The 144179-nt window shown below is 39.4% G+C and overlaps 5 protein-coding genes across 5 annotated transcripts in view; 2 read left to right on the top strand and 3 right to left on the bottom strand.

The window, feature by feature from the left end:
• Positions 1 to 46262: 46262 nt before the first annotated feature.
• LOC139477164 (uncharacterized) lies at positions 46263 to 55448 on the bottom strand. Its single transcript, XM_071259715.1, has 12 exons — positions 55406 to 55448; positions 54911 to 55258; positions 53976 to 54275; positions 52463 to 52729; positions 51059 to 51181; positions 49347 to 49368; positions 48896 to 48951; positions 48183 to 48204; positions 47944 to 47999; positions 47067 to 47183; positions 46922 to 46937; positions 46263 to 46440 (listed from the first exon to the last, which is right to left on the bottom strand). Exons 1-12 carry the CDS (start codon positions 55446 to 55448, stop codon positions 46263 to 46265), a joined length of 1548 nt encoding a protein of 515 aa, XP_071115816.1.
• A 15056-nt stretch (positions 55449 to 70504) lies between these two features.
• On the top strand, positions 70505 to 79251 carry LOC139477151 (myelin-associated glycoprotein-like). Its single transcript, XM_071259701.1, has 11 exons — positions 70505 to 70796; positions 71414 to 71713; positions 74011 to 74277; positions 74700 to 74822; positions 76360 to 76381; positions 76649 to 76704; positions 76965 to 76986; positions 77169 to 77224; positions 78410 to 78526; positions 78706 to 78721; positions 79050 to 79251. Exons 1-11 carry the CDS (start codon positions 70505 to 70507, stop codon positions 79249 to 79251), a joined length of 1473 nt encoding a protein of 490 aa, XP_071115802.1.
• Positions 79252 to 90398: 11147 nt separating this feature from the next.
• Positions 90399 to 100882, bottom strand: LOC139477157 (pregnancy-specific beta-1-glycoprotein 8-like). Its single transcript, XM_071259707.1, has 12 exons — positions 100840 to 100882; positions 100346 to 100693; positions 99317 to 99724; positions 96112 to 96378; positions 95461 to 95583; positions 94172 to 94193; positions 93957 to 94012; positions 93478 to 93499; positions 93227 to 93282; positions 91363 to 91476; positions 91169 to 91184; positions 90399 to 90723 (listed from the first exon to the last, which is right to left on the bottom strand). Exons 1-12 carry the CDS (start codon positions 100880 to 100882, stop codon positions 90522 to 90524), a joined length of 1677 nt encoding a protein of 558 aa, XP_071115808.1. The 3' UTR covers positions 90399 to 90521.
• A 14762-nt stretch (positions 100883 to 115644) lies between these two features.
• Positions 115645 to 125701, top strand: LOC139477150 (cell adhesion molecule 1-like). Its single transcript, XM_071259700.1, has 12 exons — positions 115645 to 115687; positions 115838 to 116191; positions 116797 to 117096; positions 119640 to 119906; positions 120349 to 120471; positions 122331 to 122352; positions 122620 to 122675; positions 122936 to 122957; positions 123140 to 123195; positions 124857 to 124976; positions 125156 to 125171; positions 125500 to 125701. The coding sequence occupies exons 1-12, from the start codon at positions 115645 to 115647 to the stop codon at positions 125699 to 125701; spliced, it is 1581 nt and encodes a 526-aa protein (XP_071115801.1).
• An 11387-nt stretch (positions 125702 to 137088) lies between these two features.
• LOC139477166 (hemicentin-1-like) overlaps positions 137089 to 144179 on the bottom strand; it is a 9336-nt gene continuing 2245 nt past the window's right edge. Inside the window, exons 4-12 of the mRNA XM_071259716.1 lie at positions 142719 to 142985; positions 141911 to 142024; positions 140646 to 140667; positions 140431 to 140486; positions 139952 to 139973; positions 139714 to 139769; positions 137904 to 138017; positions 137710 to 137725; positions 137089 to 137290 (exon numbers count right to left, since the gene is read on the bottom strand). Coding sequence (XP_071115817.1) covers positions 137089 to 137290; positions 137710 to 137725; positions 137904 to 138017; positions 139714 to 139769; positions 139952 to 139973; positions 140431 to 140486; positions 140646 to 140667; positions 141911 to 142024; positions 142719 to 142985 — 869 coding nt within the window. The remainder of the gene's footprint in view (positions 137291 to 137709; positions 137726 to 137903; positions 138018 to 139713; positions 139770 to 139951; positions 139974 to 140430; positions 140487 to 140645; positions 140668 to 141910; positions 142025 to 142718; positions 142986 to 144179) is intronic.

Here is a 144179-nt window from a genome sequence, read left to right as displayed (position 1 = left end):
TCAATGAATAAGTTTTCTGTTTGATAAGTAAATGTCACTAACGAGCAATGATTTATGTATTACTTATTTCAACGGACAATGAATTAATACATTCATCGAGTCATATTTTGAAAAATGACATGTTTCATATTCGTTTGCAGATTGTAATACGTCGACGAGAAGTTCCCATACAGGTACGTGGTTACATCTATCTAGTATATGTGAGTGAATGTTGTTTAACGTCGCAGTCCCCTAATAAATCAGCGCATTCATCACATCTCGCTTGTTATTGACTTTGTTTCCTCTCACACATTTGGGACATGCCTAGCACAGTGATTCATTGTACAAATTTACTTCCTTTGTCTATGCGAGAATCTGTTGATCGAGGGTTCAAATCTTAGATGGGCCTTACTTATGATCCTTTGTTTACCTGCCACTTTCGTAGTTTCTCGTGGGTTTCACTCACGCTTCCGCACATCGATGGCAGTTGGTGGGCATGGTGTTCCTTTGTTTTACTTTTACGCATGAATAGCAGGGTATGAAAGTCCCAAAAATTTCAAGCCAGACCACAGGACTGGCTAGCTTAAATACTTGCCAGCCCTGCCCAAAACCTGCCTGCCCACTATAATCATATGTTTCTCAGGATAAGCTAACGGGGTTTCGTTTTGGTTACATTTTATCATTCATCTTTACATGTGAATTAATACTTATCATCGGTAAATATTTAGAATATTTTCACATATGAAATTTAACCCGACCGTCGGGCAGGGGGATTTGAAAATCTGGCAGCCCGAGTTGAAATCAACTCGTCTCGGACGGTCGGGCAGGCAGGTATTTCGAACAATGATGAATAGTAACGAATGATGATGTATATTACGTTATATGACATTCTGACACTTACTGATTTCCTTCCTGTTCCAGGTGAAGGATCGACAACAACCATTCCAACTCCCACGGGTTTGTATTCCTCTATATGTTTGTATGCTGCATGTACAGTTATATTTTGTCTTAGGCAAATCATGACTATCGCACACTTCCCATCAAAGGCTTCTAAATGAAACGTTCTCTTTAATGACCATCTGTTTGAGTTACGTTGCTAACTTCCATAAATGGAAACTAAATACTACATTGGAAGCACAGTAAGAAACATAGGGTTTATTGTTAGCATGGGCAGCTGATTCTTCCATGTTAATTTTAAACATGCTCAAGGATTTATGGCAGTTTTGATTAGTAAAATCATATACGTATACTATAATTTGTGACACAGATGGTGTTGTCTTTGAGTTCATGGGTTAGGGTTAGGGTTAGGGTTAGGGTTTTTTAGTTGTAACCTCCATTTCAGGTAACTTTTTTTCATATATTGCAGAGGATGATAACACCGTATCCATTGTGCTGGGGCTTCTTATACCTACTTGTATCATTGCCCTTCTTGGTTTGATATATTGGAGATACAGAAGGTAATACACAATTAGTTACTTCAGTGTAATTCTGAATAGGTTATCTCCCAGAGTAAGTTGACAATGTTCTTCACAAGACATTCTGAAGGAATATGCACCTTTGCATGATTCCAAACCAAGGTTGTTCGTGAGTCAGAGGTTTTTCGCCCAAATAACTTAACTTATTGGAGGATACATAACGTCGTAGAAATGTTAAATCGTTTTCTCTGCACATTACATGCGAGTCAAGCAAATATAGCTATAATGTCCTCGATAAGATTATTGTGTAAATGACAACAAATCTTCAGGAACAATACCAGTTGATGGTCCGATATATATTTTCAACAATGAACGTTACTGTTTTTTTCGCTTGTCCTCAGACGGACTAACAACCCAGAAAAAGACGGAGCAAGAAAGGTGTCTTATGGACCGGCTTCCTCAGACGATATGGAAGGGAAACTGTGATCTGAACCTGAAGGAAAAAGGCCAATAACTTCTTCTAATTTGTCTGAGTTATTGAATGGACAATTCTTAATGGAGTTAGCATTTGTAAAGTAAGCGATCATGTTCCCATAACATGGTGCAGTGTCTATGTAATGTGTACAGGTGGCCTACAGCTGTTGAGTGCAATATCGTCAATATTTCCAGTACGAATGTAGTTACAGCTAGTAATAACACTGTTTCTCGTCTTGCATTGGGCCAAGGGAGGTAACCCGTTTGACGAGCGTCTCTATGGACGTCCTGTTCAGTTAACAGTGAGTTTGTGACTTTCAATTTCTGAGTCGCTTGCAATTAGATCGAGAGATCGAGGTTCAATGTAGCTGCAGGGTTAAGTTCTGGTTTCATGGTTGACGTGCTTGTAGAACGGCTACTACATGTTTGTGAAACACAGAGCAGTGGTTAACAGTAAAGAATGATGCTATCCGGTACAATGACACACAATGACCACCCTATCAATCTTAGTCGCCTCCTACGACAAGCTCCACCTCAACTCCTACAGTGGTATTTTCATTTCAAATTAGATCACGATGCATGTGCTTTCAGGTCTTTATGTTGATTTTTGATAATGTTGTGGGGTAGTATATTTTTTGTAAATGCATTTCTGATAGTGGCAGCAATTTTTAGCTTGCAAAATATATTGACTTCCCTTAATAGTTTACTGCTACGTCTCAGCACTTGACACTATCGTTATCGTTTCCGTATAGAGCGTGAGGAAATTGTTTACAGCCGTCGATTCTTTGCTGGGACTGACTACCTCATTGTTCGTGAAGCTTTGCTTGAATAAGTTACTAGAAGGCTGGTGGTCCCTATCAAAGAACACAACTCAGGCGATTCAACGCGTTCTACGATCTGACTTGCCCGGTTCGGAAGAATACCTGTCTGAAAGCGCCGAGTTTCTTGGATTCACGAATGCAGGAGCACATGCCTCATTCAAGACACTCGATGACTTATTCTGGACATTCGCGAGTGCACGGACTGTTATTATGGGGCTTATAATTTATTGATGCCGCTGCATAGTTGACCCATTGTAATGCCTTTTTCAATTGTAAATATATAACGCATGAGAAGGGAATAATCACAACCAATTTCAATTATCCCATGAAACAGATTTCAAGGGTGTAAAAAGCAAAATAGCGGTGACACTTACTCCTGTGTATTTCAACACAATTTGTTAACTATCATTCATCAAGTATGGCTGTTTTCTGAAAGCTATGAATGCACAATTTATACTTTACATAGAAAGTGTTTTTCCAGTGTGTCTGGCAAGGTACCTGTTTGTTTCTTACACAAAATCAAGGTTACAACATTGAAGGCCTTTTTATGAAATTTATGGTAGATATGTCGAGATCGTTTCAAAATGTGACGTCCTTTGACTTTTGTCATATGTTTTGTGTTTTTTAAATGGACAACTGACTTGGCTGTGCATGTAATTGTGAGGCATATGCCCACCTTTTCGCTAACACCTGATATTATCACCTTTGTACAGTGATTCATAAACGTATGCTCATGATAAAGCCGTCATCGTAAAATTAACTCTGTGTTTAACAGAGATGTCTTATGAATATGAAAAGGGGTTTGTCGCTTTTATCTTCTGAGGAAATTGTGACCTCCAGACGTTTCTGTTGAAGATGAATGGAAGGTGATCATGTGGTTTTCATAAGGTTGGACCATCCGTTCTGAAAACATTTCCAACTTTGATTCGCATGTCACATTTTCTGTGTTGTTGACCGTAAGACCAGTGACTTGAATTGACAGTAAACAGATTCTCATCACCCATCTCATCCACCCTCCACACCAGGGTAGTTTCACTGATGCCTTCGCCACAACCCAAAACATATGACGCTGAATCACTTTTCACTGATACACAACCAAAGCTTCCACAGTTAACATGGGACAATAGTTTCGTGTAGCAGCACTTTTGAGACCGTGTTGACCGCACTTCTGAGTGTTGACTGCTTAACCTCTTCTTCAGAATCTCCTAATTAGTAAAATGAAGCGGGACTTGTTGTTAGCATAGATCGATTTAGGTAATTTAATTTAAAGATTTGTCACATTGCGATCAGAATCAACACCAACCGCAGAGCACAAATTATGTAGATAAAAAAAACCTACACGGGTAATGGACCGTTATGACTGAGAGCATGTGGGGTATGTTTTTAGTTGCAACAATATCAGTAAATGCGCTATTGTATAACTGGATTTCTGAACCCACGCCTGATTGTCTAGTCTGTTTACAGGTCGCCGTTGCATGGCAGAATTACTGCTATGGGCATACATTTTCATGCAAAGTGTGTGTGCCTGTCGAGTGATACTGTTAGGGCAGGATATGCTTACCCTTTTCGCTAACACCTGGTGTCATCACTGTTTTTTAGTGATCCATTTATATAATTTTCACGGCTTCTTTGCCTTTTGAGGCCACTGTAATCTGTTTCGGTGGATAGTCGATTCTGGTTATTCTCTGGCATTGACCTTTTTTCACACAACACTTCGTAATATTCAAGCAACACCAGGAGGAGGACCTTATCACATTGTACCCACGTTGAGAATCGAACGTGTGTTTTGGCATAACGAGCAAACGCTTACACCACCAGGCAACCACCCTCCTCCCTTTACTGTCTTGATACAGTACGGGTAACATCATCAGCATTAAGACACAAGCATCTCAAAATCTCATAATATCAAATACATTCATTTAGTAATCTTTCTCAGAGGAAGATCGAGCTCAGAGATCTTTTGTTTACCCACACCATGGTACTGTATAATGAATGTTGAATGTACCTTATTTCTAGTCATTTTTCTCTCTGCAGTTTTGTCTGTTATAATAGTTATACAAAAAAACAAAACAAAAACATATTTGCATACTTTACCTGAAACAAATATGTATTACCTGACACAAATACATACGTGCATCTAAACTTACTGCTCAGATTGTTATGGACATTTTTAAATTCTCCGGAACAAACTCACTTGACACGATGCTTACCAAGAAGAGCAGTCACAGCAACGAAACCTTCAGAAACAAAAACCTTATCGATGGACTCTCACCATTTGCTTTACAATGTTTCTTAACTCAACTAATCAGAAGCAGACTGTCACCGGGTCGAAAAACAAGTCTAGTCACTGCGTTGCGACCGCACCGCTCTTTCTTTAGCAGCTATTTAGTTTATATGTATATGTAATATAATATAAACAACATCAATATATGTATGTGTAATATGATTCTTTGGGGATCAAATTTTAGATTTTACATTGTGAAAAGTGTCAAATATTTGCTATCATTTTTGTATTATGTTAATAACAGGTATATGTAAAATAAAATATGTTTAAAATTATTCCTTGTTTGTTGACAATGGCATTACATGGATACGTTCATTGCGGAATAGGGTTGAAGATTTTGATATTGTGTTCCCTGAACCATGATGTTGTTTTGATTACACTGTGTACAGTGTGCACTGTTGGTAATAAGAGAAGTCACCGGCTGAGGGAACTGAGATCCTGTCAATTCTCATACGACCATGTACCTCTATGAACTAACAGACTTGGAGATGAGGGTGACTGTAAATGTGTACTTGTAAATGCCAAATTGCTTTGTCGTCATTATTGCTAGGGTTGTTACTGTATAGCCAGCACTGTTTCTAATGAAATATCTTTAGTAGTATTAACAAGTAGAGATTGCTGCAGAGCATCAATAGCTCCCCGCAATATAATGTTATGTGCAGAGGAAGGAGGTGTAAGCTATGGGAGGAGAGAATTGGTGTAAAGTACATATTGGTTGTTATTAATGTAATTATCTTTGGAAAGCACAATAAAAGAAACAGTGTCTTTAATTGGTCAGCACAAAGAAAACCCAGGCAAGAAAACTGGGCCTGTCAGGCAAAACTTGAAATATACCCACTATTAGTACCAATAAAAATAATCCTATATAGATAACACAACAAATGTCATTCTAAAGCATGCTTTTGCAGCAAATATCAATATTTCTGGTCAAAATGTTGGTTGGGTTAAATAAAGCAAACTTTTAAAATAGTAAACACAAAAAATGTAATGAATCCACTCTAAATATACTTCAGTTTAAATGTAAAAAATCACGCAATCATTAATGGATTCCCATTTATCTAGCAGCAAGTTAGGAACATACAGTTTGGTCACGTTATCTATAAATATTGAGAATTATCTCACATATTGTAAAAACAAAGGCCATAGGTCACTTTTCTCAAAACTACGTTTAAGTAATCACAAACTTAAAATTGAAAAAATTGTAGATATACAAAAACACCAACCAACAACGTCTCTGTGAAACATGTGATGTCTCAGAAGATGAACAACATTACGCACTGTCTTACATAATACAACCAAGAAAGAGAATCACAAATAATCCCCAGTCATGATAAAGAATTTGGTACACTCTGTTAAAGGAGCAGATTCTTGATAAGTTTACCAACAGTTATCCAGAAACAACTTCCAAGATCTGTTAACATATCAACAATTACAAACAAATTCCTTGTACATGTATGTACAACATTACCATAGTTTTGGTCAATTCTCATATTGTTTCCATATCATTTTAATACACTTGTTTTTTTAAATAAAATTGTTATAATGTACCTCCTTTGAATGTTGAATGTTCCTGTGTTTTTTTAATTGTCGTTTATTATGCATGTATTTTGTAGTTTGTGATTGTGTAATATTGCCACTGTTTCTTCATGGAATGTTCCGCAATACATATCTCAACTAAAACATCTTTGTTGTATAATAGTTTCTTACAGTTTTTTACGGGGGCATGGTTGGCCCAGTCGCTATGCAGAGTTGTGTCCCTTGGGCACGCCAAAAATCTATGACAGTGTGTTTGAATCTCGGTTCGCACACAACCCTTGCTCGTTGGTTTCACCAAAGTGGTGAACGTCTAAGACCTGCATCACTTCAGACTTTCCTCCCACATCAAGCTGACACGGAATACTATTCAACGGCGTTAAACCCAACTCCCTCACTCACGCTTGTGTATGGTTTTGTTTGGTTAACTGGGTTTGTGTTGTGATTGCTTCCGGCTTAGATTGGACATTTGTTTAGAAGAATGTTACTATGTTCAACCCAAACATCGTGAAGATATCATGCAACCGTATTATCTTTTTGGAAAATAATTGCAAACTACAGACCAACCTGTTGATTTCCTATGTATTCAGAAGCAAAGAACATATACGGGTGTATAATCTCTGCTGGAAGTTAAAATTTTGTTGTCAAAGCAATAAACCATGCAGAAACGTAAACCGCCGCATGAAACGGTATATACCATACATTACATACAGTTAAGTATTTAAAACAATTTTCTCATATCAAACCCGTTGTTTTACATGTGTTGTTTATTGAACAAAGTCATACTTTATAGAAGCCTGGTATTTAATCGTGTTGAACAATATGTTGCAATAGCAGTGTGAAAATTGAGTGCGCGTGACAGGCTTGGCCTAAATTCCTCCCTGGAACGTTTCTAGATGGCTGCCTAAATAACATACGATGCATTGCAAAGGTAGTGCGCAATTGAGCTGTTCGGGTAAGGGAGATAATCACTAACTCTCAGTGATACAGCTTGAATAAGATACGATGTACAGCAATGCAAGGTCAGTGCGTGATTTATCACTTCTATACTATGCCTATAGCTAAAGGAGATAATCGGTCAATGCGCAATAGTTTATTCTTACAAAATATAGACCGGTTAACTTTAGCGAAATGGGATCATTTTTAGCTCTTTTAAATACAAAATGAACAAATTTCATGGGTTATCAGCATTACGAAAAGTGACAAGTCTCAGAATAGCAAGACGATTTTGAAGTATCTCTTATTTGCTGGAAAAGATAAACATCAACATTTCACGCACATTTCACATGATTTGTGTGTTTCGTTTCGGTGACTGTGTGGCTTGAAATTTCAAAGAAACCAAAATGTCGACTTACATGCTACAAAATTAACCTCTCCCGTATACTTCGCCGCCTTAAGGGCGGGAAAGAATAAATTCTTTTAACTGTAGTAAGACTGTGTAATCGCTTTTTTCAATTAATCAATTTATTTGAGTACTTTTAGGCTTTTGTTTACAAACATTATGGTACAGGCAGAATAACAGTTACCTGTACATGTCTTTCCGCGCGTGCTTAGTACAAATGTTTGGATAGATTTGTGATGATGTTGGAGTTTGCCAATGACATCAATAAATCAAATTTATGAATGTTAGGATGAAGATAAAACTTTGTGGTAATGTATAGTTGTCTTAAGTGTACGCATGCTGGATACACTAAAAGAAAATGGAATTCATTTTCAATGCCGTTCAAGTTACAATGTTTACATTTTCTTAAATTTCTTGGTGACTCCAACGCTCAGTTTCCAGGTCATGACAACTTAAATGAAAACGAGAAAGAGCAATATTCTATTTGCTTTGTGTAATGAGTTTTGAAATCACAATTTAAAGAAACTTTAAATGTTGCATAATAGGACATTTCTGAACTTATGCAAATTGTTTCACTTAATTAAGTGACGGGTGCTAATCGGTAGGGCAGGACATATGTCCATATGTTTTCAGTCTATTTCTTATCTCAAGTTTTTCTTTCGGGAAAAAGGATTTAGTTCTGCTAATCACCTATTAGTAGCATGAGTTTTCGTGCGTCCATTTGTAAACTTAGACTAAAACGTATGCATCTCGTAAGGAACCTGCCAAAGATACAAATAGTTCATATTTGAAGGCGCTCTAAATGTTTTCCACTATGAAATCTTAAATCAGATGATTATCTGAGATTGATGGTCAAGGTTATAATTGGTTTCTATTTCTTGATAATAATAAGTTTATTTACAATGGGCCTGATTTTGAATCACAAAGTTGTTGCTCTTTTTACATCTATGCACATAGTGATAGTGGCACTTAATCATGTGCAACGCTGGAAATGCGGTTCGACTTGAATATATTTATAACCAGAGTGCAGACTTAAGTACAATAGATATACAACTCGACATTTACAAAACAAGAATGTGTAACTCACAAACACCAAGAAGAGCAATGGAAACCCACACCTGCTCATTTTGTTTAAAACTGTAACCTAAATGTAACAATTATACATAATGTAGATGTTCCCTCTTATTCGACATAAGGCAATTAATTTGTAATTGCCTTATGTCGAATAAGAGGGAACATTTGGACTGTCGTCGTCAGTGCTAGTTTCAAACAAGGTAATGTGTTCCAAAACTTTAAATCTAAACTGACTGCCTTCATAAGTAAATATGCAAACCAATTATTTTCACGTCTATGTTTCATGAGAATAGACGTGATGTTTGTCAGTTGGATTGTCTTATCAGGTGTTTACGCACATATTTGAAAGACAATAAAGAGCGAAACAACATGACTGTTTCTAAGAGATAATGTAATCATTTCATACCGATATGAGCAGTGTCTGCTGTTATTTTTCTGTAAGCCCCGACGCCGCGTTTGTTCCCTAGTGAAGGACGTAGTAACAGGAATCTGTAGGCCGACCAAACCGCGGTCCCATAGTTTTTGTTTATCTCCATAAATTTTACTTGAAGATTGTTCACATGTAGTGCAAAGATATTTTACGGGTGTTTGGAGATTTTAATGTGATAAGGGTGAACTCGTGGGGAGCATTGGCATTTCTGCTTCGCAGCAAGATGTCTGAATGTATTTACCTTTGATGCTTAGTTGGTCTTACCATTATCACAGTTAAACGTTAATAAGTGATATATTCCTTTACCAAACTTGAATCTTACATAATATTTTACACCAACTCCTCACAACAAATCTACTTGCAAATATGTACTTAGAAATACTTTCGTGTCCTCCTTTAACAACATCATTTGAGGACGGCTACTTCAGACTAAACAGGGCTTACATGCAACATTAGTACTTAAATATCCTCGTATTTAGTAATGTAACCGGGGTTGTGTAGATATAAAGGGAACACAAGACACAGGCTACGGATGTGAGTCTTTATTACTTTGTCAATTGGTAGATAGACACCCTGAAACACATGTATAGAGAATAAATACTAGTTTAGGATACACATATCCACGTATATAAATAAATACAACAAATTAACATCACAAACCATTTCAAGTACAAAAGGAGTTATTCTAATATCGTCCCAAAGAAACATACGCAATAAATATTACTATACAGCAATAATGATATTTTCATCAACACATTTTAATTTAGGCAACCATCCAAGAACGATAACTCCAGGATAAGACAAACAGTTATCATTTGAGAAAATCTTTCTTGGAAAAGATGACGAGCAACGGATTTATCTAAAATTACAGTGTATAAATTGGCAAGTAAAAAATGGTTACACAACATTTCCATAAACATCTATATTAACTTTATATAGTCTGGCCTTTAAGCAGCAATATAAACAAAACATTTGTCCAGCTTACTCCGTTCCTTTTCCGAGTATGGAAAGCTAAACACATCAGTCCCGGTTCCCCTCCAAATGTCACCTACAGTGACATATCTGGTCACATTCAGCATTAGGCATCATGTTAAAAAAGACAGCATTAAATATTGAAAAAAACCGGTCGGTTTTAATTACTGGATTGTTTAAAAAAACAAAACAATCACAGCTGCCACTGAAAGCAAAACCAGGGGAATAACTGATTCTGATTTGGCGGTTAGGAACCTGAAGTGCTTCCCATATTTTGCATACTAACTCAACAATTAGCCCCTATATTGTCTCGACAATTTGTCTAAATGACTAAAACAGGCAATTGCGAATGATGTGATTCGGGTGGATGGGCAATTAAGATGTTTAAATGAACAACGGTCGGGTCACGGAACTGTGAGACGAATTGTTCACGTGACGAGGCTTCTGCTGCCTCTTGTTTGTCCGTCCCGAGCGGATATTATTTCCACAGGTTCTATTATGTATTATGCAATATTAATGTTAAGTATCTTATACAGTTTGGCAAGCTATAAGTGTAGTTTGTAGTTCATGAATGGAGACTGAGCGTCACATGAAACTATATTCTGAAACTATACTCCGCAAAAATAAAATGCAAAAGTGATTTCGGGAAGTATATCTTATATATCATATGAATAATTACGCAGATGGTTACCGATTTTTCAGAATTGGCACGCATCATTTTCCATATAGCACACATAGAACAGTAGATCTTAAGGTGAAGATCGTCTGTGTCAGAATCACGTATGGCATACGGTCACGGTTAAGTATGGGTGTTCACGATGTCTTAATAGGCATTTACATGCCTTTACACGAAATTACACATTTTCTTAAGGATATAATAAAGTCATATTCTATATCTAGTTTTGATTGATATTGTTCCTTTTTCATGTAATTCTCGGAATGAATATGACAATTCTTCTGATCTTCTGAGGGTATTTGTAAATGACACGTTGTCGTATATGCACCTTGTATTAAATTACAACAAACTGCAAGACGATACTGCATACAGAGCATATCATAACTATAATTTTATACGATATGTTATGTATACAGTTATCAATACACATAGTGTATATCCCCATCAAAACTTATTGTAAGTGTCAGTCAATATTTTACTGATCAGTCAGACATTGCATTACTTTCTGGATTAGTCTAAAATTCATAATGGGTGATATCACTTGCAAATATATTCTATTGGTTTATCGCCATCATTTACTCTATCCATTATGATAGACTATTCGGTTATGCGAGTTGTGTCGAGGTGAAATGGGGTCTAACCTCGCGGTTACGATTATAGCGACGTTCATGCTCGTGTGTGTGTGTGGTTTTTAGTTCTAGGTCGGACTAAATCCGGTTTTATAGTGTTAACAGCCCACTGACATAGATGACAAGGATACTCGACTCAGACAGAGTATATCGATTCCGAGCCGACCAGCCCATGTTTTATCCCTTTTATGTCGAACGACAGGACCATCAACAAGTACAATCTTTTAAAGTACTTTGATATATAACGGCCGGGGATCAAAACCGACTTTCCATCCTCCAAGCATCACCCACTGGGTACAGCTTGTGAAAGCATACATTTAGAACCATTCTTTGATTAAACAAATCTTTTTAACGGCATATGTTGGATGTGTCTGCGCATTTGCTTCGCCTGCACTTTCACATGACATATATATTGAATACACATATCCTTTATCAATGTCGTTTCTTATTATTCATCAGTTTCTTCCGTCTGTATTGCAACAGGTACAACAGGAAGACGACGAAAAAGGACACCATCAGGTACGTGAAGCATGGTATTACGTGTATGATCAGGCGAAAGTTGATGTCATGCCATTTCAATATAGGATTGAGGTTTAACAGAAAAGTTGCTGGAAATATCTTATTTATGCTTATACTTTTGCGTATATAAGGGTGAGTGAGTATCGTTTTGAGGCCGCTTTTAGCAATATTCCAGCAATATCACGGCGGGGGACACCGGAAATGGGCTTCACACATTGTACCCATGTCGGGAATCGAACCCGGCCTTCGGCGTGATGAGCGAACGCTTTAACCCGACCGCCCCTATTATCTATTTGGGATTCGTTTGGATTTATACTTTGGTGAAACTAGATGGTAGGTTATGAACTTTAAAACAACCGATCAAAAATCGGAGACAAAAGAAACAACCCTTCTTTTCACAAACTGTAAAGTTTTGTTTTGTTTATGATTGTTGTCCTAAAAGTCAAATCCATGGCGGATTGGATTTAAAATATCTAACTGAAATTCAAATGCGTAATAATTGAATATAATATTAAATTAAGAAATTATAAGTGTATTTTATCAAATCTATGCTTTCTTTAGTTCCTTTATGTTTTTAGATGAGTTTACCTTGCACAATACCGTCTCTATTTGGTTTATGTTTCATCGATACAACGTTTAGCCGTAACACTATCGCACACGCTTGTAACCTAGATATGTTCATAGCATGAACGTGAAAATGCAATTTCTACGTAGTGAAACAATCGTAACTTTCTTGCCGTTTGATAAATGAACCTTGGGTCGATTTCTAAGATACAGAATTTGACGTTACCCCAAGGCATCGCCCTCAGTAGTTTGATATGAAGATCATGTATGTCAAAACATGATATGGATGTTCGGTAGCCAAACCTGGAACGTTTCAACAGTAAATCAGTAAGGAACGGTGAATAAGTTAAAATAGGTGAATAGGTTAGAAATCGTGTGTGTGTATGTTATATATAGCTGCTTCACAAACGTCGTGTTAAAATCAATGATCGTATTTAACCTACAATTTTGGGATTTCGTCTCTAAAGTTTCCTTATATGTTTTAGGTGTGGATGAGCCGCTTTCCTGTGGTAAGTATGAAATTATTGTATATTTATCACTTGACAAAAGCCTTTACCCATCAAAGAAACATGTTTGTCATACCAGAATAACATAAGTATGCTATTTAAAATGGCTTTTTTCGCAAGGTGACGCGAGCAGGTGTTTTACAAACTGGAAACACATAAGTGTTCTAAAAACAAACAGGGAAAATTATGAACCAAACAGTCTCAGAGGGTATCAATTTTTCACTGAGAGATTGCTAAAAGGAACGAATGGTGAGGGTGGGATTGGGTATGACCGTCAACGCAACCGCTTCCGTTGTCGCAACCATGCAGTGATTGAACAACACAGGGGTATCATATCAAGTATATCTTTTCTTTTCCTCTGTGGGACGCAAAAATATGACGTCACATATCGGCTATAGAAGAACCCTGCCAGATATGAACTCTATGTTGTGCCTTAAACTTGAGTCAGTCGATTTCCATGTGCCTACAATGTACTGTCACACATACTAAAAATATTGTAGCTACGCCTTCTCTGCATTTTGTTACTTATAATTGTACATGTCATGGTTTCAAAATGCCTACCGACAATGACTGTGAGAGAAGTATTTTTCATTGATTGTAACATTGCGTGTGAATATATCACATCAATATATCAGAGGGAAACATTTCAGTTTGTGCAGTTGTAATACTCCCTGATGACATGTTTTCAGGAAAGGAGAGTGACCCTGATGGTAAGTATGATATTTTTGTGGGGTAACATATCGATATATCTAGATCAGGGGGGATATTGAAATTGAAAATTTATCTAAAGACATGCTAACCTACCGAGAAGAGCACATCCGACTAGACACACATTAGAAACTATGACTCGGTTGATATTTCCATTTGAAAAACACCCAATCCTGATAAATATTGTATGTAACCAAGCTCATGTCATTATGAAAGTTTACAGATTTTGCGAGAAGTTGGCCGTCCGTCCGCACTTTGTTTTTGACTGTTTGACGGATTAATCTCGAATATCTACAGAAACAGATTCCATAGGGCTTAATTGTATGAATGGGCGACTGAAAAAAATTATGACACTGCTCTACCTGAAGCGCCGGCCAATCACACGAATTTCGTTAAAATTCAATGTGACAGTCATAGATTTGAATAGCATTACGCATTGTCTGGGTTTAACGTTGCGTCCAAGATTTTTGAATTTATATAGCTACGTACATGCGTGCGTGCGTGTGTGTGTGTGTGTGTGTGGCTGCTTGTACTGGTTCGAACTGATGCCGATTTATAGTGCTAGCGCACTGAGATACCATGCCACAGTATTAGCACCTTAATGCCGAGCGCCAGACAGGGTAACAACAAGTACCATCTTTTAACGTCGTTTGGTAAGACGCGACCGGGGGCGGAACCCCGGACCTTCCGCTCTTAAGTCGGATGCTCTACCACTAGAGCACATATTCTGTCTGATACGATGATACGATTTGAATAGTCATTGGACTGTCCTCATTTGCCATTTATGATAACAGTTTTAGGTCACGGTAACCCACGTTCAATGAGTAGAGATAATTTCGTCTTTACATTACCACAGGACATCATGTTTCCGTTTTGGGGACTATTCTTGGAAAAAACTTTGATTGACAAAAAAAAGTTCAATTCACTCTCAAGGTCTTCCACTATTATGTCCATGATAACTCAATAAGTGTTTACTTTAGTTTGATGCAATTTAGTACAAATGTACCATACTGAGGGGGATGGGGGTCATTGAAACATGTTGTGTGGCCTATTGGCATGTTTATGAATAATAGTTAGTGTCTCGGGGTCAATTCATAACATCCTGATACCAACTTCCTTGGAAGTATGACTGACACTGCATACACAAATACTCACTGCAGTGACAGGTGATCATTTATGTATTTAATGTTAACAATACATTGGCAGTTCCATATTCATACTGTTTAAAATGTTTAACAAACACTGATAACGGATCAAATATCTATTATACATTGATTACAGTCTGTTTCAAACCGTGTGTTCCTCACATGTACGTGATGAAATGTGTTCATGAAAAACATGTACCTGATTGTAGTAACACTGTAGTATTTCGTATACTTTAATAAAAACTATACCTATATATTTTGAAACTGTTCTCAATAGTTGCCTGCTTCATCGTGAACTATCTGGAAAGTAATATCTAACAGACAAGCCGAACCTGAAATAGCTTCAGAACTATATTTTCATTTTGTAGATGAAGATGAACAGCCTCCTGCCTCTGGTACGTATGATAGTGTAACGTACATGGATGGCCTTCACTTTCACTGACTGACTATAGCCAGACTACAGCCTGTGTAGGTAGATATAACACAAAAAATGTGTGAAGTAGGATAGGTTTTTATTAATTATTGATTAAAATTACATTTATGTACAGATGTACAGATGTACAAATTAAGGATGAACTTAACGTTTACCCGTGCATTTGCAAAGCGAGAGTAAACCATTTCAAACGGCGCACCTGAAGGAAACGGTTTACTCTCACTTTGCCAGCAGGCTGGGGAGATTAACTTGTACTGTCCAGAGACTTGCCAGCTATAGCCTGTTCTGATTATCTGAGCTACTTGATGACTTAGCTGTGACCCACTGTGAGCCAAACTTAACTGATGAAGTGAACTGTGTTCAGCTTAACAGATATGGCTAAATTATTTGATGTGAACATAAATCACTGATTACTATACTTTTCCAAACAGACAAATTGAGTGAGTTTGAAATAACTGTTGTTGTTGTTGCATTAGGTGTTTAAGAGGTCGCCTTCTGCCTAGGCAATTTCGGCTGACCTGTCCCTCTTTGGGACTCCTGTGTGTGAGAAGGGTTCACATATCTATTGTGAGTTCGGTGTTCACATAATTTCTGTTTTTGCATTGATATGATTTCTTTTTTCTTATATTGATATGATTTCATTTTTATCCTTGGCTGCTCTGTTTATATACGTTCGAGCAGCTGTCCATCTCTCAAAGGTCAGATAATAAACTACATCCAGGACTTCCTAAACAATCGTAAAATAACCGTGGGTATAGACCAAACTCTATCGGACCAATGTCCCCTAGAAAATGGTACTCCACAGGGCAGTATCCTCAGCCCCACCCTCTTCAATATAATGATAAACGATCTATTCGAGGGCCTATCCCCTAAAGTAAACACATCAAAATTCGCGGATGATGGAGCCATCTGGATCCGCACTAAAAGCATGAACATGGTCCAAAATTTACTCCAAAAATCTCTTAATAAAATACAACAATGGGCTGACAAATGGGGCTTCTCCCTTAACTCAGAAAAAACAACAGGAATAGTATTCAAACATAAAAACATGAAACCCGCCTCCCCAATCCTCCAGCTAAACAATCAAACAATCAAATTTCAAAAACAAACCAAATTCTTAGGACTTATTTTCGATGAACATCTCACCTGGGATGCTCACATTCAAAACCTAACAACTAAATGCAGTAAAGACCTAAACACCCTAAGATGCCTAACTGGCTCTAACTGGGGAGCATCCAAAGATACCCTCCTCTCTCTCTACATATCACTAATTAGATCAAAACTAGACTACGGCTGCGCCATATACAACACCCTAAACAACTCTCTATCTAAAAAACTTGACTCAATACAATATCAGGCTCTCAAACTAATTACACGCACCCAACATGGCACCTCCTACACCTCACTTCAGGCCTTAACAGGAGAAATGCCACTAAGTCTACGCAGGGAACAGCTAAGCTTAAATTTCTGGGCCGCGTCCCAATCAAACCCTCTCATCCAAAACTTAATAAACCAAAACATCAGCCCCCAAAACCAAGCTCTAGCTCGTAAACACCCCTTACTTACCCCAATATCCCAAAGAATAACAAACTACCTAAATGAACACCAAATTAAAAATCTTAAACAAAACTGCAAACAATCAAATATCTTCACCCCTAAACTTAAAATACCCAAAATAGACACAACACTAGCTAGCCAAATAAATAAACAAACCGACCCAAACATAGCTAAAACTACCACACTAGCATACATACACGAAAATTGGCCAAATTGGTGTCACATTTACACGGACGGATCCTCAAATCCGACCTCCAAACACACAGGTTTCGGAGTCCATACCACACAACCAACTAAAACCACACAATCCTTCCGACTCCCAAACAACCAATCAATATTCACGGCCGAACTAATGGGCATGGCCTCAGCCCTCCATAATCAAGAATCCAAAAAACACAAAAAAATCCTAATACTTACCGACTCCCTAAGTGGACTGCAAGCCCTCCAAAACAAAAATACCAAAAAAACGACCTAAATTAATAAATCAAATACTTAAAAGCTCCAACGACCTAACTAAGGCAGGCAAACAAATAACCTTCTTGTGGATACCCGCCCACGTAGGAATATACGGTAATGAAAACGCCGATAAAGCAGCTAAACTATCCCTCAAAATCCCAGAAATAAGCTTAAACTTACCCATCTCAAAATCAGAAATTAAAAGTGTAAACAAGCAAAAAATCACAAAAAAATGGCATAACCTATATCTAAACTCAAATAGCCAAATCAAAAAAGTGCTCAGCAAACCACTAACCAAAGCAAAAATTCTCCATCCATCCAAAAAAATCGACAGAGTAATCACTAAACTCCAAACAGGACACACCAACCTAAATAACCACCTAAAAAAATTTAAAAAACACACTACAGGTAACTGCCCACACTGCAAACAACCAGAAACCCCAGAACACGCACTCATCCACTGCACACACTACCTAACACATCGAACCGCATTACAAACCACCCTTAATCTAAACAAGGCTCTAACTCTAGAAGAAATACTAAACCCACAAAATAAACTAGAAAACTTCAAGGCCTTAGGCGTATTCTTAATAAAAACGGAACTAATAAAACGCATCTAAAAACACAATAACCTACCAAATCAAAATCACATAAACAAACAAACATCCACCATACCCAGCTCCCTTAGTTCTCCTCCCCAATCCCATCGGCATCTATTCCAAATCTCAAAATTCCCAAATTCTATATAAGCAACCCCTAAAACCCCCCTCTTGGGTTGCACAGACCACCTTCGCCCCTTTCGGAAACACATTAAATGGCCTGGCCGGGCCCGTGTGCGAAATACGCATCAGTCGGAAAGCGCACGTTAAATCTCCAAAGTAAGTAAGTAAGTAAGTCCATCTCTCAGAAATAGAGTTAGTTTGGCCTTCGCTATTGCATCTCTTGGCTTTAGGAGATCTATGACAGATAGCGGATCTAACTGCAATTCTTGTTTTAACCTAGCCCGGGCTGGGGCATGGTCTTGACATTCTAGTAACAGGTGGTCAATGTTTTCAGCCTGATTGCAAGATGAACAAACCTTGTCATAGTGCTTTTTGTGACCAAGTCTGAGGCGTGAGATAGCAGTTTCAATTTTCCTTTCATTTGAGTATGAGTTTGGCTTTTGTTGGACCTTGGGTTGAATTTTGTATAGCCATCTGCCGATCTTACTTGCGTCCCATTGGGCTTGCCATCTTTTTGCTATGGAGGCTTTGATTTTGCTTTTTATCTCTAGTTTACTAAAGGGAACAGGCTCTATATCCGCTTTGTCTAGAGCTAGCTTCGCCAGTGAGTCTACTTTTTCATTTCCATGAATATCTATGTGAGAGGGGATCCAACACAGCTCCACCTGTTGCCCTTGGTCCGATAGTTTTGTATATTCGTATAGAATATTGTTGACTGTGTTTTGCCTGGAGTTTGAGTTTCTCCCACTGATGGCCTGAAGTGCACTTAGCGAGTCTGATAGGATGACTGCCTTTGCTTCCGGGAGTTCCGGTATGAGTTTGAGTGCATGATGAATTGCCTCCAATTCAGCCGTGAATACTGACTGACCATCAGGCAAGCAAATGTGCTTGGGGTTTGGAGCTGTGGATATGGATCCCGTAACCAGGATTCTTGATAGGATTCTTGGATCCATCAGTGTATATATGGGCCCAGCTGTCCCAGGTAGTTTGAATTTTAGTGATAGCTACTGATCGTAGTAGGGTTGGGTTTTCTCTTTTAGTGACTTCTGATGTTAAAGCAGTGTCAACTTTGGGAGTTTGTAAAGTCCAGGGAGGGTGTAACCCTTTGTAGTGACTTTCTGGAGGCTGAATGTCATCGCAATTGTGACTTCGAATGAGTTCACGCACTAATATCCCAGATGGCTTTAGTGAGGGATTTTTTCGAGCTAGGGCTTCATCTCGAGCGTTTTTGTCTTGCCATATCTTTTTAACCAAAGGGTTTGATGTTCGTCCCCAGAACGATAATATTGCCTGCTCTCTTCTTAGTTTCAATGGGAGTTCTCCCGTTTCTACTAGTAGTGCTTCTAGTGAGGTGCCTGTCGCTGCGCCTGTGGCCAGCATTAGGGCTTTGTATTGTATTCTGTCTAGGCGCCTCAAGACAGTATTTGATGCTGAGTGAAAAGCCTCACAACCATAGTCACTTTTTGATCTGATAAGAGCTTTGTAGAGGTCCAGCTGAGTGTCCCTCGATGTGCCCCAAGATGTGCCTGAAATTGCCCGTAATACGTTCAGGTCTTTTTGACATCTGTTTTCCACATATTCTATATGCTTGCGCCAAGTGAGGTGTTGATCAAGGATAACTCCAAGAAATATTGCAGATTTTTCGAATTTGATAGGTTTGCCTTTTATGGAGACACGGGGTATCATAGCATCTTTCCCCCGGCGTTTGAATAGAACTCCAACCGTTTTTTCACTTGAAAGGGTGAATCCCCATTTATTGCACCATTGATCTACTCCGTCCAGGGCTGACTGGAGTTTTTTTTCTGATTTGTGAGATATCTCTGTGCTTTACCCATATTGCTCCGTCATCAGCGAACTTAGAAGTTTGGGTAGGAGAGTTGACATGGTCAAAAAGATCATTGATCATGATATTAAACAGGGTTGAGCTTATGATGCTGCCTTGTGGCGTGCCATTGTCCAGTGCCATAGGATCCGATCGATTGTTCCCTATTTTAACTGATAGCGACCTGTCTTGCAGGAAGCTGTCTATGAAGTTTGCCATGTTCCCTTCAACTCGAAGTAACTTACTTACTTTGGAGATTTAACGTGCGCTTTCCGACTGATGCGTATTTCGCACACGGGCCCGGCCAGGCCATTTAATGTGTTTCCGAAAGGGGCGAAGGTGGCCTGTGCAACCCTAAGAGGGGGCTTTAGGGGTTGCTTATATATAATTTGGGAATTTTGAGATTTGGAATAGATGCCGATGGGGTTGGGGAGGAGAACTAAGGGAGCTGGGTATGGTGGATGTTTGTTTGTTTATGTGATTTTGATTTGGTAGGTTATTGTGTTTTTAGATGCGTTTTATTAGTTCCGTTTTGATTAAGAATACGCCTAAGGCCTTGAAGTTTTCTAGTTTATTTTGTGGGTTTAGTATTGCTTCTAGAGTGAGAGCCTTGAGGGTGGTTTGTAATGCGGTTCGATGTGTTAGGTAGTGTGTGCAGTGGATGAGTGCGTGTTCTGGGGTTTCTAGTTGTTTGCAATGTGGGCAGTTACCTGTAGTGTGTTTTTTATTTTTTTTTAGGTGGTTATTTAGGTTGGTGTGTCCTGTTTGGAGTTTAGTGATTACTCTGTCGATTTTTTTTGATGGATGGAGAATTTTTGCTTTGGTTAGTGGTTTGCTGAGCACTTTTTTGATTTGGCTATTTGAGTTTAGATATAGGTTATGCCATTTTTTGGTGATTTTTTGCTTGTTTACACTTTTAATTTCTGATTTTGAGATGGGTAAGTTTAAGCTTATTTCTGGGATTTTGAGGGATAGTTTAGCTGCTTTATCGGCGTTTTCATTACCGTATATTCCTACGTGGGCGGGTATCCACAAGAAGGTTATTTGTTTGCCTGCCTTAGTTAGGTCGTTGGAGCTTTTAAGTATTTGATTTATTCATTTAGGTCGGTTTTTCCGACTGATGCGTATATGCACTGTATATATATGGAGGTGCCATTTGAGAATTCTCCTTAACACAACGCACGCTCTTTCCTACTCACCACGCCCACCAATCACATACCTCCACCCCTTCGATTAAATATCTCCTAATCCCCTCTTTCCACTTGTCTCGCCTAATCCCAGCCTTCCAGCAACAAAATAAATCTTTAATAATTAATCCATTTCCCAAACCGTCCTACTAAAACCAACGCACGCTCTTTCCTACTCACCACCCACGCCCACCAATCACATACCTCCACCCATTCGATTAAATATCTCCTAATCCCCTCTTTCCACTTGTCTCACCTAATCCCAGCCTTCCAGCAACAAAATAAATCTTTAATAATTAATCCATTTCCAAAACCCTCCTACTAAAACCAACAACAAAAAACCACCGCAACCTCCTCTGCCTCCTAAACAAAACTCACCCAGTAAAAACAACAAACCAACTCACCTCCCCAAAACACCACTCCCACTCCACCACCACTCACCACAACACATGCTCTCCAACTCTCCAACACAATACCCAAACAACATGACTGACACCCGCAACGCCACATTCGCAGACATCCCAGCTCCTTTCTCACCCACGCCTGCGGAAGCGCACAACACTTCCGGGAGGTCACTCGAAAACATCGTCCCGACCGAGTATGGCGAAAACACGACACACACCACCCCCACCAAACCAGCTAACTCGCCACCTCAAAACACCATAAAACGCAAACTCGACACATCCACTCCACCTCCCCGGGCGTCTTCCTCACCACCTTCGCCCTCTACTTCTCCTCAGCAGGCTCAGGCACCACTCTCTCACTAGAACTTTCGGCAGATAAAATAGGACTTTGGTTTAAAAGAGAAAAAATAAATTACAACAATATTGAAAAAGCCAACAAAGGATACCAGATAATCTTCCCTAACCGAGAATCTTACAACGCAGCAAATAAAATAACTCAAATATTCCACGTCACGGTAATCAAACAAACACCTTATTGGCAACAATATACACGAGGCGTAAGTAGGGTTAACCCCAGGGAAACAACTGAGGACTTACAATTATACTCTCTAGAAGCTAACATTAACCAAGACCAAAACCCTCAACCCTTAATCACCAGCACGGGTAGAATAACCTCAACTAGAAACGAAAAAACGGTCCCAACCTCCATTGTCATAATCAACTTCAAAAAGACTGCTAAATTCCCTGAAGCCCCCAAACACATATCCTTCGGAGCCCACACCAACTTAGAAGTCAAACCCTATATAAAGCAGGTTAAGCAATGTTCAAAGTGCCTCAAATACAACCACACTGCCTCCCAATGCACATACCGTAAAACTAAATGTAAAAAATGCGCACAAACAGACTGCCCAAGCACATGCACTCCCTGGTACATCCACTGCAAATCCACCCAACACACTTCCCTTTCAAACCAATGCCCACACAGACACACACTCACCCAGCAGGCCAACAAACACATAAATATAGACACAGCTAAAATCCAAACACGAAAATTTGCTACACCTGCATCTAAACCACTCCTCCCTACACCACAACCAAACACCATCCCACAAACAAACACCACACCCATAACCGACAGCTCTGTCTGGGTCCCCTACCGAGAAACCGCACCCACCTCACACACACAAGCAGCCACTCAACCAACCACGAACCCTCCCACATCTCACATAGCCAAAACATCAACCCCCGCACGCAAAACAAACCTCAAAATGACCACCACAACACGACCCTCATCCAAGCACCATACAGCCCATATGGCAACAACACTCTCCCACAAGCAAGCACAACAACAAAACATAAACACTAAGAAATCATCAGCTACACCCATTCCGCAAACACCTTCACAATCCTCCACATCACATGCCTCCCCCATGGAAACTCAATCAGCTAAACCTAATCTAACCGATGACGAAGATTTCTCCACTACTGAGGAAACAATAGACACTACTCCAACAAAACAAAACCAAACTCCCCAACCAGCCAACAACCAAAACCTAAATAACCTCACCTTACTCCTAGCATACATGCATAGTCAAAACTCACCAAAAGCTAGCATGAAATCCTTCCACAAAGTAGCTTTCAATCTAAAATTAACCGATCGTCCCTTCTTCCTCTTTAACCTCCATCTAAAAGAAGTCACCAAATAAAATAAAAATTAAAAACTAAATCACCAATCACCCGAACCCAATAATGGAAGGACTAAATATTTTTCAGTGGAACGCCAACGGACTCACCTCCCACGGCCATGAACTAAAAACTAAATTTAAACTAAGTAAAGGCCCTCAAATTGCTTGTATACAGGAAACCAAATTCACAAAAAAATCCAAATTCACGCTACCTAACTACAACTCAGTTAGAACTGACAGAGCTAAACCGAAAACAAGAATAGCCACAGGAGGACTAATCATATTTATCAGGGAAGATATAAATTACGAAGAAATAAAAATAGACACGCAAAACCTAGAAGCCAACGGCATTAAAATCACATTAAATAACCAAAACATAAACATCATAAATATTTACCACTGGGCGGAACAAAAAGTCCCACCTGAGGATCTAAACAAACTACTCCAAATAAGCGATAAATCTACTATATTCCTAGGAGACTTTAACGCTCACCATCCTACATGGAGCATAGTTGATAAAAAAGATAATCATGGCAAATTAATCTCCGAATGGATAGAAACAAACGACCTAGTTCTCCTTAATAGCAACCAACCCACGAGGTACGATAAGATAAACCAAAAAAATTCGGCTATGGACCTAACCATATGCACCGCAGATCTAGCCTGAAGTACTTAATGGGAAGTGCACGACGTCCCGCTAGGTAGTGACCACTTCCCCATAAACATAACCATAGGAAATACATACGTACCAATCCAAACAGAAAACCAAGAACCAAAATTCCATTACAATAAAGCTAACTGGGACCAATTCCAAGATATCTGCAACGAAGCTAAAACGAAACAGAAAATAATGATCCAGAAACCTATTGTAAAAACCTAACAGACTATATAATAAACGCAGCCAAAACCTCCATCCCCTTCAAAACATCTAAGACAGGCAAACCGACCGTACCATGGTGGAATGAGGAAATAGAACAGACTAGACGAAAACGTAAATCAGCCTTCAATAAAGCCAAACGCGACTACAAATATTTAAACATACCCCATGAACTAAACCACCAGGTTCAAAAACTAGTCCAAATAGCCAAAAGTAGAGACTGGAAAAAATTCTGCGAAGGTATGAATAACCGTACAGATGCCAGAATGGTCTGGCGCAAAATCCAGGCCATCAGAGGCTTTAAACGACATAAAAAAAACCTAACATTGACAACTCAACCAACCCCGCCCAAAAAGCAAATAATCTCGCCAACCACTTTTCGGCCGTTAGCAGTAACACCAACATCAGTCAAAAATTCCAAGATAAACTTAAAACAGAAAACAAACCCACAAAAGAACCAAACAATAACAATCTAGAAATAAATCAACCCTACACAATGGAGGAGGTCCTCTACGTAATCCAAAACAGGAAAAAGGGCACAGCCCCAGGATTAGACCTAACTTCTTACCAAATAATTAAAAAACTCCCTCTAAAACTACTCCAGGCACTACTCAAACTATACAATCTCATCTACCTAAACGGACAGGTTCCTACTCCCTGGAAACAGGCCTTAGTCATACCAATCCCTAAACCTAATAAACCAGCTAATGAAGCTAACTCATGTAGACCAATATCCCTAACTTTAAACTTATGTAAAGTAATGGAATCAATGGCTAAAAATAGATTACAACATTACTTAACCCAAAATAACATCATAAACCCAGATCAAAGCGGTTTCACTCCTGGCCGCTCAACCCTAGATAACCTCGCCCGACTAGAGCAAGATATTAAGACAGGACAACTAAATAAACAATATACCACAGGCATCTTCTTAGACTTCTCTAAAGCTTTCGACATGGTATGGCACGATGGGCTAATACAAAAACTTAAAAAAATAGGACTCAAAGGTCAGATAATAAACTACATCAAGGACTTCCTAAACAATCGTAAAATAACCGTGGGTATAGACCAAACTCTATCGGACCAATGTCCCCTAGAAAATGGCACTCCACAGGGCAGTATCCTCAGCCCCACCCTCTATAATATAATGATAAACGATCTATTCGAGGGCCTATCCCCTAAAGTAAACACATCAAAATTCGCGGATTATGGAGCCTTCTGGATCCGCACTAAAAGCATGAAAATGGTCCAAAATTTACTCCAAAAATCTCTAAATAAAATACAACAATGGGCTGACAAATGGGGCTTCTCCCTTAACTCAGAAAAAAACAACAGGAATAGTATTCAAACATAAAAACATGAAACCCGCCTCCCCAATCCTCCAGCTAAACAATCAAACAATCAAATTTCAAAAACAAACCAAATTCTTAGGACGTATTTTCGATGAACATCTCATCTGGGATGCTCACATCCAAAACCTAACAACTAAATGCACTAAAGATCTAAACACCCTAAGATGCCTAACTGGCTCTAACTGGGGAGCCTCCAAAGATACCCTCCTCTCTCTCTACAAATCACTAATTAGATCAAAACTAGACTACGGCTGCGCCATACACAACACCCTAAACAACTCTCTATCTAAAAAACTTAACTCAATACAATATCAGGCTCTCAAACTAATTACACGCACCCAACATGGCACCTCCTACACCTCACTTCAGGCCTTAACAGGAGAAATGCCACTAAGTCTACGCAGGGAACAGCTAAGCTTAATTTCTGGGCCGCGTCCCAATCAAACCCTCTCATCCAAAACTTAATAAACCAAGACATTAGCCCCCAAAACCAAGCTCTAGCTCATAAACACTCCTTACTTACCCCAATATCCCAAAGAATAACAAACTACCTAAATGAACAGCAAATTAAAAATCTGAAACAAAACTGCAAACAATCAAATATCTTCACCCCTAAACTTAAAATACCCAAAATAGACACAACACTAGCTAGCCAAATAAATAAACAAACTGACCCAAACATAGCTAGAACTACCACACTAGCATACATACACGAAAATTGGCCAAATTTGTGTCACATTTACACGGACGGATCCTCAGATCCGACCTCCAAACACACAGGTTTCGGAGTCCATACCACACAACCAACTAAAACCACACAATCCTTCCGACTCCCAAACAACCAATCAATATTCACGCCAGAACTAATGGGCATGGCCTCAGCCCTCCATAATCAAGAATATTGCCGATGCGATGTAAAATTTTAACTCACTCACTCACTCACCCATAATCAAGAATCCAAAAAACACAAAAAAAATCTAATACTTACCGACTCCCTAAGTGGACTGCAAGCCCTCCAAAACAAAAATACCAAAAACCGACCTAAATTAATAAATCAAATACTTAAAAGCTCCAACGACCTAACTAAGGCAGGCAAACAAATAACCTTCTTGTGGATACCCGCCCACGTAGGAATATACGGTAATGAAAACGCCAATAAAGCAGCTAAACTATCCCTCAGAATCCCAGAAATAAGCTTAAACTTACCCATCTCAAAATCAGAAATTAAAAGTGTAAACAATATCTAAACTCAAATAGCCAAATCAAAAAAGTGCTCAGCAAACCACTAACCAAACCAAAAATTCTCCATCCATCAAAAAAAATCGACAGAGTAATCACAAACAGGACACACCAACCTAAATAACCACCTAAAAAAAATAAAAAAACCCCACTACAGATAACTGCCCACACTGCAAACAACCAGAAACCCCAAAACACGCACTCATCCACTGCACACACTACCTAACACATCGAACTGCATTACAAACCACCCTCAATCTAAACAAGGTTCTCACTCTAGAAGCAATACTAAACCCACAAAATAAACTAGAAAACTTCAAGGCCTTAGGCGTATTCTTAATAAAAACGGAACTAATTAAACGCATCTAAAAACACTTTAACCTACCAAATCAAAATCACATAAACAAACAAACATCCACCATACCCAGCTCCCTTAGTTCTCCTCCCCAACTCCATCGGCATCTATTCAAAATCTCAAAATTCCCAAATTCTATATAAGCAGCCCCTAAACCTCCCTCTTGGGTTGCACAGACCATTTGCCCCTTTCGGAAACACATTAAATGGCCTGGCCGGGCCCGTGTGCGAAATACGCATCAGTCGGAAAGCGCACGTTAAATATCCAAAGTAAGTAAGTAAGTGAGAATTTATTGCAAAACGGCAAAGGCACAGGTAAACTTTAAGTTCATCCTTAATTCGCGAGGTGGACAGAGTTTAGTGTATGGTGGACATAAGTTCAGAGTCAAGACAAGAAGACGAGACACAGTGCACTGGAGGTGTTATGAGGCTGGATGTCCTGCAACCATCAACACTGCCAAAAATCTCATCACCACCTACAGGAACATCCATAACCATAGATCTTCCCGATGAAGCCAAGTTAAAAGTCGACGTCTTCCTTGCCTCCATGATAGATACAGTTGAAGTTGACCCTAGGCCGGTGCCTTGTATCTATCTGGGGTTAGAAACTTTGCTGATTATGTCACTGAGTGGAACCACCATGATACCATCGGCCCTAGAACAATTAACCACGTCGAGGGATGGCTTTCCAAGATGTCGAAGCTCGCTGCCTGCCACCCGAACGTATACAAGTTCATCAACATGATCAAGAATTGTTGTAGCCATTATATGTGCATATGTGTCCCAGATAACATAATGACACAGGTTAGGCTGTGATGTCTGATTATTTATTCTGTCGTGATAAACCGACACCCTGGAACAATGAATACAATAATAAACATACAATTATATCTAGTACATCAAAACCGAAGCAGATTAAATAATAATCTACTACACTTATAAGCTATACATGATATATCATTTATAACATTTCACAATTATAAGCTTAGACGTTTAATGGATTTACACATTTAATATAAATATGGTACAATAAATATTACATTATGTTACAATGCAAGCAATATATAAGTATACATATATATATACCCGGTGAATCCCACTGGGGTGTATTTGGGTGGTCACAATCCCTTGTAAATAGATTAAATCCCTCGTGAAAACCTGTTCATGATATAAAATACATCATGAAGGTATGTTTATCTACACACATGAACATAACATGTAAACTATTATCAACTTATTAATACACAATACAAGTTACAGAATACACAAATGTCCTAGATTAACACAGACACACATATAGTGAAATGAAATATATCTAGTATACATACACTCACCATGCACACACTAATACTAGTAAATGTGACATGTTTAAATATAATTAAGGATCTATATAGACATTTATTAAACTTAAGTGATTTGCATAATTATACTGGCATAAAATACAATTATAACTTTTAACTACTAACCTTTATATAAGTATATCCTTTCTTCCAGTCCAGTGCACTGTGAAGTAGTAATGCCAAGTGCAGGGTGAAAACAAAGGGGTTTGAAAGTGGGACACAGAGATTTAAAACTAGCCAATCCAGAGGACGCTCCAGTGGGCTTACACTCTGATTGACCACCAAGCAGTTGACTGACCCACTAAGTAAAACATGACATTAGAATAGGCCTTTAATGATAATACTTGACTTACAACTATTTAAGTATGCAGCCTGAAATGAGAAATACAATAAATAGTTCTTGATTACTGCAATATCTGAAATATACAAAATACAATTATTGACAACATACATAGTAAATTAAAAGCTAATTAATAAAACATGATTAATATATACAGAACTACTATCTACCACACACTTCCCCCACTGGGACTAAATGATGTCCTCATCATTTGCCTGAGATAAGGTGAAATAGAGTGTCTTGAACTTGTCCAGGATCACTCGTCAGAATACCACTGAGCATCAAAGAAGTGAGGTACTCTGCTCTGGACTTCCAATCAGGTTTTGGTACAGCTGCTGACATCACATATTCACCACTGGTCATCCACTGTGGTTTAGTCCTGGAACGACTGGATGTCCTGGGACATGGTACTGGTGGCGTGACCAATCTCTCATGAGGTACGCTAACATCTTGTGCTATCCCTGGTTCTGAAGGTAAATTCAGAACTTCAGATGTTTCGTCCTCCTGTGATGTCTGTGCTGTGTCAGATGTATCATTGTTGGAACTATCCACCGCTGAAGATGCACCCACATCCTGCTCCAAATCTAGAGCAACTTCCTGTGACTGGTCCTCTGCATCTTCATCATCAGCAGTACTATCTATATCTGCCTCTACCTCAGCTGGCCTATCAACTACATCTGCAGCTGAAACTGACGGTTCTGAAGAGATGGGGACAAGTACAAAGTCATCATCTTCACTCTCTGTGGTGGTGTTTTGATCATTATCGGTTGATGTTGTCTCTCTCATAGTAGGTTGCAGACGTGGGCTAGACCTCCTTTTCCGTGGTTTGGGTACAGGAATAGATGTTTCTGGTCTAGGAAGAGAACCAATGGGCAGTAACAGATTCCTATGAAGAGTCTTCTTCCTGCCCCCTCCGTTTTCCTTTTCAACAACATACACTGGTATAGAAGGGTTTGGTTGGCTAGTGACAATGTAAATGTCATCTTCCCACTTGTCAGCTAGTTTGTGACGACCGTCAAAAGCTACTACTTTAACAAGGACACGATCACCCACATCTAATACAGCTGCTCTTGCACTCTGATCGTAGTAGGACTTCTGCTGGGATTGAGACTGTTTGGCTTGTCTAGTAGCTATCTCATAGGCATTACGCAGCTTTTCCTGAAAGGTCTTGGTATACTTGAGAATTGATCTCGTGGTGACAGGTTCTATGTCTAGTCCAAAGGCCAGATATATAGGAAGTCTGGGATGACGACCGAACATGAGATAGAAAGGAGAGTGTCCAGTAGATTCATGTCGTGTGCAGTTGTACGCATGCACTAGTGGTGCAACATGGGTCTTCCAATCCTTCTTGGCTTCAGGTTCAAGTGTTCCAAGCATATTGCATAATGTCCTATTAAACCTCTCGCACATTCCATTACCCATGGGGTGATAAGGTGTTGTGGAGGACTTGTCTATCTTTAGAAGCTGACAGAGCTCAGTCATCACCTTGCCCACAAAGTTAGCTCCCTTGTCCGAATGAATCCTTTTGGGCAAACCATGATGGACTACAAAGTTGTTGAAGAACAGCTCTGCTGTGGTTCTTGTTGAAGTGTTCTTTGATGGATATGCCTGTGCATAACGAGTAAAATGATCTGTTATCACAAGAACATATTGCTGACCACCTGTAGAGGGTTCCAATGTCAAAAAATCAATGCACACTGTTTCAAGTGGCTGAGATGTTGCGATACTTACCAGAGGTGCACGAATTGAGGTGGAGGACTTGCGCTTCATGCATCTGCCACAAGATTGTATGTGAATCTCAACATCCTTGGTCATACCAGGCCAGTAGAACCTTTCCTTGAGGAGAGAAACTGTCTCTGCCTGGGTGTCCTATATTTTCGTGAAGACTTCGTAAAGCTGCTGCTCGACACCGTGAAGGGAGAACAAGTCGCTTCTGTTCAGTTCCATGCTGTTGAACAACACGGTAGAGAACATCCTTCTGGATTTTGAAGTGGTCGTAGTTCTTCAACAATATTGTCATCTCTGAGTTCCCTATATTTGACCTTTTGTCAGGCTTGATCTTGTTCTCCAGTCCCTCAGTGATGGTTGCAAGACAAGGGTCTCTAGCTTGCGCACGTCTCCAATCACTGGCATTCATGTTACACTGATCTTTGTCTACATTGATTTCCTTCTCTCCTGTTACATCTGTGGACATACAGATACTTTCTACCAAGCTGTTTACATTGATCATTCCACAGATAGCACGAACTGAATCTGCTGTGATTTGATCAACCTCAGTATTGGCTTCTTCAGTGGGCAGCCGGGATAGAGTGTCTGCATCCACGTTCTCTTTTCCTGGTCTATATCTGATGCTAAAGTTGTAGCTTGCCAAGGCTGCCAACCAGCGATGACCCGTAGCATCAAGTCGAGCTGTAGTTAGTACGTATGTGAGCGGATTATTATCTGTCACTACAGTAAAGTCATTACCATACAGGTAGTCCTGGAACTTATCAGAGAACACAATAAAAACTATTGATATCTGCTGTAGGTTTTCTGAAGGTTTGCATGCTAAATTGTGCAAATAAAGAAAAAAATGGTAAGTACGTGTAATTATTGTCAAATGCCCTTCTTGAAATAACTTCAAACACATATTATTATTTTTTTAGATGCAGATGAACAGCCTCACGCCTCTGGTACGTATGAGTTTATGCAATATTAAATCTATAATAATATTACGATACGATAAATATACAAAAGAAGTCACCACGCAGGAATTACTTTTAGTCAGATTTGTTCATCGATGTGGTGTCTACTTTATCACAAACTGAGGCTTTTTTTCCTTCTCGCTTCCTCTACTTACTATAGTGAATATAAATATGCCTTATGACAGAATATGACGTTAAAATATTAAAATTCCGTTCATTAATCAGGCGGTGCTTGAGGACACAGGGGTATCATATCAAGTATGCCTCTTCAGCAATGACCTTGAACAGCCATGTCAGCGGTCAACAGCTGATGATATAGCCTGATATACAGTTTGTTTTTTTATCAATGAAATCATGAAACACAATTTTGAAAGGCAATGATATAAAGATAAAACATTAGCGTTATTTTTGTGTGGAACCTGACAGATTCTTCGAGAGATGCAGCCATCGGTATTGCCGTCCCTGCTTGCATTGTTGTGATTGCTGTTGTTGTGGTTATTGTAATCAAGAGGAAGCGCAACTCCCTTACTGAACAAGGGTCCGCTGGTCCAGATGGTAACTGTTCGGGTATGTTAATGTCTAAATAGTCTGGAAGCAAAGGATTATTCATTTGATAACATGACAAGACAGGCCAAACATAGGTATATCTGATTTCCAACCATTATATAAGTTTGTTTTTATTTTTACCTCTCTTTATGGCGTACCATTTGACTACTTTTCGTAGTCTTGCTGAATAGAGGTCTGAAATATTTATAGAATATTTAAAATAATAATAACACGACAAAACGCTTTCCATATTCGTAAGAAATATCTGCTAAAAGCAGAGTTGCACTTTGATTGTCAGAATGATGATACGTAAAAAATTGAAAGGCGAAAACACTTGCGAAAACATGACGCTGATACATGGTGGCCAAAAGAACCAGTTTGTTTCAGTTTTATAACTTACAAAGTTTAAAACCATGCATTTTTGCACTGCACTATTTACAGAGGAGACAAGTCCCGAATCATATACACTCGTGGGACCTGAGGAGCAAACACGTCACCCGGGTAGGTAATCGTTTACCTCAGAAGGTCAGTTTTACAACTACAACGTATAAAATCATACATTATTACCCCCGCCACGAAGTGGAAGGGGGATATAGGAATGGGTGCAGTCCGTCCGTCCTCCCTGCGTCACATTTCGTTTCCGGAGCAGATCTTGAAAACCGTACCATATTTCTTCATCAAACTTGGCACATAGATAGGTCTAGTGGTGAACTGGTGCCTTTTGATAGTTTGGGATTTTTAAAAAAAAGTTATTTTTCGAGTTTCCATGGCAACGACTTTGATTTAGACTGAAAATGGTGGTAGTCCTCGTTTCCGGAGCAGATCTTGAAAACCGTATCATATTTCTTCACCATACTTGGCACATAGATAGGTCTAGTGGTGAACTGGTGCCTTTTGATAGTTTGGGATTTAAAAAAAATATATTGTTCGTGTTTCCATAGCAACGACTTTGATTTAGGCTGAAAATGGAGGTAGTCCTCGATTCTGGAGAAGATCTTGAAAACCGTACCATATTTCTTTACCAAACTTGGCTCATAGATAGGTCTGGTGGTGAACTGGTGCCTTTTGATTGTTTGTTATTTAAAAAAAATAAAAAATTCAAGTTTCCATGGCAACGACTTTGATTTAGACTGAAAATGGCGGTAGTCCTCGTTTCTGGAGCAGATCTTGAAAACCGTACTATATTTCTTCATCAAACTTGGCACATAGATAGGTCTAGTTGTGAACTGGTGCCTTTTGATAGTTTTTGGATTTTTAAAAACGTTTTTTTTCGAGTTTCCATGGCAACGACCGTAAATGGCGGTAGTCCTCGTTTCTGGAGCAGATCTTGAAAACCATACTATATTTCGATACCAAACTTGGCACATAATGTCATCTCACAGTATTGAATACATTTCCTTTCTTGTCGGTAAGTTCTGCATTTCTTGAGTGTATGTTCCTCCAAAAGTGTCATGGACACAGTTGTTGCATTCACTGACTAACTTCATACAGAAACACAACTCATTACAAATACAAGAGTATAACTGATCTTAAACCTACTCAACTGTATAAACAATATATATTCTTGTCAACCATACTCTGTACTACACTTGCTTGATAATGGTGTTAGAACCTACACCGAAACCATCGCTCCTAATTGTAATAAAGAAGTTGTTCGTCCATATGTCTCATCCTTACTCATTACAAATTCAGTAACATATTCTATCATAAACTACAGATGTAAAAACAACACCAGCAATAACTTTTTTTTAGTGCTGCAATCAGGCCATTTACAAAAAGGCCCAGTGAACATAGTTCACAGGAGCTAATGCATTGCACACACCCGACATATCATATTGGCGGGGGATGTGAGTATTTCATGCTTGTTTGTTCTGTAATATTTACAGAGGAAGCAAGTCCCGATTCACATGAACCAATAAAAAGAGTGGATAAAACACATCAACCAGGTAGGTAATCGTTTCCCTCAGAAGGTCTTGGGAGTAGGTATTTTCTAAGCTCTTTTGGTCAAAACTGAGAGTGGAGCTAAATTTAATGAAATAATCATGACAATTAATACCCGTGACAGTGCTATCTTAGTTAGTAATGGAAACTTCCCCGAACTGGATGTACCTGATCTCTCTGCCGAGTAGTGTTAATATAATTAGAATTTGACTGACATCAACACAAGATGAAGGTCATATCTGGTCACATTGCAAAACATTACATTAACCTTTTGAATACTCAGTGTTATTCTTCCAAACGAAAATCAAATTAAATACAACCCTAATGTGTGTGTGTGTGTGTGTGTGTGAGTGTGTGTTTCTGTATACGTTTCTAAAATGTACCATTTCTTTATATGTGTGTATAAGATATAGCATTATTGCAAGTAAAATCCCTTTAAATCATACCATTGCACATAACCGTTGACAAATGCAACTTTTCATTTGAAGAAGTCATCATCACCATGATATCCTACCCTTTAAGAAAGTTTTTCAAACTTTTGCTTTTTGTTGTTTTCATTGCAAGGATTTATTACCGATAGTAACCTTAAAAGATTATCAAAGTTTAACGGCCATGGGGAAGTCACATTGAAAACCACTTAATCCATTTTTAAAGGTAACTTTAACCATCTCGGATGAGTGTCAACTGAGGACGTAGTACATATCCTTTGTCTGGTGTACTTGTGTTATGTTAAGATAAATGCAGTTGAAAGCATATACTTCTTCGGGTGTATGTAAGGTCATCAAATACAAGTTTTATTGTCTTATGCCATTTCCAAGGTAACTGATAAAACCAGGTTTATATATGTCGTTGCTTCTTAAGATTTACCATAATATCATGCAACACACGTGAGCTGATGTTTTCGTAACACTTCGGTATTATTTTAGTTCAAAGTTGTGGTTGAATGAGGTATTTGATCTGAGCATTGCTTGCTCAGTCGTCGAAGGCGCCGCAATTCGACGTGCAGAGTTGTGTCCATTGGGCATGTCAGAATCCCGGTTGGCCCCGATTTATGTTTCTAGGTTTTTCAGCACCATACCCGTGCTCGTGGGTAAACGACTGAGACCCAAAGCACTTCGGGCTTTCCTCCTTTATGAAGCTGACACTCTATGATATAACTGGAATACTTTTTACGACATAAAACTCAATACACTCACTCGTCTGTGATACGTCAGTAGGGAGTAACATGGACATTAGGACAGTAGGAATTCAGCTGCTACCATATTCTTGGAAAAAGCCTGTCTGAACAGGTGTTTATAAAAAAACCACTTTCTAATTTATAAATGTCTTTGAAGTTACAGATAATGACACAGTTAGGCCTTTCAATGGTAGTTACTGTCATTTCCTATTTTCTAGTCCCGTCTCGTAGAGATTCTATGTTGGTTCGTCGTCTTGACAATGGAACTAGTTTAAATATGATATATTAATCTTCCCATTTCTTGCAGACAAACAAACGTGCGAACAGATGAACCTCACTCAGACATGTTAGATCACGTGGGTTTGCAGTAAAACCGCTGTGTGGCGTTCGGCAACAAACACTTTTTGATGCAAATGTTGTGAGTTGCGTGTGCGACCGGAGGACCAAAACATGCTTACCCTTTTTGCAAATCACCTAATGTCATCACCGATTTTCAATGATTCCCTCAAATCAGTTTCACCACTATTGTACCTGTTAAGTCCATTTGAATCCGTTTGGCAGATCATGTCACATAATTTCATTTATAAACTATATCCATATGAGATGGTTATCTGTTTGAGAGACAGGTAAACATTTTCTATATCCACTGTTTCTTTGAAACAATATAACATCTTATGTAAGCATTTAATAATTTTAAAGTCGACAAAACCCATTTCCTTATCAAAAGAGATCCACATCGTAGGATTTTGACATCCCAAGCATGTGTCTTTGAATCACTATGAAATGGTGATGATGCCAGATGTTCGCGAAAAGTTGAGCGCATCGTGCCCCATAAGTGGCATCCGTCACAAATGCACGCAAAGGCAAGTCAACTATTAACGATACAAGGACATATGGTACAAGTCAAAATAAGGAACTGCTTCAGATATAATCCTTTTCGGTAATGCATTAATTTGGAATTAATGTCCTCACATGGAATGGTGTTTGAAACTATGATTCGCTTTACTGACATAATTTGCGGAACCTCTATTGCTAGGACCCATATAATGTTTTTCATTTTTAACATGATTGAGTTGAAGCTAAGAAAATCAATTGTTTACTCTTTTCTGAAAGTAAGTTGCTTTTGTACCCATCAGCAAAATGCTGTGAAGGGATATATTGAATGAAACCAAAGGTTACTTGGCATTCCAGATGTTGGTGAATAGATAAGAAAACGTACAACTTTATTGATAACTTCTTTTTTATTGCATGTAGAGACGTTACGATGTAGTTACTTACACCGTCATCAAGCTGGAATGACTACAAACAAACTACTGCTTTTTGGAGGAAGAGCTACTGCTATTCTCGTAATCCCTCGTCTAACACGCAAAGTAATCTTTGTCGTTACCCAACGTTTTCTTATTTTCTTAGTAAAGTCAACGAGCACTTAACTAGAAAGGATGTGTATCTTCACAAATGTTTCATATTTTAAAGAATAGAAAAAAATGTTCGTTACCATTAAGCAATCCCATTGAAGGCGGGCTATTTCATGTTTTCTCTAATCTGAGCTCCGATGACGCACTTGTTTTTTTTCAGTCTGTCTCTTGTGACAAACGTGAAAGACGACATATCAGATATACCTCCCATAACTCCCCTGGGCACCTTTGGATTGACATTGAAGGTCAAGGTTAATCATTATAACAAGGCATAATACAAGGTTATATCCACAATAACTGGACTTTTTAATGAATGGAATATAACAGTTTCAATATTCCGTGAACTCCGTATTAGGTTATATCACTAGAGGTCACAAAATGAGACACGGCTCAAATTTCATGAAACGTTTAAGCATGTCCAATCAGTTGATGGACGTTAAACATTCAACTCAGTAAATACATTATATCACTATATTGTTAAATGTTATGGTCATTCAATCATTTAGTGACAGGCACATTATTTCAATTAGGAGGTGCGGTGAGTATGGTATTGATACTTTAAACTGATACCAACACCAATAGCTGAAACAAGTAATGATTGGATGTAATTGAATGTAGAGGTCACTGCGTGTGAATTTGACCTCCCAAATGGTCTGTTTACGCTATGTCCTCACTTTGATGAGACTGGTTTAGGTTGGGTGAGGTCCTATTTTGAGAAGATAATTGATTACAATCGATGAAGCTCAAGGTCACCTTATCACAACTACAATGGAAAACGTGAAACTTTTTACCTCATTTCATTATAATGTAAACAATATTTGAACGTTTAGCAATCAATATCGACAAAATCATACGAAATATCAAGGTCAGTCACACATTGAAAAGTCTTGCGAATGGTATCATTCTTAACTCCATTTACAGTGTGCTACACAAAATTTACATATGTTTTTCAATTGCCGAAACTGAAGGTCAATGTCAGGAAAATATAATAGGCATAGAACTTTTAGTTTCCAAGATATACTGCATTAAGCGTATGCTTTCGTAGAACAGGAAGTGCTTACAAATCTGTTTTTATGCAGTAGGAGACATTTTCTGCTTCAAAGTTGTGTTGTGTTTTGATACAGGATCTTCACGAGGCAAGGGAGTTGATTGACATTGAAAGTCCAGTTTCCATCATTGCCGAACTTGGCTTGAATTCTTGAGTTACATTTTGGCTGGACTGACGAGTATATCTCATAGTCCAAATCAAAATCGCGCAACGAATTAGACATTCGATTCGTAAACAACATGGATTTCAACGTGCAAATTTCGATCAACTGCAGGATTTGCAAAGCATGTGTACGGTCAACTGGGCGTCGACAAATATTTTCCTAATCCTTTCATGTTTTTAATCAAGGCGCTCAAATGGTTTGATGCACTTCGTGAGGTAAGACCCGAGTTATTACAATAAAGATGCTGATTATCGATCGGACCGTCTTGACTGGGAGGATTTGCAAAGCATGTGTACGGTCAACTGGGCGTCGACAAATAGTTTCCTAATCCTTTCATGTTTTTAATCAAGGCGCTCAAATGGTTTGATGCACTTCGTGAGGTAAGACCCGAGTTATTACAATAAAGATGCTGATTATCGATCGGAACGTCTTGACTGGGAGCCGCCATTTTGTTTCAAAGAAATGCAAGTGATGTGAGAAATGGAATCTGGTGGTCAATAGAAGGTAGAGAGAAGGGACATCAGTCGTAATGGCCACTGGTGGCGCTACTATCGAGCCTGGAAATTCCAGCGCAGTTCGGCAAGGCGGAAACAGGACTTTCAGTCAGATATCGTCCTTGCCTCGGGAAGATGTGAGACAGCGGACAAAATAAGAAACACACAATAACATTGTCCTAAATTGGTACATATGATTATTTTATATTGTTCATGTTGTATTACCAAGTTAGCATTTTTTCATTTCTCGAGATTTTATGTATTTCATTACATTATCTTATCGTGGTATGTGTTGATATGGTACATGTTTATATAATCTGAAACACTTTGAAAACGCAATGACGATTATTTTGTTTGGCATGTTTGCAACGAGATGTGACTGATTACACACAAGTACCTACTGCGTGACATCAGATGTCACAACCTCAGACATAATAACAAAATGAATGTAAAGTTTAATTTTTTTGCCAAACCTTAAAAAAAGAAAATAAGCCATGAATATTCAAAGGAACATGAAACATGTGTTTTCAAAGGTTTCAGATATATGACACTTTTTGTCATTGTTTGAATTATCCAAATGCTTACATTTGATTGATAGATTTGCTTCATGTTTTGTCATGTCGAGATTAAAATAAAACTCTTTAAAGAGTTTTCTTCAATCTTTTTTCTTTTTAAAACGATTAGGACCTCAAACATTTACGTAAAGATAGTGAATTGCGATAGCCAGTTGCAGTGTGCAGTATTATGGAGGTCGAAGGTTATAGATTGTGTGAAATGTCAATTATATTGCTGTGAATTTCCATTGTCGTTTTCTGGCCTAAGCCATATAAAAATAGACGCATTAGGTATCTAACTAATGTTATAATTGGGATAACACTTTCTTAGTAAAGTTCAGATTCTTTTACATTTTTGGGTTGAGTCCCGTCCGGGATTCGAACCCACACCTGTCAGGGTGAGGCACCTAATCGCCAGCACTCAAAGTCAGCGATCTAACCCACTCAGCCACCGAGCCTTCCACTAAAATGAAAGTCCGACAACTGGTAGTCGAGATCACGTACTCTGAGTACCCCCCTGACAAGTGTAAATTGGCACGGCTCCCATGGCCGAAAGCTATGAACACACAATGCCATTTAGAAAGTGGTCAAATGTAACTAATGTTATATTTGGGATAACACTTTCTTAGTAAAGTACAGATTCTAGTACGCCTGCCAGGGTGAGGCACCTAATCGCCAGCACATAAAGTCAGCGATCTAACCCACTCAGCCACCGAGCCTTCCACAAAAATGAAAGTCCGACATTGGTAGTCTAGATCATGTACTTTGAGTACCCCCCTGACAAGTGTAAATTGGCATGGCTCCCATGGCCGAAAGCTATGAATACACAATGCCATTTAGAAAGTGGTCAAATGTAACTAATGTTATATTTGGGATAACACTTTCTTAGTAAAGTACAGATTCTAGTACATATTTGGGTTGAGTCCCGTCCGGGATTCGAACCCACACCTGCCAGGGTGAGGCACCTAATCGCCAGCACAAAGTCAGCTATCTAACACACTCAGCCACTCAGGCAGGTGTGGGTTCGAATCCCGGACGGGACTCAACCCAAAAAGGTACTAGAATCTGTACTTTACTAAGAAAGTGATATCCCAAATATAACATTAGTTACATTTGACCACTTTCTAAATGGCATTGTGTATTCACGCATTAGGTATCTGTTTTTCAAGCCAATGTTATCTAGTTAAACTGCAAGTGCATATTACTTTCTAAAAGAAGTACCAACAAGAGGTACGTTCGTGTGTTTCAAGAGTATAGTCAATGACCCCAAAAGTATTTCATAACATCTGGAATGCATTAACATTTCTTATTTTGTTAGTAAGGACTGGCCATTTGATATTTTGTGGGTGCCGGGGATTTTATCAAAAATATTATATTGTCCCCCGAAATTTCTTGAAACATATAATACTGCTTGAGAATGTTGAAAAAAAAGAAATCGCCTGCCAAAAAAAATGCATTGTTGCAAGGTGTGTTTCTCTTATAAAAAAAACAGGAACATTATTTTAGATAAATGTATATCTGATTTTGAAGGTGAAACTGAAAAACAATATGTTATCGCGATTCAATATTTCAGCTCCACGACCTGAATATCAAATGGACGTTACCTTACATACATAGTAATACTAATCTGGTATGAGATTGAAGTGTTATGGGTAGGAACAAAGCAGTGAGATGGAATGATTCATAAGAAAATGACAATAACGCTTCTCGTGAATTGATAAAGATAGTGACCACAAGTCATCCTTTGCTTTCTGAAATTTGTGTTAACTTTTCTTTTCAGCTTTCTTCTCTCTGATTTGGTTCCAAGTAATTTTACTCAGATTTTACTGAACTCCTACTTAAAACCTTTTGTGTATTAATATGTTTGTCTTCACGTGTGCTTTATACCAGCTTGTAGTAAATAAAATATTTTTCTAAAAAAACCTTTTATGCCAGCAACTTATTGGAGATTGTGCAGAGTTTGTTTGTTGTTTAACGCCGCACTCAGCAATATTTCAGCTCTATGACGGCGGTCTGTAAATAATTGAGTCTGGACCACACAATCCAGTGATTGTCATCATGAGCATCGATCCCGTTACTCGCCTTTTACAAAAAGCATAGTTGCCTTTCACGGCAAGCATGGGTTGCTGCAGACCTATTTTAACCCGGATCTTCATGGGTAAGCTTGTGCAGAGAGTGATCAATTGAGATACACATTGTTTACAATAAACAAAACTAATATAATTCAATTCAGTTGATAAGATATCAGTGTCAGTGTTTTACATGCATCTTCTCTTGGTATATCTAACTATCATTACTTTTGTCATGTTTTGAGGGCACGGGTGACTAATAGTTTACGTCGCTGGGTTTCCGTTTCATTTCCTTGGGGTTAAAGAATACCATGATAGTATTTATTATTTTGGGTTGTCAGCGCCATAAGCTGCTCAAAGCTTACATCGAATCTGTGAACCTCTTATCCTTGCATCGCGTCGAAGCCTAACATATTGATGACCTTTCATTATGCCATAGCACGGGCATTTAAATTCGTATCTATGGAACATGTCAATATAATATTCATTTACCTCTCTCGCTATAGGGCGGTCGGGTAGTCTAGTGGTTAAAGCGTTCGCTCGTCACGCCGAAGACCTGGGTTCGATTCCCGAAATGGGTAAAATGTGTAAAGCCCATTCCTGGTGTCCCCCGCCGTGATGTAGCTGGAATATTGCTAAAAGTGGCGTTAAACCATACTCACTCACTATAATTGGCGCCCTTGGGTGGTGTAGATATTTACGCCAGCGATAAAGATGGCGCCCAATCTAACTCACTCACTCCTGCTACAGGTTGCTGAAGTTACAGGGCAAGGATTTATACAAACAAAAGTGTTTGCAAAAGTCAGTAACTAAATTCTACCAGACAAGAACATATCGGTTTACTTTCAGTCCAATACGGTATTAACGTTTCTGTCAAACTGATATTGTTTATACTTTAGTTTTGATTTGATTAAAAAGAATGAATTACAGAATCTCTTCCACTATTTTGATTGTCCAAATATTTGTTCAGGCTGAAGTTAACATTGAATCGAAACCGAAAACCACCTTGAAACTAACTGAAGTTCGTGGTTATGATGATTTCCGTTGTCTATTTCATATCCATGTTTATGCAACATCCTGTAAGACACAGTCATGAGTTCAAAGCACTAAGTTGAATGTTTGGGTATACAAGAACATACGTTGTACATCCTTGCTGTCTTGACCGCCTCCGTGGTCAAGTGGTAGAGCGTCCGCCCGGAGAGCGGAAGGTCCGGGGTTCGATCCCCGGCCGCGTCATATCAAAAGACGTTTAAAGATGGTACATGTTGTTACCCTGTTTGGCGCTCGGCATTAACGGGATAAAACAAGGACTGGTCGGCTCGGAGTCAGTAAACTGTGTCTGAGTGGGATATTCATGTTAAACTGCGGCATGGTATCTCAGTGAGCTAGCACTATAAATCGGCATCAGTCCGGACTAGTACAACCAGCCACACAAACACATACACGTACATGCAATAATCTTGAACACGACGTTAAACCCAATTCACCTCACCTCACGTTGCGGTCTTGCCCCTGCGAGGCAATATTTTACGAACGCCTCTCACTTGTTATGTTCTAGGTCAAAAACTGTACATTAGAGTTATCTTTTCTTGCCTTGTTTTTTAATACTTCCGAGAAAAACACGTGTTTGACACGAGTGATTTCTGCGCCTACAGAAAGGACTGACATGTTCAGGTTTTTTACCCTTTTGTACTACGGGTTAATGTCGATTAAAGGTATATTTTAGAAGTCGTCATACTTGCAGAAAATGATCGCAACTGCTGGAACGATAATCGAGACGATAGTGAGGACGACAGAGTAGACAGGGACGACGTTGAGGTGGTACTGGATACTAAACTATTTCTGTTTATGAGTATATAGAAATATAAATGTACAAATATTTCTTGCTTTTGTGAGAGTAACTTGCTTGGGTGTTGTTGAAGGCTTTTTTGACTGACCACTGCATGACGAAAACGTTAAATATTGTCTCATCTATAGGTTATAAGCATATGGACTTTTTGCAATGTCCTCACACTCTTTCTCCCCATAACTCACATCGTTTTTCACATCCCGGGTATACGCCACCACACTGAAATTGAGAATTTACAATTATTTTAAGTTCATAATGATATATTTCTATCATCCTGAGCCAGCTCGTGTAACAGTGTGTCCGTAGTCAGATGTCGGAGGCAAGAGCTGCACAAGAAACAAATGACAGCTTTATATAATGCCAAGTTCATATGGACCTCCTGCTATAATGTAAAACAGAAACATTGTGACCAGGGTGTTGAGTTAATGATTATATATTTCAGCTGCTTAAAGGGAGACAACTTAATAACCCTTCCATGGCATGTTGTTTTCAGAAATTGAAGTGTCTGCTGAAATTTATAATTCTAAACATAATGCAGAGGTTATTTTTCTTTCTGTAATCTTTTTGTTCTCGTCCCCATCACCACTGTACTTGGGCAATGCATGCTAACGGAAGCAACTATTCACATAAAGTTTAATAAAAATTAAATGCTGTAATAACCTTTGTGCGTCCACTCTTGTATTTGTGCAATGTTTGCTAACGGATCTGAAATAAAATACTTATTTATAAAGACATCTCGGCTTTGATTCACAACTTGCAATTGCATGTTAATGCAAGGCGCACAAATTGGCTTGCTGAACATTAACATCTACGCGCCTCAACATCGTCGAAACACAATATTATCGTCAACATGTGACGTCACGTCAACACGATAACCATATTTTGTCTGTACATCTACGGAATCGACACCAAACTATCACATTAACACCTCTGATAACTCCTTGGTTTCGACGAATTAGTGGCAGAACCGTACGCAACCGGCTGAGGGAGCAAAACATTCAGCCCTGAAGTCGAGCGATACGCCCATTTCTGCTTCCACGTGACCGTCAGGCACGCCTAGCTTGGTGAAGACAGCATCTGAGCTGCAGTAGACATTGTTGGGGCAGTATACAGTTCACAAATAGGTCCAGGTTTCATCTGATGATCGTGTAAGGGTCTTCAGCTGTCCAGGGGAACGTTTTAGCCACGCTTGCGTAACTCAAAGTCGTCAGTTTGGAGATGGATATGTAATGGTAATGGTATCACAACTCATGGGGGAACACAACTCATCATTATCAATTGCAATTTTAATGGCTACTTCGACGACATAGTTCAAGATTACGTTTTTCCCTTGGTGCAAATCCAAGGACGAAACATTACGTTGCAGCAGGATAATGACGGCCCACATGTAACACGTTTCTGAGGACACCTTCTCCAGACCTCTCCCCCATAGAATATGTCTGGGATAAGTTAAAGCATCGCCTACGGCACACCCAGAACTAGCTGTGACGCTATCTCAGTTTGGCCAATCTTTGCTTGACATTAGGAACAACATCCCCAGGCTGTATTCAATCATCTGGCGTCTTCAATGCGTCGCCGCTGCCTTTAATTACATTTACACCACTTTACACGAAGCATATATACTTTTTGCCGTCAGTATACATAAATGGGAACGTTCGTATCTTTTCTTGTGAGAGAGTTACATTTTATATATGAGGTTAAAATAAAACTTAAAAAAACCCCTGTAAATTATAACTTTATGTAAAACTGTTGAATGATTTCCCTATGAAGTCCACGAGTACCTGAGAGAGAGAGAGAGAGAGAGAGATAGAGAGAGAGAGAGAGAGAGAGAGAGAGAGAGAGAGAAGTTATTGATGTCAAATTCTTTATAATGAGGAACACAGTCAACGTATCCAACGTTTGCAACTGATTATCCCCTTATCAAGGCTAATTATCTCCCTGCCTTCAATTTGTTCATTGCTTATTCCAATCAGTGCTAACTTAACTCCTGGCTTTCATTTGTCCACTACCAATCACCCATCAGCTTACATTGACTGTTGGCTTCATTTTTTAAATTTCTACCCTCAGTATCTTATTAGTTTTGTTGTATTTATGTGCATATATATGATCTCTGCATCCTAGCATTCATTCACCCGATGAAGGAGTAAGCATATACTCCGAAACGTTGAGATCCTCACGATAAAGAAGTTGACATCCATATATAGTGAGTGAGTTGGTATATTTCAGTTATATGACAGCGTCTAACCTTAATACATTTTACATGGTTTAGACATTAACAGCTTTGGTGACACCTACGAACACTGGCGTGGTGTTGACAAAGAACCACTGTATCATGGCAACAGCGAATTACATGAATTACAAAGTTGTGTGTATAGCGTTTCAGATAAATGAAAATATAACGATAACAAAATGAGCCATGTATTGATAACAAGTAAGAATTAAGAATTACAAAACAAGACGTCAATGTAACATCGATTAAAATACATACTTTCACAAAGTGATGAGACACATGTAATGTTGTAAAGGAAGTACAAGTAAGACGCTTCAAGGTTGCAAGCTACCGCCTCACTTAGTGGCCATAATAACTACATATACAATTTTATTAGAAACTCCTCATTCTTTATCCTGTCCTCACCATTGCATTGAGCTAACGCTATTGTCCACAAGCTCTGCAATGGACAACCAAATGTGCTGACGTGTTCCATAATACGAGCAAATGGGCCATAGCTCATAAATGGCACATCGCCCTCAGTTCGAGATTCGGAAACCATCAAACGCCAGGGTCTCGCAAGGTTCCTAGCATTGTACCAAGGGGTAAACGGGGTGGAGACCAACTTAATCTGGGACTGTGGTCCTCTGTAGTGACAATTGAAGGGTGGAGGGACGTGTAGATGTGGAACTGCTCCCTCACACGAGGCTGCACCTGGTACTGTGGTTCTATGTAGAGGCAACTGAAGGGTGGAGATATGTGTAGATGTGAACTGCTCCCTTACGCGAGGCTGCACCTGCTACTGTTGTCCTATGTAGAGGCAGTTTAAGGGTGGAGAGACGTGTAGATGTGGACCTACTCCCTCAAATAAGGCTGCACCGGTTACTGTGATCCTCTATGTAGAGGCAACTGAAGGGTGGAGATATGTGTAGATGTGAACTGCTCCCTTACGTGAGGCTGCACCTGCTACTGTTGTCCTATGTAGAAGCAGTTTAAGGGTGGAGAGACGTGTACATGTGGACCTACTCCCTCACATAAGGCTGCGCCGGTTACTGTGGTCCTCTAAAGAGGCAACTGAAGGGTGGAGAGATGTGTAGATGTGAACTGCTCCCTTACGTGAGGCTGCACCTGGTACTGTGGTCATCAGCAGAGGCAGTTGGAGGGTGGAGGTACGTCCAGATGTGGAACTGCTCCCTTGCATGACGCTGCACCTGGAACGTTGGTCCACTGAAAAGGCAGCTGAAGGGTACAGAGACGTTACCTCACGCTACTTTTCACCTGGTACTGTGGTCCTCTGGAGAGTAAGCTGAATGGTGCAGCGACGTGTAGATGTGGAACTGTTCACTCAGTAGTCGCTCATAATCATGCAAGGATAAGGCATCCTCGTCGTTAATGGCTGCACTGATGTCACAGGATAATCTCTCTCCCATCACAGTAAGATATTCACCAGATCTATAATTACAACATAACACTTGTATCACAAATTGTACCTTACATATGAAATTGACTTGCACAGACGGCGAAGGATACATGTGTGTTGTTTAAATGTGGCTGGCAAAACAACCTATTGTAAGGAGGGAAACCTTTTTGTTTGAAACAAATTATCCACATCCGACATAAAACAAACTCAACAGCAATCGGTTTTCCACCCTCCTATACAAAAGATACATAGCATAAACTCATTTGAGTAATTACCATCACAAGATACACATCATAATATTAGTCTGTCTCTCACAACATACAATACCAATTACAAGCATTGTGAATTGAGCTATTGTATCAGTGTTTTCTCAGGTAAGTTGAGTAAATGATTTCACACATAAAATAGCAACAGCTTAAATATCAGTGGGGGGTGTCCTTACGGTTTGTTGTTAACTCGAGACCTTAATTACCACTCTAGTATTTCACTTGAAACAATACAAAATGTATTTACCTTATGCTTTGGCCCTCTGAAAGTAAAGAAAATTTAAATTCCATAAGAACAACACAGACATAACCAAAACTTCAGCTTTTCAAGATACTTAAAAATGGTAAAAGTATGGTTGATTACAATTGAAGACAGTATTCCGTTAACTTACCTTTTACCTCCTCGCAGACAAGAATAGCAACTGCTGCAACCACAACTGCCACAGCGGTGAGCATAACAGAGTAGACAGCTACAACAGGGACGATGTCGTCAACATTCACACCAGCTTCTGCCACAAGACAAAGGTTAATTACACGTTTATTCAATACAATACTCCACATGGGAATTCCTGGTGTGCAGTGATATATTTTAAACATTGGGGAATCACCGTTGTGTAACTCCTTCATCAGGTGAATGAATGATAAATGGCAGAGAGCATATTTATGCACACGTAAGAAAAACAAAGGTAATAAGATAACAAGAGGTGGAAACTTAACAAGGAAAGCCAACAGATAATTGGCGCTGATAGTTATGGACAACTAGAAGCCAGAACCAAATTATCCCAGATAGGTAACTGGCAATATACAATGGGTTAACGGGAGGCCGGGGGTAATTAGCACTGATAGGTACCTATTCATGTACAGTATTTAATTTCGGAATAAATTAATTTTGTTGGACTTTATGTCAAGCACTGTTATTTTTTTCCACTGGTATATTTAATGTGCAGCGACATTTATTGGAAGACGTCAATCAAATGGTAATTAATTATTTTTTTGTTCAATATATTACGCCATAGCCTTGATGATATGACTCCTGATCAAAGCATCTCGTCTTCAGATGGGATCGGGGCGGTGGGCTAGTCACGGCAAAGATCCAGGTCGCTGGAATATTGCTGGAATATTGCTAACAGCGGCGTAAAACCATACTCACTCAATTCAGACATAGGGAGGCAGGAAGACTCAAATTTATCGCCAGACAAGTACCAAACACGACAGTTCGAGTATTGGTCATAACACCATCTAACTGGTAGACAACCTGAAGACACCAACCTTCAATCTCCTGGTAGCTCCCATCTTTGTCTTCATCCCGGGTATATGAGACGACGCTGATGAAAATGAATGTTAAAAGTGATCGAAATAGGCAGAATTTACCGATACATTTGCTGTGATCGAGTATCAATTTGATTTTGCTCCAAGGTGTATACAGTTTCGCTCTTATAGCCAAGCAATGTTACATCGCTGCGTTGAGATGTAATGTTTATTTATTTCACTTAAAGAGAGATACTCACCGATTATGAATGTATCCTCTTTCTGAAAGTTACAATTTGTTGCACTTAATTATGTGTACAAAATACAGGATGAATAACAGACAAACGAACTGCTCTTTGTCATTGCATACCCTTATCATAATGGTACCTTGTTTGAACTATGCTACAACATTGCCATACTACATCATTCAGGGCCTCAGCAAAGCTTTCATGAACAACTAACTTTGTATATATGTGTGACGACTGCCACCGGTAGAGCAGGATACGCTCACCTTTTCGCCAAACACCTGGTATCCACACTATTTCATAGTGATTCATTAACACGCGCTCATGACACAGTCGGAATCGAACAATCGACTGTGCAGATATTTTTTTATGAACATTGAAAGGGTTTTGTCATTTTAGTGTGCACAATGATATGACTCTTTGACTCTTTATCCGTGTTGTACACTAAACTTACTAATGTCAGAAAAACACAGTGTAAGTAATTATTTTTACATAGAAGGTCAGTCCGTTCTTAACATTTCTCAGAAGCCAGAACTCGACGACGGATAAACATTAATGATGTTAAGTAATGGCCTAAGAACAACCCGTTTACAGTTATCCGGATTAATTAAAGAACAAGCAAAACCTTTTCTCACACAGCAATGTAATGATTCGTAATGACGCTTTCGAAAGTTTATGAATTAATTGCTATGGCGTTTAAAATGCTAATTGTGACTGTCGACACCAACCTTCTATTTCTTGGTAGTTCCCATCTGTTTCCTCGTTAAAGGTGTATGCGACCACACTGATGGAAAGCAATGTTGAAAGTTATCAAACTAGGAGTGAGTGAGTGAGTGAGTGAGTGAGTGTGGTTTTACGCCGCTTTTAGCAACATTCCGCAAACATCACAGCGGGGGTGACCAGAAATGATCTTCACACATTGTACCCATGTTGGGAATCGAACCCAGGTCTTTGACGTGACGAGCGAACGTTTTAACCACTAGGCTACCCGACCGCCCCTATCGAACTAGGAGGAATTGATCAATTCAAACCAGCCAGCAGATTATCTGTGATACATTATCAATTTAAATTACGTTAGATTGTATGTATACAGGTTAGCTATTATAGCCATGCAAAGTCAAATAACTGTGTTTTAGATTAACTATTACCCATTTTAATTGATAGATAGCAGATACTCACCGGTTGTGAATGCGTCCCGTCTCTGAAAGATAGAATTGTGTGTAGATTATTATGTATAAAAAAATCAAGATAAAAAATAGGTCAATTGATTACCTGTATTATTGCATACCTTTGAAATAATAATAATAAATAATTTATAAATAAACTATATGTGCCTTTATATACAAGTTTTAGAAAAAAAGGTGTCAAAGTAGAAGTTAGAAACCAGTGTTAAGATCTACCGCCAGAAGCTCAGCCGTGCTATATAACAAGACGATAGAAAACAGATCAATGGTAGATGAGTTCGGCATTATATATCGAAATGTGAATGACATAACAACAATAATATTTCACGTGCCATCCCGACCGTTACATTTTCATAGCAAAATTATGGAACAACACAAATACTACACACCTTCAGCAATAGGGAACAGCCGGACCAAACACTTTGTAAATCAATGAAATAAATTCCAATCGCTTTACATCATAAATGACAAAATTCAAACTATCTTGATTACGGAAGATAATTTATTGATGTCAACTTCTTTATTATGAGGAACACAACGTTTCGGAGTATATATTCACTCCAACAGGTGAATGAAGGAGTAAACATATACATTGTAATAAAGAAGTTGACATCCATAAATTCTCTTCCTTAAGCGTATCACTTCTAAATGCCTTTCAAAGACATATCGTGATTACTCTTTCATTATGACAGTATATATATATATATATATATATATATATATATATATATATATATATATATATATATATATTATTAATGATGAACAGTTCATGCATATCTTGACGGTTATGTGAGATAGCGGAAATGATTCTTTGTTGGGTTGATTCGTTACACACAGAAAAGAAGAGACACTGTCAAGTACAAACCAACACAGGTGACGTTAGTTAACTTGATCTGACTTTTCAAATGAGCTTTTGACATATTTATTCCATTTTCGAAAGCATCATCTGACACACCGTATTTATGAGAGTGAAAGGCAATGCATATGACCTCAGTAACAGTGGCTCTGAATGTCAAAAAAACTCTTCCTTAAATGCTGGTCTCAGATTCCATTTCCCCACACGATTATTCCCCAATAATGATTGTTAAGGAAAGGGAAACATAGCCTTCTTTACGTTTATTCAAATGCAAGGAAGAAATATATATAGCTGATTAGATCTACTAATCTAAATAAAACACGATGACCACGACGTGAGCCAGCCCCAAGGCCCCAATCAATCACCCCACCACAAACCGCCATTTTCATGCTGTTGTAATGGTATGACACTAAGGTTTACAACAACCCAAACAGCTATTCATCCCATTAAATACTGAAAACCACAATGTCGTTCTCATTATCGTATTAATTTGAAAGCTTTTACTTTAATATTGAGACTCGTAACGACACACAACCAAAGAAGTACATATCACGTATCATGATTGCATATAAATTCCATGAGAAATTTAAACCCTGATTATCTTGTTTACAATTTGCAGTTCGGAAAGATGCTTGTTTCTTTGACATCAATCAACCATGTTAATACGCGATGTATTCGTAATTATTGTAACTGAAGGTCTCTTGACCAAGGAAACCAGTGGTCAATGTGGATGTGTAAACAACAAATGTCTTCATATACGCAAAATCATGGCCTAAAGTAGATTGTGGTAGGATAGTTAATAAGACTCATACGTTGTACTCAATTGCTGTCACATCACATGGTATTACCTTCGCGTGTCTTTTTTCTACGAACAACAAATATGACGACCACAGCGATGGCGACGATCAGGACAGAAGAGACAGCCGACGCAGGGACGATGGAAACGACGGCAGCTCCAGTGACCTCTCGTGCTGGAATTTGCAAAATGCAATACGTGCAGTTTATTGTTTCTAATCATTTGTGTCTTTAAAAGAGAACCTCGTGCCTGCGTGCTTTGCGTGCTTGACCGGAACATATGTTTCCAGAGCGATTCCGTATCTGTTGGTTTGTTGGTTTCTTGTTTTACGCCTCCAATATATGACGTCAGTCTGTAAATAATCTGGACCAGACAATCTAGCCTATCTGCTTTTGTCTGGCTTGGTGTTGTATTCTTCCTTGTTATGCTTCTCTTGTATTGAAGGGTGGTTTGGTAGCCTAGTGGTTAAAGCGTTCGCTCGTCACGCGGAAGACCCGGGTTCGATTCCCGCCGAAGACCCGGATTCGATTCCCGACGTGGGTACAATGTGTAAAGCCCATTTCTGGTGTCCCCCGCCGTGAGATTACTGGAATATTGCTAAAAGCGGCGTAAAAACATACTCACTCACTCACTCACTCACTCTTGTATTGAATCTGATACATAACATACGAAATATAGTGACACTTGCAAGAGTCATCTGCAATAACATTTTCATGTGTCACTTCGTATTTTAAATATTGCATTGATAACACACTCATCTCAATAAATACACTGAACATTCACAACTACAGCGTCACTCTCTACGTCAGCCCTTTGTAGAATAGGTCTTCCGCAACACGTACTTGCCGTTAAGGGCGGCTATGCTTGTCGTACGAGGCGTCTCGCGGAATTTCGTGGTCAGACTCACTGGCTTTGTTGATGCATGTCATTGTATCCCAATTGCGTGGATCGATGTTCATGATGTCAATCTCCTGATTGTCTGGTCCAGGCTCGATTATTTACAGACCGCCGTCATATAGCTGGGATATTGCTGAGTGTTGCGTTAAACAACAAACAAACAAAGCAAGACATCAGTTCTACAGGAGTTCACACAACGTTCGGCAATATCAGCGTTCTTAACTGTCCAGGTGAAGATGTAATTATGCGGAATTTTGATACAAGTGTTAACAAATGTTTCGACTCATGGTAACAGTTTGTTATCTCGAATTATGTAGAAAGTAAACAGTGGGTTACCGTCTTCAAAACAGATCTCTTTTAATTTGATTTTGAATTAACAGAAACGGTTTTGACATATGAAGATTCTAAAAGTGGCATGATGTCTCATCTTCAGACAGTATTCAAGATTCAGTTCCAAATCAATATTAGGTGGGTGTTCAAGACGAGTGAACATGTAATCAATGTGTTTCCAAATAAATGCATGCATGTGACTGATAATGTTTCTAAGTATAACTCCTACCGAAAACTTCCAGCGTCAGACTCCGTGATGTACTTCCATGTGTATTGTTGACGTGGCACGTGTACTGCCCAGACACAGATCTGTCTACAGCTGGTATATACAACACAGCCTCTCTCTGTCCTGTGATCCCCCTCTGTCTGGATGTGTCCCACCAGGTCACAGTGCAGGCGGGGTGACAGTCAGCAGAACATCTCACTGTGATAGGTTTCCCTTCTTCTGCCTTTAGCCTGTCACTTGCACCGTTAAACTGTATCTGGTCAGGTCCATCTGGAATGTATGATGGTTATGGTATCATGATATACACTACACGTGCAGTGTGTTTTTTAACCACATGTGTGAATACTGTGATGTACACGTGCAGTGTGTTTTTAACCATATGTGTAATACTGTGATATACACGTGCAGTGTGTTTTTTAACCACATGTGTTCATACGGTGATATACACGTGCAGTTTCTTTTTGCACCATATGTGTAATACTTTGATATACACGTGCAGTTGTTAATGTAGCACAGGTGCGGATACTGTGATATACACGTGCAGTGTGTGTTTGTACCATATATGTGAATACTGTGATATACACGTGTATTTTGTTTTTGTACCTTATGCGTGAGCACTGTGATAAACACATGTGTAGTGAGGGGTAGGATGGGGAAAGGAGGGATGAAAAGTAGAGGTACAGTGAGAGAGGGTAAACTCCAACATCATTTAAGTCAGTTTTCCTAGTTTATGAGTATCAGTTTAGTTCTGATAATAAAATAATGAGGTTGTACGCACTTTAACAGTATCAATAGTGACATTGACCTATCTTGTGCCAAAACAAAATCCACATACATGTGTTAGTGCTAAAGTAAACATTGGAAGCAATGTTTGTTCAAACTGTCATGGAATTTTGTATAAGTTTAGTCGCAAATGGTTCACATATGTTCCGTTTTTGCCACTATTATACCCTTGTTCATAGCTTTGTGTTTTACCATGTGAAAACTCATCTACAAATGTATATTTTGGCTCTGTCGTAAACATCTGTGAAGTTGCTAGGCTGAGGAATATGTATGCTTCTTCTTGTGCTGACATCACATTTCGTGCAAACTATATAATTTGGTGTTTGTATATTATGCAGTGTATATATGCTGAAAATATATGAACATCAATGCTGACAGTAAAGTTTTACCCTGCGTTGATATTTAAAACCCTAGACAACATATCCAGGTGAGCTACAGTACTGTGACACCATTTTCATGGTGAAATTTTCATTTTCATGCATATCTGATATACCTTCTGAAACGGTAAGGCCTATGAAGCTGAAACTTTGCACGGCTGATTTTGGCTATGTTGTCTATTATTCCGACACGACCCGCCGACATACTTTGATAATAATAATTCCAAACATAAGGGTTCTTAATAGACTATACTTCAGCAAATGCAGTTGTTACAAAACTAGTGATCAGAACAACAGTTGCAAAACACAAAACATATTCCGTTGTTATACCCCAAACAAGGTAAGTTCTTACTCACAGTGAACATCCAGTACATGTCCGTGACTCCAGTCAGACTCCAGCCCCTCCTCCACAGCCTGGCAGGTGTAGATGTCTCCCTGGTTCTCTCTGCTGATGTGGGTTATTGTCAGGACATCTCCGCCTGTATGAGGCCCGTCAACAGATACTAGCAGGGTCCTGTTCCTCCTCCAGGTGTAGGTCATGTTCAGTGGGAGGTGGTCCGGGGGCAGACTCCGGGAGGAGGAGAAGCATGTCAGGGTGACTTTCTCACCTGATACAGCTGAGGCACGCCCTGTGATGTTAGGTGTGGTCGGCTTCTCTGTTAAAAATAGTTATATCAAACACATTAAACCACAGCAGTGTTGTGTCGTTTTATATTTCAAGTAAATGGAGTTCGTATTAACGATGTGTTATCATGATGTCTCGACCATTATAGTACTGATAAACTTGTCATCTCTATATCTGATCACCAACGACCCAGATCATATCAGTATTCCATCGTTGTAACTTAACGCAAATGATAATGTCAAGTTCCAGTTAATCTTTCCGATAAGGGAAAGCAATATGTTTTCAGTTCTTTTCTTTATTCAATGTGTTATGCTTTAGAATTTATTTTGTAGTCGATGGCAGGAGGTTTTGAAATCTTAAAATTACAAATGAAAGTGATAATTCCCATGACACATTCCCGTGACACAACTGCGAGGTACAAGTGATGAATGTGACGAGCATGAGCTGCCTTGCGAAATACTTGAACCCTCCTGATCAAAGGTGTATGAAACATTGAAAGTAATACACCACTCCTTTCCTTATACTTCTAACGGTTTTATTTTCTTCACAACTAAAGGGTCTGCTACCAATAATTACTTTCTGACATTGTGTATTTATTACGGCGATGCAGCTTAATGCACTTTCATTTCTTGGAATATTCTTCTGTTAATTACACGTAATACTTACGTGACACAACGAGGATCTGTCTACACCCGGCTACCGTCTGATTTCTGCTTCCTTGGCAGTAGTAGGTAGCAGCGTCCTGTACAGTAATATTGTAGATGGTAAACACCAGCTGTCCGGTCTGTGATAGTGAGTCCTCCCCTGTGTGTCTGATCCTGGTGGTGTAGCCGGTGTCACTGGTGTTGAGTACCTTTACACGGCGTGACTTAGGTATAACCACTAACAGTTTTACCGAACCGTTCCTCCATACGAAATATGAGTTGCTGATATTAGCTGGGTTCATGGTTAAGTTAACATCGTATCCAACACGTGTGACGGAGTGTGGGTAGTCAGCTGTCACGGTGGACAGACCTGCACATAAATCAAATAATAATCATTAAACTTATGCTTATTAACATTTGATAGAAATTGTAAATGTTGCAAATTATTAATGCGAAATACGAATTTCAGCACAGCTTAATATAATGCCAAGTTCTGTATTCGCAGACCGATACATACCACACACATATATCCCTCCAGACACCATAAAAAACAGAAACATAGTCACCAGCGTGTTGAGTTAATACTGAGTTGATACAATTTGTAATTTGTCTGTAAAGCTTCAACAATTTAGTTTCGCTCGATGATATTTCCGTGTAAAAGTAGGTCACTTCCCCTCGTACGTGAAGTTGTGAAAATATATTACTGTCTGGATACCCTACATTTCTCTGCGGTTATGTACCCCGTGGAGACCCGGGTAAGATTTAATCATTATCACGTTGCTGTTCGCTTTGAAAAAAAACCTCACTTACTTGACTGATTGATGCCACTGATCGAGGCTCGTGATATCAACCACTGGTTTGCCGCACCAAGACTTGATTGTTAACAGGCAGCCATCATGAGTCTGGAATACTGCCGACTGTGAGGTGAAACAGCAAAATCAAAAACAGGCAGAGTGCCGTAGTAATGAGTGATTATATCATTTCACCACATGCAGTATACAGTATACCACGTGTTGCGTGCGGTGACGACGCTCTGAAAGTAGTTTATCAATCATCTTTTAGGCAATAAAGATAAACGACAAAGGTATATCTTGTTGGACATCTTAGTGATTTAACGATGCGGTAACGTCTTATCAGTTACCAGTTCAAACAAATCGTAATCTTAATTCCCTGTCTAAGCACAAGTGCGTAGTAGACGTAACAACTGTGCTTACGCAGCCGATAGCGAGCTCCAGTTTGGCTTCTAATGTTCTATTTAGGGGTCACAAAGTGCACCTGCAGAAATTGTTTTGCTATGATGTAGTTTAAGATAACGTTGAACCTCACATTCTGTGTATATTGTTTAAGAAAATAAACTGTTATCTAACTTGGAGTTGGGCGATAGCGGTCGATGTAATGTTCTTCAGTCCTCTTCAGACATTTTGGGAAAGAATTTTTGTTTCCAGCTTTGCCGTTTTGTGACATGTGACTTGTATTTTGTGAATTGTGTTGAAATATTCCTACAGTGTAGGCACAATCATAATCCTTCGAATTCGGTCACAATGAACCATGTAAACTGTACGTGTTCGTTCCGCGAAATCTATAATCAGTTGCATTTACATATTCATATAGTTTATTGTCTAAACTCCTTTCAGTACAAATTACAAATTAAAATAATTGCAGTTTGTTTTCCTTCGTTTAGTTGCAATTCTCAGCGAAAACACAAATTGAGTTCTAGTGATCGAAATGTGAACGAATGAATGTAGCGAAAGTTGTCCTGTAGAAGTCAGGTCTCAGAATCAGCCAATCACATAGCAGCACCTGGGCTTACAAATAGTGTTGCATATGAAGATAGTATAGTATGTGTGAGTGAGGTAGGTTTAACGCCGTATTGCAGTATTCCAGTTATATCACGGCGTGTCAGCTTACTGAGGGAGGAAAGTGATAAAGGTCTTAGACGTTTACTACTTTGGTGAAATCACGAGAACCTGGCAGACATAGAATCATAATACGGGCGAACCGAGATTCCAAACCACAATCACGGGTTTTCTTGCGTGCCCAAGGGAGGCCACTCTGCACCGCGAATTACGGCGCCTGAGACGACTGAGGGACCCGTGTAGGTTGCGCATACACAGATAGTGTTGCATATGCAGCAAGTGTTATATTGTTAGCGAACGAAAAGAGTGGTGTTTGTGAATATAACGTTGATTATGTAGACAGTGATTATAAACTCACCCAAAAAAATAACTGTGCTTCATATAAAATAAAAATAAAGTTATTCTGAAATTAAATAATGCATCATTCAATACATATTTCTGAAGACATCTCTCCGAGTTAAAGGTCGTATATCATCATTTGCACGTGCATGTTAATGGACGGTGTACAATTTGGATGTTTGCGTGTTTGTTGGGAGCGTTAGTTTGATACTCACACACGTGTCTTAAACATTTGTTTCACCATCGATAAATAACGCTTGTTCAGTCCTGAAGATCAACATGACGTTGCCAGACATTTTAATGTTCATCGAAACACAATATCATCTCTTTGGAGGTCAACAAGACAACCATATTCATTTGGTACATCTACGAAATCGATACCAAAGTGCCACAGTAACAGCTTGGACAATTCATGGGTTGAGACCAATTCGTGGCAGAAATGTGCGCAAGCAGTCGAGGGAGCATGACATCCAGTCATTCAATGTCGTCAGTTCTAGGGTGGGAGCGTAAATAATATTTTGAATGGCGTACGCTACAACGACGACAACGATCGAAATCATTTTCTACCTTCTTCAAATGCAGGTACGTAACGTCACGTTGCAGCAGGATAATGCCAACCCACATGTTCCACGTGTTGTGACATATTTTTTTGAGGCAGCATGTGATTGCTGATCTGCCCTAACTGGCTGTTTCTCCAGACCTGTCCCCAATAGAACATGTATGGGATGAACACATTAACACCACTTTACATGACGCACAGTTACTTTTTCCCCGTTAGTATATAGAGATAATCAAGTAACTGTACAAAGTGTTATACAATGACAGCAAAGCAGAGTCACGTGTCCTTCACAACGACAACGTGTTAAGTGTGAGTTGGGTTTAACGACGCTTTGAACAGTATTCCAGTTATATCACGGCGTGTCAATTTGATGTGGGAGGAAAGCCCAAAGTGATGCAGGTCTCAGACGTTAACCACTTCGGTGAAGCCCACGAGCATGGGTATGGTGCTGACAAATCTAGAAACATAATTGGGGCGAACCGGGGATCGAACCCTCAATCATAGGTTTCTGGCGTATAGAAACATCGGGGTTCGCACCACATTCATAGGTAACAACTTGTCAAGACAACCCAGGCGTATTCGTTACTAGTTTGCTGAGGAAGTAGATTCGTTGACCTTGTTCAGTGGGATGGCACATGAATCCTGACAATTTCCGTATCAGCCATGCCATCATCAGAGTAGTGTGACATATACCAGTTGTAACCACAGCAAACGACATCACTTCAAGTGACAAGAGCTATTGCTTAATGCTATCATTCAAAATATTAGAGTGAGTGAGTTGGGATATTAGAGTGAGTGAGTTGGGTGTAACGCCGCTTTTAACAGTATTCCAGTTATGTCGCGGCGTATCTGCTTAGTGGGGGAGGAAAGCCCAAAGTGATACAGGTCTCAGACGTTTACCACTTCGGTGAAACCCACGAGCATGTGTATGGTGCTGACAAACCTAGAATCATAATAGGGGCGAACCGAGGATCGAACCCTCAATCATAGGTTTCTGGCGTGCCAAAGGGACGCAACTCTACACAGCGAATCGCGGCGCCTTAGACGACTGGGCCACCCCTAAACTATAAGAGGTATCACCAATCACATATGCCAGTTGTGACAAAAGTTACAATCAGCAGCAGCACAATGTTACCACTTGAATAGGTGCCCTACATGTCAGCCCGTCTGCCTACAACCGTCCATACGTCACTGGATACGGAATTGGGATATGTGCTGTGGAAAAGTTAGTTTAAAGGAAATTTAATTACAGTGAGTGAGTTGGGTAAAACAACGCTTTTAACATTTTTCCAGTTATATCACGCTGTGTCGGATTTATGTGGGAGGAAAGCCCGAAGTGATGCAGGTCTTAGACGTTTGCCTCTTCGATTAAACCTACGTGCACGGGTATCGTGCTGACAAACCTAGAGACATAATCGGGCCGAAGCTGGATTCGAACCAACAATCACCTCTGCACAGAGTCAGTAAAAAATGGCTTCAGTCATTGGCCCATATCATGAATCGAGCCCTGTCCTTCGGCGTTATGATCGATTTTTTAACCACAAGACTATCGGCGCGCATCTTTTCATCAGTTGATGACTAAGACATCACTGAGGCCCTAATTTGCGCTAAATTGTAAGTATTCCACGTGAATCATAATAGGGATACCATGTTACACGCTTTAATGTCTTACGACAGCTGGTACATGTATTCCCAGATCGATATATGCAGTGGGTGTGTGAGAGAGGGGCCGTGCTAAGACATGTAAGTGACAGAGTGTAGCCCACCGGGTGAATCGATAAAACATGGGTGGTATACACGTACGAGTTACCTCCCTTTAAACTTTTCAAACATGTTTATCTGGCTGTCAGAGCTTCTTTAATGAGTTTCAGCCATAACATGGCGTGTCTCCGTTATACTGGAGTCAATGTAAACATATACATCATGATTACAGGATCTATGCATGCATAAGGGACGCAACTCTTCAAAGCAAGTTGAGGTGCCTTTTACAACACCTTGTCTTCATCTTCCGAGGATCTCTTTCTCTTCATCTCTCGCCGTCCATTTCCTAAGATCTTCCTGTCATCTCTTGTCCTTCAGCTTCCATCGTTTTAAGTAATGACACAAATGTAATACTGTACCAAATTTCATGATTTCATTGTGAAAACTATATTGATTTTATCATAATGTACAAGGTTTTCTTAAACAAATTATACTTTTTATATGAAACGGATTTATTCATCCAAATTTTGCCTTTTTGATATCAGTTCAAATAATCGGTCAGTCAGTACATGTTGCAATTGGAACTGCATGATAGCTGTCAGAAACAGGAGCAACATTGTAAAGGGGATTATTTTCTAAACACGAGGATATGTTTAAGTGTGCTTTAAACACAATAAGAAGTCTGAATTTGAACACTTCCATGACAGCGGGGCCAGGGAAGGAGTTCTAAACCGGGTTAGAGTTAAGCTCCCAGATCCTCGGTTTATTGCTTGTCATAAATGACTCAACTGATTGCCGTCGTGCACCGAGGACGTGGATTATTGTTCACGCTATCTGCCACTAGTTTGTCTGGTCCAGAATTGATTCTTCACAGGTCGACGTGATATTGCTGGATTCATAATGTCTGCCACACACACTCTTATTATATATTCTTATATTCTATAAACGTCTCTTACGGGTCTAACTGGTTGGGGTACAGGTAACCGTGTTTCGATTGAAATATTGTTTCCAGATTAGAAGAGCATCCTATGCTTGTCCTAAGAAGCCACTTAGTCGATCAAGCAGTTATGCTATGTGACTTGGTTGACTGCGTGTCACGGCATTCAATAAGCTTATGGTTGAACATCACTTGACACAGGTCTTAAATGTGATCCCTTTCAACACTTTGAAGTATAATGTAGTCATCTCTACAACATGTTTGCTCGTGTGTGTTCCCCTAATTCGTAAGGGGCGATCGGGTAGCCTTGTAGTAAAAGCGCTGTTGGTCAAGCCGAAGACCCGTGTTCGATTACCGACATGGGTACAATGTGTGAAGCCCATTTCTGGTGTCCCCCGCCGTGATATTACTGGGATATTGCTACAAGCGCCGTAAAACCAAACTCACTAAGTGGATCAAGCAGTTGTGCTCTTTGAAATAGGTGACTGCGTGTCATCGCACCCATACCAGTCGTTGCTCATATCAATCGCTGGGTTGTCTGGACTACACCCGAGCACATACAGGCCGCCATTGTGTACATAGCTGGAATGTTGCTGAGTGCGGCGTTAAGCAAACAAACATGATTACCTCCCGTTTTGTTTTTCTGACCTCTCTGTCTCCACGATAACCAGCAAGTAGTATTCAATAAGCTTATGGTTGAACATCACTTGACACAGGTCTTAAATGTGACCCCTTCAACACTGTGAAGTATATTGTAGTCATCTGTACAACATGTTTGCTCGTATGTGTTCCCCTAATTCGTAAGGGGCGATCGGGTAGCCTTGTAGTAAAAGCGTTGTTGGTCACGCCAAAGACCCGTGTTCGATTACCGACATGGGTACAATGTGTGAAGCCCATTTCTGGTGTCCCCCGCCGGGATATTGCTGGAATATTGCTAAAAGTGGCGTCAAACCATACTCACTCACTCACCTAATTCGTCAATCGATGAAACTGATATTAAACTAGAAAGTTAAACTTATTACAATTTAGTTTTTTTCATATCAATGTTTGACTTATTCGTGTATTGTAATATCATTTGGAACTTATTTAGTATTCCTGTATTTTCTATGCACAAATCACTTACAAGAATTCTTATCCTGAAGGTCGGTGGTTGATCCCTGGCCGCATCATGACAGATGACGTTAAAGATGTTACCTTGTTACCTTGGCTGACACTCGATATGAATGCTATACATCAAGAGGCGGTCGTCCAGGAGTCAGTAGCATGTTTCACACTGGTTGGTTGATGTTGATTAGTTGTTTAACGTCGCACTCAGCAATATTCCAGTTATATGACGGCGGTCTGTAAATAATGCAGTCTCAACCGGACAATCCAGTGATTAATATCATGAACATCGATAACTGACCAAAGACTTAAGTGTTGCAGGACTCTTACCACTTTATTGAAATCCACGATAACAGGTGTAAAGCTGACAAACCTGGACACATAATCCGTGCGGCTTTGATTCCTGCATGCCAAAGTGACGCCACATTTTCAACTCATTTGTCCATTCGTCACCACTCGCCCCTTTCCGTAACCCCTTACGATCAATTTATGTTATGGACGACAATACGAAAACCAATCTGAATGTGCGTAAAGACTGAGGTACTTTGATAAAAAAATAATCCAGAGTACTTAAATCAATTATGGTATAATGTGATAATTTATAATTATAAATCGTGAATTTGTTATTAGAATGCACATGGATAACAGAATTGTGTTGTGTGAGTTGTGGTTGTAAAGAGATATAGAGTCATGCATGGAGAGAGATTTAAATCCACACACATGCGCACTTTATCATATAATGGGTAGGTATCCCGGCGGGATAAAGATGGAGAGACCTGTAGGTGTTGAACTGTTCCCTCACATATGGCTGCACCTGGCACTGTGGTCCTTTGTAGAGGAAGCTGAAGGGTTGAGAGACCTGTAGGTGTTGAGCTGTTCCCTCACATGAGGCTGCACCTGGTACTGTGGTCCTCTGTAGAGGAAGCTGAAGGATTGAGAGACCTGTAGATGTGGAACTGTTCTCTCACATGAGGGTGTACCTGGTACTGTGGTCCTCTGTAGAGGAAGCTGAAGGGTTTCAGAGAACTGTAGGTGTTGCGTTGTTCCCTCACATAAGGCTGCACCTAGTACTGTGGTCCTCTGTAGAGGAAGCTGAAGGATGGAGAGACATGTAGATGTAGAACTGTTCCCTCCCATAAGGCTGCGCCTAGTACTGTGGTCCTCTGTAGAGGCTACTGAAGGATGATGACAGTGTAGATGTAGAACGGTTCCCTCACATTAGGATGCACCTGGTACTGATGAATATTTTCTAAACTATTTGTTCAGGCTAAAGGTGACGCTAAATCAAAACTGTCAACGTTTTGTTCCAACAAGTCCATTGCTACAATGTTTTCCGTAGTCATTCATTTGCCTCTGTTTAAGGAACATCATGTATAACACAGTGAGGTTATCTAAGTCAGATGTTTAAAGTACTAAGTTAAAAGGAATTCCCAGTACATACGTCGTACATCCTTGTACACACGAAGAGCTGCTGCTGCAAGTACAACTGATACAGCCGTGAGGATGATGGAGTAGACAGCAACGACGGGGACGATGTCGTCGACGTTGAGAATTGGTACTGGAAACAAAAATACTTCTGTTGATGACGATTCTAGTAACGGCAATGTACATATGTTAAGATATCTGTTTCAATTGTGAGAGTAACTAGTTTGTGAGTTGTTGGGAGGTGGTATCAGACGAGTCATCAGTACATTTAAAGGTGAAGGCTTCAATAACCACTGTATGAGGAAAACGTTTGTTTGTTATTGATAGGTAATAACCATATTTACTTCCTGCAGAGTATGACTACCTGGTCCTTCTTACTACATAACAACTCACCATCAATTTCCTCATCAGTTTCCACATCACTGTTATAAACCACCACACTGAAATTCAGACTTCAATTATTTCTAGTTCAGGATATTGTAGTGCATAATATTTCTATCATCCTGAACTGTTATGTACCAATTGCGTGTTAAACGAAATGACACATTCAACAGGACAATGGTAAGGTTAACAGGAATATCTACCAAAGTAGACTTACGTGTGTACCGGGAAGCTTTAGCAAACACACCCAGGAATATACATAGCGTAGTTGCTATAGCTCAAAATGTACATGAAGACATGCCAATACCTCACCAATAAGTCCCTGATCCTGTTCTGACTAGGGCATATATTGATAACTTAAAACGTTGAGGTCACGATATTTGTATGAATTCTAAATTGAAATACAAATATTGCGTTAAATATATCAAATGAAAAAGGTTTTTTCCTCTATTCAAATACATGAAACAAGTTATAATTACTTAGCACAAGGCCTCTCTGAAAACAAACATACAAGAAATGACAGGCGAAGACATACATGCGTAGATATCAAATGAACGGAAAGTAGTATGGATCTTTGAGCATGTGGTCATCTTGTTTCCCTTTTTTCATTTTATGACTTGTCATATTCATAATACAAAAGATAAAAACAACGAGCTAAAATAACTTCGTATATGCCCATGGGTGAAGAAAAAGTGGTGCTTTGAAGAAGTGTCCCTAGTTTGAGTAAAACCTTCATATATAAATAGACCTGTGACGATCCGGGTTAAAATTGTTCTTCAGCAACTCATGCTTGCCGTCATGCTTGCCATAAGTGGCTCTCTGAATTGTTTGATGCATGACATCTCATTCGACTTGCGTGTGTTGATGCTCGCGATGTCAATCACTAGATTGTCTGGTCCAGAATCGATTATTTACAGACTGATGTCATATAGCTAAAATGTTGCTTAGTGCGGCAATGAACAACAAACAAACATATATAAATTGTGATAATATATTAGAGGGAAGTAGCACCTATGTTTTAAAGAAACATGATACTATCTTTCTTTTAAAATAATGTTGAACATGTTATATATCAACAAAGTTTCACATTATTATTAAGAAAAAACATGTCGGAGTTGATGTATTTATGATTGTGATGTTTTACGTTAGCAAAATTACGATAAAGAAGAATATGTGTGTTGTACAAATAATCGAAATATCAATCTATAAAACCCTGTGCATTACAACTGAAATTACATCCAGTAAAATAAAGCTAATTTGTTCTGCAATAGTGCAATTTTATTATTGGGTTGTGGACCTGCAGTGATGAATTAAACAAATTAGCATAGGACAGTCATCCAGTATACAGTTACCCCTTTACGATTTCTTACATTGCACAAATGTTACCATTGTGTTATTGAATATCGAGTAAAAGAAGGCGACACAGTAAGCCAGAAATACCAGTTGGTCTTGCCTGATGGTCACTCGCGCAGAGGAAGACTATTACCAGATCATGTGAAGAAGGTGAACTATGTTTTAGAGTTCATTGATTACGTTTTGTCGCATAGACAAACGGCTGTGGTCATCCTGAAACTGACTTTCATTGTCCTCCATATTTCGTGCTTTAACTCTGAAATATAGATACGTTTGATAACAGATAATATGAAGGATAAGACTATCAGTGTTAAGTATTCAATCATTTAGAAAGCATATCTTTACGTACTCCAGATACAGATGCCATGATACAGAACATGCTACGAGAGGTGTTCATTAAAGATTTCCCCTAAACGACTTAGGGTTATCATATTTGGTTGAAATTTCACATGTGTAATGATACATGTATCTATGGGTTGGTTATGTCTGAATTTGCAGCACTGAACTATTAATTCTAATATCAAATTGACTATTTATAATTATAAATTATCACATTATGCCATAATTGAGTTAAGTACTGCATTATTTTTATCAAAGTACCTCAATCTTTACGCGCATTCAGATTGGTTTTCGTATTGTCGTCCATAACATAAATTGATCATAAGTGGTGACGAATGGACAAATGAGTTGATTATGTGTCCCGGTTTGTCAGCTTTATAACTGTGGTCGTGGATTTCAATAAAGTGGTAAGAGTCATGCAACACTTCAGTCTTTGGTCAGTTATCGATGTTCATGATATTAATCACTGGATTGTCTGGTCGAGACTCCATTATTTACAGACCGCCGTCATATAGTTGGAATATTGCTGAGTGCGACGTTAAACAACAAATCAACACCAACCAACCAGCGTGAAACATGCTACTGACTCCTGGACGACCGCCTCTTGATGTATAGCATTCCTATCGAGCTGACCGTCAGCCAAGGTAACAAGGTAACATCTTTAACGTCATCTGTCATGATGCGGCCAGGGATCAACCATCGACCTTCAGGATAAGAATTCCTGGAAGTAATTTGTGCATAGAAAATACAGGAATACTAAATTAGTTCCAAATGATATTACATGCCACGTATTAGTCAAACATTGATATGAATAAAACTAAATTTTAATAAGTTTAACTTTCTAGTTTAATATCAGTTTCATCGATTTACGAATTAGATGAGTATGGTTTGACGCCACCTTTAGCAATATTCCAGCAATATCACGGCGGGGAACACCAGAAATGGGCTTCACACACTGTACCCATGTCGGTAATCGAACCCGGGTCTTCGGCGTGACGAGCGAACGCTTCAACCACTTGGCTACCCGACCGCCCCTTACGAATTAGGGGAACACACACGAGCAAACATGTTGTAGAGATGACTACATTATACATCACAGTGTTGAAAGGGGTCACATTTAATACATGTGTCAAGTGATGTTCAACCATAAGCTTATTGATGCCACGTGTTGGTTATCGTGGAGACAGAGAGGTGAGAAAGACAAAAACGGGATGTAATCATGTTTGTTTGCTTAACGCCGCACTCAGCAGTACTCCAGCTACGTACATGATGGCGGCCTGTATGTGCTCCAGACACCTCAGCGATTGATATGAGCAACGACTGGTACGGGTACCGTGACACGCAGTCAACCAAGTCACAGAGCATAACTGCTTGATCCACTAAGTGGCTTTTTAGACAAGCATAGGATGATCTTCTAATCTGGAAACAATCTTTCTATCGAAACACGGTTGCCCGTACCCCAACCAGTTAGACCCGTAAGAGACGTTTATAGAATATATCATTAAGAGTGTGTGTTGCAGATATCATGAATCCAGCAATATCACGTCGACCTGTAAAGAATCAATTCTGGACCAGACAAACTAGTAGCAGGGAGCATGAACAATAATCCACATCCTCGGTGCAAGATGGCAATCAGTTGAGGCATTTACGACAAGCAATAAACAGAGGGTGTGGGAGCTTAATTCTAAACCGGTTTCCAACTCCTTACCTGGCCCCACTGTCATGGGAGTGTTCAAATTCAAAGTATTTTTCTGTTGTGTTTAAAGAAACCTTAAAATATCCTCTTGTTTAGCAAATAATCCCCTTTATACTATTTATTATAGCAGGTTTTGCTGCTATATCTGACAGGCATTATGTAGTTCAAATTGCAGCATGTGCTGATTGACTGATCATTTGAACGTATATTATATTTTATTTTTATTTTAATATTTTCGTATGAAAAAATCAAAGTTTAAATGAATAGATATCCGTTTTATATATATTGTTTAATTTGTTTCATAAAACCTTGTCTTTTATGATATAATTAATATATTTTACACAATGAAATATTAAAACTTGGTACGGTATACATTTGTGTCATTACTTAAAACGATGGAAGCTGAAGGAAAAGAGATGACAGGAAGATATCAGGAAATGGACGGCGAGAGATGAAGAGAAAGAAATACTCGGAAGATGAACGGAATGAGATAACATCTTACGTGTGGTATAAGGCACCGCAATTTGCTTGAAAGAGTTGCATGCATATATCCTAAAGTCATGATTTCAAATTTACTCACACAAAGCAGACACGCTATGATATAGCTGAAACTCATTAAAGCAGCACTAGATCCAACTCATTGTATTTTGCGCACCGCTGTGGAAGCTTAAGATGTTTAAAAAGTTTAAGGGGAGGTAACTCGTACGTGTATACGACCCATGTTTTATCGACGCACCCTTACTTAAATATTTCGCTTTCACCTAAATATTTTTAGCACTGCCCCTCTCTCACACACACTGCATATATCGATCTGGGAAAACATGTACCAGTTGTCGTTTCCCTGTAGCGTCACAAAACGCAAGACATTGAAGCGTGTAACATGGTATCCCTATGCCAAATTAGGGTCTCAGTGTGCTCATGCCTGTGTTATCAACTGATGAAAAGTTGCGCCCTATAGTCTTATGCTTAAAGAATTCGATCATAACCCTGACTGACAGGGCTCGGTTCACCACATGGGACGAGTGAAGCCAGTTTTTACTCACCCACTCACTTACTACATATATATGCTTAAGTTCTAGTCGGTTTTTGATTTAACTGAATATGGAGATGGTTTTGTTGCTTTTATGTCACCAAAACACTGACGACCTGCGAAGCCTTTGGTTTCCACCAACATCAGGTTGAGACGCCTCCATATAAGTGAAATACTGTTCAAAGAGACTTAATACATCCAACTGACTTGCTCATGAATTTACTCGCCGCAATTTCTTATGCATATCATATGTTAACACTTCCTCATAGCATATATTTGGTTTCGTATTGATTACATTAAATGATTAACAAAGCAAATTTCCTTTAAACAAACATTTCCCCAGGACATATCCCAATTCCGTATACAGTGACGTATGGACAGTTATAGGCTGATGATCTCGTGGGGGTAGTGCTGTCCTTTGAAATTTCCCCCTACCACTAACAAACGGGTCCTCTGTCTTGCTGTAATCACACCCCATACCATAAGGCCGCCGCCCCCGAACCGATGTTCTTCCATGACACAATGATTGACGTAACGTTCACCTCGACGTCGGTACACTCAAATCTGTCCATCGCTGTGGCTGAGGTGAAAACGAGACTCGTCAGTGAATAGAACTTGTCCCCACTGCATGGTCGTCCAGGGTCTGCACCACTATAGACGTGCTTGTCGTGCTTGACGGTGGTTTCCTGTCAAAATGGGACGTTTGGCGGGTCTTCTGCCTACAATGGCTGCACATCTGAGGCGACGACGTACAGTTTGTGAAGATATTCGTCGAAGGCCAGGGATGCTTCTTGCAGTCACTGTTGCTGGCTGGAATCGATTTCGTAGGTGTGTTGTTCGAATCCAGTTGTCTTGTCGATTATTGGTTATGCATGGCCTGCCACTCCGAGGATTGTCTCTGACTGCATTCGTCTGTTGCCAACGTTGCCATAAACACAAAATGGTATTTCTGTGGACGTTAAATGGTCATGCAACATCACGTTGACTCGATCCTGCTTCAAGTATACCAATGACTCGCAGACACCCATTTTAGGACAGGCATGGCATGTTGAATGTTGAATAATTGCGTAATTCTGTTGTTTTATGAATGGTTGTTGTCAGCACGATGCTAAACAATGCATATGGAATTCCGTTAACGCACAATTTTTTATACCCATTCTTGGGTAGTGAAATGCATGGGGCTTGCATAAAGGCAACTTTTGCATGGAATTCATGCTTTTTTGTAGCAGTTGCGTTTTTGTGACTTGACTCATACATGTTCTACAATATTGAAAACCAAACTTTACTTGTTTGAAAAATACACTAAAATATTGGTGTCACAGGAACTTTTGTTGTTGAGTATATTTTTCATTGTGTACGTACAAACACGTCGTCACTGACACTTGCGAGTGTGTATTCATCCACTCAAGCCGTGTTAATAAAAACAACTATTAGACTAGGTTTATTTAAGGAAGTTTTGTTGACTTTATTTATTCATTAAACTGAAGTGCACACTGTTATAAAAAGCCGTAGCTTTGCATTATGGGGATTAATAATAATTTTAATGATAAGTCATATTTTTCTAACTTAACCTTCAACGTCAGCAAATCATTTTAGAAAACCCCACTGGACATATAAAGTGCATATGTAGAAAAATATCATGATTATGAGGAACATGTGGTACACAGAATTGGACATTCAACACTCCCTCAACAGACAGCTGCCATGGTGGTAAACTACCTTACTTTGTTATAAATGTAAAAAATGTAACGCCATTCAAATGTTTCTCGTTTCAGGGATCTGTACCATATATTGCGTTTATATTAAATATGTTATACATAATCACACTCTGCTACCTACCGAAAGGGCGTAAGACGAAGGGCGAAGTTCCATGCTATAAGTTCCATTGATAATGTCAATGTGAGCAGGTTTATAGCTTCATTGTATTTGTTATACGTTCGGTCAAACAAGCTCCATACACTAAGTTCCCAAGCACCAATATGACAACGAGTGAGTGAGTGAGTGAGTGAGTTAGGTTTAACGCCGCTTTTAACAATACTACAGATATGTCGAGGCGATGCTGGTCTCAGACGTTTACCCCTTTGGTGAAACGGGTATGGTGCTGACAAACCTAGAAACATAATCGGGATTAGAACCTACAATCCTAGGTTTCTGGCATGTCCAGGGGACGCAACTCTGCACAGCGAATCGCGGCGCCTTATACGACTGAGCCCCCCGTGCCCGCCCCCCCTTTTTAACACGAAACGAGAGTATAATGCCATAACCATTCATAGCTATTTTATACTTATTTTAACGACACAGTCAGCAATATTCCTGCTACATCATGACTGCTTGAAAATTCAGTCTGGGCAAGGCAAACCTGTCATTGGAAATTGTCTGTAAGTCAAAATCAGTCATGTCACTGAGCCTCTCCAAACAAACAATAGAATGATTGGGTAACTTATTCTTCCCCGGGTCCACAGGGGGCATGTCTACACAAAGATATGTACAGTGTCGGGTAATACATTTCCCCAACATCACGTACAACGGGAAATGACCAACTTTTATAAGGAAATAATATGGAGCGAAACTGAATATTGTGAGGCTTTACAAACAAATCACAAACCAGATCTGGCAGTATTAACTCACCACAGTGACGGCTATGGTTCTGTTTTACGTTGTGGTCGGAGGAATATATGTGTGTGGTATGTATATGTTTACGTAAACATAATTTGGTATTATATTGAGCTGTGCTTATTAAAACTTATTTTTGCCTTAATAGTTTGCAACATTTGATATTTCTATCAATGTTAACCAACATACGTGTCTATGACGGTTATGTGTTCTGTGTGCAGCTCTTGCCTCCATGACAACTGAATACCCACACACCGTCACACGTATTGGCTACGATGTTGACATGACCATGAACCCAGATAATGTCAGCTTCCCATATTACGTATGGGTGAATGGTTCAGAAGCTGTACGACTGTTTGTGGTTATACCTAAGTCACACCGTGTAGGGGTACTCAACAACAGTAACACCGGCTACACGACCAGGATCAGATACACAGGGGAGGACTCACTATCACAGACCGGACAGCTGAGGTTTACCATCTACAATGTTACTGTACAGGACGCTGGTACTTACTACTGTCAAGGAAGCGGCAAACAGATAATACCTGGATGTAGGCAGATCCTTGTTGTGTCACGTAAGTATTACCTGTGGTTAACCGAAGAATATTCCAAGAAATGAAAGTGTATTAAGCTGCATTACGGTAATAAATAAACAATGTCAGAAAGTAATCACTGGTAGCAGACCCTTTAGTTGTGAAGAAAGAAAAACCGTTAGAAGTATAAGGATAGGAGTGGTATATGACTTTTTAATGTTTCATACACCTTTGGTCAGGAGGGTTCAAGTATTTCGCAAGGCAGCTCATGCTCGTCACATTCATCACTTGTGCCTCGCAGTTGTGTCACGGGAAATGTGCCCTGGGAATTATCACTTTCATTTGTAATTTCAAGATTTCAAAACCTCTTGCCATTGGCTACAAAGGAAATTCCATGACATAACATAATGAAGAAAAGAACTGAAACAGTTTAATTTGAGTAAAGTGTAATGTTGGAATACTGACATGATTTGGGATAATACCCTCAACGGTTGTCGGTGATAAAATATAAATGTAACGAGGTTCGAATATTACAGTGATATAATGGTCCAGACATCATGATAAAACATTGTTAATTTGAACTCCATTTACTAGATATATAAAACGACACAATTGGTCCTGGTTGACTGGTTTATTTTGAAATATTAATATTTTAACAGAGAAGCCGACCACACCTAACATCACAGGACCTCCCTCAGCTGTATCAGGTGAGAATGTCACCCTGACATGCTCCTCCTTCTCCCAGAGTCTGCCTCCGGACCACCCCCCACTGACAATGACATACACCTGGAGGAGGAACAGGACCCTGCTAGAATCTGGTGACGGGCCTTATACAAGTGGAGATGTCCTGACAATAACCCACATCAGGAGAGAGAACCAGGGAGACATCTACATCTGCCAGGCTTTGGAGGAGGGGCTGGAGTCTGACTGGAGTCACGGACATGTACTGGAGGTTCACTGTGAGTAAGAACTTTCCTTGTTTAAGGTATCAGAACGAAGTAGCTTATCTTTGCAACTGTGATTCTAAGCGACGGTTTTGTGTGAACTGTTTTTTCTGAAGCATTGTGCATCGTTCATAATAACGTTTATGTTCGGAAGTGTTATCAAAGTATGTCGGCGGGTCGTGTCGGATAGAAGCCCGACCCTTGCGCTCTCCGGGCGGACGCTCTACTACTTGACCACAGAGGCGGTCTAGGGATGTTTACGAGTGAAAAATACATTTTTAGATGAGTTATGAGCATGGTAAAGCACAAATCTAAAATCAGGGTAAAAATAAAACATATGTGAACCATTACCAAATAAACATATACCAAATACCATGACATGTTGAACGAACATTGCTGAATAGCATATAGTGAAACATCAGTTTAACCTGATATCTCGTGGTACATATTCCTTATCCATACACCATTTATGGTTGTTAGCAATTTGAATGTAGTCTCAACAACAATATATTAATTCAAGGAGACTGTGTTTTTTTAATGGAACTTTTTTAAGAAGCATAATTTAAAATATGGTATACTGTTGTTCTTAGAATATCTATTGCATATGTTGAAAATCTAGGTAGAAAGAATGTATTCCAATTCACAATGGCTAAGTTACTATGCTAAATCGTCCTTTCTACAGACCCATGTATTGGCCCCATAAAACTAGAGCTTGAAATAGTTAAACACCTTTCATTTACCATCTCAGGTATGCAAACTTTCCAATGTAAACCTCTCCAGACACGACTTATCTATAAGATCTGAAAGAAATCTTGTCACTGAACATGTGACGCCAATGACGCAAATACCTGAACGCTAACCTTAACGCTTGTGATTGGCTTGATGGCAATCACTGGTCACTGGGCCACGACATATTAATCTTTCAACTTTCAAACGATTACTTATATATCAATCATTGTTTGATGCCCCTAAACTCAGCGTCCATGCGTGATTCTGATTTGTGCGTCTAACCTGTCTTCATTGTAAACCACAGCCATGACACATTAACCCCCTCCCCCCCCCCCCCCCCTGCAAATGCAAATTCCGTAACAAAATAAACATGTATTAGATCATAAGCAAACTTATATCTCTTACCTAATCTTGACTTGTCATTTGTGCGCTGCTATTATTATTTATCGCCACGTTTACTCCTGTTTCAAAAGCAACAATTTTCCAGCATGCTATGATACATGCTTTGTACATTCTTTTCTGAGAATTCTGAAAATGCTTGTATACATTCTATCTGGAAGAAATCCTTGCAGGTACCATCAGATATGAACGCTATATGCACTGTTGCTAATCAGCAGTTAAACGATCCCTTATTGTCAATGTAAAATTGTATAATGGGCTTCGTCCGACGTCCGTTGTCCACAGGTCGGTCCGTCTGTTAGCAATGAAACTTTTTCTACTCCAAATTAATTGAATATATCAATTCATGTTCACATACAAAGTTGTACATCCACTGCTTGGAGGTTTGACAAATTCAAATGCCCAGAGCATCAGTGCATTTTTAATTTAGGTAAAAATATAATCTTTGTGCCGAGTCTTCGACGTGACGAGCGAACGCTTAAACCACTAGGCTACCTCTCCACCCATCTTAAACATGAAATAAGATCTTGTCATTGCACGTTACAACGAAATCATTTGTTACATGTTGGGTCCAATTTTGTCTATCACATACGTACTTACCAACATACTCTTAAACAACACTACATATGTAAAACTGAGTATTCTGTAATAAGATGGGTTGACTGTCAAGGTCAAGGTCATCATGCAAAGTGTGTATAACCTCAATATTTTATGATCGGGTATTCCCTTAACTAGAATCACTGACCTCAATTGATCGTGAAAATTACAGCGTCTCCTCTTTTTCAACCTTTCACTGTACCTCTCCTTTTCATACCTCCTTCCAGGGCCCTGTCGTCTAAGGCACTGCGATTTGCTGTGCAGAGTTGATTGTTGGTTCGAATCCCGGTTCGCCCCGATTATGTATCTAGGTTTGTCAGCATGATACCCATGCTCGTGGGTTTCGCTGAAGTGGCAAACGTTTAAGACCTACCACATAAAGCCGACACACCGTGATATAACTGGAATCATTTTAGAAGCATTGTTATACCCAACTCACTCGCTCACTCACTCACTCACTCACTCACTCACTCACCCAACCCCCCACTCACTCACTCACTCACTCACTCATCCCCCCTTCCCCCTTTTCCGTTGTTAGCTGGTGATACAGTGGGGAACTAATGACCATAGTACATTAAACATTCCAGATGGACCTGACAAGATACAGTTTAACGGTACAAGTGACAGGCTAAAGGCAGAAGAAGGTGACCCTCTCACAGTGAGATGTTCTGCTTGTTGTCACCCCGCCTGCACTGTGACCTGGTGGGACACATCCAGACAGAGGGAGATCACAGGACAGAGGGGGGATGTGTTGTATATACCAGCTGTTGACAGATCTGTGTCTGGACAGTACATCTGTCACGTTAACAACAGATATTGGAATACATCACGGAACCTGACGCTGGACGTTTTCTGTAAGACTTCTACAACATTGCTGGTGATAGACAGAATCTGTAACATTTATTTGGATAACTCCTGTAATGAACAATTTCATTCATTTCAACTTTATCTAAACCCACAGAGATGATTAATCATTTAAACAGGTAATATTGACTATATTCTGATGATGTGACATCACGTCAATGTCATTCTTGAGATTCCTTCAAATGGCAAAGCGTTTCTGTTAATTCAGAATCAAATTAACAAAGATCTGTATTAAAGAGAGAAATCGATTGTTTATTTACTACCTAATTCGACAAACGAAACTGTTCCGATAACTCGTAAGATGTGCGACAATTTTACATTTAGAAATTAAAGTGACTGCTTATTCCATATGTTATATATCGGAAACATTAGAATCCTAAACAATGCTTTTGTTATTTATTTAATGTTCCAGCACATGAGGTTACTGAAGCTGGCGTCTCTTCCATCGTCTACGTGGCGGCTGTTTGTTCTGTGCTGATCGTCGTCATCGCCGTGGTCGTCATATTTGCTGTTCGTAGAAAACAGACAGGTGAAGGTAATACTATGTTGTGTGAGTGTGAATGAGTACAAGGTGAGACTCACATTAACTATTTTATCATAATATTTTAGAATCCTGCATTATGATTGGTCCGCCGACGGTATCGCATCTACTCTTGGCCATGATTTGGCAGATGACCACATTACCACGAACGAAAATTTCAGAAGCACTTCTATCGGAAACCCACCCGTTTGGCAATATTAAATATTAATCTTAGTTTATTAATGTTGCTGAATAATGTGTCGCGGTTTCTACATTATTGCCATCCAGGGTGGCAGTATATTACAGGCGGAAAACATGATGTAAAAATACTTAGATAGTGTAAAGAGCTATTGCTTTTGGTTTCTAATAAAAAATTCAGGTATCAAATCTACTTTCAAAAGCTCTATATTAAACACACACTAGGTTTATCTCCTAAATTTCATATGTGAAGTAAGTGGTTGTGTTCACATAAACCAGGCATCGTATGTCGTTGTTCATATTATTGACCACTGGTTCCTTGATCAAGATATTAGAAACTGACGTTTAGTTAGATTAACTACGAATGAGCCGTGTATTCACCTGATCGACTGATGTCAACGAAACAATTTTCTTTTCTGACTGCAAACTGTACACTATATATTCTGGATTTAAAGTTATTCATGAAGATTTAATGCAATTACGATACGTGATGTGTATAGTTAGGGGTTGTGTGAAGTTATGCGAAAATCGTTCGTCCGAGTCTCAGTATTAAAGTAAAAGCTTAAATGAAAACGATATTGATGAACACGAAATACGCGAAACATGGAATACATTATATAGTTGTTGTTACGCTACGTCTCATCCTATAAAACCAGCATGACAATGATGGTTTGGGGATATGTGGAATGCGTGGGGCTTGACATATGATATCAGTGGATTTATTCTTCAACTATATAGTTTACTTCCTTGTATTTTATTTTGAATAAACGAAAAGAAGGCCATGTTACCCTGTCCTTGATATTCAGCATAAGTAACTGTTAAGGATCAAAACCAAGTCCGTGCGAGGAAGGGGAAGCTGACACCAGCGTTTAAGGAAGATTATTATTACTGTGATTATTATAAGCTTTCATTCTCATAAAAACAGTGTGTCAGCGAAGAGATGTTGAAAATGGAACACAATGACATAAGCTCACTTGTAAACTTAGATGAGGTGATGAGGTGAATTAAAGTCAACTAGGGTTATATCTTCTTGACAGTGTCAACCTGGCTCTCCTTTCCTTCAACCCAATTTCGAGTAATTTCAAACATAACCATCAAGGTATGCGTTAACTAATCATAAACAGTACTTGAAACTACAGTGCCGGGCTTCTGTAGGTGTTTACACTGGCTTCATAACAAGTAGAACTTCTTTGACGCGTTTATTCGTAAATTTGGATAAACATGCACATGTTGTGCAAAGTTCAAATTATTTATTATTATTTCAAAGGTATGTAATAATAAGAGTAATTAGTTGATCCGTTATTTATCTTGAAACTCGTATACATAATTATCTACACATAACTCTAACTTTCAGAGAGAGGACACTTTCATAACCAGTGAGTATCTGCTATCTATCAAGTGAGGTGGGGAAATAGTTCACCTAAACATTGCATGGCTAAAAGAACAAAACTGTATCTATGCAATTTGGAACACAATCTAAATTGATTGTGTCACAAATTATCTCGGCCATCATATAGCTGGAATATTGCTGAGTGCGGCGTAAAACAACAAACCAACATCAACAACAACACAAATTATCTGCTTGCTAGTTGCCTTGATTAGTTCCTTTTATTCCAATCACTTTCAACATTCCTTTCCCTCAGCGTGGTCACATATACCCGGGACGCTGAAACAGACGGGAGCTACCAGGAAATTGAAAGTTGGCGGGGTAAGTCTAAATTAGTATTTGAAAACTAATTTACATTAATTTTGATGATGCTTCTTAAACTTTATAAGAGGACATCACGAAGCATCACATGTACCACTCTTGATAAATAGTACTTGCTTATCCTGATTTGGATAACGCTGGTGTCACATATCATTGTTGAAACTATTTACAATTAGTTTGAAGCTATGCAATGATAGAGAGTCATATGTTGTTCATATACCTAATTAACTGCAGAACACTGTTACTTTCAGAGAGAGGATACATTAATAATCGGTGAGTATCTGCCATCGATCCTCTAGTGAAGTGAATAAATAGTTACACTCTACGCAGTGATATGATTTTGCATGGCTATGAGAGTGAAACTATATACAGTTTGGAGCACAATGTAAATTGATAGTGTATCACAGGTTATCCAGTCCGAGATCATGTTTGATATTATTATTCATTTCTATCAGCGTGGTCTCATATATCCGGGATGAGGAAAATGAAGATAGCTACCAGGAGATAGAAGGTTAGTGTTTTCACGCTATCTACTGGTATGATTGTGTAATGACCGCGCAACTCGAACTGATATGTATGGTACTATTCTAACGACTTCAATCCATCTATGTCAATCTATTTCCCTTCTGAAGCCGGGAAGCTTAGACTAAGATACGACGTCATTCCCATTTTACGACCTTACAGTAACGTCAAATAGGAGTAGTGATGCAATATTCTTTTTACAAGATTTCCCTTTATTTTAACCTCGTTGCTTGACGTCGTAGCACTCCTTGACGTCATCCATAGAATGTCACTGCACAACAGATGTCGAGGGAAACACGTAAATTCGCTCGTTGTTGTCTATTTGTCAAAAAGTTAACAGACGAACATGTAGATTTTATTGTTGTTTTGTGAAAGATCCACTTTTTATCCATGTGGTTAAAATATTATTGAAACGTTATATACTATAAATTACACTTTTATGCGAAACTGAATGTTTTCCCTTTATAGTTAACAAGTGTGTTTCGTGCATTAAAATGTACAGCAAACCCTTTTTTCATGTGGATATTTATATAACATAATAAAGATTTCATAATACTTGTCATAGAATAGGAAACTTACACTCAATACAACAGGAGACATTCTTTAGTTATATGTATTTTTACTATTAAAAGCCATAATATATTTTTAACGACACTTCTTAAACATACTAATGAGCCATCATGAAACATTACAAGGGTTATGTAATACGCCATGTTTGAGAAACCAATCCATGGGCCTGCATAGCAGTAATGGTCATAGGCATTCGAGAAGTTTGTTAGTGAAAAACAACACATACAACTTTATGGATGACAAATTCTGGTTTATTTCAATTACCGTCGTTTCGAAGTAGACTCTTACACCGTTTCCAAGCTGGAGTGATGAGGAAAATTCGATTCCTCATCCATTGCTCATTGCTCGCTTCTCTTTTTGCACTTTTATGTGATATAGTCAGGGTTTCCTCAGCCTAAAAATAGGGTTCGTAGTTTACTAATTGTTCCAGGTTACCCCAAGAGATAGTTCGTTCCATGGACATTTCTGATATCCGATAATTAAAATGTATATTAAAATGAACATAAAACATTAGGTGGTGAATCCCGAATGGTTGCAATAGGGTAATGCATGGTTGGCGTTCTCATGTTGAGTATACATGTGAGTAACTTTTGTCCTACTGCAGAAGATGATGTGAACGTAGACGACATCGTCCCTATTGTAGCCGTCTACTCTGTTATACTCACCGCTGTGACAGTTGTTGTTGCAGCAGTTGCTATTCTTGGCTGCAAGGACGTGAAAGGTAAGTAAACAAATTACTCTCTTAAAATGCAATCAACCATAAGTTCACCGTTTTCAGGTATCGGGAAACGCTGAAGTCTTGGGTTCGTCAGCCCTGTTCGTATTTTGTAAAAGAAAATTCATTGCACAAAGTCTTATTCGTTACATGATTTGACAAGTTCAACCTTTCTTTACTTCCAGAGGGACACAGCTTAAGGTACATGTATTATATTATGTTTCGGGTAAATTAACAGAGTTTTCATGTTAGGTCTCAACTAATGATTAACTGCAATTAGGACAAGCCCCAACTGAACAACTTGTTCAGGTGCTCACTATTGTGTGAAACTTCATTTACACAAGTTATCTGACAGCTAAATAAACAATGCCTGTATTTGGTATTTTATATTGAGAAAGATGGGCAAATATTACCATATAAATATTTTGCATATTTGCATTGCCAACCTCAATTAAACACATGTATCATTCAACGTCTGTGGAAGTCAAAGTCATCTGTAGTTTATGAGAGTGTTATGTTGTATTTATAGATGTGGTGAATATCTCACTGTGGTAGGGGAGAGACTATCCTGTGACATCAGTGATGCACCGTACGCTTCCATCAATGACGAGGATGCCTTATCCCTGCATGATTATGAGCGACTACTGAGGGAACAGTTTCACATCTACACGTCTCTCCACTCTTCAGCTTCCTATACACAGGACCAACGTACCAGGGATAGCCTTATGTGAGGGTAGAGGGAACAGTTCCACATCTACACGTCTCTCCACCCTTCAGCTTCCTCTACATAGGACCACAGTACCAGCTGCAGCCTTGTATGAGGGAACAGTTCCACATCTACACGTCTCTCCACCCTTCAGCTTCCTCTACAGAGGGCCACAGTACCAGGTGCAACCTTGTATGAGGGAACAGTTCCACATCTACACGTCTCTCCACTCTTCAGCTTCCACTACAGAGGACCACAGTACCAGGTGCAGCCACATACACCCCTATGTGCGATACAGGGAAACTTGCGAGATCCTGGTGTTCGATATGGATTTATGGAATATGGTTGATTGTGTCGTGTGACGTCAGCACACTTGCTTGTACATTGCAGAACTTGCGAATGGCCGAGTTTGTGCAATGCAGTAATGAAGACTTATAATAAAGAAAAAAATGTAGTTACTGTGCGTTGTCGTCGCTGATCGAGCCGGTAGCTTGTAAACTTGAAGCTTCTATCTTATCTTATATTTCTTATACAACATTATGTGAACAACAATCATTTTGTAAAACATAAATTTTTCAATAAATATTACATTTACCTGTTGTATTTGTTATTTCTTATTTGTGATCATCACACAGCTCATCTTTTCATAGTTATATTTTCATTAATCTGAAACACTATATTCATAGCCTCTTGGCACTTGCTAATTCAAGTAAGAAGGGAGCGGGGGGTCCTGTCGTCTAAGGCCCTGCATTTGACTGTTGCCATGGCTCTGTTATCCCTGATACGTCCTGATTTTAATACTTTGTTTGTCACCACCGTGTTCGTGGGTGTCACCAAAGCAGTGAAGACATACAAAAACGTATTAAGTTGACATGATCTTTCTGAAATACATTTACAGTTTAAATAAGGTTCTTAAATTAACTGGGGGCACGGGTGGCCCAGTCGTCTAAGGCGCCGCAATTCGCTGTGCAGAGTTGTGTCCCTTGGTAACGCCAGAAACCTATGATTGTGGGTTCGAATCCCGATTCGCCCCGATTATGTTTAAACGTTTAAAAGTGGTAAACGTCTGAGACCTGCATCACTTTGGGCTTTCCTCCCACAATAAACTGACACGCTGTGACATAACTGGAATACTGTTAAAAGCGGCGTTAAACCCAACACACTCACTCACTCGCTTAAATTAACTGCTATCGTTAGCGGGAAAATTCTCACTCATGCATATAAACTACTGATATATGTCTCGCGTCATCTACTTGACATTTAATACATAACAAGATAGAGATGAACATTACTATATGAGATACTCGCTGTGTATAGTTGCATCCTTAAACCGTTCCAGGATCCGAATGTGTTCGACTTCCTATATTCTGATCTTTTGATGTCACTTGCACCACTATAAGACATGGCCGGAATGTTATGATACCGGGTTCGTTTCCCAGATATGAGTATTATGTTTTTATGTTGATCAACACAATACCCATGATCGTGGGTCTCATCACTTCGGTCTTTTTCCACTTAATAAAATGACACGACATGATATATATCACTCACTCACTCACTCACTCACTCACTCATCTGAAATCACATTGATGTCCATCTCTTATAATGAAAGTACACTTCATGTATACTGTAGCTGCATACTTCAAGCAATCACGTTCGTTTCCACAAAATGACACGTGACAGAAAAATTATTAAATTGTCACCTGTTACATGGAGTTGAGATTTTCCCTTGCTTTAACATCCACCTTAGTTTTCCACCCACCCAATTATTTTTCTGTTGAAGATATGCACTATATCAATAGATGCATTTGCACCTTGATTTGGAATGTATTAGCGTAATAAGGTGTAAACACTAGAGGGATGATACAATGAGAGTATTCTGATAGACATGTGGACAAAGCTGTTATATACACTGCAAAAAAAAATGCAAAAGTGATTTTCGATGTATATTTTGTTTTATATATCATAATGATAATCAACAGATAGTAATTGAATGTTTGCAAAATTGGCATGCCAGTCACCAGGATGTATCATCGTGGACAGTGAGCATTCGTGACCAACTCATGTTATTCCGGGACAAGCCGAATAGCGACTTGTGCCCCTGTGATATATCCACTTTTGCGACCTTGTTCCATCTTAGCGCAAACAGGCATACCTAAAACAATTGTCAACTCGTTGCGTAATGGTTCACATATATTTCCCCATATGTTATATATATTTCAGATGCAATTTAAAACACACCTGGATATGCGGAATTATACAGTATTAGTTGAAGGATAACAAAACCGAGTTCCTCACTATAGGATCAACTGCTGAAGATACAAAAATAGAAAATTACCACATCAAATTCTCAGTAAAATGAAGCTAAAAGAGTTTGGGAGATCCTGGCAGTCAGACGGGTAAAGGCTTATTATCAGCTCAGTACTCTCATCCGCTCTATATGCAGCCCAGACAGCACATGGGACTCACGGGAAGCCTCGCTGCCCAGTCGAACCCACCAAGAACTTTCCACAAGCACTTCAGTCTTCTGCATTACCCAGATTGTCAGAACTGTGCTGTCGACGGGCAGTGTGTGTGTGTGTGTGTGTGTGTGTGTGCGTGCGTGCGTGCGTGCGTGAGTGTGTGTGTGTGTGCGTGCGTGAGTGTGTGTGTTTTATAATGATTGAAATGAAACGCGTACTTTTTCGTGTACACAGATTTGGGATACGGATTAGGGATTAGGGATTAGGGTTAGATTTGTTCTTCAGCAACCCATGTTTGTCGTAAGAGGCGACTAACGGGATCGGGTGGTCAGGCACGCTGACTTGGTCGATGCATGTCATCGTATCCCAATTGCATGGATCGATGTTCATGGTCTTAATCAGTAGAATTTCTGGTCCACACCCGATTATTAACAGACAGCCGTCGTATGTCTAGAATAGTGCTGAGTGCGGCATTAAACCACAAACAAACAAACATACAAACATGATGGTTACGTTTTATGCAGAATTACATCTGGTAAATTAGTTTTCCCGACGACAGCTCATGCAAACACAGTTTTCGTTTGTATTTTTCAACCATATCGATCCCCGTGTACACCAGACATGGGGTTCACGCATTACGTCTATGTTGTTATCTAATCCTGGTCTTTGGTGTGAAGAAGCAAAGCTTAAACCACTGGGCTACCCACTTCCCCAAGTGCGTGACGCTAAATCGCGTGAACTGACACATTTGCAATAATACTTCCTTGCTATAAACAAACTTGCCCACGTTTCATTGACTCATGGAAACTGAAGCTGATTAGTGCGCCATTGCCGAGTACAGGAAAGGCTACGTTCATCTTGGTTTTAGAGTACCCACATTGAATCGATATTTCTAGATTTCTGAAATGATCATTATTTTAGTAACTGTCATACATGTATATCTAATTTAGATGAGTTGTAATCTTGAGCTAAGGCAATATGTATTCTGACTACTGCTGATACAAGACAGTATCACATAAGACTGGAAATATATATATATATACATTGAACCTTGTGATAACTTAAGATACGACTAACCAAGAATTGTACAACTCCTCTATATACGAATTTTCACTTTATCATCAACGTATATATATCAACTTCACATCATAAAACAATTCGGTGCATGGGGCTAAATATATTCATTCAGAAAAAGCAAGGGAAATGAAAGTGAGACAAACGACGGGTCTCACTCATCGTAGAGAGTTGTCCGGTACCGCTTCTCATAGCACATTCGGGGGCACGGGTGTCCCAGTCGTCTAAGGCGCCGCGATCGCTGTGTAGAGTTGCGTCCCTTGGGCACGCCAGAAACCTATGATTGCGGATTCGAATCCCGGTTCGCCCCAATTATGTTTCTAGGTTTGTCAGCACCATAGCCGTGCTCGTGGGTTTCACCAAAGTGGTAAACGTCTGAGGCCTGCATCACTTCGGGCTTTCCTCCCACATTAAGCTGACAGTCCGCGATATGACTGGAATACTGTTAAAAGCGGCGTTAAACCCAACTCACTCACTCACTCACTCACTCATAGCACATTCAATATATAGAAAAAATCCCTCGCACAGCTTTAAACCTGACCCCTGACATCATGGAACAATTCTTTTGACATCTGGTAAACATGCACAATAATATTAAACAACATTACATAAAAGCGGCGTTAAACCCAACTCACTCACTCACTCATAGCACATTCAATATGCAAAACAATTCCTCGTACAGCTTTGAACCTGACCCTGACATCATGGAAAAATTCTATTGACATCTGGTAAACATGCACAATAATATTAAACAACATTATCCAGATTTAACGTTTACCGTATAACTCTAATTGTTGTTAGCCCTAAAAGGAAAAAGACTTTAGACTTTAAATACCATTTCACCTCTAGTGTAACCCAAACTGCAGACGCACCTCTTCTTGATATATTTATGAATCTTTGATGGTATGTTGAGGTCTCATTAAAATATAGTAGCTCTTGGGGAACTTATACTTGTATAATATAAATAATTATTAATAAAAGCAACAAATGCCTTTCCATAATCATAAGAAATCTCCATATCCCGGATGTGTTTATGAATCACTAAATAATCGTGATGATACCGGTAATCGCGAAAAGATTAGGGTAACCTGTCCCACCAGTAACACCCATGCAAACACATGCAAAGGCAAATCAATTGTTCACGTGAACAACGACCACGGAATCACAAAAAATAACAAGTCGCAGTTATGACCTATTAGTAATGTGTCAGTTCAACAAATGAAGTATGAACTTGGACAAGTAGCATACCATGATATTATTTGAAGTTCTTACGTTCCCATAAGGCATTCACAGAGTTTGGTCATCCAATAATGTTATGTAGCAGTAGAAGCTTTTTTAAACTTACTTGTAGAACGAGGGTTGATACTTTTGAGCCTCACGTAAATGGGATTGCGTAATAATGTTGTGGACATTACCGGATATCATATAGGAAAACAAAAAACTTGAGTGACCTCAACAAAATGTTTCTCTTTGATAAGTCAGTAAACTCAACAAGGTTCTCTGACCTTTGGAAAATGGACATGTGGAATGTGAGCAGAGATTTCTTATGAATATGGAAAGGGACTTGTCGGTTTATTTATCTGATATGGAATTTGTTCTAATTACCACTAGGCTACACCACTTTCGGAGCACGAAAAATAACCTCCGGATATAATCAAGAAAAAATATGTTGATGATACAGTTTTTATATGCGTTCGTAGTGCTTATGCATTACTGGTGTTTTCTTGAGATTCCGGAGTAGAGTAGACGTTTTACAGTACAGTTGCACAGTGTTGCCGAGGCCCCCATTCGAAAGACCATACTGACACGTTCGACACATGTACATCTTGATCTATATACATAATGTCAAAACTGTGATTAAATAGCATGAGGTCACTGAAAAGATTGGTTGTAAGGCTTGGTTACTTGACTGACAGTATGTCATCGTACTGGACGATGTTAACCGTTCCTCATAATGTCAGTCATTGTATTCTATGGTCCAAACTCGATTATTTATAGGCCGCCACCATATAGCTGGAATATTGCTGAATGATACACGTTTTGTTCCGAAACGACGGAGGTTGCAATAAGAAATAATACCACTGAATGTATGGTCACTTAATAAATGCGCATTTAGTTTTGTCACAACACTCAGTGTGTCACAATCTGTGTGATAAGCAGATATTGGAACAGATTCTAAACTAAAGAGATCAATCATGTTCAGGACATTCGCAGGACCCAGGCTCTGTTGAATATAGAAAATAAACAGCAAATGATTACTGGTGTTTTCCGGTAGATCATTCGACTTCATGCAGCTCATCTGCGTGTTCGACAACCACATGTAATCCCACGTTTGACTGAAAGCCAGAAGTGCAGACAATGTAGGCACTGGACGAATAGAAGAAATGCATGTGGAATGTCGCCATACGAATCAAGTTCACCTTACACTTCTGTGACCGTGTTTGGAGACGTACGTACGTCTGCAAAAATGAGAGGTTTGGCGGTGGTTCAGTTTTGGGTTAGGGATGAGATCATCATGGCAGATTACCACATCATCCACAGGAGGGTCACAGAACAGTACTACCGTGATAAAAATAGTTGCGGCTATTGTGCAACCAACTGCACGTTTCGCCTTCAAATTTGATAAGACCGTAGTCGGATTGTCACAGCGTCCTTGCTATATGACAATAACCAGCACTATATGACACATTAGCCTTCACTAGGCCTTGTGCTTCATGGGATAAGGATAGGAAACCCAAAATGACCACTGGTTTATCAAGGACGTACCACGTCTATCAACGAATTTTTGTTGAATAGTGGTTGGTATTCCCCTTTATATAGACGCACATGTAGCAAACGCATTCTGGGCTACTGACATTCGCCTCTGTTTTACTCCAGGACATGAACTCGTGATAATCGTGATTTGTCAAATTCTTCCTCAGTATGATTCATTCATAACCAGTATTTGTATAGTTACTGTATATTTGTCCACAGTCACACATGTACACTCAATGTTACGGGACAATAAAAGTATAATGTTCAATGTATCAAGTATTTCCTTCCTGTAGGAAACCATTAGTTCCGGTTAATGACATAGCTAGTGAAATAACAATTATATACGTTTATGTAAATATAGTATTTCATCATTAAATAGGACATATAACATAAACAAACTTTTGTTTTTTCTATATTTTATTTCTAAAATTGCTTCAAACATATACATAAAATAGTTGATTGAAAGAACCATCAACCTTTCATGATATGATAGAAACGAAGCATTCGACATGACTGATGTACTGTTACAGGAGTAACATAACTAATCATAATTTGAAACACATAGCGAGACAGATATATAAATTCGAAAATAACGGATGATAACAAGAACATGTCGAGTTATGGTAATGGATGGAAACGAGACAGGAAGAACTAGGTTAAATATGACAACTTGACAGAACATGTTGGCGGTACAAGACGGTTTCATGATCCCCGACGTTTTGAGAGGTGAGGTGAGGTGAAATTGGGTTTAACGTCGCGTCCAAGATTATTGCACTTATATAGCGACGTGCATGCACGTGTATGCACGTGTATGTGTGTGTGTGGCTCCTTGTACTAGTCCGGACTGATGCCGATTGATAGTGCTAGCTCACTGAGACACCATGCCGCAGTTTAACATGAATACCCCACTCAGACACAGTATACTGACTCCGAGCCGACCAGTCCTTGTTTTAGCCCCTTAATGCCGAGCGCCAGACAGGGTAACAACAAGTGCAATCTTTTAACGTCTTTTGGTATGACGCGGTCGGGGATCGAACCCCGGACCTTCCGCTTTCCGGCGGACGCTCTACCACTAGACCACGGAGGCGGTCTCTCTGCTACTAAAGCTGGTAAGCAGTACTTTACACAGTACAGTACACTGGTCAATACTGTTTAGGACTGTCACGCGAGATGGCACCTGGCTTATGCACGTAGGGCAACAGGGAAATGTTTGTGTCTTTTAGCCAAGGTCACATGTAGTGAACCGTTAGATATTTGACTTGCGACTATCGAGACAGATGCTATATAGAATTTAGTGTTTGTTTGTTTGTTTGTTGTTTAACGCCGCACTCAGCAATGTTCCAGCTACATGACGGAGGTCTGTAAATAATCGAGTCTGGACCAAACAATCCATTGATTGACATCGTGAGCATCGATCAACGCAATTGGGATACGATGACATGCATCAACCAAGTCAGCAACTATCTCGTGCTGACTCAGGGGTTTGAGTATAAAGCTGTCTCTACTAAATACAGAGAACATGCCCGAACGTGTCACCCGTGTGCAAAATACGCATAATTGAAAGCGCATGTTAAATCTCCAGTAAGTGAACGCGTCACTCGGCGGCCATGTTTAAAGTGTGTGAACGACTCGAGGACGTCAGTGTGTTTATTCAAGATATTTTTCTGTTCATTATGAAGAGTTGTGATACTACACCTTATGTCATGTAGGGCTGTTGTATAAAGCAAACCCTTTGTCCTCTTTCTTTGACAAAACCATATCAGGGCTAACAGGTCGAATGGGATACATATGTTTGGGTAAACGGGCACATTGAACAAACTTCGCATTTGATCTCGTCACCAACCAGCTCACATAGTCAATAAAAGGAAGTATGAACTATTTTATATGTTATTTCTATTTTGACTACAACATGTGTCACGCTTGTCGAGAGGCTTCCTTGTGTTTATCATCTGGTGCATTTTTGTGAGCTTGTGAAAAGGAAGCTTTACATTGTATCAAGCTCAACTCTCTATGTGTAAAGTACACATGTCTGAGCTATCACATGGTTTTATCGTGACTGCCATAATTATCAAAGACACACGAGTAGATAATAACATTTCTACCTTTAGGGTGGTCAGGTAGCCTAGTGGCTAAAGCGTTCGCTCGTCACGCAGAAGACCCGGGTTCGGCTCCCGACATGGGTACAATGTTTGAAGCCGATATTGCTGCGATATTGCTAAAAGCGGCGTAAGACCATACTTCCTCACTCACTCACTCTGCATTTAACTATAACTGCACACTAAATTGAATGAGTGTGTGAGTTGGGTTTAACGTCGCAATTGTAGATGTGTTTTCTGGTGTTTTGAGGATGGGTGCAGTATGTCATTATATAATAATCCATTTGAACGTGTTCAATGTTTGGTGAGGGAGTGAGTTTGGTTTAACGCCGCTTTTAACATTATTCCAGTTGTATCACAGCGTGTCAGCTTAATGTGGGAGGAAAGCCCGAAGTGATGCAGATCTCAGACGTTTAAGACTTCGGTGAAACCCTGGGGCATGGGTAACGGGGATGACATATAATCGATGCGAACCAGGATTCGATCCCACAATCAAAGGTTTCTGGTGTACTCAAGGGACACAATTCTGCACAGCAAATCACGGCGCCTAAGACGAGTGGGCCACCCGTGGCCCCCACTTAAATAGAAACTGAAACACATCACTGTCACCGTGCTCTTAGCATGAGAAAAAGGGTTATACACATAAAACAAAAGTTGAAAGATGAACAGCTAAGATTAAATTGCAGGCAAGTCAACTTCAACATAATTTAACATCATGAATGTTGAAGCTGATACACGTGGATCACATTGTGTGTTCTAGTACTGTACTGACTTGTGTGTGGGGGCCAGGTATGAAACCGTGAGACAGAGACACAAGGCATGAATGAAAATTTACTTTTCTCTGATATATATTTTGGTAAAATGAGCACATTCTAATCTTGCTCCTAATGTTACTCAAGTACATCACATGGTACTGACGCCTGAGTTTTGAGTGAGTGAGTTGAGTTTAACGCCGCTTTTAACAGTATTTCAGTTATATCACGGCGTGTCAGCTTAATGTGGGAGGATAGCTCGAAATAATGCAGGTCCAGGCGTATACCACTTCGGTGAAACCCACGAGCACGGGTATGGTGCTGACAAACCTAGAAACATAATCGGGGCGAACCGGGATTCGAACCCACAATCATAGGTTTCTGGCGTGTCCAGGGGACGCAACTCTGCACAGCGAATCGCGGCGCCTTAGACGACTGCATTTGACATATATTTGTGACATTCAATTGTGACAAGTTATTTTACAAAAGGCTTAAAATAGGCAATATCAGTTTCATAAATACAAAGAGCATGTCCTCACTATAATTGTGAATTGTCAAAAGCGTACGTCAGAATGAAAATAGAAACGAAATAATAAAGGTTTAAAATACATTCATTTATCGCTTTGTATCAGTTGAAGTATTAATACATAATCGGAAATTCCATGAGTGATAATTTCGACCTCAATTTCAATGCCCTGCTATTTTGTTTATGTTGTGAAAGTTCACTAACTGTCATGTGTGTGAATAGTACAATCAGTACCGACACGAACATATATCATCAACAAACGCTTGAAACAATTATTAATTTACATGCTATTTTAATGTCAGCTTATAATGTTAGTATTTCCACTGAAGTGACTATTCAAAGTCTACAAATCAGATTAATATATGACATACCCATGTACCATCCAAAACGCGAAATGATTATGTGATACAATTTGCAATAAAGTTTAAAATGTTGCATATTCCTTCTTCGCACAGATTTCCTTGTAAACAGCAGTGACATCATCAGAAGTTAATTTCGATATTTCCATTTCAGTACTTGAAAAAAACCACCTATGAACTGGAATTATTTATTTATGCTGTTCTGAATTTATCTGTATGTATACATATGATCCATTTTACCCATTTCCTTTTCAAAAAGCAGTCAATTTCGTAGGAAACGAAAATTGGCACAATGAAAGCAAATATTTATCATCAAGGATAAAACAAGGATATCAGTGTGGAACTATTTACAGTAAGACAATGCGAAACCTATAGAAATCAATTAAACCGGATTATTGGTTAAAAATAAATCATAGAAGGCTTCCAGAGACCCTCACATAGTTAATGATGCCAAATAATAAATGAAAACAAACACAGTAATGACCACAGACGACAATTACAACAATGAAGGCATAAAAGAACTAATTGCACCAATATGTACACTTATAAACAAACATAATCAATATAAACTGTTGAAAAGAAGAACCATGTTTGGAGGTATGTTACTGCCACAAGCTATGTTCTATAATACTGTTAAAAGTGATAATATTTCATAAATGTTAATGTCAATGTGATACTTCGCTTGATATATCGAAACAATGCATATGACACGTCAGGGCATCAAGCTTTCCTTCCATCGCACATCGGGGTAAACGTTTCTCTTTGGCTGTTCCCTCACATGAAGCTGCACCTGGTACTGTGGTCTTCTGTAGAGGAAGCTGATGGATGGACAGACGTGTGGATGTGGAACTGTTCCCTCACATAAGGCTGCACCTGGTACTGTGGTCCTCTGTAGAGGAAGCTGAAGGGTTGGGGCACGTGTAGATGAGAAACTGTTCCCTCACATTAGGTTGCACCTAGTACAGTGGACGTGTGTAGAGGAAGCTGAAGGTTTGAGACACGTGTAGATGTGAAACTGTTCCCTCACATTAGGCTGCACCTGGTACAGTGGACGTGTGGAGAGGCAACTGAAGGGTTGAGACACGTGTAAATGTGGAAATGTTCCTTCAGATTTTGCTGCACCTGGTACTGTGGACGTCTGTAGAGGAATCTGAAGGGTTGAGACACGTGTAGATCGGAAACTGTTTCCTCACATTTGGCTGCACCTGGTGCAGTGGACGTGTGTAGAAGAAGCTGAAGGGTTGGGACACGTGTAGATGGGGAACTGTTCCCTCACATAAGGCTGCACCTGGTACGGTGGTCCTCTGTGGAAAAAGCTGAAGGGTTGAGACACGTGTAGATGTGGAACTGTTCCCTCAGTAGTCGCTCATAATTATGCAAGGATGAGGCATCCTCGTCGTTGATGGCAGCACAAGGTGCATCACTGATGTCACAGGATAGTCTCTCGCCCACCACAGTGAGATATTCACCAAATCTATAATTACAAGGTAAAACGTACACACAAATTGTAACTTACAGATAAAATTGACTTGCACAGACAATGAAGGATACATGTATATTGTTTAAATGCGGCTGGCAATACAACCTATTATATGAAGAGAAACCTTTTTGTTCCTAACAAATTATCCAACTCCGACTTAAAACAAACACAACTTTAACATTTTCTTCTGCACAAATCATACATAACATACATTCATTTCAGTTATTACCATCACAAGATACAAATGAAAATACAGCTATTGTTTTATTTAACTATTGTATTATCATTGTCTCAGGTAACTCAAAATTATGTTGCTTCACATTAAATAGAAACAGGAGATATATCGGTGGGGGTTTTCCAACGATATGAAGTTACCCTGAGACCTAATTTTAACATACAACTCAAGTATTTCACCTGCAACAATACACAATGTATGTACCTTCTGCTGTGACCATCTGAAAGTAAAGAAACGTTGTACGTGTCAAATTCTTTAACGAATGAAACTTCGCGCAAAACATATATTTTTACCAAAAAAGAAAACAGTGACAAAACAAGACTTCAGCGTTTCTAGATACTTGACAAAAGGTTAACTTAAGGTTGATTGAATTGTAAGAGTGTAATTTGTTTCCTTACCTTTTACGTCCTTGCAGACAAGAATAGCAACTGCTGCCACCACAACCGCCACAGCCGTGAGCATAACAGAGTAGACAGCTACAAGAGTGGCGATGTCGTCTACGTTCACCTCTTCTGGTGTAAGACAAAAGTTACACACATGTATAGTCAATATGATACTTCACAGGAAAATGTCTACCGTGCAGTGACATATCTCAAACATTAGGGGTAATGCCGTATGAAATGACAATGCGTATGACCAATACAACTATCCGTTTCTCGAACATGGCGTATTACATAACCCAGGTTATGATTGACGATGGCTAACTAATATGTTAAAAGGTGTCATCAAGAGATCATATTATGGCTTTTAAATAACACCATATGACTTCGGGATGTCTGCTGATATATGAAGACTATCTAACCTATTTTATGATAGTTATTGTATAATTGTTATTGTTTGATCTAAATTTCCAAATGAATAACCAAGGGATTTGTGTGCATTTTAGGTAATCAGGTAATCATTTCGCGGAAAAGTATAATAAAACATTTGTTTAAATATATTTAAAATGCGGAACAGTAACATCTATGTAACTCTTTCACAAAAAGATAAGAACGTTCGCATATATGTATACTAACGGGGGAAATAACTGTGCTTCATTTGAAGTGATGTAAATGTTACGTAATTAAAAATTGAATATGGTTTCGACATTCGTCTGACCAATCTTTTATCATAACAAATTCATTCACAAAACCCATAATTGGGAAAAGGAGACAGAGAAACACGCCCTAAAAGAGGGGTGCTGTAACCACTCAATTAACAATGGGGTGTGACCACCATTTGCGTTGACGCATGCGAGGCAGCGACGACGCCTTGAAGACGCCAGATGATTGGATACAAACTGGGGATGTTGTTCCAAATGTCCAGCAAAGATTGTGCTCCCTGAACCGGCTGGGCACTAATTGGTCTCAAACAAAGAATTGCCCGAGCTGTTCATGTGGCAGTTTGGTATCGATTCCGTCGATACACAAACCGAATTGCTTGTTTTGTTGACGTGAAGTCACACGTGACATTAGTGTTGCGCTGCTGTAGACAACGTCTCGATAGAAATAATATTGTGTTTCAGTAAACATATAAGTATCTTCCAACTTCGTTTTGCTCCATTCTTGTTCGCGGCTTACCCAACGGCACGTGGACGTTAATTTTATGAGCACCTGACAGCTAAACATTCATTGTGAACTGTTTACATTAAAAAACACGTGTGTGAGTATCATGCTCCCAACAAATATCCCAATTGTGTGCCGTGCATGAAAATTCATGTGCAATTGTGAATCACGACATTAAAGTCAATGAGATGTCTTCATGGATATGTATTGAAAGATGCATTATTTAAATTCAGAATAAATTAATTTTTAGTGAACTTTATATGAAACAAAAAAATTTTTTACCCGTTAATGTGTTTCCCTAATAAATTTAATGTCCAGTGGTATTCCATGAATGCCGTTAAGCAAATGATAATTATTTTCCTCTCGTTTTTTACAGTATGCCATCCTTGATGATTTGACTCCTTGCACAAAACGATCATAGTGCTACGACTATTGTAAGCCTATGTTAAAGTATGGTAGTTAAGATCATCTTAGGGCTAAGATCACTTTGTGAAAGTGGGCCCTGGTCTTAGCCTTTAGGCTTTAGACGGGAGACAGGTTGACTTATAATAAGTCGTTAGATCAGGGCCCACTTGCACAAAGCAATCTCAGCGCTAAGACTATCGTAAGTCTATCTTAAAGTATGGGAGTTACGATCATTTTAGCGCTAAGATCGCTTTGTGCAAGTCAGCCCTGGTCATTACACCATCAAACCGGTAGACAACCTAAAGACACCAACCTTCTATCTCCTGGTAGCTCCCATCTTTGTCCTCATCCCGGGCAAATGAGACCACGCTGGTGACAATGAATATTAAAAAAGATTGAAATAAGAGACACGTTAGCCTACAGATAAGCTGTGATACATTTTCAAGTTACATTGTGTTAAACAGCTTGTATATAGTTTCGCCATTATGGTCACGCAAGGCCATATCATTGCGAAGAGAGTAACTTTTTATTCATTTCACTTGGAGATCTATGACAGATACTCACCGATTTTGAATGGATCCTCCCACTGAAAATTATAACGTTGGGCAGGTAATTATGCATACAAAATGCAAGATGAATAACAGATGACTCCTTGTCATTGCATACCTTTAAACTAATGGTAAATAGGTTGACGTATGCTGGGATATGTGACTCGTTTCCTCTTACGCGATTAAGAAGTTTAGATAAAGCTGCACTGGGGTAAAAGAGCCAGTGTGGCTTATGATTTTTAAAGGTCAATCAGTGCTTAACGTTTCTCAGAAGTCACAACTTGACGACAGAAACAAATTAATGTTAGTGATAAGTTATGACTTAACAGTATGTTCATTAAAAGTTATCGAAATCAAAGAATACGAACTTATTTCAAGAAACGGTTGATTACATTATTCATGAAATGATTCGCGATTACCCTGTAAAATTTAAAAAGTGTTATCCGATATAATTGCAATGGCGTTGAATGACTTATTATTATTTACTTCACCAACCTTCTATTTCCTGGTAGCTTTCGTCTGTTTCCTCGTCCCGGGTATATGTGACCACGCTGAGGGAAAGAAATTCAAAATGATTAAAACAGAAAGAACTAATCAAGGCAAACTAGTCATCAGATGATCTGTGATACACTATCAGTTTAACTGTATATATACGGTTTTATTCATCTGACTATGCAAGGTCAATGACATGATGGACAGCATGTACTCACCGGTTATGAATGTATCCCCTCTCTGAAAGTTAGAAATGTCTTTAGATAATTATGGATACATACTTCAAGATAAATAGAAGATAGACTAATTAATTATTTCATTGCGTACCTGTGAAATGATAATATATATTTATTTTATTCCATTCTTAACATCGTGTCTGACCTAGTGTATTTACGAGAGTGAAACGTTATGCATATAATCTCAGTGGTAATACTCTTCCTTGAACGCTGGTGTCAGACTCACTTTCCTCACATAGACTTGGTTTTGAATATCAAGGACAGGGAAGCATAGCCGTCTTTTCGTTTATTCAAAGTCAACGACAAGGAAGAAACCTAAATAACTGATTAGACCCAGTAATATTAATAACAATGATGATCTTTACAATCCCCCTCCCAAACCAGACACACACTACCCTCACCAAAACCGTCTTGTTCATGTTGTTCTAATGGTATGACACTGTGGTTAACAACAACAACAACAACCTTACACAGCTATTCATCCCATTAAAAAGTGAAAACAACAATGCCGTCCTTGTTTCGCGTATACCATATTGATCATTTTTTTCAATTTATTGATTCCACTTTAATATTGAGACTCGAACTATTCCCGCGTGATGACACACACACTTAGTTGTACACACCACATACCGTGATTACATTAAACTCCAGGAAGAATTTTAAACCAGAATATCTTGTACAATTTACAATTTTAGGTCAGGAAAAATAATTGTTTCGTTGAAATGAATCGATCAGCTGAAAACAGGACTCATTCGTAGTTAACGAAACTGAGGGGCGGTTTCTGATATCTTGATCAATGGTAACTAATGTGAGCAACGGCCAACAATGCCTGGTGGATGTGCAAACAACCAGTTCTTTCATGTATTCATTAAGGAGATAAACCTGGAGTGTTTGATATAGAGCTTTCGAACGTAGATTTGAAACTTGTAACATATATTCGAATGCGATAACTCTTTACACTCTCTAAATATTTGTTTTAACGTGTGTCTCCTGAAATATACTGCCACATTAACTGGTCATAATGTAGAAACCGCAACACGTTATTTTGCAACGTTAATGAAGTGAGATCCATATTTGAAATTGCCAAACGGGTGGGTTTTCCCAAAATGTACTTCTGAATATTTTGTTCGCGGTAATCTGGTCTTCATGGCCTCAAGTGGATCCAGTACTGCTGGGGACCAATCAGAATGCAGGATGCTAAAATATTATGGTAGAATATTTAATGTGACTCTCACGTTGTGCTTATTCACACTCACACCACACAGTATTACCTTCACGTGTCTGTTTTCTACGAAAAAGAAATATGACGACCACAGCGGTGACGACGATCAGGACAGAACAGACAGCAGCCACAGGGACGGTCGAAGTGACGCCAACTCCAGTAACCTCTCGTGCTGGAACATTCAAAAGGCAATACATGCAGTTTATTATGTTTCTAATCTTATTTTCCCTTGGAGAGATAACTTCTAGGATTGTGTTTGTTTGTTTGTTTGTGTGTATGTGTGTGTGTGTGTGTGTGTGTGTGTGTGTGCTCGGCGCTTGATCCATATTGTTAAATGAATGGGAGTGGGTGGCACAATCAGAACGGCTGATCCTCGGAATATATCATACCAGAGCTATTCTGTATCTGCACATGTTTTAGCTGGTGTGGTTTTCTTTCTTGTTGTGCTTATCGGTAGCCTTATACTGAATTAGCTGTTTCACACGAAATAAGTTTGAATATTTATGTGTTACCTGGTAATATAAATAATGCATAATAACATACTCGTTCCAATAATTACTCTGAAATTTTGCAACAACAACGTTTACATCAGCTGAAATGACTGAACATGTTATCAATCATGGTTTGTTTATCCAAATGAATGCTTGCATGCCACTGATTCTGTTACTAAAGTCTATCGCTAATGTTGTAGGAGTCTTACAGGAAACGTCCAGCATCAGGTTCCGTGATGTATTCCCATATCTGTTGTTGACGTGACAGATGTACTGTCCAGACACAGATCTGTCTACAGCTGGTATATACAACACAGCCTCCCTCTGTCCCGTGATCTCCCTCTGTCTGGATGTGTCCCACCAGGTCACAGTGCAGGCGGGGTTACAGTCAGCAGAACATCTCACTGTGAGAGGGTCACCTTCTTCTGTCTTTAGCCTGTCACTTGCACCTTTAAACTGTATCTGGTCAGGTCCATCTGGAATGTTTGATTTACTGTGGTCAGTAGTTCCACATTGTATCACCAGCTAAACGGAAAATGCTACTGCACGCGACAGCGGATCCTTCTGATCCTAAACAATGTGATGTCCGCGTACAATTTGGTTTTGTAACATATGTGTGAATAGCGAGATAAACATGTGCAGTTTGTTTCTGTGACATGTATGTGTGTGACTACTGGAATTACACATGTGACGGAGGGGCCAATATTGTACAAGGGGAAGGGGTACGAAAACATATTTTATAACTAGTGAGTGAGTTGGGTTTAACAACGCTTTTAACAGTATCCCAGTCATATCAAGGCGTGTCAGCTTTATGTGGTAGGAAAGCCCGAAGTGGTGCGGGCTGGGAGGTTTGCCACTTCGGTGAAACCCACGAGCACGGGTATGGTGCTGACAAACCTAGAAACACAATCGGGGCGAACCGGGATTCGAACCCACAATCATAGGTTTCTGGCGTGCCCAATGGACGCAACTCTGCACAGCGAATCGCGGCGCATTAGACGACTGGGCCCTGGTAGGAGAAGTACAGTGAAGGGTTGAAAAAGTGGAAACGTTGTAATTTACACGATCAATTAAGGTTAGTGTTTCTAGTTAAGGGAATACCCGATCATAAAATATTGAGGTTATACACACATTTTGCATGATGACCTTGACCTTGACAGTCAACCCATCTTATTACAGAAAAATCAGTTTTACATATGTGGTGTTGCTTAAGAGTATGTTGGTAAGTACGTATGTGATAGACAAAATTGGAGCCAACATGTTACAAATGTTTTCGTTGTAACATGTACAATGACAAGATCTTTTTTCATGTTTAAGACGGGCGGTGAGGTAACCTAGTGGTTAGGGCGTTCGCTCGTCACGCCGAAGACCCGGCTTCGATTCCCACATAGGCACAATGTTTGAAGCCCATTTCTGGTGTCCCCCGCCGTATTATTGCTGGAATATTGCTAAAAGCGGCGTAAAACCATATTCACTCACTCATGTTTAAGACGTATCCTCTAAAGTGTTGCAAAATGAATAAAATAATAACAGTAGCGCACAAATGACAAGATTAGGTAAGAGATAAAATCAGAAAGTTTGCTAATGATCTAATACATGTTTATCTTGTTACGGAATTTGCATATTTGCATTTACAACGCGGGGGTGTGGGTGTTTTTTTAAAAAAAAATTATATATTTTTTTTTTTGGGGGGGTGTGTGTTAATGTGGCATGGCCGTGGTTTACAGTGAAGGCAGGTAAGACACACAAATCAGTACGCTGAGTTTAGGGCCATCAAACAATTATCGATCTATGAGTGATCGATTGAAAATTGAAAGATTAATATGTCGTGGCCCAGTGACCAGTGATTGCCATCAAGCCAATCACAAGCGTTAAGGGAAGAGCACGGCGTCATTAGCGTCAGGAGTATGGTTTCACGCCGCTTTTAGCAATATTCCAGCAACATCACGGCGGGGGAAGCCAGAAATGGGCTTCACACATTGTACCCATTTTGGGAATCGAACCCGGGTCTTCGGCGTGACGAGCGAACGCTTTAACCACTAGGCTACCCGACCGCCCCTGCATACCTGAGAAGGTAAATGAAAGATGTTCAAATATTTCAAGCTCTAGTTTTATAAGGCCACTACATGGGTCTGTAGAAAGGACGATTTAGCATAGTAACTTAGCCATCGTGAATTAGAATACATCCTTTCTACCTTGATCTTCAACACGTGCAATAGATATTCTAAGAACAACAGTATACCATATTTTAAATTATGCTTCTTAAAACAGTTCCATTAAAAAAGACACCGTCTCCTTGAATTAATATATTGTTGTTGAGACTACATTCAAATTGTTAACAGTTATAAATGGTGTATGAATATGGAATATGTACCTCGAGATATCGCTCAATGGAGGTTGGACTGAGGTTTCACTATATGCTATTCAGCAATGTTCGTTCAACATGTCATGGTATTTGGTATATGTTTAGTTGGTAATGGTTCACATATGTTTCACTTTTACCTTGATATTGGATTTGTGCTTTACCATGCTCATAACTAATCTAAAAATGTATATTTGACTCGTAAACATCTCTAGACCGCCTCCGTGGTCAAGTGGTAGAACGTCCGCCTGGAGAGCGGAAGGTCCGGGCTTCGAACTCCGGCCGCGTCATACCAAAAGACGTTAAAAGATTGTACTTGTTGTTACCCTGTCTGGCGCTCGGCATTAAGGGCCTAAAACAAGGACTGGTCGGCTCGGAGTCAGTATACTGTGTCTGAGTGGGGTATTCATGTTAATCTGCGGCATGGTATCTCAGTGGGCTAACACTATAAATCGGCATTAGTCCGGACTAGTACAAGCAGCCACACACACACACGTACATGCACGTCGCTATATAGGTGCAATAATCTTGGACGCGACGCTAAACCCCATTTCACCTCACCTCACATCACCGTAAACATCCCTCAAATTGCCAGACTGATAAATATGTATGCTTCGTCTTGTGATGACATCACATTTCTTGCAATCAATATAACTTAGTGTTTGTATTTTATCCTGTGTATATATGCTGAAAATATATGAACATCAATGCTGACAGTAAAGTGTCAGTCTGCGTTGATATTTAAAACCCTAGACAACATATCCAGGTGCGGGTGAAAATATATGTATAGTGATCAAGCATTTTCTATATACCTTCTGAAACTGCAATGATTATGAAGCTGACACTTTTCACAGCTGATTTTGACTTTGGTGTCTATTATTCCGACACGACCCGCCGACATACTTTGATAATACTTCCGAATGTAAACGTTATTTTGAACAATGCACAATGCTTCTGAAAATACAGTTCTCACAAAACTGTAGCTCAGAACAACAGTTGGAAAGATAAGATACTTCGTTCTCATAACTTAAACAAGGTAAGTGCTTACTCACAGTGAACCTCCAGTACATGTCCGTGACTCCAGTCAGACTCCAGCCCCTCCTCCACAGCCTGGCAGGTGTAGATGTCTCCCTGGTTCTCTCTGCTGATGTGGGTTATTGTCAGGACATCTCCGCCTGTATGAGGCCCGTCACCAGATACTAGCATGGTCCTGTTCCTCCTCCATGTGTAGATGTCTCCCTGCTTCTTTCTGCTGATGTGGGTTATTGGCAGGACATCTCCACCTATGTGAGACCCGTCACCAGATTCTAGCAGGGTCCTGTTCCTCCTCCAGGTGTAGGTCATGTTCAGTGGCGGGTGGTCCGGGGGCAGACTCTGGGAGAAGGAGGAGCATGTCAAGGTGACATTCTCACCTGATACAGCTGAGGCAGGTCCTGTGACGTCAGGTGTGGTCGGCTTCTCTGTTAAAATATTAATATTTCAAAATAAACCAGTCAACGAGGACCATAGAATTGTGTCGTTTTATATATCGAGAAAATGGAGTTCAAATTAACAATGTTTTATCATGATGTCTTCACCATTATATTACTGTAATATTCGAACCTCCTTTCATCTATATTTTATCACCAACAACCGTTGAGGGTATTACCCCAAATCATGTCAGTACTCCAACATTACACTTTACTCAAATTAAATTGTTTCAGCTCATTTCTTCATTATGTTATGCCATGGAATTTCCTTTGTAGCCAATGGCAGGAGGTTTTGAAATCTTAAAATTACAAATGAAAGTGATAATTCCCAATGGCACATTTCCCGTGACACAACTGCGAGGTACCAGCCATGAATGTGACGAGCATGATCTGCTCTGCGAAATACTTGAACCCTCCTGACCAAAGGTGTATGAAACAATAAAAGTAACATACCACTCCTATCCTTATACTTCTGACGGTTTTACTTTCTTCACAACTAAAGGGTCTGCTACCAATGATTACTTTCTGATATTGTGTTTTTATTACGGCGATGCAGCTTAATGCACTTTCATTTCTTGGAATATTCTTCGGTTAATCACACGTAATACTTACGTGATACAACGAGGACCTGTCTACATCCGGATACCGTGTGATTAGTGCTTCCTTGACAGTAGTAGGTACCAGCGTCCTGTACAGTAACATTGTAGATGTTAAACCTCAGCTGTCCGGTCTGTGATAGTGAGTCCTCCCCTGTGTATCTGATCCTGGTCGTGTAGCCGGTGTGACTGATGTTGAGTACCCCTACACGTTGTGACCTAGGCACGACCACTAACAGTTTTACCGAACCATTCCCCCATACGAAATATGTGTGGCTGACATTAGCTGGGTTCATGGTTATGTTAACATCGTATCCAACACGTGTGACGGTGTGTGGGTAGTCAGCTGTCACAGAGGACAGACCTGGACATAAATCAAATAATAATCATTAAACTTATGCTTATTAACATTTGATAGAAATTGTAAATGTTGCAAATTATTAATGCGAAATACGAATTTAAGCACAGCTCAATTTAATGCCAAGTTCTGTTGTGAAGACCGATACATACCACACACATATATCCCTCCAGACACCATGAAGAACAGAAACATAGTCACCAGCGTGTTGAGTTAGTACTGAGTTGATACAATATGTAATTTGTGTGTAAAGCTTCAAAAATTTAGTTTCGCTCGATGATATTTCCGTGTAAAAGTAGGTCACTTCCCCTTGTACGTGAAGTTGTGAGAAATATATTACTGTCTGGATACCCTACATTTCTCTGTGGTTATGTACCCCGTGGACACCCGGGTAAGAATTAATCATAATCACGTTGCTGTTCGTTTTGAACAAAAACTCACTTACTTACTGATTGATGCCAATGATCGAGGCTCGTGCTATCAACCACTGGTTTGACGCACCAAGACTTGATTGTTAACAGGCAGCCATCATGAGTCTGGAATACTGCGCACTGTGAGGTGAAACAGCAAAATCAAAAACAGGCAGAGTGCCGTAGTAATGAGTGATTATATCATTTCACCACATGCAGAATACAGTATACCACGTGTCGCGTGCGGTCACGACGCTCTGAAAGTAGTTTATCAATCATCTTTTAGGCAAAAAAGATAAACGACAAAGGTATATCTTGTTGGACATCTTAGTGATTTAACGATGCAGTAACGTCTTATCAGTTACCAGTTCAAACAAATCGTAATCTTACTTCCCTGTTGACTACAACCCTGTCTAAGCACAAGTGCGTAGTAGACGTAACAACGGTGCTTACGTAGCCGATAGCGAGCTCCAGTTTGGCTTCTAATGTTCTATTTAGGGGTCACAAAGTGCACCTTGAGAAATTGTTTTGCTATGATGTAGTTTATCGTAAAGATAACGTTGAACCTCACGTTCTGTGTATAATGTTTAAGAAAATATACTTTTATCTAACTTGGAGTTGGGCGATAGCGGGCGATGTAATGTTCTTCAGTTCTCCTCAGACAGTTTTGGAAAGATTTTTGTTTCCAGCTTTGCCGTTTTGTGATATGTAACTTGTATTTTGTAAATTGTGTTGAAATAGTCCTACAGTGTAGGCTCAATCATAATCCTTCGAATTCGGTCACAATGAACCATGTAAACTGTACGTGTTCGTTCCGCGAAATCTATAATCAGTTGCATTTACATATTCATATAGTTTATTGTCTAAACTCCTTTCAGTACAAATTACAAATTAAAATAATTGCAGTTTGTTTTCCTTCATTTATTTGCAATTCTCAGCGAAAACACAAACTGAGTTCTAGTGATCGAAATGTGAACGAATGAATGTAGCGAAAGTTGTCCCCTAGATGTCAGGTCTCACAATCAGCCAATCAAATAGCAGCACCAGGGCTAACAAATAGTGTTGCATATGAAGATAGTGTAGTATGTGTGAGTGAGGTAGGTTTAACGCCGTATTGCAGTATTCCAGTTATATCACGGCGTGTCAGCTTACTGGAAAGCCCGAAGTGATAAAGGTCTTAGACGTTTACTACTTTGGTGAAATCACGATAACCTGACAGACATAGAATCATAATACGGGCGAACCGAGATTCCAAACCACAATCACGGGTTTTCTTGCATCCCAAGGGAGGCCACTCTGCACCCGCGAATTGCGGCACCTAAGACGACTGAGGCACCCCTGTAAGTTGCGCATATACAGATAGTGTTGCATATGCAGCAAGTGTTATATTGTTAGTGAACGAAGAGAGTGGTGTTTGTGAATATAATGTTGATTATGTAGACAGTGATTATATACTCACCCAAAAAAATAACTGTGCTTCATATAAAATAAAAATAAAGTTATTCTGAAATTAAATAATGCATCATTCAATACATATTTGTGAAGACATCTCTCCGAGTTAAAGGTCGTATATCATCATTTGCACGTGCATGTTAATGGACGGTGTACAATTTGGATGTTTGCGTGTTTGTTGGGAGTGTTAGTTTGATACTAACACATGTGTCTTAAACATTTGTTTCACCATTGATAAATAACGCTTGTTCAGTCCTGAAGATCATTCATTTTAATGTTCATCGAAACTCAACATCATCATCAACAAGACAACCATATTCGGTTGGTACATCTACGGAACCGATACCAAAGTGCCACAGTAACAGCTTGGACAATTCCTGGGTTGAGACCAATTTTTTGTGATTGCTGATCTGCCCTAACCGGCTGTTTCTCCAGACCTATCCCCAATAGAACATGTCTGGGATGAAATGGGGCAACGCCTACGAAAGGATCAGAACCAGCCGCTAACGCTATTTGAATGATCAAATATCATATCGTTATTTTGCTATGACATTAATACCTCTGTAAATGACGCACAATTACTTTTTCCCCTATAGTATATACAGATAATCAAGAAACTGTACGAAGTGTTATACAATGACAGCAAAGCAGAGTCACGTGTCCTTCACAACGACAACGTGTTCAGTGTGACGACGCTTTGAACAGTGGATCGAACCCTCAATCATAGGTTTCTGGCGTATAGAAACATCGGGATTCACACCACATTCATAGGTAACAACTTGTTAAGACAACCCAGGCGTATTCGTTACTAGTTTGCTGAGGAAGTAGATTCGCTGACCTTGTTCAGTGGGATGGCACATGAATCGTGACAATTTCCGTATCAGCCATGCCATCAGAGTAGTGTGACATATACCAGATGTAACCACAGCAAACGACATCACTTCAAGTGACAAGAGCTATTGCTTAATGCTATCATTCAAAATATTAGAGTGAGTGAGTTGGGTGTAACGCCGCTTTTAACTGTATTCCAGTTATGTCGCGGCGTGTCTGCTTAATGGGGGAGGAAAGCCCGAAGTGATGCAGGTCTCAGACGTTTGCCCTTTCGGTGAAACCCACGAGCATGGGTATGGTGCTGACAAACCTAGAATCATAATCGGGGCGAACCCGGAATCGAACCCTCAATCATAGGTTTCTGGCGTGCCCAAGGGACGCAATTCTACACAGCGAATCGCTGCGCCTTAGACGACTGGGCCACCCCTAAACTATAAGAGGTATCACCAATCACATATGCCAGTCGTGACAAAAGCTACAATCAGCAGCAGCACAATGTTACCACTTGAATAGGTGCCCCACATGTCAGCCCGTCTGCCTACAACCGTCCATACGTCACTGTATACGGAATTGGGATGTGCTGTGGAAATGTTTGTTTTAAAGGAAATTTAATTAGAGTGAGTGAGTGAGTGAGTTGGGTAAAACAACGCTTTTAACATTTTTCAAGTTATATCACGGTGTGTCGGCTTTTTGTGGTAGGAAATCCCCAAGTGATGCCACTTCGGTGAATCCTACGAGCACGGGTAGAGACATAATCGGGGCGAACCTGGATTCGAACCAACAATCAACTGCACAGAGTGAGTAAAAAATGGCTTCAGTCATTGTCCCATTTCATGAATCGAGCCCTGTCCTTCGGCGTTATGATCGAATTTTTAACCACAAGACTATCGGTGCGCATCTTTCATCAGTTGATAACTAAGACATCAGTTCACTGAGGCCCTAATTTGCGCTAAGTTGTAAGTATTCCAGGTGAATCATAATAGGGATACCATGTTACACGCTTTAATGTCTTACGACAGCTGGTACATGTATTCCCAGATTGATATATGAAGTGGGTGTGTGAGAGAGGGGCCGTGCTAAGACATGTAAGAGACAGAGTGTAGCCCACCGGGTGAATCGATAAAACATGGGTGGTATACACGTACGAGTTACCTCCCTTTAAACTTTTCAAACAAGTTTATCTCGCTGTCAGAGCTGCTTTAATGAGTTTCAGCCATAACATGGCATGTCTCCGTTATACTGGAGTAAATGTAAACATATACATCATGATTACAGGATCTATGCATGCATAAGGGACGCAACTCTTCAAAGCAAGTTGAGGTGCCTTTTACAAGACCTTCTCTTCATCTTCTGAGTATTTCTTTCTCATCATCTCTCGCCGTCCATTTCCTAAGATCTTCCTGTCATCTCTTTTCCTTCAGCTTCCATCGTTTTAAGTAATGACACAAATGTAATACCGTACCAAGTTTCATTATTTCATTGTGAAAACTATATTGATTTTATCATAATATACAAGGTTTTCTTAAACAAATTAAACTGTTAATATGAAACGGATTTATTCATCCAAATTTTGACTTTTTGATATCAGTTCAAATAATCGGTCAGTCAGTACATGTTGCAATTGGAACTGCATAATAGCTGTCAGAAACAGCAGCAACATTGTAAAGGGGATTATTTTCTAAACACGAGGATATGTTTAAGTGTGCTTTAAACACAATAAGAAGACTGAATTTGAACACTCCCATGACAGCGGGACCAGGTAAGGAGTTCTAAACCGGGTTAGAGTTAAGCTACCAGATCCTCGGTTTATTGCTTGTCATAAATGACTTAACTGATTGCCGTCGTGCACCGAGGACGTGGAGTATTGTTCACGCTACCTGCTACTAGTTTGTCTTGTCCAGAATTGATTCTTCACAGGTCGACGTGATATTGCTGGATTCATAATATCTGCCACACACACTCTTAATATTATGTATTCTTTATTCTATAAACGTCTGTCACGGGTCTAACTGGTTGGGGTACAGGTAACCGTATTTCGATAAAAATATTGTTTCAAGAATAGAAGAGCATCCTATGCTTGTCCTAAGAAGCCACTAAATGGAACAAGCAGTTATGCTCTGTGACTTGGTTGACTTCGTGTCACGGTACCCGTACCAGTCGTTGCTCATACACCCGAGCACATACAAGCCGCCATCATGTACGTAGCTGGAATATTGATTACCTCCCGTTTTGGTTGGCTGACCTCTGTCTCCACGATAACCAACAAGTAGCATTCAATAAGCTTATGGTTGAACATCACTTGACACAGGTCTTAAATGTGACCCCTTCAACACTGTGGAGTATAATTTAGTCATCTCTACAACATGTGTGCTCGTGTGTGTTCCCTTAATTCGTAAGGGGCGGTCGGGTAGCCTAGTGGTTAAAGCGTTCGCTCGTCACGCCAAAGACCCGGGTTCGATTACCGACATGGGTACAATGTTTGAAGCCTATTACTGGTGTCCCCCGCCGGGATAATGCTGGAATATTGCTTAAAGTGGCGTCAAACCATACTCACTCACTCACCTAATTCGTAAATCGATGAAACTGATATTAAACTAGAAAGTTAAACTTATTAAAATTTAGTTTTATTCATATCAATGTTTGACTAATACGTGTATTGTAATATCATTTGGAACTAATTTAGTATTCCTGTTTTTTCTATGCACAAATTACTTCCAGGAATGCTTATCCTGAAGGTCGGTGGTTGATCCCTGGCCGCATCATGACAGATCACGTTAAAGATGCTACCTTGTTACCTTGGCTGACACTCGATATGAATGCTATACATCAAGAGGCGGTCGTCCAGGAGTCAGTAGCATGTTTCACGCTGGTTTGTTGATGTTGATTTGTTGTTTAACGTCGCACTCAGCAATATTCCAACTATATGACGGCGGTCTGTAAATAATGGAGTCTCGACCAGACAATCCAGTGATTAATATCATGAACATCGATAACTGACCAAAGACTAAAGTGATGCAGGACTCTTACCACTTTATTGAAATCCACGATATAAGGTATAAAGCTGAGAAACCTGGACACATAATCCGTGCGGCTTTGATTCCTGCATGCCAAAGTGACGCCACATTTTCAACTCATTTGTCCATTCGTCACCACTCGCCCCTTTCCGTAACCCCTTACGATCAATTTATGCTATGGACGACAATACGAAAACCAATCTGAATGCGCGTAAAGATTGAGGTACTTTGATAAAAAAATAATCCAGAGTACTTAACTCAATTAATGGCATAATGTAATAATTTATGATTATAAATAGTCAATTTGATATTAGAATTAATGCACATGGATAACAGAATTGTGTTGTGTGAGTTGTGGTTGTAAAGAGATATAGAGTCATGCATGGTGAGAGATTTAAATCCACACACGTGCGTTTGTTTACATTCATTTCATGGCTCAATTTACAACAATGTGTTCTTCCTTTGAGTTTTAACTGGATCTCAAAACTGAATTCAGTTTAATGTTCATTTGAAGATGTACTATGAAGCGAAAAGTATTCTGAAGTAGAGAGAATAGCCACCAGTTTCAAAGCAATTTCTATTCATTTATCATATAATGGGTAGGTATCTCGGCAGGATAAAGATGGAGAGACCTGTAGGTGTTGAACTGTTCCCTCACATATGGCTGCACCTGGCACTGTGGTCCTTTGTAGAGGAAGCTGAAGGGTGGAGAGACCTGTAGATGTGGAACACTTCCCTTACATAAGGCTGTACCTGGTACTGTTGTCCTCTGTAGAGGAAGCTGAAGGGTTTCAGAGACCTGTAGATGTGGAACACTTCCCTTACATAAGGCTGTACCTGGTACTGTTGTCCTCTGTAGAGGAAGCTGAAGGGTTTCAGAGACCTGTAGATGTGGAACTCTTCCCTCACATAAGGCTGTACCTGGTACAGTGGTCCTCTGTAGAGGAAGCTGAAGGGTTTCAGAGACCTGTAGGTGTTGAGTAGTTCCCTCACATGAGGCTGTACCTGGTACTGTGGTCCTCTGTAGAGGAAGCTGAAGGGTTGAGAGACATGTAGATGTTGAACTGTTCCCTCACATAAGGCTGCACCTAGTATGGTTGTCTTCTGTAGAGGAAGCTGAAGGATGGAGAGACGTGTAGATGTAGAACCGTTCCCTCACATATGGCCACACCTGGTACTGTGGTCCTCTGTAGAGGAAGCTGAAGGGTTGAGAGACCTGTAGATGTGGAACTGTTCCGTCACATGAGGCTGCACCTAGTACTGTTGTCCTCTGTAGAGGAAGCTGAAGGATGGAGAGACGTGTAGATGTGGAACCGTTCCCTCCCATATGGCCGCACCTAGTACTGTGGTCCTCTGTAGAGTCTACTGAAGGATGGTGAGAGTGTAGATGTAGAACAGTTCCCTCACATTAGGATGCACCTGGTACTGATGAATATTTTCTAAACTATTTGTTCAGGCTAAAGGTGACGCTAAATCAAAACTGTCAACGTTTTGTTCCAACAAGTCCATTGCTACAATGTTTTCCGTAGTCATTCATTTGCCTCTGTTTAAGGAACATCATGTATAACACAGTGAGGTTATCTAAGTCAGATGTTTAAAGTACTAAGTTAAAAGGAATTCCCAGTACATACGTCGTGCATCCTTGTACACAAGAAGGGCTGCTGCTGCAAGTACAACTGATACAGCCGTCAGGATGATGGAGTAGACAGCAACAACGGGGACGATGTCGTCGACGTTGGGAATTGGTACTGGAAACAAAAATACTTCTGTTGATGACGATTCTAGTAACGGCAATGTACATATGTTAAGATATCTGTTTCAATTGTGAGAGTAACTAGTTTGTGAGTTGGGAGGTGGTATCAGACGAGTCATCGGGGTCGCTGTTTTCAAGTTAAAAGGTAAAGGCTCCAATGGCCACTGTATGAGGAAAACGTTTGTTTGTTATTGATAGGTAGTGACAATATTCACTTTCTGCAGAGCATGACTACCTTGTCCTTCTTACTACAAAACAACTCACCATCTATTTCCTCATAACTTCCATCAGTTTCCACATCCCTGTTTAAAACCACCACACTGAAATTCAGACTTCAATTATTTCTAGTTCAGGATATTGTAGGGTATAATATTTCTATCATCCTGAACTGTTATGTACCAATTGCGTGTTAAACGAAATGACACATTCAACAGGACAATGGTAAGGTTAACAGGAATATCTACCAAAGTAGACTTAGATGTGTACCGGGAAGCTTTACCAAACACACCCAGGAATATACATAGCGTAGTTGCTATAGCTCAAAATGTACATGAAGACATGCCTGTTCTGACTAGGGCATATATTGATAACTTAAAACGTTGAGGTCACGATATTTGTATGAATTCTAAATTGAAATACAAATATTGCTTTAAATATATCAAATGAAAAGGGTTTTTTCCTCTATTCAAATACATGAAACAAGTTATAATTACTTAGCACAAGGCCTCTCTGAAAACAAACATACAAGAAATGACAGGCGAAGACATATATGCCTAGATATTAAATGAACGGAAAGTAGTATGGATCTTCGAGCACGTGGTCATCTTGTTTCCCTTTTTTCATTTTATGACTTGTCATATTCATAATACAAAAGATAAAAACAACGAGCTAAAATAACTTCGTATATGCCCATGGGTGAAGAAAAAGTGGTGCTTTGAAGAGGTGTCCCTAGTTTGAGTAAAACCTTCATATATAAATAGACCTGTGACGATCCGGGGTTAAAATTGTTCTTCAGCAACTCATGCTTGCCGTCATGCTTGCCATAAGAGGCTCTCTGAATTGTTTGATGCATGACATCTCATTCGACTTGCGTGTGTTGATGCTCGCGATGTCAATCACTAGATTGTCTGGTCCAGAATCGATTATTTACAGACTGATGTCATATAGTTAAAATGTTGCTTAGTGCGGCAATGAACAACAAACAAACATACATAAATTGTGATAATATATTAGAGGGAAGTAGCACCTATGTTTTAAAGAAACATGATACTATCTTTCTTTTAAAATAATGTTGAACATGTTATATATCAACAAAGTTTCAAATTATTATTAAGAAAAAACATGTCGGAGTTGATGTATTTATGATTGTGATGTTTTACGTTAGCAAAATTATGATAAAGAAGAATATGTGTGTTGTACAAATAATCGAAATATCAATCTATAAAACCCTGTGCATTACAACTGAAATTACATCCAGTAAAATAAAAGCTAATTTGTTCTGCAATAGTGCAATTTTATTATTTGGTTGTGGACCTGCAGTGATGAATTAAACAAATTAGCATAGGACAGTAATCCAGTATACAGTTACCCCTTTACGATTTCTTACATTACTGAAATGTTACCATTGTGTTATTGAATATCGAGTAAAAGAAGGCGACACAGTAAGCCAGAAATACCAGTTGGTCTTGCCGGATGGTCACTCGCACAGAGGAAGACTATTACCAGATCATGTGAAGAAGGTGAACTATGTTTTAGAGTTCATTGATTACGTTTTGTCGCATAGACAAACGGCTGTGATCTTCCTGAAACTGACTTTCATTGTCCTCCATATTTCGTGCTTTAACTCTGAAATATAGATACGTTTGATAACAGATAATATGAAGGATAAGACTATCAGTGTTAAGTATTCAATCATTTAGAAAGCATATCTTTACGTACTCCAGATACAGATGCCATGATACAGAACATACTACGAGGGGTGTTCATTAAAGATTTCCCCTAAACGACTTAGGGTTATCATATTTGGTTGAAATTTCACATGTGTAATGATACATGTATCTATGGGTTGGTTATGTCTGAATTTGCAGCACCGAACTATTAATTCTAATATCAAATTGACTATTTATAATTATAAATTATCACATTATGCCATTAATTGAGTTAAGTACTGCATTATTTTTATCAAAGTACCTCAATCTTTACGCGCATTCAGATTGGTTTTCGTATTGTCGTCCATAACATAAATTGATCATAAGTGGTGACGAATGGACAAATGAGTTGATTATGTGTCCCGGTTTGTCAGCTTTATAACTGTGATCGTGGATTTCAATAAAGTGGTAAGAGTCCTGCAACACTTCAGTCTTTGGTCAGTTATCGATGTTCATGATATTAATCACTGGATTGTCTGGTCGAGACTCCATTATTTACAGACCGCCGTCATATAGCTGGAATATTGCAGAGTGCGACGTTAAACAACAAATCATCATCAACCAACCAGCGTGAAACATGCTACTGACTCCTGGACGACCGCCTCCTGATGTATAGCATTCATATCGAGCGTTAGCCAAGGTAACAAGGTAGCATCTTTAAGTTGATCGGTCATGATGCGGCCAGGGATCAACCACCGACCTTCAGGATAAGAATTCCTGGAAGTAATTTGTGCATAGAAAAAACAGGAAAACTAAATTAGTTCCAAATGATATTACATGCCCCGTATTAGTCAAACATTGATATGAATAAAACTAAATTTTAATAAGTTTAACTTTCTAGTTTAATATCAGTTTCATCGATTTACGAATTAGATGAGTATGGTTTGACGCCACCTTTAGCAATATTCCAGCAATATCACGGCGGGGAACACCAGAAATGGACTTCACACACTGTACCCATGTCAGGAATCTAAACCGGGTCTTCAGCGTGACGAGCGAACGCTTCAACCACTAGGCTACCCGACCGCCCCTTACGAATTAAGGGAACACACACAAGCAAGCATGTTGTAGAGATGACTACATTATACATCACAGTGTTGAAAGGCACCGCATTTAAGACATGTGTCAAGTGATGTTCAACCATAAGCTTATTGCATGCTACTAAGTCTTGTTGGATATCGTGGAGACAGAGAGGTGAGAAAGACAAAAACGGGATGTAATCATGTGCGTTTGCTTAACGCCGCACACAGGAATACTCCAGCTATGTACATGATGGCGGCCTGTGTGAGCAACGACTGGTACGGTTACCGTGACACGCAGTCAACCAAGTCACAGAGCATAACTGCTTGATCCACTAAGTGGCTTTTTAGACAAGCATAGAGTGCTCTTCTAATCTGGAAACAATATTGCAATCGAAACACGGTTACCTGTACCCCAACCAGTTAGACCCGTGACAGACGTTTATAGAATATATCATTAAGAGTGTGGCAGATATCAGGAATCCAGCAATATCACGTCGACCTGTAAAGAATCAATTCTGGACAAGACAAACTAGTAGCAGGGAGCGTGAACGATGGCAATAAGTTGAGTCATTTCCGACAAGCAATAAACAGAGGGTGTGGGAGCTTAACTCTAACCCGGTTTCCAACTCCTTACCTGGTCCCACTGTCATGGGAGTGTTACAATTCAAAGTATTTTTCTGTTGTGTTTAAAAAAACTTAAAATATCCTCTTGTTTAGCAAATGATCCCCTTTATGCTATTTATTATAGCAAATTTTGCTGCTATATCTGACAGGCATTATGTAGTTCAAATTGCAGAATGATTGACTGATCATTTGAACGTTTATTATTTTTTAATTTTTATTTTTAGAGTTTAGATGAATAGATATCCGTTTTATAAATATTGTTGAATTTGTTTCATAAAACCTTGTCTTTTATGATATAATTAATATTGTTTTCACAATGAAATATTAATTTTGGTACGGTATTACATTTGTGTCATTACTTAAAACAATGGAAGCTGAAGGAGAAGAGATGACTGGAAGCTCTTAGGAAATGGACGGCGAGAGATGAAGAGACAGAAATACTCGGAAGATGAACGGAATGAGATAACATCTTACGTGTGGCATAAGGCGCCGCAATTTGCTTGAAAGAGTTGCGTGCATATATATATCCTAATGTCATGATTTCAAATTTACTCACACAAAGCAGATACGCTATGATATAGCTGAAACTCATTAAAGCAGCACTAGATCCAACTCAGTTTATTTTGTGCACCGCTGTGGCAGCTTAAGATGTTTAAAAAGTTTAAAGGGAGGTAACTCGTACGTGTATACCACACATGTTTGATCGACGCATCCGATGGGCTACACGCTTTCACTTAAATATTTTTAGCACGGCCCCTATCTCACACACACTGCATATATCGATCTGGGAAAACATGTACCAGTTGTCGTTTCCCTGTAGCGTCACAAAACGCAAGACATTGAAGCGTGTAACATGGTATCCCTATAATGAATCAGAACACCTGGAATACTTACAATGTAGTGCCAAATTAGGGTCTCAGTGTACTCATGTCTGTGTTGTCAACTGATGAAAATTTGCGCCCCTATAGTCTTATGCTTAAAGAATTCGGTCATAACCCTGACTGACAGGGCTCGGTTCACCACATGGGACGAGTGAAGTCAGTTTTTACTCACCCACTCACTTACTACATAGTGATTCATAACCAAGGATATATGCTTATGTTGTAGTTGGTTTTTGATTTAACAGCAATTTCTTATGAATATGGAGATGGTTTTGTCGCTTTTATGTCACCAAAACACTGACGACCTGCGACGCCTTTGGTTTCCACCCAGATGAGGCTGAGACGCCTCCATGTAAGTGAAATACTGTTCAAAGAGACTTGATACATCCAACTGACTTGATCTTGAACTTACTCGTCGCAATTTCCTATGCATATCATATGTTAACACTTCCTCATAGCATATATTTGGTTTCGTATTGATTACATTAAATGATTAACAAAGCAAATTTCCTTTAAACAAACATTTCCCCAGGACATATCCCAATTCCGTATACAGTGACGTATGGAAAGTTATAGGCCTATGATCTCGTCGCGGTAGTGCTGTCCTTTGAGATTTCCCTCTACCACTATCAAACGGGTCCTCTGTCTTGCGGTAATCCGACCCCATACCATAACGCCGCCGCCCCCGAACCGATCTTCTTCCATGACACAATGATTGACGTAACGTTCACCTCGACGTCGGTACACTCGAATCTGTCCATCGCTGTGGCTGAGGTGAAAACGAGACTCGTCAGGGAATAGAACTTGTCCCCACTGCATGGCCGTCCAGCGTAGACGCTTTCTGCACCAGTGTAGACGTGCTTGACGTGCTTGACGGCGGTTTCCTGTCAAAATGGGACGTTCTTGCGGGTCTTCTGGCTACAATGCTTGCACATCTGAGGCGACGACGTACAGTTTGTGAAGATATTCGTCGAAGTCCAGGGATGCTTCTTGCAGTCACTGTTGCTGGCTGGAATCGATTTCGTAGGTGTGTTGTTCGAATCCAGTTGTCTTGTCGATTATTGGTTACGCATGGCCTGCCACTCCGAGGATGGTCTCTGACTGTATTCGTCTGTTGCCAACGTTGCCATAAACACCAAATGGTGTTTCTGTGGACGTTAAATGGCCATGCAACATCACGTTGACTCCATCCTGCTTCAAGTATACCAATGGCTCGCAGACACCCATTTTCGGACAGGCATGGCATGATGAATAATTGCGTAATTTTTTTTTTTTTTTGAGTGGTTGTTGTCAGCACGAGGCTAAACAATGCATATGGAACCTCGTTAACGCACATGTTTTTATACCCATTCTTGGGTAGTGAAATGCATGGGGCTTGCATAAAGTCAACGAATTCATGCTTTTCTGTAGCTGCTGCGTTTTTGTGACTTGATTTCATACATGTTCTACAATATTGAAAACCAAACTTTACTTGTTTGAAAAATACACTAAAATATTGGTGTCACAGGAACTGTTGTTGTTGAGTATATTTTTCATTGTTCACGTTACAAACACGTCGTCACTGACACTTGCGAGTCTGTATTCATCCACTCAAGACATGTTAATAAAAACAACAACATTAGATTGGGTTTATTTAAGGAAGTTTTGTTGACTTTATTTATTCATTAAACTGAAGTGCAAACTGTCATAAAAACCCGTAGCTTTGCATTATGGGGATTAATAATAATTTTAATGATAAGTTATCTTTTTTCTAACTTAACCTTCAAATCATGTTAGAAAACCCCACTGGACATATAAAGTGCGTATGTAAAAAATATCGTGATTATGAGGAACATGTGGTACACAGAATTGGACATTCAACACTCCCTCAACAGACAGCTGCCATGGTGGTGCCTTACCTTGCTTTGTTATGAATATAAAATGTTTAACGCCATTCAAATGTTTCTCGTTTCAGGGACCTGTACCATATATTGCGTTGATATTAAATATGTTATACATAATCACACTCTGCTACCTACCGAAAGGGCGTAAGACGAAGGGCGAAGTTCCATGCTATGAGTTCCATTGATAATGTCAATGTGAGCAAGTTTATAGCTTCATTGTATTTGTTATACGTTCGGTCAAACAAGCTCCATACACTAAGTTCCCAAGCACCAATCTGACAACGAGTGAGTGAGGGAGTTAGGTTTAACAGTACTACAGATATGTCGAGGCGATGGTGGTCTCAGACGTTTACCCCTTCGGTGAAACCCACGAGCACGGGTATGGTGCTGACAAACCTAGAAACATAATCGGGATTAGAACCTACTATCCTAGGTTTCTGGCATGCCCAGGGGACGCAACTCTGCACAGCGAATCGCGGCGCCTTATACGACTGAGCCCCCTGTGATTGCAAGCTGTCTGTGAGTAATTATTACACTTTGAAACGATTCCAATGTTAGGTCAACTTTACATCCAAAGAAGATATGATGACGACCAATCTGAACGTAAAGACCGTTTGTGTTCCTAATTGATCTTATAAGCAAGTTATGGGTGCCAATTGAACACTTTCGGCATCATTCACCAAGTTTATTACACTTTGCAACTTTATTACAAAACGGGTTGCTTTGTGCATTTCACTTTGTAATAAGACTCTCAACCCGTTTTGTAATAATTATTACACTTTGCAACTTTTTTACAAAATGGGTTGTAACACTGCTACATCATGACTGCTAGAAAATAATTCAGTCTGGGCCAGGCATACATGTGACTGAAAGCACGAGCAACGATCTGCGCTGTCGGTGACAGCAATCAGTCAACTCACTGAGCCTCTCCAAACAAACAATAGAGTGATGGGGTAACTTATTCTTACCCGGGTCCACAGGGGGCATGTCTACACAAATATATGTACGATGTCGGGTAATACATTTCCCCAACATCACGTACAACGGGAAATGACCAACTTTTATAAGGAAATAATATGGAGCGAAACTGAATATTGTGTGGCTTTACAAACAAGTCAAAAACCAGATCTATCAGTATTAACTCACCACAGTGACGGTTATGGTTCTGTTTTACGTTGTGGCCGGAGGAATATTTGTGTGTGGTATGTATATGTTTTCGTAAACATAATTTGGTATTATATTCACCTGTGCTTATTAAAACTTATTTTTGCCTTAATAGTTCGCATTATTTGATATTTCTATTAATGTTAACCAACATACGTGTTTATGACGTTTATGTGTTTTGTGTGCAGCTCTTGCCTCCATGACAACTGAATACCCACACACCGTCACACGTGCTGGCTACGATGTTGACATGACCATGCACCCAGATAAGGACGGCTTCCCATATAACGTATGGAGGAATGGCTCAGAAGCTGTAAGACTGTTAGTGGTTATACCTAAGTCACACCGTGTAGTGGTACTCAACAACAGTCACACCGGCTACTCGACCAGGATCAGATACACAGGGGAGGACTCACTATCACAGACGGGACAGCTAAGGTTTACCATCTACAATGTTACTGTACAGGACGCTGGTACTTACTACTGTCAAGGAACCAATGAACAGATAATACCTGGATGTAGGCAGATAATCGTTGTGTCACGTAAGTATTACGTGTGATTAACCGAAGGATATTACAAGAAATGAAAGTGCATTAAGCTGCATTGCGGTAATAAATAAACAATGTCAGAAAGTAATCATTGGTAGCAGACCCTTTAGTTGTGAAGAAAGTAAAACCGTTAGAAGTATAAGGATAGGAGTGGTATGTTACTTTTTAATGTTTCATACACCTTTGGTCAGGAGGGTTCAAGTATTTCGCAAGGCAGCTTATGCTCGTCACATTCATCACTTGTGCCTCACAGTTGTGTCACGGGAAATGTGCCATGGGAATTATCACTTTCATTTGTACTTTTAAGATTTCAAAAGCTCCTGCCATTGGCTACAAAGGAAATTCCATGACATAACATAAAGAAGAAATGAAGTGAAACAATTTAATTTGATTAAAGTGTAATGTTGGAATACTGACATGATTTGGGGTAATACCCTCAACGGTTGTTGGTGATAAAATATAGATGTAACGAGGTTCGAATATTACAGTAATATAATGGTCAAGACATCATGATATCACATTGTTAATTTGAACTCCATTTACTCGATATATAAAACGACACAATTCTATGGTCCTGGTTGACTGGTAAATTTTAACAGAGAAGCCGACCACACCTACCATCACAGGACCTCCCTCAGCTGTATCAGGTGAGAATGTCACCCTGACATGCTCCTCCTCCTTCCGGAGTCTGCCCCCGGACCACCGCCCACTGACCATGACCTACACCTGGAGGAGGAACAGGACCCTGCTAGCATCTGGTGACGGGTCTCACACAGGCGGAGATGTCCTGACAATAACCAACATCAGCAGAGAGAACCAGGGAGACATCTACACTTGCCAGGCTTTGGAGGAGGGGCTGGAGTCTGACTGGAGTCACGGACATTCACTGGAGGTTCACTGTGAGTAAGAACTTACCTTGTTTAAGGTATAAGAACGAAGTATCTTATCTTTGTAACTGTGATTCTATGCGACAGTTTTGTGTGAACTGTTTTTTCAGAAGCATTGTGCATTGTTCATAATAACGTTTATGTTCGGAAGTATTATCAAAGTATGTCGGCGTGTCGTGTCGGAACGAAGCCCGGCCCTTGCGCTCTCCGGGCGGACGCTCTACTACTTGACCACAGAGGCGGTCTAGGGATGTTTACGAGTGGAAAATACATTTTTAGATGAGTTATGAGTATGGTAAGGCACAAATCTAATAACAAAAGGTAAAAATAAAACATATATGAACCATTACCAAATAAACATATACCAAATACCGTGACATGTTGAATGAACATTGCTGAATAGCATATAGTGAAACATCAGTTTAACCTGATATCTCGTGGTACATATTCCTTATTCATACACCATTTATGGTTGTTAGCAATTTAAATGTAGTCTCAACAACAATATATTAATTCAAGGAGACTGTGTTTTTTTAATGGAACTTTTTTAAGAAGCATAATTTAAAATATGGTACACTGTTGTTCTTAGAATATATATTGCATGAGTTGAAAATCTAGGTAGAAAGAATGTATTCCAATTCACAATGGCTAAGTTACTATGCTAAATCGTCCTTTCTACAGACCGATGTAGTGGCCCCATAAAACTAGAGCTTGAAATAGTTAAACACCTTTCATTTACCATCTCAGGTATGCAAACTTTCCAATGTAAACCTCTCCAGACACGACTTATCTATAAGATCTGAAAGAAATCTTGTCACTGAACATGTGACGCCAATGACGCAAATACCTGACGCTAATGACACCGTGCTCTTCCTTAACGCTTGTGATTGGCTTGATGGCAATCACTGGTCACTGGGCCACGACATATTAATCTTTCAACTTTCAAACGATTACTTATATATCAATCATTGTTTGATGGCCCTAAACTCAGCGTCCATGCGTGATTCTGATTTGTGCGTCTAACCTGTCTTCATTGTAAACCACAGCCATGACACATTAACCCCCCCCCTGCAAATGCAAATTCCGTAACAAAATAAACATGTATTAGATCATAAGCAAACTTATATCTCTTACCTAATCTTGACTTGTCATTTGTGCGCTGCTATTATTATTTATCGCCACGTTTACTCCTGTTTCAAAAGCAACAATTTTCCAGCACGCTATGATGCATGCTTTGTACATTCTTTTCTGAGAAAACTGAAAATGCTTGTATACATTCTATCTGGAAGAAATCCTTGCAGGTACCATCAGATATGAACGCTATATGCACTGTTGCTAAACACCAGTTAAACGATCCCTTATTGTCAATGTAAAATTGTATAATGGGCTTCGTCCGACGTCCGTTGTCCACAGGTCGGTCCGTCTGTTAGCAATGAAACTTTTTCTACTCCAAATTAATTGAATATATCAATTCATGTTCACATACAAAGTTGTACATCCACTGCTTGGAGGTTTGACATATTCAAATGCCCAGAGCATCAGTGCATTTTTAATTTAGGTAAAAATATAATCTTTGTGCCGAGTCTTCGACGTGACGAGCGAACGCTTAAACCACTAGGCTACCTCTCCACCCATCTTAAACATGAAATAAGATCTTGTCATTGCACGTTACAAAGAAATCATTTGTTACATGTTGGGTCCAATTTTGTCTATCACATACGTACTTACCAACATACTCTTAAGCAACACCACATATGTAAAACTGATTATTCTGTAATAAGATGGGTTGACTGTCAAGGTCAAGGTCATCATGCAAAGTGTGTATAACCTCAATATCTTATGATCGGGTATTCCCTTAACTAGAATCACTGACCTCAATTGGTCGTGAAAATTACAGCGTCTCCTCTTTTTCAACCCTTCACTGTACCTCTTCTTTTCATACCTCCTTCCAGGGCCCTGTAGTCTAAGGCACCGCGATTTGCTGTGCAGAGTTGATTGTTGGTTCGAATCCCGGTTCGCCCCGATTATGTATCTAGGTTTGTCAGCATGATACCCATGCTCGTGGGTTTCGCTGAAGTGGCAAACGTTTAAGACCTACCACATAAAGCCGACACACCGTGATATAACTGGAATCATTTTAGAAGCGTTGTTATACCCAATTCACTCACTCACTCACTCACTCACTCACTCACTCACTCACTCACTCACTCACTCACTCACTCACTCACTCACTCACCCACCCCCCACTCACTCACTCACTCACTCATCCCCCCTTCCCCCATCCTCCACTCCCCCCCCCCCCCCCCCCCCCCCCCCTTGTACAATATTCGCCCCTCCGTCACATGTGTAATTCCAGTAGTCACACACGTACAAGTCACAGAAACAAACTGCACATGTTTATCTCGCTATTCACACATATATTACAAAACCAAACTCTACGCGTACATCACAGTATTCGGGATCAGTATGAACCGTTATCACGTGCAGTAGCATTTTCCGTTGTTAGCTGGTGATACAGTGGGGAACTAATGACCATAGTACATCAAACATTCCAGGTGGACCTGACCAGATACAGTTTAACGGTGCAAGTGGCAGGCTAAAGGCAAAAGAAGGTGACCCTCTCACAGTGAGATGTTCTGCTGACTGTCACCCCGCCTGCACTGTGACCTGGTGGGACACATCCAGACAGAGGGTGATCACGGGACAGAGGGAGGCTGTGTTGTATATACCAGCTGTAGACAGATCTGTGTCTGGACAGTACATCTGTCACGTCAACAATACACATTGGAATACATCACGGAGCCTGACGCTGGACGTTTTCTGTAAGACTTCTACAACATTGCTGGTGATAGACAGAATCAGTTACATTTATTTGGATAACTCCTGTAATGACCAATTTCATTTTCATTCCTTTCAACTTTATCTAAACCCACAGAGATGATTAATCATTTAAACAGGTAATATTGACTTTATTCTGATGATGTGACATCACATCAATGTCATTCTTGAGATTCTTTCAAATGGCAAAGCGTTTCTGTTCATTCAGAATCAAATCAACAAAGATCAGTATTAAAAACACAAATCGATTTACTACCTGTTTATTTACTACCTAATTCGACAAACAAAACTGTTCTCCTAAGATGTGCGACAATTTTACTGAAGTTCACCACATTTACAAATTAAAGTGACTGCTTATTCCATATGTTATATATCGGAAACATTACAATCCTAAACAATGCTTTTGTTATTTATTTAATGTTCCAGCACGTGAGGTTACTGAAGCTGGCGTCGCTTCCATCGTCTACGTGGCTGCTGTTTGTTCTGTGCTGATCGTCGTCATCGCCGTGGTCGTCATATTTGCTGTTCGTAGAAAACAGACAGGTGAAGGTAATACTATGTTGTGTGAGTGTGAATGAGTACAACGTGAGACTCACATGAACCTTTTTATCATAATATTATAGAATCCTGCATTATGATTGGTCCGCCGACGGTATCGCATCTACTCTTGGCCATGATTTGGCAGATGACCACATTACCACGAACGAAAATTTCAGAAGCACTTCTTTCGGAAACCCACCTGTTTGGCAATATTAAATATTGATCTTACTTTATTAATGTTGCTGAATAACGTGTCGCGGTTTCTACATTATTCCCAGCAAGGGTGGCAGTATATTACAGGCGGAAAACATGATGTACAAATACTTAGATAGTGTAAAGAGCTATTGCTTTCGGTTTCTACTTTCAAAAGCTCTATATTAATATTAAACACACACTAGGTTTATCTCCTAAATTTGATATGTGAAGTAAGTGGTTGTGTGCACATAAACCAGGCAGCGTATGTCGTTGTTCATAGTATTGACCACTGGTTCCTTGATCAAGATATCAGAAACTGACCTTTAGTTAGATTAACTACGAATGAGCCGTGTATTCACCTGATCGACTGATGTCAACGAAACAATTTTCTTTTCTGACTGCAAACTGTACACTATACATTCTGGATTTAAAGTTATTCATGAAGATTTAATGCACTTACGATATGTGATGTGTATAGTTAGGGTTGTGTGACGTTATGCGAAAATCGTTCGTCCGAGTCTCAGTATTAAAGTAAAAGCTTAAATGAAAACGATATTGATGAACACGAAATACGCGAAACATGGAAGACATTATATAGTTGTTGTTACCCTAAGTCTCATTCTATAAACCCAGCATGTCAATGAGGGTTTGGTGATAGGTGGAATGTGTGGGGCTTGACATATGATATCAGTGGATTTATTCTTCAACTATATAGTTTACTTCCTTGTATTTTATCTTGAATAAACGAAAAGAAGGCCATGTTTCCCTGTCCTTGATATTCAGCATTAGTCACTGTTAAAGGATCAAAACCAAGTACGTGCAAGGAAGGGGAATCTGACACCAGCGTTTAAGGAAGATACTTATTACTGTGATTATTATAAGCTTTCGTTCTCATAAAAAACAGTGTGTCAGCGAAGAGATGTTGAAAATGGAACACAATATCATAAGCTCACTTGTAAACTTAGATGAGGTGATGAGGTGAATTAAAGGCAACTAGGGTTATATCTTCTTGACAGTGTCCACCTGGCTCTCCTTTCCTTCAACCCAATTTCGAGTAATTTTAAACATAACCGTCAAGGTATTCATTAACAAATCATAAACAGTACGACAAAAGAATCAATATCGGATATATACATTCCATTTTCTACTGCCAAACTGAAAGAGCAGCCGAGATAGTTTGAATTTTGTCATTTATGATGTAAAATGATTTGAATTTATTCCAGCGATTAACTAGACAGTGTTTGAACATGTAAATTAAATGTCTATATTATTATTATTATTATTATTATTATTATTATTATCTCATCAAACCCAATATATCATCTCAGCATTTCATCTCTCTAACATAATTGTCAACATGAAAGAGTTGTCGAGAAAGAGTTATGTTTAATTTAGGGCAATCACATCGGCTAACCATTTTGTGTAGTTGTGATAGAAAAGATTATTTGAAACTACAATGCCGGGCTTCTGTAGGTGTTTACACTGGCTTCATAACAAGTAGAACATCTTTGGCGCGTTTTTTTCGTAAATTTAGATAAACAGGCACATGTTGTGCAAAGTTCAAATTATTTATTATTATTTCAAAGGTATGTAATAATACGAGTAATTAGTTGATCCGTTATTTATCTTGAAACCCGTATACATAATTATCTACACATAACTCTAACTTTCAGAGAGAGGACACATTCATAACCAGTGAGTATCTGCTATCTATCAAGTGAGGTGGGGAAATAGTTCACGTAAACATTGCAATTTCAACTTGCATGGCTAAAGGAACAAAACTGTATCTATGCAATTTGGAACATAATCTAAATTGATTGTGTCACAAATTATCTCGGCCGTCATTTAGCTGGAATATTGCTGAGTGCGGCGTAAAACAACAAACCAACATCAACAACAACACAAATTATCTGCTTGCTAGTTCCTTCTATAACAATCACTTTCAACATTCCTTTCCCTCAGCGTGGTCACATATACCCGGGACGCTGAAACAGACGGGAGCTACCAGGAAATTGAAAGTTGGTGGCGTAAGTCTAAATTAGTATTTGAAAAGCAATTTCAATTAATTTGGATGATGATTCTTAAACTTTATAAGAGGTCATCACGAAGCATCACATGCACCACTGTTGATAAATAGTGCTTGCTTATCCTGATTTGGATAACGCTGGCGTCACATATCATTGTTGAAACTATTTACAATTAGTTTGAAGCTATGCAATGATAAAGAGTCATATGTTGTTCATATACCTAATTAACTGCAGAACACTGTTACTTTCAGAGAGAGGATACATTAATAATCGGTGAGTATCTGCCATCGATCCTCTAGTGAAGTGAATAAATAGTTACACCCTTCGCAGTGATATGACTTTGCATGGCTATGAGAGTGAAACTATATACAGTTTGGAGCACAATATAAATTGATAGTGTATCACAGCATATCCGGTCCGAGATCATGTTTAATATTATTATTCATTTCCATCAGGGTGGTCTCATATATCCGGGATGAGGAAAATGAAGATAGCTACCAGGAGATAGAAGGTTAGTGTTTTCACGCTATCTACTGGTATGATTGTGTAATGACCGCGCAACTCGAACGTATGTGTATGGTACTCTTCTAACGACTTCAATCCATCTAAGTCAATCTATTTCCCTCCTGAAACCGGGAAGCTTAGACTAAGATACAAATTCATTCCCATTTTAAGACCTTACGGAAACGTCAAGTAGGAGTCATATGTTGTTCATATACCTAATTAACTGCAGAACACTGTTACTTTCAGAGAGAGGATACATTAATAATCGGTGAGTATCTGCCATCGATCCTCTAGTGAAGTGAATAAATAGTTACACCCTTCGCAGTGATATGACTTTGCATGGCTATGAGAGTGAAACTATATACAGTTTGGAGCACAATATAAATTGATAGTGTATCACAGCATATCCGGTCCGAGATCATGTTTAATATTATTATTCATTTCCATCAGGGTGGTCTCATATATCCGGGATGAGGAAAATGAAGATAGCTACCAGGAGATAGAAGGTTAGTGTTTTCACGCTATCTACTGGTATGATTGTGTAATGACCGCGCAACTCGAACGAATGTGTATGGTACTCTTCTAACGACTTCAATCCATCTAAGTCAATCTATTTCCCTCCTGAAACCGGGAAGCTTAGACTAAGATACAAATTCATTCCCATTTTAAGACCTTACGGAAACGTCAAGTAGGAGTAGTGCTGCAATATTCTTTTTACAAGATTTCCCTTTATTATGACCTCGTTGCGTAACGTCGTAGCACTCCTTGACGTCATCCATAGAATGTCACTGCACAACAGATGTTGAGGGAAACACGTAAATTTGCTCGTTATTGTCTATTTGTCAAAGAGTTAACAGACTAACATGTAGATTTTATTGTTGTTTTGTGAAAGATCCACATATTGAAACGGTATATACTATAAATTACACTTTTATGCGAAAATGAATGTTTTCCCTTTATAGTTAACAAGTGTGTTTCGTGCATTAAAATGTACAGCAACCCCTTTTTTCATGTGGATAATTATGTAACATAACAAAGATTTCATAATACTTGTCATAGAATAGGAAACTTACACTTAATACAACAGCAGACATCCTTTAGTTGTATGTATTTTTACTATTAAAAGCCATAATATATTTTTAACAACACTTCTTAAACATACTAAAGAGCCATCATGAAACATACAAGGGTTATGTAATACGCCATGTTTGAGAAACCAATCCATGGGCCTGCCTAGCAGTAACGGTCATAGGCATTCGAGAAGTTTGTTAATGAAAAACAACACATACAACTTTATGGATGACAAATTCTGGTTTATTTCATTTAGCGACGTTTCAATGTAGACTCTTACACCGTTTCCAAGCTGGAGTGATGAGGAATATTCGATTCCTCATCCATTGCTCATTGCTTGCTTCTCTTTTTGCACTTTTATGTGATATAGTCAGGGTTTCCTCAGCTTAAAAATAGGGTTCGTAGTTTGCTAATTGTTCCAGGTTACCCCAAGAGATAGTTTGTTCCATGGACATTTCTGATATCCGATAATTAAAATGTATATTAAAATGAACATAAAATATTAGGTGGTGAATGCCCAATGGTTGCAATATTTGTAATGCATGGTTGGCGTTCTCATGTTGAGTATACATGTGAGTAACTTTTGTCCTACTGCAGAAGATGATGTGAACGTAGACGACATCGTCCCTATAGTAGCCGTCTACTCTGTTATACTCACGGCTGTGACAGTTGTTGTTGTTGCAGCAGTTGCTATTCTTGGCTGCAAAGACGTGAAAGGTGAGTAAACAAATTACTCTCTTAAAATGCAATCAACCATAAGTTCACCGTTTTCAGGTATCTGGAAACGCTGAAGTCTTGGGTTCGTCAGCCCTGTTCGTATTTTGTAAAAGAAAATTCATTGCACAAAGTCTTATTCGTTAGATGATTTGACAAGTTCAACCATTTTTTACTTCCAGAGGGACACAGCTTAAGGTAAATGCATTTTATTATGTTTCGGGTAAATTAACATAGTTTTCATCTTAGGTCTCAACTATGGATTAACTGCAATTAGGACAAGCCCCAACTGAACAACTTGTTCAGGTGCTCACTATTGTGTGAAACATCATTTACATACGATTTCTGATAGCTAAATAAACAATGCCTGTATTTGGTATTTTATATTGCGAAAGATGGGCAAATATTACCATATAAATATATTGCATATTTGCATTGCCAACCTCAATTAAACACATGTATCATTCAACGTCTGTGGAAGTCAAAGTCATCTGTAGTTTATGAGAGTGTTATGTTGTATTTATAGATGTGGTGAATATCTCACTGTGGTGGGGGAGAGACTATCCTGTGACATCAGTGATGCACCGTACGCTTCCATCAATGACGAGGATGCCTTATCCCTGCATGATTATGAGCGACTACTGAGGGAACAGTTTCACATCTACACGTGTCTCAACTCTTCAGCTTCCTCTACACAGGACCAACGTACCAGGGATAGCCTTATGTGAGGGTAGAGGGAACAGTTCTACATGTACACGTCTCTCCACTCTTCAGCTTCTGCTACAGAGGACCACAGTACCAGGTGCAGCCTCGTATGAAGGAACAGTTCCACATCTACACGTCTCTCCACTCTTCAGCTTCATCTACAGAGGGCCACAGTACCATGTGCAGCCATAGACACCCCTATCTGCGATGCAGGGAAACTTGCGAGATCCTGGCGTTTGATATTAACAGTTATAGAATATGGTTGATTGTGTCGTGTGATATATCACGTCAGCACACTTACTTGTCCATTGCAGAAATTGCGAATGGCCGAGTTTGTGCAATGCAGTGATGAAGACTTATAATAAAGAAAAAAATGTAGGTACTGTGCGTTGGCATCGCTGATCGAGGCAGTAGCTTGTAACCTTGAAGCTTCTATCTTATATTTCCTATACAACATTATGTGAACAACAATCATTTTGTAAAACATATTTTTTTCACTAAATATTACATTTACCGGTTGTATTTGATATTTCTTATTTTTGATCATCACACATCATCTTCTCATAGTTATATTTTCATTTATCTGAAACACTAAATACATAGCACCTTGGCACTTGCTAATTCAAGTAAGAAGGGAGCGGATGGTCCTGTCATCTAAGGCGCTGCATTTGACTGTTGCCATGGCTCTGTTATCCATGATACGTCCTGATTTTAATCCTTGGTTTGTCACCAAAGCAGTTAAGACTTAAAAAAACGTATAACTTTGACATGGCATTATCTTACGAAAATACAGTTTAAATAGGTTCTTAAAATTAACTGCTATCGATAGGGGGAAATTTCTCACTCATGCATATAAACTACTGAGTTATGTCTCGCGTCATCTACTTGACATTTAATATATAACAAGATAGAGATGAACATTATTATTTGAGATACTCGCTGTGTATAGTTGCATCCTTAAACCGTTCCAGGATTCGAATGTGTTGGAATTCCTATATTGCCGGATTATGATCTTTTGATGTCACTTGCACCACTATAAGACATGGCCAGAATGATGTGATCCGAGGTTCGTTTCCCAGATATGAGTATTATGTTTTTATGTTGATCAACACAATACCCATGATGGTGGGTCTCATCACTTCGGTCTTTTTCCACCAAAAAAATGACACGACATGATATATATCACTCACTCACTCACTCACTCACTCACTCACTCACTCACTCACTCACTCACTCACTCACTCACTCACTCACTCACTCACTCACTCACTCACTCACTCACTCACTCACTACTAGGGGCAAATAGTGAGAGGTGGGTGGATATATTTACACATAGATTATCATTGATCATAGTAATAGGTGGAATTACTATTTCGAGAGAAAATGGATAAAATTCTAATAAAGAGCATTTTACAATGCTTTTACTGAAATTAATGTTTTATTATGAGTTAAGTTTTGCCTATATTTCAAGAAAATCAGAATCTAGGGTAAATTAAATCAAACAAAATAATGAAATAACGATGTTGTTTTCATGAATGCGTGCCTTCATTTTGTCTCAAATCCAAATTTCTCTTTGGAAGGAAAATTGTTAAAGACAATTATAAACATTGCAACGTTAAATAGATATTTCCTTAATAAAATATTCTCTAATTCTTTTTTCCTCGTGTACTTTTGGAGAAAGCAGCAGTATCATTTACAAAGGGTGACTTGCAATTTAATGACGCATCAACACCCACCTCTAATTTTTAGATGGCGACGTTCAACTACCTTAGTTGATGGATAATAAAACCGAGTTCCTCACTATAGGATCAAGGCATCAACTGCTGAAGATACAAAAACTAGAAAATTACTACATCAAAGTCTCACCTTCTCAGTAAAATAACGCTGAAGGAGTTTGGGAGATCCTGGCAGTCAGGCGGGTAAAGGCTTATTATCAGCTCAGGACTCTCATCCGCTCTATATGCGTGTGAGTGTGTGTGTGTGTGTGTGCGCGCGTGCGTGCGTGTGAGTGTGTGTGTGTGTGTGTGTGTGTGTGTGTGTGTGTGTGTGTGTGTTTTATAATGAATGAATTAAACGCGTACTTTTCCGTGTACAAAGATTAGGGATTAGGGTTAGAATTGTTTTTCAGCATCCCATGCTTGTCGTAAAAGGCGACTATGCTTGTGGTAAGAGGCGACTAACGGGATCGGGTGGTCAGGCTCGCTGACTTGGTCGATGCATGTCATCGAACCCAATTGCGTGGATCGATGCTCATGGTGTTAATCAGCAGAATGTCTGGTCCAGACTCGATTATTTACAGACAGCTGTCGTATATCTAGAATAGTGCTGAGTGCGGCATTAAACCACAAACAAACATGATGGTTACGTTTTATGCAGAATTACATCTTGTAAATTAGTTTCCCCGACGACAGCTCATGCAAACACAGTTTTCGTATGTATTTTCAATCATGTCGATCCCCGTGTACACCAGACATGGGGTTCATGGATTACGTCTATGTTGGTTATCTAATCCTGGTCTTTGGTGTGAAGAAGCAAAGCTTTAACCACTGGGCTACCCACTTCCCCAAGTGCGTGACGCTAAATCGCGTGAACTGACACATTTGCAATAATACTTCCTTGATATTAACAAACTTGCCCACGTTTCATTGACTCATGGAAACTGAAGCTGATTAGTGTGTCATTGCCGATAACAGGACAGGCTACGCGCATCTTGTTTTTGGAGTACCCACATTAAATCGATATTTCTAGATTTCTGAAATGATTATCATTTTAGTAACTGTCATACATGTATGTCTAGTTTAGATGAGTTGTAAGCTTGAGCTTAGGCAATATGTATTTTAACTACTGCTGACACAAGACAGTATCACATAAGACTGGAAATATATGTATACATTGAACCTTGTGATAACTATAAGATACGGACTAACCAGGAATTGTACAACTCCTTTATATGCGAATTTTCATTTTATCATCAACGTATATATATCAACTTCACATCATTTTACAATTCGGTGCATGCGCGCTAAATATATTCATTCAGAAAATGCAAGGGAAATGAAAGTGAAACAAACGACGGGTGTCTCATCGTAGAGAGTTGTCTGGTACCACTCATAGCACATTCAATATGCAAAACAATTCATCGAACAGCTTTAAACCTGACCCCTGACATCATGGAACAATTCTATTGACATCTGGTAAACATGCACAGTAATATTAAACAACATTAGCCAGATTTAATGTTTATCGTATAACTCTAATTGCTGTTAGCTCTAAAAGGAAAAAAAGGCTTTAGACTTTAAACACCGTTTCACCTCAACTTAATCCTATAGTGTAACCCAAACTGCAGACGCGCCTCTTCTTAATTTACTTATGAATCTTTGAAGGTATTTTGAGGTCTCATTAAAATAAAATAGCTGTTGAGGAACTGATACTTGTATAATATAAATAATTATTAATAAAAGCAACAAACGCATTTCCATAATCATAAGAAATCTCCATATCACGGATGTGTTTATGAATCACTAAATATTCGTGAGGATACCGGCCGAAAAAATGAGGGTAACCTATCCCACCAGTAACACCCATGCAAACACATGCAAAGGCAAATCAATTGTTCATGTGAACAACGACCATGGAATCACCAAAAATAATTAGTCCCAGTAATGACATATTAGTAATGTGTCAGTTCAACAAATGGAGTATGAACTTGGACAAGTACCTAGTTAGATGCCACGACATTCTTTTAAGTTCTTACGTTCCCATAAGGCATTCACAGAGTTTAGTCATCAACTTCTTGCTGTGAATAATGTTATGTGGCAGTAGAAGCTGTTTTAAACTTACTTGTAGACCGAGGGTTGATTGATACTTTCGAGCCTCACATAGAAGGAATTGCGTAATAATGAAATCCTTTGTTGTGGACATTACCGGATATCATATAAGAAAACCAAAAACTTGAGTGACCTCAAAAAATTATTTCTCTGTGACAAGTCAGTAAAATCAGCAAGGTTCTCTGACCTTTGGAAAATGGACATGTGGAATGTGAGCAGAGGTTTCTTTCTTATGAATATGGAAAGGGATTTGTCGGTTTATTTATCTGATATGGAATTTGTTCTAATTACCTCTAGGCTACACCACTTTCGGAGCACGAAAAATTACCTCACGGACTTGATATAAACAAGAAAGATTTGTTGATGATACAGTTTTTATATGCGTTCGTAGTGCGTACTGATAACTTGTGTTTTGTGGAGAATCCGGAGCAGAGTAGGCGTTCCACAGTACAGTTGCACAGTGTTACCGAGGCCCCCAGTCGAAAGACCAGCTGATGCAAAACATCGCCAAGGGTGCCGGTGTCGATATTACATAATGTGGCCCCTCTACCGTAATAAACACACTCTCTCTCTCTCAATAAATGTGAAATGTCATTACACGGGTGATAACTGTGTAGGTACGTAATACTTAAACGATCGACACATGTACATCTTGATCTATATATATAATGTCAAAACTGTGATAAAATAGCATGAGGTCACTGAAAAGATTGGTTGTAAGGCTTGATTACTTGACTGAGAGTATGTCATCGTACCGGACGATGTTGACCGTTCCTCATAATGTCAGTCACTGTATTCTATGGTCCAAACTCGATTATTTATAGGCCGTCACCATATAGCTGGAATATTGCTGAATGATACACGTTTTGTTCCGAAACGACGGAGGTTGCAATAAGAAATAATACCACTGAATGTATGGTCACTTAATAAATGCGTATTTGGTTTTGTCACAACACTCAGTTTGTCACAATCTGTATGTTAAGCAGATATTGGAACAGATTCTAAACCCAAGAGATCAATCATGTTCAGGACATTCGCAGGACCAAGGCTCTGTTGAATATAGAAAATAAACAGCCAATGATTACTGGTGTTTTCACTTAGATCATTCGACTTCATGCAGCTCATCTGCATGTTCGACGATCACATGTAATCCCGCGTTTGAATGATAGCCAGAAGTGCAGACAATGTAGGCACTGGACGAATAGAAGAAATGCATGTGGAATGTCGCCATACGAATCAAGTTCACCTTACACTTCCTTGACAGGCGGGACCGTGTTTGGAGACGTACAGGTGTACGTACGTCTGCAAAAATGAGAGGTTTGGCGGTGGTTCAGTTTTGGGTTAGGGATGAGATCATCATGGCAGATTACCACATCATCCACAGGAGGGTCACAGAACAGTACTACCGTGATAAACATACTTGCGGCTAACGTGCTGCCAACTGCACGTTTCGCCTTCAGATTTGATAAGACCATAGTCGGATTGTCACAGCGTCCTTGCCTCAGCAGATCATTGCTATATGGCAATGACCAGCACTATATGACACATTCGCCTTCACTGGGCCTTGTGCTTCATGGGATAAGGATAGGAAACCCAAAATGACCACTGGTTTATCAAGGGCGTACCACGTCAATCAAAGAATGTTTGTTGAATCGTGGTTGGTTTTCCCCTTTTTATGGACCCACATGTAGCAAATGCATTCTGGGCTACTGGCATTCACCTCTGTTTTACTCCAGGACATGAACTCGTGATAATCGTGATTTGTCAAATTCTTCCTCAGTATGATTCATTCATAACCAGTATTTGTATAGTTACGATATATTTGTCCACAGTCACACATGTACACTCAATGTTACGTGACAATAAAAGTATAATGTTCAATGTATGAAGTATTTCCTTCCTGTAGGAAACCATTAGTTCCGGTTAATGACATAGCTAGTGAAATAACAATTATATACGTTTATGTAAATATAGTATTTCATCATTAAATAGGACATATAACATGAACCAACTTTTGTTTTTTCTATATTTTATTTCTAAAATTGCTTCAAACATATACATAAAAAAGTTGATTGAAAGAACCATCAACCTTTCATGATATGATAGAAACGAAGCATTCGACATGACTGATGTACTGTTACAGGAGTAACATAACTAATCATAATTTGAAACACATAGCGAGACGGATATATAAATTCGAAAAGAACCAATGATAACAAGAACATGTCGAGTTATGGTAATGGATGGAAAAGAGACAGGAAGAACTAGGTTAAATATGACAACTTGACAGAACATGTTGGCGGTACAAGACGGTTTCATGATCCCCGACGTTTTGAGAGGTGAGGTGAGGTGAAATTGGGTTTAACGTCGCGTCCAAGATTATTGCACTTATATAACGACGTGCATGCACGTGTATGCACGTGTATGTGTGTGTGTGGCTGCTTGTACTAGTCCGGACTGATGCCGATTTATAGTGCTAGCTCACTGAGATACCATGCCGCGATTTAACATGAATACCCCACTCAGACACGTTATACTGACTCCGAGCCGACCAGTCCTTGTTTTAGCCCCTTAATGCCGAGCGCCAGACAGGGTAACAACAAGTACCATCTTTAAACGTCTTTTGGTATAACGTGGTGGGGGATCGAACCCCGGACCTTCCGCTTTCCGGGCGGACGCTCTACAACAAGACCACGGAGGAGGTCTCTCTGCTACTAAAGCTGGTAAGCAGTACTTTTGACAGTACAGCACACTGGTCATTACTATTTAGGACTGTCACGCGAGATGGCATCTGGGTTAGGCACGTAGGGCAACAGGGAAATGTTTGTGTCTTTTAGCCAAGGTCACATGTAGTGAACCATTAGATATTTGACTTGCGACTATCGAGACAGATGCTATATAGAATTTAGTGTTTGTTTGTGTGTTTTTTACGCCACACTCAGCAATAGTCAAGCTTTATGACGGAGGTCTGTAAATAATCTAGTCTGGACCAGACAATCCAGTGATTGATATCGTCAGCATCGATCAACGCAATTGGGATACGATGACATGCATCAACCAAAGTCAGCAACTATCTCGTGCTGACTCAGGGGTTTGAGTATAAAGCTCTCTCTACTATATTTTGAGAAGCATGCCCGAACGTGTCACCCTTGTGCAAAATACGCATAATGGAAAGCGCAAGATAAATCTCCAACAGTAAGTGAACGCGTCACTTGGCGGCCAAGTGTGTGAACGACTCGTGGATGTATGTGTGAATAAGCTATATGTTTATTGAAGACATGTTTCTGTTCATTATTAAAAGATGTGATACTACACCTTATGTCATGTAAGGCTGTTTTATAAAGCAAACCTTATGTCCTCCTTCTTTGACTAAACCATATCAGGGCAAACAGGTATAATGGGATACATATGTTTGGGTAAACAGGAACATTGAACAAACTTCGCATTTGATCTCGTCACCTACTAGCTCACATAGTCAATACAAGGAAGTATGAACTATTTTATATGTTATTTCTATTTTGACAACAACATGTGTCACGCTTGTCGAGAGGCTTCCTTGTGTTTATCATCTGGTGCATTTTTGTGAGCTTGTGAAAAGGAGGTTTTACATTGTATCAAGCTCAACTCTCTATGTGTAAAGTACACATGTCTGAGCTATCACATGGTTTTATCGTGACTGCCATAATTATCAAAGACACACGAGTAGATAATGACATTTCTACTTTTAGGGTGGTCGGGTAGCCTAGTGGTTAAAGCGTTCGCTCGTCACGCAGAAGACCCGGGTTCGGCTCCCGACATGGGTACAATGTTTGAAGCCCATTTCTGGTGTCCCCCGCCGCGATATTGCTGAAATATTGCTAAAAGCGGCGTAAAACCATACTCCCTCACTCACTCACCCATTTCTGCATCTAACTATAATTGCACACTAAATTGAATGAGTGTGTGAGTTGGGTTTAACGTCGCAATTGTAGATGTGTTTTCTGCTGTTTTGAGGATGTGTGGAGTATGTCATTATAGTATAATCCATTTGAACGTGTTCAATGTTTGGTGAGGGAGTGAGTTTGGTTTAACGCCGCTTTTAACATTATGCCAGGTGTATCACAGCGTGTCAGCTTAATGTGGGAGGAAAGCGCGACGTGATGCAGATCTCAGACGTTTAAGACTTCGGTGAAACCCTCGGGCATGGGTAACGGGGATGACAAACCTAGACATATAATCGATGCGAACCAGGATTCGATCCCACAATCAAAGGTTTCTGGTGTACTCAATGGACACAATTCTGCACAGCGAATCACGGGGCCTAAGACGAGTGGGCCACCCGTGGCCCCCACTTAAATAGAAACTGAAACACAATACATCACCGTCACCGTGCTCTAGCATGAGAAAAAGGGTTATACACATAAAACAAAAGTTGAAAGATGAACAGCTAAGATTAATTTGCAGGCAAGTCAACTTCAACATAATTAAACATCATGAATGTTGAAGCTGATACACGTGGATCATATTGTGTGTTCTAGTACTGTACTGACTTGTGTCTAGGGGGCCAGGTTTGAAACCGTGAGACAGAGACACAAGGCATGAATGAAAATGTACTTTTCTCTGATATATATTTTGGTAAACTGAGCACATTCTAATCTTGCTCCTAATGTTACTCAAGTACATCAAATGGTACTGACGCCTGAGTTTTGAGTGAGTGAGTTGAGTTTAACGCCGCTTTTAACAATATTCCAGTTATATCGCGGCGTGTCAGCTTAATGTGGGAGGAAAGCTCGAAGTAATGCAGGTCCAGGCGTTTACCACTTCGGTGAAACCCACGAGCACGGGTATGGTGCAGACAAACCTAGAAACATAATCGGGGCGAACCGGGATTCGAACCCACAATCATAGGTTTTTGGCGTGTCCAGAGGACGCAACTCTGCACAGCGAATTGCGGCGCCTTAGACGACTGGACCACCCGTGTCCCCCTTTTAGAGAGATCATATTTTCCAGATAATTGGACAGTTGGCATTATTGTCGCTCTTCACAAACAGGACGCAACCAGCGATGTTAATAATTACATAACTCTCCTAAGTACACTCAGTAAAATATTTACTTCAATTATTAATAAGAGACTAGTTTTCTGGGCGGATTCTTTGGATAAAATAAGTGAGTCACAAGCAGGTTTTATAAAAGGATACTCCACCGCTGACAATGCTTTTATCCTATATTCTATAATTCAGATATGTCTGGTTTCTGGTCTCTGCACAGCGAATTGCGTCGCCTTAGACGACTGGGCCACTCGTGCCCCCCCCCCCCCCCATCCCATCCCGAGAATAGCGGCAAAACATACAAAATACAAGCTCAATATATTACACTCTCTTATGATCAGCTGCGATCCTAAGCTGCCTACCTTCAAATGCCTGGTTTAAATCCACCCCAGGATGCTATCATAGATGCATCACTATAACTGTGGTTGACAGTGTGTCGAACAAATTGAAGGTTGCCAATTACTGAGTTTCCATGATGGCTAAAGCGATTCAATCCTAACTTTCCTTCTTGGAATTAATTGGACATATAATTGTGACATTCAAGTGATTTATTTCACAAGTTCTTTTATAAAAGGCTTAAAATAGGCAATATCAGTATCTTAAATACAAAGAGCATCTCCTCACTATAATTGTGAGTTGTCAGAAGCGTACATCAGAAGGAAATAGAAACGAAATAAGAAAGTCATTCATTTTTTTCTCTTTGCATCAGTATTAATACATAAACGGAAAGACCATGAATGATAATTTCGCTCTCAATTTCAATGTCGTGTTATTTTGTTTATGTTGTGAAAGTTCACTAACTGTCATGTGTGTGAATAGTACAAAAAGAACCGACACGAACATATATCATCAACAAAAGCTTGAAACAATTATTAATTTACACGTTTTTTTAATGTCAGCTTATAATGTTAGTATTTCCACTCAAGTGACTATTCAAAGTCTACAAATCAGATTAATATATGACATACCCATGACCATCCAAACGTGAAATGATTATGTGATACAATTTGCAATAAAGTTTAAAATGTTGCATATTCCGTCTTCGCAAAGATTTCCTTGTAAACAGCAGTGACATCATCAGAAGTTAATTTCGATATTTCCATTACAGTACTTGAAAAAGAAACCTTTGAACTGGAATTATTTAATAACCCTGTTCTGAATTTTATCTGTATGTATACATATATGATCCCTTTTACCCATTTCCTTTTTAAAAAGAAGTCAGTTTGGTAGGAAACGAAAACGGGCACAATGAAAGAAAATATTTATCATCAAGGATAAAACAGGGATATCAATGTGGAACTATTTACAGTAAGACAATACGAAACCTATAGAAATCAATTAAACCGGATTATTGGTTAAAAATAAATCATAGAAGGCTTCCAGAGAAGACCCTCACATAGTAAACGATGCAAAAAAATAAATGAAAACAAACACAGTAATGACCACAGACGACAATTACAACAATGAAAGCATAAACTTCTCTGAGAACTAGATGCGCCAATATGTACACTTATAAACAAACATAATCAATATGAAACTGTTGAAAAGAAGAACCACGTTTGGAGGTCTGCAACTGCCAGAAGCTATGTTCTACAATACTGTTAAAAGCGATAATATTTCATAAATGTTAATGTCAATGTGATCCTCCGCTTGATATATCGAAACAATGCATATGACACGTCAGGGCCTCAAGCTTTCCTTGCATCGCACATCGGGGTAAACGTTTCCCTTTGGCGTCTCCATCACACGAGGCTGTACCTGGTACTGTGGTCTTCTGTAGAGGAAGCTGAAGGATGGACAGACGTGTGGATGTGGAACTGTTCCCTCACATTAGGCTGCACCTGGTACAGTGGACGTGTGTAGAGGAAGCTGAAGGGTTGAGACACGTGTAGATGGGAAACCGTTCCCTCACATTAGGCTGCACCTGGTACAGTGGACGTCTGTAGAGGAAGCTGATGGATGGACAGACGTGTGGATGTGGAACTGTTCCCTCACATTAAACTGCACCTGGTACAGTGGACGTCTGTAGAGGAAGCTGAAGGGTTGAGACACATGCAGATTGGAAACTGTTCCTTCACATTCAGCTGCACCTGGTACGGTGGTCCTCTGTAGAGGAAGCTGAAGGGTGGAGAGACGTGTAGATGTGGAACTGTTCCCTCTCAGGAAACTACTCCTGGTACTGTGGTCCTCTGTGGAGGAAGCTGAAGGGTGGAGAGACATCACCTTACATTACTCTTCACCTGGTACTGTGGTCCTCTGTGGAGGAAGCCGAAGTGTGGAGAGACGTCTAGATGTGGAACTGTTCCCTCACATTAAGCTGCACCTGGTACAGTGGACGTCTGTAGAGGAAGCTGAAGGGTTGAGAAACGTGTAGAATGGAAACTGTTCCCTCACATTAGGCTGCACCTGGTACAAATGACGTCCATAAAGGAAGCTGAAGGGTTGAGACACATGCAGATTGGAAACTGTTCTTTCACATTCAGCTGCACCTGGTACGGTGGTCCTCTGTGGAGGAAGCTGAAGGGTTGAGACACGTGTAGATAGGAAACTGTTCCCTCACATAATGCTGCACCTGGTACTGTGGTCCTCTGTAGAGGAAGCTGAAGGGTTGAGACACGTGTAGATGTGAAACTGTTCCCTCAGTAGTCGCTCATAATCATGCAAGGATAAGGCATCCTCGTCGTTGATGGCAGCACAAGGTGCATCACTGATGTTACAGGATAGTCTCTCGCCCACCACAGTGAGATATTCACCAAATCTATAATTACAAGGTAAAACGTATATCACAAACTGCACATATGAAATTGACTTGCACCGACAGTGAAGGATACATGTATGTTGTTTAAATGCGGCTGGCAGTACAACCTATTATATGAAGGGAAACAAATTATCCATCTCCGACTTAAAACGAACACAACTTTAACATTTTCCCACCCTTCTGTACAAAACATGCATAACATTCATTCATTTGAGTAATTAACATCACAAGATACAAATGAAAATACAGCCATTGTTTTATTTAACTATTGTATTATCATTGTCTCAGGTAACTCAAAATTATGTTCCTTCACATTCAATAGAAACAGGAGAAATATCAGTGGATATGAAGTTACCCCGAAACCTAATTATAACATACGACTCAAGTATTTCACCTGCAACAATACAAAATGTATGTACCTTCTGCTGTGACCATCTGAAAATAAAGAAACGTTGTACGTGTCAAATTCTTTAACGAATGAAACTTCGCGCAAAACATATATTTTCACAAAAAAAGACAACACTGACAAAACAAGACTTCAGCATTCCTAGCTACTTGGCAAAAGGTGGACATAAGGTTGATTGACTTGTAAGAGAGTAATTTGTTTCCTTACCTTTTACGTCCTTGCATACAAGAATAGCAACTGCTACCACCACAACCGCCACAGCCGTAAGCATAATAGAGTAGACAGCTACAAGAGGGGCGATGTCGTCTACGTTCACCTCTTCTGGTGTAAGACAAAAGTTGCACGCATGTATAGTCAATAGGATACTTCACAAGAAAATGTCTACCGTGCAGTGACATATCCCATTAGGTATTAATGTCGTATGAAATGACAATGCGTATGACCAATACAACTATCCGTTTCTCGAACAGGTTATGATTCACGATGGCTCACTAATATGTTTGAAAAGTGTCATCAAGAGAACATAATATGGCTTTTAAAATAGCACGATATAACTTCGGATTGTCTACTGATATATGAAAACTATTTAACCTATTTAATGATGGTTATTGTATAATTGTTATTGTTTGATCTAAATATCCAAATGAATAATCGAGGGATTTCTTGGCATTTTAGGTAATCAGGTAATCATTTCGCATAAAAGTATAATAAAACATGTGTTTAAATATATTAACCTAAAATGCGGAACAGTAACATCTATAATGTATGTATACTAACGGGAAAAAGTAACTGTGCTTCATATGAAGTGATCTATATGTTACCTGATTAAAAATTGAATATTGTTTGGACATTTGTCCAAATTTTTATCAAAACAAATTCATTCACAAAACCCATAATTGGGAAAGGAGACAGAGAAACACGCCCTAAAAAGGGGTGCTGTAACCACTCAATTAACAATGGGGTGTGACCATCATTTGCGTTGATGCATGCGAGCATCGACGACGCCTTGAAGACGCCAGATGATTGAATACAAACTGGGGATGTTGTTCCAAATGTCCAGCAAAGATTATGCTCCCTGACCGGCTGGGCACTAATTGGTCAGAACCAAAGAATTGTCCGAGCAGTTCATGTGGCAGTTTGGTATCGATTCTGTCGATACACAAACTGAATTTCTTGTTTTGTTGACGTGAAGTCACACGTGACATTAGTGTTGCGCAGCTGTAGACAACATCTCGATAGAAATAATATTGTGTTTCAGGGAACATTTAAGTATCTTCCAATATTGATTTGCGCCATTCTTGTTTGCGGCTTACCTACGGCACGTAGACGTTAATTCTATGAGCACCGGACAGCTAAACATTCATTGTGAACTGTTTACATTAAAAAACACGTGTGTGAGTGTCATGCTCCAAACAAATATCCCTATTGTGCGCTGTGCATGAAAATTCATGTGCAGTTGTGAATCACGACATTAAAGTCGATGATATGTCTTCATGGATATGTATTGAAAGATGCATTATTTAAATTCAGAATAAATGAATTTTTAGTGAACTTTATATGAAGCAAAGTTACTTTATACCCGTTAATGTGTTTCTCTCATGATTTAATGTCCAGTGTCATTCCATGAATGCCGTTAAGCAAATGTTAATTATTTTCCTCTCGTCTTATACAGTATGCCATCTTTGATGATTTGACTCCAGGGCCCACTTGCACAAAATGATCTTAGTGCTACGACTATTGTGAGCCTATGTTAAAGTATGGTAGTTACGATCATCTCAGCTCTAAGATCCCTTTGTGGGGCCTGATCTAACGACTTATTGTAAGTCAACCTATCTCCCGTCTAAAGCCGAAAGGCTAAGAGCAGGGCCCACTTGCACAAAGAAATCTTAGCACTAAGATGATCGTAACTCCCATACTTTAACATATGCTTACGATAGTCTTAGCGCTAAGATCGCTTTGTGCAAGTTAACCATGGTCATTACACAATCAAACCGGTAGACAACCTAAAGACACCAACCTTCTATCTCCTGGTAGCTCCTATCTTTGTCCTCATCCCGGGCATATGAGACCACACTGGTGACAATGAAAAATAAAAAAAAATAAAAAGATCGAAATAGGAAACAAGTTAGCCTACAGTTAAGCTGTGATACATTTTCAAGTTACATCGTGTTAAACATTGGCCACGCAAGGCCGTATCATTGCGAAGAGAGTAACTTTTTATTCATTTCACTTGAAGACTGATGGCAGATACTCACCGATTTTGAATGGGTCCTCCCTCTGAAAGTTACAACGTTGGGCCGGTAATCATGTATACACAATGCAAGATGAATAACAGATGACTCCCTGTCATTGCATACCTTTAACCTAATGGTAAATAGGTTGAAGTATGCTGTGATATGTGACTCGTTTCCTCTTTCGCGATAAAGAAGTTTAAATAAAGCTACACTGGGGTAAAAGAGCCAGTGTGGCTCGTGATTTTAAAAGGTCTATTAGTGCTTAACGTTTCTAAGAAGTCACAACTTGACGACAGAATCAAATTTATGTTAGTGATAAGTTATGACTTAACAGTATGTCCATTAAAAGTTATCCAAATCAAAGAATACGAACTGTTTTCAAGAAAGGGTTGATTACATTATTCATGAAATGATTCTCAATTACCCTGTACAATTTAAGAAGCATAATCCGATATAAATGCAATGGCGTTGAATGACTAATTAATATTTACGACACCAACCTTCTATTTCCTGGTAGCTTCCGTCTGTTTCCTCGTCCCGGGTATATGTGACGACGCTGAGGGAAAGGCATTAAAAATGATTAAAGCAGAAAGAACTAATCAAGGCAAACTAGTCTTCAGATAATCTGTGATACACTATCAGTTTAACTGTATATATACAGTTTTATTCATCTGACTATGCAAGGTCAGTGACATGATGGACAGCATGTACTCACCAGTTATGAATGTATCCCCTCTCTGAAAGTTAGAAATGTCTTTAGATAATTATGGATACATACTTCAAGATAAATAACAGATAAACTAATTAATCATTTCATTGCATACCTGTGAAATGATAACATATATTTATTTTTTTCCAGTCTTAACATCGTGTCTACCCTACTGTATTTACGAGAGTGAAAGGTTATCTCAGTAGTAATACTTTCTTTAAACGTTGGTGTCAGACTCTCTTTCCTCACACAGATCCTTGTGATTACTAATAATGACCATCAAGGACAGGGAAGCATAGCCGTCTTTTCGTTTATTCAAAGTCAACGACAAGGAAGAAACCTAAATAACTGATTAGACCCATTAATATTAATAACAACGATGATCATTACAGCCACCCTCCCAACCCAGACACACACTACCCTCACCAAAACCGTCATTTTCATGTTGTTCTGATGGTATGACACTGTGGTTAACAACAACAACAACAACAACCTTAAACAGCTATTCATCCCATTAAATAGTGAAAACAACAATGCCGTGTTTGTTTCGAGTATATCGTATTGATAATATTTTTTCATTTTATTGATTTTACTTTGATATTGAGACTCGAACTATTCCCGCTTGATGACACACACATGTACACTTAGCTGTACACACCACATTACAGTAGACTCCAGGAAGAATATCTTGTGTACAATTCAGGAAAAATAATTGTTTTGTTGACATGAATCGATCAGCTGAATACAGGACTCATTCGTAGTTAACGAAACTGAAGGGCGGTTTCTGATATCTTGATGAATGGTCACTAATGTGAGCAACGGCCAACAATGCCTGGTGGATGTGCAAGCAACCAGTTCATTCATGTATTCATTAAGAAGATAAACCTAGAGTGTTTGATATAGAGCTTTCGAACGTAGATTTGAAATTTGAAACATATATTCCAAACCGAACGCATTAACTCTTTACACTCTCTAAATATTTGTTTTTAAAGTGTTTCTCCTGAAATATACTGCCAAATTTACGGGTCATAATGTAGAAACCGCAACACGTTATTTAGCAACGTTAATAAAGAGAGATCCATATTTGAAATTGCCAAACGTGCGGGTTTTCCCAAAAAGTGCTTCTGAATAGCACTTCTGGTCTTCATGGCCTAAAGTGAATTCAATACTGCTGGGGACCAATCAGAATGCAGGATTCTAAAATATTATGGTAGAATAGTTAATGTAACTCTCACGTTGTACTCATTCACACTCACTCCATACAGTATTACCTTCACGTTTCTGTATTCTATGAACAAGAAATATGACGACCACAGCGGTGACGACGATCAGGACAGAACAGACAGCAGCCACTGGGACGGTCGAAGCGACGCCAACTTCAGTAGCTGGAACATTCAAAATGCAATACTTGCAGTTTATTATGTTTCTAATCTTATTGGAGAGATAACTTCTAGGAATGTGTTCGTTTGTTTGTTTGTTTGCGTGTGTGTGTTTGTTTGCGTGTGTTTGTTTGTTTGTGTGTGTGTGTGTGTGCGTGTGTGTGTGTGTGTGTGTGTTTGTGTGTGTGTGTTTGTGTGTGTGTGTGTGTGTGTGTGTGTGTGTGTGTGTGTGTGTGTGTGTGTGTGTGCGTGCGTGCGTGCGTGCGTGTGTGTGTGTGTGTGTGTGGTTGTGTGTATGTGTGTGTGTTCGGCGCTTGATCCATATTGTTAAATGAATGGGAATGGGTGGTACAATCAGAACGGCTGATCCTCGGAATATATCATGCCAGAGCCATTCTGTATCTGCACATGTTTTGCCGGGTGGGTGTTTTTTTCTTGTTCTGTTTATCGGAAGCCTTATACTGAATAAGCTATGTTTCACACGAAATAAGGTTGAATATTTATGTGTCACATGGTAATTTAAATAATGCGTTAATGACATACTCGTTTCAATAATAACTCTGAAATTTCGCAACAACAGAGTTTACGGCAGCTGAGATGACTGAACATGTTATCAATCATGGTTTGTTTATCCAAATAAATGCTTGCATGCCACTGATTCTGTTACTAAAGTCTATCGCTAATGTTGTTTGAGTCTTACAGAAAACGTCCAGCGTCAGGTTCCGTGATGTATTCCCATATCTGTTGTTGACGTGACAGATGTACTGTCCAGACACAGATCTGTCTACAGCTGGTATATACAACACATCCTCCCTCTGTCCCGTGATCTCCCTCTGTCTGGACGTGTCCCACCAGGTCTCAGAGCAGGCGGGGTTACAGTCAGCAGAACATCTCACTGTGATAGGTGTCCCTTCTTCTGTCTTTAGCCTGTCACTTGCACCGTTAAACTGTATCTGGTCAGGTCCATCTGAAATGTTTGATGTACTTTGGTCAGTAGTTCCACATTGTATCACCAGATAAACGAAAAATGCTACTGCACGCGACAGCGGATCCTTTTGATCCTGTATAATGTGATTTCCGAGTACAGCTTGGTTTTGTAATATATGTGTGAATAGCGAGATAAACATGTGCGGTTTGTTTCTGTGACATGTACGTGTGTGACTACTGGAAATACACATGTACAAGGGGGAGGGTAAGGATGGGGAAGGAGGGATGAATGAGTGCGAGAGTGAGTGAATGGGTTGGGTATAACAACGCTTTTAACATTTTTCCAGTTATATCACGGTGTGTCGGCTTTATGTGTGAGGAAAGCCCGAAGTGATACAGGTCTTAGACATTTACCTAGTGGTTTAAGCGTTCGCTCGAAGACTTGGGTTCGATTCCCACATGGGTACAATGTGTGAAGCTCATTTCTGGTGTCCCCCGCCGTGATATTGCTGGAATATTGCTAAAAGTGGCGTTAAACCATATTCACTCACTCATGTTTAAGGCGGGTCCTCTGAAGTGATGTAAAGAATATATCCAACGTTTTCTGAGGAGAGGAGATTGCAACTAGGATTTACCTAAATTTCAAAATGTACTGCAGCGGTGGACATTTGAATTTGTCGAACCTCCAAGTAGAAAGTGGATGTAGAATCTGGCATGTGAACATGAAATTAATATGTTCAATAAATTTGGAGTAGAATAAGTTTCAATGCTAAGAGACGGACCGACCTGTGTACAAGGGACGTCGGACGAGGCCCATTTTATAATTTCACACTGACAAAAAAGGGATCGTTTAATTGGTGATTAGCAACAGTGCATATGGCGCACACATTAAATGGTACCTGCAAGGAATTCTTCCAGGTAGAATGTACTCAAGCCGAAAGTATTCTTAGACAAGGAATGCAGAAAGCACGTATCGCAGTGTAATGGGAAATATGATCCGGTGCTACCCTTCTATCATGTTCATGGTCCATAAATGACACAATCAGGAACCTGAGATATCGTTCTTATCATTATACCACCACGTGCTGAACAAACAGATTAAAGCGATATAGACATATCTGTTTTAGTGCCAAGGTAAACATTTGAAGCCAATGTTGGTCGGTAAATGACCACTACTCAGCAATGTTTGTTCAAAATATATGGTATATGGTATACGTTTAGTTGATTGTGGGTT

The sequence above is a fragment of the Haliotis cracherodii genome, unplaced genomic scaffold, assembly GCF_022045235.1.
Source record: "Haliotis cracherodii isolate W230 unplaced genomic scaffold, xgHalCrac1.p SCAF_31, whole genome shotgun sequence".
NCBI classification, from domain to species: domain Eukaryota; kingdom Metazoa; phylum Mollusca; class Gastropoda; order Lepetellida; family Haliotidae; genus Haliotis; species Haliotis cracherodii.
This window is presented reverse-complemented; position numbering and strand designations above follow the sequence as displayed.

Bases quoted from the DNA above. Each gene is read 5' to 3' on its own strand.
- LOC139477164 (XM_071259715.1), bottom strand. From the start codon at position 55,448: ATGTTTCTGTTTTTTATGGTGTCTGGAGGGATATATGTGTGTG. The intron at 54,276-54,910 runs GTAAGTATTACG...TATTTTTAACAG, and splicing joins ACAGATCCTCGTTGTGTCAC to AGAAGCCGACCACACCTAAC. The intron at 48,952-49,346 runs GTGAGTATCTGC...GCTTTCCATCAG, and splicing joins ACGGGACGCATTCACAACCG to TGTGGTCGCATACACCTTTA.
- LOC139477151 (XM_071259701.1), top strand. From the start codon at position 70,505: ATGACCATGAACCCAGATAATGTCAGCTTCCCATATTACGTATGGGTG. The intron at 74,823-76,359 runs GTAATACTATGT...TCTAACTTTCAG, and splicing joins TAGAAAACAGACAGGTGAAG to AGAGAGGACACTTTCATAAC. The intron at 76,382-76,648 runs GTGAGTATCTGC...CCTTTCCCTCAG, and splicing joins AGAGGACACTTTCATAACCA to CGTGGTCACATATACCCGGG.
- LOC139477157 (XM_071259707.1), bottom strand. From the start codon at position 100,882: ATGTTTCTGTTCTTCATGGTGTCTGGAGGGATATATGTGTGTG. The intron at 94,013-94,171 runs GTGAGTACATGC...TCTTTCCCTCAG, and splicing joins AGGGGATACATTCATAACCG to CGTGGTCACATATACCCGGG. The intron at 93,500-93,956 runs GTTGGTGAAGTA...TATAATTTTCAG, and splicing joins AAGCTACCAGGAAATAGAAG to TGGGAGGATCCATTCAAAAT.
- LOC139477150 (XM_071259700.1), top strand. From the start codon at position 115,645: ATGGTTCTGTTTTACGTTGTGGCCGGAGGAATATTTGTGTGTG. The intron at 116,192-116,796 runs GTAAGTATTACG...AAATTTTAACAG, and splicing joins GCAGATAATCGTTGTGTCAC to AGAAGCCGACCACACCTACC. The intron at 122,676-122,935 runs GTTGGTGGCGTA...TGTTACTTTCAG, and splicing joins GAGCTACCAGGAAATTGAAA to AGAGAGGATACATTAATAAT.